General features: G+C 46.7%; 4 protein-coding genes across 5 annotated transcripts; 3 read left to right on the forward strand and 1 right to left on the reverse strand.

Annotated features, from left to right (window-relative positions):
- Nucleotides 1–15367: 15367 nt before the first annotated feature.
- SNRNP200 (small nuclear ribonucleoprotein U5 subunit 200) lies at nt 15368–42830 on the forward strand. The gene is made up of 45 exons (XM_058534549.1): nt 15368–15492; nt 16023–16186; nt 17577–17748; nt 18514–18706; nt 19191–19246; nt 20579–20677; nt 21033–21185; nt 21289–21388; nt 21575–21711; nt 22543–22626; nt 22722–22895; nt 23194–23331; nt 23567–23722; nt 24303–24473; nt 25920–26113; nt 26331–26454; nt 27575–27724; nt 27969–28079; nt 28669–28800; nt 28965–29153; nt 29510–29707; nt 30116–30268; nt 30382–30462; nt 30739–30822; nt 31485–31591; nt 31937–32055; nt 32358–32512; nt 32629–32818; nt 33027–33200; nt 34209–34369; nt 34692–34919; nt 35244–35435; nt 35525–35703; nt 35901–36052; nt 37237–37345; nt 38520–38628; nt 39129–39318; nt 39416–39580; nt 39817–39938; nt 40219–40362; nt 40467–40643; nt 40931–41091; nt 41189–41270; nt 42216–42308; nt 42411–42830. The coding sequence occupies exons 1-45, from the start codon at nt 15448–15450 to the stop codon at nt 42552–42554; spliced, it is 6411 nt and encodes a 2136-aa protein (XP_058390532.1). The 5' UTR covers nt 15368–15447; the 3' UTR covers nt 42555–42830.
- A 1772-nt stretch (nt 42831–44602) lies between these two features.
- On the reverse strand, nt 44603–49613 carry CIAO1 (cytosolic iron-sulfur assembly component 1). The gene is made up of 7 exons (XM_058534550.1): nt 49352–49613; nt 48648–48796; nt 48384–48495; nt 48188–48276; nt 47731–47932; nt 46985–47072; nt 44603–46105 (listed from the first exon to the last, which is right to left on the reverse strand). The coding sequence occupies exons 1-7, from the start codon at nt 49488–49490 to the stop codon at nt 45865–45867; spliced, it is 1020 nt and encodes a 339-aa protein (XP_058390533.1). The 5' UTR covers nt 49491–49613; the 3' UTR covers nt 44603–45864.
- Nucleotides 49614–49750: 137 nt separating this feature from the next.
- On the forward strand, nt 49751–60476 carry TMEM127 (transmembrane protein 127). Of its 2 annotated transcripts, XM_058534551.1 has the most exons (4): nt 49751–49939; nt 50348–50665; nt 58456–58620; nt 59401–60476. In XM_058534551.1, exons 2-4 carry the CDS (start codon nt 50422–50424, stop codon nt 59706–59708), a joined length of 717 nt encoding a protein of 238 aa, XP_058390534.1. In that variant the 5' UTR covers nt 49751–49939; nt 50348–50421; the 3' UTR covers nt 59709–60476. The 2 variants fall into 2 exon arrangements, with proteins under 2 accessions (XP_058390534.1, XP_058390535.1); XM_058534552.1 differs by lacking the exon at nt 50348–50665 and having other exon boundaries at nt 49756–49939.
- Nucleotides 60477–74234: 13758 nt separating this feature from the next.
- Nucleotides 74235–98926, forward strand: STARD7 (StAR related lipid transfer domain containing 7). The gene is made up of 8 exons (XM_058534553.1): nt 74235–74964; nt 86790–86998; nt 87340–87389; nt 89069–89179; nt 89260–89342; nt 89789–89888; nt 96039–96123; nt 96980–98926. Exons 1-8 carry the CDS (start codon nt 74660–74662, stop codon nt 97162–97164), a joined length of 1128 nt encoding a protein of 375 aa, XP_058390536.1. The 5' UTR covers nt 74235–74659; the 3' UTR covers nt 97165–98926.
- Nucleotides 98927–129927: the final 31001 nt, after the last annotated feature.

Below are 129927 nucleotides of genomic sequence, written 5' to 3' on the forward strand. Positions count from 1 at the left end.
AACTAAAAGGATGTGCAGCTATGACATACAACTATCTACTGGAGCTTTGGGGGAAAAAATAAATAAATAAAATTATTAAAAAAAAAAAAGTTACTCTTTATAAACTTGCCTGATGAAGAATAGACCACAGGTTACCACTAAGCATTAGTGCATTCAAGGAGTGATAATGAAATTCTCTATTATTTTTAAATTTATGACATGACAGTGTTGGGATGAAAATACACATTTCAGAGTGTGAAAACCAATGATGTTTAAAGCCAGGTGTTTAAAGATGTGTGTTCATGGTCAAATAAGGGTTTGTTTTAAAAATGATTGTCAAGTTAGAAGACATTTGTTAATTTATGGTCTGCACAGAAATGAAGTTGGTTGTTATACTGAATTAGATACTCTGAGCTAGAGAACTGTTAATCCACTTAAAGATCACATTTAAATCAACAAAAAGCCCTCAAGCATTTCTTAGCCTATTTTCTGGTGATTTTTCTTCTTCAGCGTGATGTGAAGTGACTGTTGGCTTAATCAGTGGGATTAATAGGAACCAAGTCATCTGGACGCCTTGTCACTCATGCTAATTGGTGCTTGTACACAAATGACGTGTGAGTAAACTGCAGCAGTGATCGCTCATTTTAACGACTGAACTCCACTGTGGGGGGACTTTCCCTTGTCAAGCAAGGAAACATGACAATACCCCCAAATAAATTTATTTTTATCATTAAAAAAAATAAGTACATTAAAGCACATAGAAAGTAAGTACGTACATAATCTACTCAAGTCTGCCTCTTGCCTGAGAAACCTAAAATTTGCTTAAGACTATTAGCCTTTTGGTGAAAACAGTTGCTCAGAAACTTGAGAATGTTGGGAGAAACATCAATAATTAATTTTTTAAAAAGGCAAATGATTTTGAGTGGTTTTTCTTGGCTCTTGATGAATTGACATGTTACTGATACTGCTCAGTTGCTATTTATTCAAGAAACCAATGCAGAGTTTGCAATTACTGAAGAATCAGACTTTATAAATAATCTGCATGGAACAACTACAAGCAAGAATATTTTGAAGAAGTTGAGAAAACACTAATTCAGTATAACCTGAAATGGACTCTGCTAAGATGTGTTGCAACTGATGGTAGTAGAAATATATGTGGAGCAGAAAAAAGTTTAGCTGGGCAAATTTACAAAGCATGTGAAAATGTAAGGTGTTTAAAGCCTGTGGTTGGGCCGGCCCCGTGGCTTAGCGGTTAAGTGCACGCGCTCTGCTGCTGGAGGCCCGGGTTCGGATCCGGGTGCACACCAACGCACCGCTTCTCCGGCCATGCTGAGGCAGAGTCCCACATACAGCAACTAGAAAGATGTGCAGCTATGACATACAACTATCTACTGGGGCTTTGGGGAAAAAAAAAGGAGGAGGATTGGCAATAGATGTTAGCTCAGAGCTGGTCTTCCTCACAAAAAATAAATAAATAAATAAAAGATTTAAAATAAATAAATAAATAAAAGCAAGATGTCCATACCCACATAAATTTGCAGCAGATACGATTTCTGAGCTCAAACGGCAGTTCCAGGAGAGTTTATTAGACATCACTGCGAGTGGAAAGGACAGTTCCATATTTCAAAATCCATTTAACTTTGTAACTGAGGATCTTCCACATTATCTTCGTTAGAAGTGATTAATCTGCAATGTGGCGACATACTAAAAGGCAAATATCAAGAGAAGAATCTAATTATATAAATGCCTTCCAAGCAATGAATATGCTCAATTAAAATCATATGCTTGCAGGCTAATATATCAGTATTTGGCAGTACCTCTCTGTATGAAAAGACATTTTCAAAGAAGCAATATGTAATATCTCATCACACATCAGCATTAACAGATGAACATTTGCAATCAATTTAGATGATGGGAAAGAGTCATTTTGAACCCCAATTAAGTGACATGTTATTTCCAAAATAAAAAAAGGAATTCTAGGGCCGGCCCCAGTGGCCTAGTGGTTAAGTTCGGCGAGCTCCACTTCATGTTCAGTTCCTGGGCCCGGACCTACACCACTTGTCTGTCAGTGGCCATGCTGTTGCTGCGGTTCACACACAAAAAGAGGAAGATTGGCAACAAATGTTAACTCAGGGCAAATCTTCCTCAGCCAAAAAAAAGGAGAGAATTCCATTTTCTCATTAGTTAGACCCATATTACAAAAAATTTATACTCAGTTATTATTATCATTATATTTTGAATTTTGTCAATAAAAATGTTGTGGAAATTTATTTTCTTTCTTGTTATGTAAGTTCCTACATAAGGTCCTCAATTCTGCCTCTTGGCTGGGAAACACTAAAACATTTGCTACCTGGCCATTTACAGAAAAAGTTAACGGATTTTTGCTTTTAAGCATCAAAATGTGCACATATCCCCAGAAATTTATTTTTAAAGTTTTATCTTTCTGTAAAAATGATACATGCTCATTGTAATACTATATAGGAGGAATAAAAGAAAGAAGCTACCCAGAGATACTTCCCACCCCACCACCCAGAGATAAGTGTTATAAATTTGGGGAGCACCTTCTAGACATGATTTCTGCCAGTATTTCTAAAAATGTGCCCCTTGGAACACTAGTTGCTCAAGATGACTCTCAACAAAAGGGTTTGTATAATGTTTCTTGATAACATTTTAAAAACTCATAAACAGGGGCTGGCCCAGTGGCTTAGCGGTTAAGTGCGTGCGCTCTGCTTCGGAGGCCTGAGGGTTCTCAGGTTCCAATCCTGGGCGAGCACCGACGCACCGCTTGTCAAGCCATGCAGTGGCGGCATCCCATATAAAGCAGAGGAAGATGGGCACGGATGTTAGCCCAGCACCAATCTTCCTCAGCAAAAAGAGGAGGATTGGCACCGGATGTTAGCTCAGGGCTGATCTTCCTCACAAAAAGAAAAAACAAAAACAAAAAACTCATAAACAAAACATGATCATTGTGAAAAGATTGGAAAATACATAAAAGTAGAAAAAAATCAGTTTTTAAAAAAATCACCCTTAATCCTGTGGTATCACAAAGGATCCCCAGCAGGATTTGATGGCACACTCAAGCTGGGTAATTAAGGAGAGTTTAATAAAGTGACAAAAGTGTTTCAGGGTTTAGGAAAAACTGAAAGGGATGGTTATCGTTCCTGGAGCCAGTCCAACAGGGAGCCCACCTCTGGGCAAGGGTGAGGAGGAGGGAGTGATTTGTTACCAGGACTTGGAGAGGGTAGCTATGGGGAGAGGATGTCTGATAAGAAAAGATAGTCTTCAGTTGAGAAGTTGAAGTCAACCCTCTGGGACCCCACAGGAAGCAAACTGAGTTTCTCAAGACTCATTTCCTGCTGATGCCTCCCATTGGCCAAAACCAACTGGAAGCCGGAGAACAAGCGAGCCCCTTGATGTTGGTGCAGACCTTCCAGGTCAGTACCCCAGGGCACAGAGCAGGGAGGAGAAAGGGGAGAGAGGATCTGCAGGGACAAACAGAGAAGATGCAGACATCACTGCCAAAGGAACCCACGCTTGTCTCAAAAAGGTGCCACTCTGTGAGTTCACACTCTGGAGACAACACTGCCTCAGCCACGTACAAACACATTTGGATCCCCGCTCTTAAGACCAGATTTGGGCTCACTGTGCTATTTTCCTCTAAAAGGAATCCGATTTCCTTGGAGGTGACAGCACAACATGTCAGGACATCCAAAAAGTCAGGTGAGCCTAGAATACCTTGCTGATGTTAGAAAGTGAGGGAGCCTTGATTAGACGGTCTCAGGTGTTGTTGGAAAAGCTGTGAAGAGGCCACACAGAGAGGACTCCCACTGCTAGAGTGAATGGCAGATTATGCATGAAAAAACAATTATAATCATTGGGATAAGCTGAGTCACGGCTCTAAGCAGATATTTTTAAAATGATACACAAACCATAAAGTTTTTGTAAAAGAGTTTTGTGGTGCACCCACACATTTCCAATATTTTTACCAAAATTATTCAAATCACTACATAAATCTTACACTCATGGTTTGGTCATTACACAATATACCTATAAAAATACAAAAATAGAATGTGTAAATCTACATTAACGTGGAAAATAGACCATAACACATTAAATGAAAAAAGCAGGTTACCAAAAGCACGCTGTGGTTTAATCCCACTGGGTGTGTGTGTACTATATGCCTAGGAAAAAGGTTTCAAAGGGTGGATTCCAAAATGCAGTGATTTTTTTTTGAGGCTAGAGGGATCGATTACAGGTGACTTTTACCTCTTTCTATGTTTATTTCAAACTATTTAACGATGAGCAGGCACAATTTTCACAATATAAAAATACATTCAGACAACAGCGCCCAGTTTACGAATGAATGGGCTGTGTGCCCAAAGCTCTCGTGCGTCTTGATTGACTGGAGCTCAAAGTGCGTTTTCTAAGGAAACAGGTGCGCCCGCGCTGGCATGTTTAACCCAAGACGCGCGGGGGTCGCCTCGTGCCAGGGCAGCGTCCTTGCGGTTCCGGAGACGAGCGGAAGGGGCTTCCTACTCCTGGTCAGTTTGCTGGGCCCCACAAGCGCCCTCCCCAGGCCCGGACCGCCCACGGCCTCCCTTCGCCCCTCATCCTGCATCTGTCCCAGCAGCCACGGAGGCGCCTCCTCCTCCCACGCGCCTTCCTGCCCCTCCAGGCTCTCAGCCGCGGGACCGACCCCCGGGGACACATCGGTCACCGCGAGCGAGTTTGGGGGGGGTCACAAGGACGGTGGAGCATGGTTGCGAGAAGCTCGCGACCTTCCCGAAAGTGCAGAGCCTGTGAATGGGGATCTGAGCCAGTATTTCACTCCATTTCCCAAACGAGCAGAGTGCTTTTGCACAGTCTGAGCGTTCACAGGCTTTCCCGGGAGTGCGAGCCTCCGGGCTGCGCTGCGCGCCCCTGCGCCTTCGGGGGCGATCAGCCCCGGCCCGGGGCACGTTAAAGCCCCAGTCATCGTGTTGTAAATTACTTTCCTTTTATTTCTCATTGTGTTACAATTAGCGTTTTGTTTAAATACTCTCCGTGAGGATCACTTTAACCAACTACGAATTGCATTTCAGGATAAAAAAAATTCGTGCTTTCCGACGGGGCAGCCGTTGCAGCCGGGGCCGGTCCTTCCTCCGAGGGACCTACCGCCACAAAGGAAGACCCTCGTAGGCGGGGTCTGGAAAGGAGGAGTCTGAGGCCGCAAACCCAGGTCAACGGAAGGCCTGCGGGCAGAACGGAGGAAAGACCAGGCGGGGGAATTGGGAGCCCTCGCTTGGGTCCGGTGCCCAGACCCAGACCCAGGCCCATCGCCCGGCGCCTGGACCCGGCCGCCGCCCGTTTGCCGGGAGCGCAGCGAATCCCCTCGCCCTTCCCTGAGGGAGTGGAGAAAACGCCTCCTTTGCACGATCCATCCCCCACGGCCAGAGGGGTTGAATACACGACCCTTCCTTCCCGCGTGGACACAGCTTGGTGTGGGGGGAGAAAGAGCTCCGGGGAGCCAGGCATCTGAGCCCGGGCTCGTGCCTGCTAACCGGGGCCTGCAAAGTTCTGAACCTCTGTGAGCCTCAACTCTCTCATCTGATAAACACGATGATAGAACTGCCTCCCTTTTAAGGTTGGTCTGCAGATTAAACGACCCCATATATTTAGATCGCCTGGCTCACGGATTAGTCACCCACCTCTCCTGGGCTCAAGGTCTGTCATCTGGGTTCACATTACAAAACATGGCACTTACCACATAAAACTGCATCCTGGGTAGTTGGTTATCAGTTGGTTTCTCTAATGAAATTCTGAGACCCTTAAGGGCAAAGACCAAAATGAGACCTAGCTCAATTTCTGTGGTGCAACAGCTAAGTGTTTTCGAATGAATGAATGACACAGGGTGTTCCAGCCATGAAGAACAGGAGAGTGTTTGGGGTGGGGTAGTGTCTGTATGTTCCTTGTTTGTATAGGCTGTTTGGAAGTTGAGGATACCTTATAGGAAGCAAGCCTAGGATCCACACAGAATCCCGACCAAGAGGATGAAGAAATTGGGTCTATGGCCAAAAAGCAGATAAGCAAAAAACATTTAGATATAAAATGAAATATTTGGGTTTGGGGCTAGAGACAAGAGATCAGGGTAACTAGGCAAAATATCTGTGGTACAATAAACAACTGCATGACAAGCCATTTCTCTCAACCACAAATTTCAAAAAATCCTTTTTTTTCCCCCACAACGGAAGATTTGCATCAAACCAATTTCTTGTTATCACAAGCTCAAAAACTTGTCTTGCTCTGGTGACAAACATTTTGTGAAACTTTCTGTACAATGAAGGCCAGCGTGCACAGACTAGTATGTTACTGATGCTTTTGAACATAAAGGGAGAGTAGAAAATTGCTGCCTTGTTTTCAATCAGCCAGGAATGTTTTGCAGAGGAGGAGAATTATTAATAGAAGAGCTGCTACCTGTGCATAAAATGTACCACTCTTGCTTAATAAATCTGAATAGCATATCAATGCATATTCTTCTCATATATTTCTTCAGAAAAACAATGAACGGTCTCTGTTAATTGCTGTACTGTTGGGAGGACAACAAATAGATGCTTATGATTAAATAGGGATTTGAAAGATATAAGCAGATTCTGTCCAACGTCCGTTGTGATGAATTGTTCATTCATTCAACAAATATTTATTTGAACATTTTTTTTATAACTATGGAAGGTATATTTGGACAAGATACAATGAGAGGTACGAGAACAGGATCAAAATTCTCAGCAGAGATCTCACCTATATACGCAAATTTCCCGTTTGTTCTCCCATCTTGCCCTTGGCTTGCTGATTATCATTCTTCTCTCTCTTTAACATTATGTTCTTGGGGCCGGCCCGGTGGTGCAAGCAGCTAAGTGCGAGCACTCTGCTGCAGCGGCCTGGGGTTCGCCGGTTCGGATCCCGGGCGTACACCGCCGCACCGCTTGGCAAGCCATGCTGTGGCAGCATCCCATATAAAGTGGAGGAAGATGGGCATGGATGTTAGCCCAGGGCCAGTCTCCCTTAGGAAAAAAAGGGGCATTGGCAGATGTTAGCTCGGGGCCGATCTTCCTCACAAAAAAGAAAAAAAAATTCTGTTCTTCATCATTATGGAGTTTTCTTTCCACTGTCTGGTCTATTTACTCTTTCTTTTTTTGTTTTTGTGAGGAAGAGTGGCCCTCAGCTAACACCTGTTGCCAATCCTCCTCTTTTTTGCTGAGGAAGACTGGCCCCGGGCTCACATCTGTGCCCATCCTCCTCTACTTTATGTAGGATGCCTGCCACAGCGGTGTGTAGGTCCGCACCTGGGATCCGAACCTGTGAACTCAGGGCTGCCAGAAGCGGAGCGCGTGAACATAACCACTATGCCACCACTGGGCTGGCCCCTATTTACTTTTCCTTCTTGTGTTTCATTAGCATTTTTTCCAAAGTTTTTTAAAGTTCCTACACAGATTTTCAGCCATTATATACATTTCTTAAATAATTAAGCCTTTGAGTAAAATAAACATTAAAAAATGCATAAACATTTTTATCAAGTAAACACATGTTCAGAAATGCATTCTATGTCCCCACAAATTGATTACGAATTACAAAAGGAAAAACAGTAACTTCACAGCAGAGAGACCTGGCAGTTACCATCATAACCAAGAGATCAAAATTCACGTCACTGTTATGTGCTTCCCGGTATGATGCACTGAGAAGAACACAATATCGCGCATATAATATTCTCACCAAAAATGCGTAACCTGTATAACCCATACTGTGGGGAAACATAAAATCAAATTGAAAGACATTTTACAAAATAACTGGTGTATACCCTTCAAAATGACAGTGTCAAGAAAGACCAAAAAGGGCCTGCCCCGTGGCTTAGTGGTTAAGTGCACGTGCTCCGCTTCTGGCGGCCCCGGGGTTCGGATCCTGGGCGCCGACGCACCGCTTCTCGGGCCATGCTGAGGCCGCGTCCCACACACAGCAACTAGAAGGATGTGCAACTATGACATACAACTATCTACTGGGGCTTTGGGGGTGGGGGGGGAAGAAAGACCAAAAAAAAAAAAAAGGTGGAGAGTAATAGCTCCAGATTTAAGGAGACTAAAGAGATAAGACAGTTAATGCAATGCATAATCCTGCATTGGATCTCGGAAGCTGAAAAAAATATTATGAAAGACATTATTGAGATAACTGTCAAAATTGGAATATGGAAATCATCTTATATTACTATTAGGTAAGAAAATGTCCTTATTCTTAAAAAAATCACACTGAAGTATTAAGGAGTAAAGGCTCATGACGTATGCAACTTTGAACTATTTCAGAAGAAAATATTAGAGAGAGAAATAGAAAATGGTAAAAACAAATGTGGCAAAATGTTAACAATTGGTCAACGTGGATAAACAGTACGTATAAGTTTGAAATTACTTCAAAATAAAATTTTTAAAAAGAAAAATGAAATTTGTCTTTATTAACAACTTAAAGTACTCTATTAATTCCAAAATACAGAGCACATCTTGAGCAAACATGTTACACTTTAGAGAAATTCTAGACCTAATTTCAGGAAGAGTAAACATTCAGAAACCTCTGCTGAATTAGTCATTTCCCGCCTCTCACCTGCCCGTGTTGACATCCATCAACTAGCAGACAAGTTCTCATATGACACTGGATGCTTGCTTGCATGTTCTTTGGCTGAAGTGACCGATCACATGAATATCACACGAAGGTGAACCTTGGGAAAACACCCCGTGACACAGAATGTGACCACATGTCAGTGTGGCAATATTCAAGGGTTTGGCTGTGAGCATGGCGAGTCACCAGGCCAGAGGGGTGTCGTGACTTAGAAAACAGTAGCATTGGGCTATGTCGGGAATATTTTAAGATAAGTGTAGAAGTTTTAGGTGTATAAGCAGGAGATATATGTTCACTGAAGAAATCTTAGAAAATACAGGTAAGCAAAAGGAAGAAAACAAAAATCACCCACCACTCCACTACCAAAGACGACTGCCATGCATTCTGGAGTTCACATAGGTTGCAAACGTGTCCACACAGAGGCTGAAGCGTGGTGACGGATGTGGGCTGTGGGGCCCCCACTCCACCCTTTTCAGCCTTGGGAAGGCTATTCAGCCACTTCATGTCTCAGTTTCTCCAACCGTGGAACAGAGAAAATAATACCGCCTTGCTCAAATGGTTGATATAGGAGTGAGTTGATATTTATAAAGCACTTAGAACAATGCCTGGGATATGGTAAAACAATATGCACGTTACATAAATTTTCTTTTTTTTTTAACTGAAATATTATAACAGGCAAAACTAATCCATAGTAGAAAAAAATCAGAGCAGTGATTGCCCTTGGGGATAGAGAGCGATTAAGAAGGGTATAGAGAACTTTCTGGGGTAATGATAATGTTCTATACCCTGGTAGGGGTTTGAGTTTACACAAGTATATGCATTTGTCAAAACTCTGAGAATTTGACACTTGAGGTTTGTGTATTTCATTGCATGTAAATTTTATTTCAAAAGAACAAAAAGAACTGTAAACAAATATTGAAATAGTGTTAATGATGTTCATGCTAAAATATTTAAAGGAAAGGGTACTGCTGTCTGTAATTTACTTTGAAATCCATCAAAAATAGCGTGGATGGGGGCCGGCCTGGTGGTGTAGTGGTTAAGATCATGCACTCCACTTCGGCAGCCCGGGGTTTGAGAGTTCGGATCCTGGACGCGGACCTACACGCCACTCATGAGGCCATGCTGTGGTGGCATCCCACATACAAAATAGAGGAAGATGGGCACAGATGTTAGCTCAGGGACAATCTTCCTCACTAAAAAAAAAAAAAGTTGGCTGGATACAGTTAGGAAGGCTACAGTACCTCAGGAAAAAATGAATAGGGCTTGGGATTGATTTCACCCCAACCAGCAGTCTGGGGCTGGGGGATGAATAGGCAGGGACTTGGAGCCACCAGGATGAAAGAAAATCAGAGCCCGAAGAGGAAGGTGGGCAGGAGTGCAATGAGATGCAGTGCAGGTATGATCTGTTTTTCATTTTTAAGGCTCCACTGTGCAGTAGAAATTGGAGGGAATGTGATGGTAGGGAGAGGGAAGCCTAACAGAGGAGCTACTCAGTACACGTAGGAGACTCAGCTCTTACTCACAAGTCTGTCCTCCATCTGTGGCAGAAGCCAGACCTTGAAACTCTGCAAGCCACCAGCTGCCTACCTAGGAATGGATCCATCCGAGAACCAGTGTGAGCCACGCCTTGATGCATGCCTTTGCAAGGATCTACATTTATATACAGTTATGACATGATTTCATTTTTAAACAAGCATACGGTAACTTGCACACCAAAATGAGTTCTCAGTCCCTGCAGATCAGTCACCTGGGGAGGCCACATACTTAGGCTAACAATGCGGCGCCGGTGCACAGCATTCTGGCCCAGGCACCCAACCTACAGCCGTGCTCCTGCGTACACCTAATGCTGGCAAACTGTTATTTTCTGTGTGAGGGCTGGAGTTTGGGGAAGAGCCTACAGTCATTCAGAACCCAGACTGCTGGGTGGAAGGGCCACCAGGATTGGTATGACCATTCAGGATAAGAAAGGAAGGATATGACAAAGAGTGGGGCAGTGTTCTGTTTGAGTCACAAACTGCCTCCAAACACAAAGTGTTGTATAAATGCTTTTGAGAAACGCAGCTCTGTTGGACGATACCCTACACTTACTACTTCCTAGCATAGTTCTTGGTGCCCAGCAACCCTAGGAGTAGGTGAAACTATCCCCATTATACAAGTGAGGCACTGCGGCACTAAGAACTTAGCTAAGACTGTACAACTAGTAGGGTGTGAAGCTGGGATTTGAACCCAGGCAGCCTGACACAAGAGTCCCTGTTTTAATCACTACATTAAGCTTCCTCTCGGTTAAAACAAGGGCATCGCCTCCTAATGTGAAGACCTGGAAGGGAACAAAGCCTGTTTAGAGACAAACACCAGATGAATTCATTAGAAAATCAATTTTGTCACCACATAGTTAAACCTTACATGTATCTTCACATAGCTGTCTTGTTGACTGGTGCAGCCCTGGAACCTAGTGCAGTGACGGGCACCTAGGAGACAATAAAATTTTGCTAAACGAAGTGAATGAATGAATAAAGTAGTTCAAAAGTGTGCATTACTAGGTGACGTGATGTTCGAGGCAGATAGAGAGGGAACTATCGTATATTGAATCCCTTCTGCATGTAGGACAGTGTGCTTACCAGAGTCATTCGATTTAGCCTGACTCTTAGCCTATAAAGTGTATGTTCAGTCCTAGGTCAGGAGGCCTTTCACCATCCAATATGCAAGTTACCAAGGAGCTTTTGGGTGACCCAGCACTCCTCTGTCCCAGGCCCAAGAGTTCAGGTGACCTAAGGGCTTCCTGGACACACCAAAGACGATCACCAAGTGCTTTTTGGTGTGGCTTTCATTTCTAAGGTTCCGTAACCCCTGCCCGTGGTACCTCCATCGGGCACACCTAACCTCTAGCTCCACCTCCTGCAATAGCCTCCCAGCCACACTCCCTGTGTCTGGTTCTGTTCCCCACCCCCTTCCATCTTACACAGCACTGTGAAAATCACCTTCCTGAAGCCCACCTCTGTGAGGAAGCCCCTGTACAGGGTCTGGAATGGGATGGCCTGGCTTTGAGGCTGGTGAGGCCAGGCAAGTCAGTTATCTTCCCTGCCCCCTCCTCACTGCCCATTTTCCCTACGTAATGCCTCAAGATTCTGTAATCCTTGAAGATGGGTTTTTGAGACATTAGTCACCCGTCTTCCAATTTGCCGGCTAATCTAATCTAATTTGACTTCCTTTCTCCATCTCTAACTTGTTGTGATTAATTGGCTCAGACTGCAGCTAGCAGAGCAATCCCGTTGCTTGGTAACAATAGGGCTTTATGAGGATTAAATAAAATAATGTATGCTAAGGTGGTAGCTTGCAAATGCTTGCCACATGATAAACAGTCAGTTTTTGCTTAATCTAAATGTTGGTCCCTCTAATCAAATACCTGCTGTAAAGCTGCAACAAACAAGCAAAACCCTCCAAACCAGACACCTGCTGTGGCTTCTTATTGTCTCCTAGGATAAAGTAAAAACTCTTTACAATGGCATTATTTTTTCAAGAGATTCTAAACATATCTATCCAAATTATATCACGTTGTTCCATTCCTACCATTTGCCCTGCACTCAGCTGAACTGAGCTCTTAACAGTTCCTGGGACATGCTTCTGTCTTCCCACCTTCATGCTTTTGCTTTTTCTGTATCCCCCTGAAATCTCCCCCACCCTCTGCCTCTACTGAAATCCTAGCCAGCCTTTACATTACACCTGCAAAGCCTCACCTGGTCTCCTGAGTCAGCAGTGACTTCTCTGATCTCCACAGTGCCCCCTTGTGGCACTGACAGCATTCTGCTTTTTAATAGCAGTTATTTGTATGTTTCATTTCTCCTGCAAGACTGTAACTTCTCAGGGGTTCTAATTGGGTCTTGTTTCTCTCTGACTCTCTAAAATTGCTCACTGAGTTTAGTGCACATATAAATATTTGAGAGGTAACTAAATGAAGTGACAGGTGTTAAGGTACAGAAATTCAGGGTCCAGGAGCCTGAGTAACCCTGGGTCCAGGTCTGGGGCTAGGGAGGACTGAATTCTGAAGGTCATCTTTTGGAGAGAGGCAGCGCAAGGGGGCACACGTAGACCGGAACAAAGCTAAAGCTGAGCCCAACTTGGTAGGTAACTAAAGTTCCCCCAGGGATCTGTGCCTGTCAGGGTGCTCCCAGGTCCTTCCCCTTCCTGGGGATAATTCTGTTTAAAAATTTTTTTAATAACTTTACTGAGATATAATTTACGTACCATACAATTCTTCCATTTAAAATGTACAGTTCAATGATTTTTTTTTTTTTTTTGCTGAGGAAGACTGGCCCTGGGCTAACATCCGTGCCCATCTTCCTCCACTTTATATGGGATGCCGCCACAGAATGGCTTGACAAGCGGTGCATCGATGCGCGCCCAGGATCCAAACCCCGGGCCGCCGCAGCAGAGCACACGCACTTAAACACTACGCCACCGGGCCGCCCAGGGAATTTTCCTTTTTTCCCTGCTTCACAGATTTGCCCACGGCCCAGGCTTGACTGTGAACACGAGTACCACTCCTACAGAACTGCAGAGCAGAAATCCCTTTTGTGTCTGGTGGGTGAACCACAGCATGGCCACGGAATGAAAGTCAGTCTTGAGGGTTCAGATTTAAATAAGCTTCAGTGAGCCCCACCTTGAATTAGACACTTCATTGGTGCTTTTAAACACACCACCACATTTAATCACAACAGTCCTATGAGGAAAATCTTATTGCCTCAATTTTAAGGATGACAGAATGACGCTCAGCCAGAGAGACCAATGAGCTACCTCAAAGTCACACAGTCACTGAGGAGCAGAGCTGCCACAAGGACTTGACTGCCCCTTGAAGGCCCAGTTAGATATACAACAACACAGTCAGGGCTGCAAACGCCACGCCTACAGGGGCCAGGCAGGTAACACCAAGGAGTGAAGGGGCCTGGTATCAGAAAATAGGAGCAGTGGCAGGGGCATGTGTATCCTCTAAGAGTGGCAGTTTCTGATTAGCACGGAGCAAGTACGCCAGGTAGTAATGAGGTTCTCATGTGGCCAGTGTTCTGATTTCTCCATAGATGCTGGAAATCTAGATGTTGAGTGAACCATCCCATTTTTAAATAAGGAGCCAAGCTGGAACAAAAATAAATAAATAAAAAACACCCCTGCAGGTCAAATTTGGCCCAGGAGACTGCTATTGAGGATGAATTCTTTGGCTTAATAACCAACCTCCCTTTCATTCAACTTTCAAAAGCAAACAGGCTATTAATAAGGTAACCATTCAGCTTTTAGTTGCCATTCCACAGGCGAAAAGTGGTTGACTGGGGTTGGCCCGGTGGCCTAATGGTTCAGTTTGCTGGCACTCTGCTTCGGTGGCTTGGGGTTCACCGGTTCAGATCCTGGGCGTGGACCTATGCACTGCTCATCAAGTTGTGCTGTGGCAGCGTCCCACATACAAAATGGAGGAAGATTGGCACAGATGTTAGCTCAGAGCCAATCTTCTTCACAAAAAAAAAAAAAGGTTGATTGGAGTGGGAGGGCAGGGGTGCCTCCTGGCCCCAGGGCTCTGTCGCTGGGGAAGAAATTAAGTCACTATCAATTAAGTCACTGTCTTCAAGAAGTTGGGCCTGCCAGAAGGGTGGCTACCTTCACCAAAGTTCCTGGGGCCATGGAGGGGGCCGTGAATGTGGCAAGACCTTGGGAGCAAATAGGGGGCCCCGGCCGTCCCAAAACAAGGGTCTTGAAAGCATGCGCTTTAGGTGGGACAGGTAGGGGACAGAGTTTTCTTTAAATTGTTAAATATATGAGAAACCCACAGGAAGATACCAGTCATTCTTGCTCTCTCTCTCTCTCTCTCACACACACACACACAGTTAAAGCACTTGCTGGTGCTTTGCTTTCCTCATCCAGAAATGGGGCTAATCAGCCCCTCCTTGCCTGCGTAGCTCACCGTTAGTAGAGTCAGAGGAAGAAGTGGGTAGAAAAGCGCTCGGGATAGAATAGGGGGCTAAGTAGGCCTATGGTTCATTGTGACAAGAGATTTTCACATATCGAGGTATATGGGGTTAACTTTGGGTTCAAAACTGATTTGGCTGGAACCAAAGAAGCCTGACTTGTGGCCTATCACACACACTTTGTACATCTGCTTTAAGCTTTAAAGAACGCACTCTCACGATAACAATGCGTACTTCCCCTCCCAGGCCCTGGTAACGCAGGTGTTACAGGTGTTAGTCCCTTTCCTGACATCAGGGTCCTGTCCACCCGCTACTTTGCAACTGACTTCTTTGAAACTTTGATAAATATGTACCCTTGGGGTTGTTTAATGTATGTTCTTTGTCTCAAAACGTACTGAAAACCATGCTTGTCCAGGACGCTTTCTTCCTTTGTAGAAAAGGCCTCCTGGGGTTATCATCCTCACGCTGGCTCAAGTAAAACTCCCCTTACTTCTCCTATACATAATAAGGTTATTGGCTATTTTGCATTGACAGTTACGATGTGACTATGCTCCCGGGGGCCAAAGTGCCCAGCGTGGCCAGAAACACACTGACACGATGCGGGGGGGTGGGGGTGCGCGGTCGGCTGCCCCAGGATTCAGGGACCTTGGTGCGACAGCCCCGCCGACCCCGCTCAGAAGGCCGCGGGGAACTGTCGCGCGCTCGCTGAGACACGCCCCGCCCACACTTCCGGCGCGCGACCCGGAAGCGGAAGGGAGCCCGTTTTTTCCCTCCTTCCGGTGCGTGTGTGCTGCGTCCGTCCGGCCCGGCAGGAGCGTAGAGCCGGAGCGGTTTGTAGCGTGCGGCGGGGAGAGTGGAGCTCTGAGACCCCGGAGCAGCCGCCGCCATGGCGGATGTGACCGCCCGTAGCCTGCAGTACGAGTACAAGGCGGTGCGTGTGGGCTCGGGGAGGACTCCGGTTAGGGAGCCCAGCGGGCAGCGGGAGGCTGAGGGAGTCTCAGTCTGAAGGCCTACAGGAGAACCGCCAAAGCGGAGGGGAAATCAGATCGGGCCGAAGCGGGGGTACACGAGGTGGGGGTGTATGAGTAACCCCGCCGGGGTCTGGGGCGGGCGGGATGGGCTAAGAGCTCTGCTAGCAGTGTTTGTTCCCTGTCCCCTCAGCCTTATACCCGCCCACTTCCACACGTCACCCCCAACATGCTCGCCGCTTTTCCCAGCTATGGGTTGTTATGGGCAGTGTTAGCAGCGAGGATCGTTCAGCTGATTTGACTGCCCTTTGCTCATGCGCGATTATACGATGCTATTTCTTCTTAAGGAAGACATCTTTTTATTCCGGCTAGTGATTATCAGCACTTAGTGGCTCCGATTCTTGCTTCTTTTGTTATCATCAGCTGGCATCCTTGTGATGTGTGAATTGTCCCTGCTTATGTCAGAGCTTCGATAATCTTGTGATCTTTTCAGAACTCGAATCTTGTCCTCCAAGCTGACCGCTCTCTCATTGACCGGACCCGCCGGGATGAACCCACAGGAGAGGTGCTGTCCCTGGTGGGGAAGCTGGAGGGCACCCGGATGGGAGATAAGGCTCAACGGACCAAACCACAGATGCAGGAGGAAAGAAGAGCCAAGTGAGTACCAAGGGGAAAATGACTCTTCTTCAGATCCAAAGTCCATCTTCCCTTGAGCATTTGAGCAGTGTTTTGCTTGGTGCAAGAGGAGACATCAGTGGCATTAAAACAACTGAGTAAAGGTACAAACAGAACATGAGATTTAAAAGGTTCTTTGGCTTTATCAAGCGTACCTAAAGTGGAAAACAACTTTTAGACCTTTTTCTAACATGTGTTTCTGGTCCACAGAGACATCTTAATTTTCTTCCCGATATTTTCAAGACCCTTGCTGTTCCTTTGTCTCAGTAACTCTTTTTTTCTTCAATTACTAATTTCCCACCCCTACTTCTTTCCTCTCCTGTTATCCACTTTCTACTTTTGTTATTAAACTGACATTAAAGCATCCATAGCGTGAATGACAGGTGGGTTTTTTTGTTTGCTTTTTTTAACTTTTTGGGAGATTTATTTCAAAACTTAATTTTTGAACTTTATCTCACCATTATCTTTTGATTCTGATCATCTCTGTGTCTTCCTCCTTTCCCATGATGAAGTCTCAAAAATTTGTAGGCACAATTTTGATTAAAGTAGTTATGTTTGAAATGAGTTAATACATCATTTGTTGTCCACTTTGCAGAGTATGACTTCTTTTCCAGTTTTGTTATAATTTGTTGGGAATCAATGGTAGTAGATTCCTTTGGAGCTTCAGTTTCTCTGGCTAGAAAATGTGTCAAGAGTGAAAAACTAATCAAAATCCGATTGTATAATATTGTCATATGAAGTAAAAAGAGTTGTCTTTTTTATTTTTATTTTGTTTATTTATTTATTTTTAATTTTTATTTATTTATTTTTTACCCCAAAGCCCCAGTAGATAGTTGTATGTCATAGCTGCACAGCCTTCTAGTTGCTGTATGTGGGACGCGGCCTCAGCATGGCCGGAGAAGCGGTGTGTCGGTGTGCGCCTGGGATCCGAACCCGGGTCGCCAGCAGCGGAGCGCACGCACTTAACCACCAAGCCACGGGGCTGGCCCTACTTATTTTTTTTTTATTGAGGTAACATTGGTAAGGGTTGTCTTTTTTATTTTTATTTTGTTTGTTATTTATTTTTTTTATTGAGGTAACATTGGTAAGGGTTGTCTTTTTTAAATGAATGAGGAAGATGTCTCATTGTAATGTATAGTGCATCTAGTGAGAGAATGACAGAGGATTCCCTTTCTGTTACTGTGTTTCCATTAAAAAATACTCCTGCTAGTGACTAAGGCCAAAGGGAGTTATTTGCTGAGGTACAGATTCATGTTTTTAAATGCTACCTGTGTGCCATGAAGCTGAGAAGAAGAGGAGAATGGGCTTGATTTCGTCTTACCTTTGGGACAGAAGGTTCTGTCTGTTCAACATCACACTATGTGTCCATTAGGCGAAGAAAGCGTGATGAGGACCGTCATGACATCAACAAGATGAAGGGTTATACTCTGCTCTCGGAGGGCATTGATGAGATGGTGGGCATCATCTATAAGCCCAAGACTAAAGAGACCCGAGAGACCTATGAGGTGCTGCTCAGTTTCATCCAGGCTGCCCTCGGGGACCAGGTGAGACAGCCAGAGGGTGAAACCACGTTTTTGGAGAGGGAGAGAGTCACAACTGGGAGGCACCGGAAGAGCCTTGTCTGTGGATTTTCCTGTGTGAGCCATACCCATTTGCAGAAGTGGCTGTTTACTGAGCACTTAACTTTATGTGGGGTAGAGCTTTGTGTGTCTCCTCTCTTTCAGTCTTCACATCAGCTCTGTGACTAGGTGCTATTAATATTCATTTTCTGTTTTACAGAAGAAAAATGTGAGGCAAAGAATAGTTAAGTAATTTTCCCAAGTCACAGACGTAGTATTTGGCAGAGCTGGGATGTGAGCCCAGGTAGTCTGTACCCAGAATCTGTGCTCTTAACCATTATACATGTGTAATTAGATTAAGGACCTTTATGAATCTCTGAGAGGCTCTGGTGAGGGGGATGCTAGAGGAGGTGAGGACAAAGAATTGCCAAAAGTTGACAGACTAGAAGAAGACTGCGGAGTGTCTCTACCACCTGGAGAAATGTGGCCGACTGTTGTGGAAGCTGTGTCCTTCTGCTTCCTAAGACCACCTACCTAGTCTTTTTTAAAACAGAAGGCTCGTTCTTCAATGGTGTGACTCTTGGTGGCATTTTTTATTAACATGAATGAAGATGGTCAGAACTTGGTATGCAGGTTTTAAAGAGGTATGGCTCTTCACATCCTGCTGTCACATAAAGCTGGTCGGTGATGTTCTACTTCTCATTGTTCTAAATGTTTGTTGTTGGGTTGTTTTTTTTTTTTTGCCACCAGCCACGTGATATCCTTTGTGGGGCAGCTGATGAAGTTCTAGCTGTCCTAAAGAATGAAAAGCTTCGGGACAAGGAAAGGAGAAAGGAGATTGACCTGCTACTGGGTCAGACAGATGATACCAGATACCATGTGCTAGTGAACTTGGGCAAAAAGATCACAGACTACGGTGGAGACAAGGAAATCCAGAATATGGGTAACTGAGCTCCTTATGTCCTGATCATATTAACTGGTTGCTTGGTGGCCCCTAAATGTGATCTTCTAGCCTCAGTCATTAAAGCATCTGGCTGTGTCAGTGAGTTCCTATAACCTGTTTGGTGTTTACTGAGGAGTTGTGATTGATGGACACCAGAATCCCTAGATGAGAGCAGCCGTTTCTTAATCTGAGACCCTTTTGTTGTAAAGAACATGGGAGAAAACTTGGGCAGAGCCTGGGGGGACTCAAGTGGTTGAATAAGCAGAACAGGGTCCCGTCCAGGGTTGGCAGGTTGGAGAAGGCCTCAGTGGTGGCAGTATAGATGGCTCTCTTACGTTGATCCTTGAGTGTCTGTGTGTGTCCTTAGACCGTAGATCTATCAGAAGGAACACAGGTCAGGCATTTGGGGAGGAAATTAGCTCCATTGTGCCTCATTTTCACTAACTGATCACTGTCCTTTTTTTTCAATCCCTCATCGTTTCAGATGATAACATTGATGAGACATATGGTGTGAATGTACAGTTTGAGTCTGATGAGGAGGTGAGTGATGAAGCAAACAGAACCAGTCTGTTCTCGTTTTTTGCAATTGTTAAGATGAGGGGATGTAAAGAAGCTCCTTAGCTTAAGCCAGATAAATTTTATGGTGTCGTGTGGTTGTCAAACTTGGACATAAATATTGTTTTGCTAAAAAATTGTTACGGTTATCTTTAGGTTTTATAAAGCATATTTAAATTTATAAATATAAACTAATATAATAATTTAAAAACAAGCGGCTCAGCAAAAAGAAAAACAAAAGATAAATATCATGTATACCTTCATTGAGGATGTATGCCACCATGTTTTACTGCGTTTTAACCTTATTGTGATAATTTCCCACTTTGCAGTACTGTGTCCTACTGCCAATTTCAGAAGAATGCACATTTGCCCAAGAGCATGGGTGTATTTTGTGCATGATTGTTTAAGTAACAGTTGCAGCAGCCACTGAGGTTTACCATCTAATCAGAATTTCTTGAATATAACCCAATAGGAACAAATGGGGCACTTGAAAAAATTTACAAATTTGCCCTAGAGTTCTCAGTGGGTGAGTTTGGCTCCTGAAAGGTAAAATGCTGGTCTTGGAATATCATATACTAGGACAGGAAGAAGGGATAGCACAGGAGAGTCAGAGGAAACAGCACCAAGTTGTGAGCCAGGAGGTCTGAATGTCGGTCCTGTGTCTTGGGCAGGCCGTTTTGGTTCAGCTTCTCCATCTGTCAAATAGATGACTGAAGTAGATGACTGCTAAGCCCCTCCTGCAGTATAGTTAATAGGATTTATGATTTTAAGTAGCAGCACACTAAAAGAATTTGCTTGTAGTGTTCATTCATTTAACAAATCCTTATTATTAAGTGTCTGCTTTTAACATGACACTGTGCTCAGTCCACAGTACAGGGGGAGCAAGTGTGGGAGTAAAGACAGTGGTCAGTAAGCTAAGTGTGCCTCTACGTTTCTGGATCACTGTATGCTTTCCCAGGCAGGCTTCTGTGTAGCTCTTCTCTCCTGCCAGCTGATAGCTCTTTTTTTCTTTTATCGATTGTGTGTATATGAGAGAGGCTGTGATCCAGTTGGTTGCCACTGTGGCAGCCTAAGGTAAGAAGCAGAAAAGAGAGACGCTTCTAATGAATCCATGCCAAGTGGACTTAGAAAAGGGAGGTCATTCCATTAAATGTACTCTGGAATGAGGCTGACCCTGGTTCCACTAAGCTATTGGTTTCACCCCCAAAGCCATTGCTCTAACCGTGGAGCTAATTTTAAGTGACTCAAGGGAGAGGTTCTATGGTGATGCCAGGATCAGCTTCAAATCATGAGTTGGGGTTGGGGCTGTTTCCACAGGAAGGTGATGAAGATGTGTATGGGGAGGTTCGAGAAGAGGCGTCTGATGACGACATGGAAGGGGATGAGGCTGTGGTGCGCTGCACCCTCTCGGCTAACGTAAGTACAGTTTGCTCTTGCCCATTGCTGCAAGGCTGGGTTATTTCTGAGTGTAGTGCTTCTTTCCTGCACCTAGGTCCTGTTATATATTACTTATTGACCTACCTTTTTATAGTGTGAGCCATAGTAAACATGTAGTGTTTTTCTTAAGATTTCAGTCAGTCATCCTTCTTCCCAAAGGCATATGTTGATGAAATCTTAGTTTGGTGTGCTCCTGAACTCAATATAGCAGAGTTTTTTTCTTTCTGGAAAGTCCTCAAAACAAGGGTAGGCTATGGGGGCGAGTAGAACTTTGTTGCAAGGTGATGAGAATGTGATTGGGGCGAACAGACATGGTGCCTGGTTACTTTTGTAGCTTGTAGCCTCGGGTGAACTGATGAGTTCCAAGAAGAAGGATTTGCACCCCCGGGATATTGATGCGTTTTGGCTCCAGCGGCAGCTCAGTCGCTTCTATGATGATGCCATTGTGTCGCAGAAGAAGGCGGATGAAGTGTTGGAGATTTTGAAGGTATGGCCAAGATCACACTGCTGTGTCAGCGGATCTTAGCAGATGGAACAGTGTGTGAAACAGATGGCTGCGTCCTCACTCAACGCTGTTACCTTTCCTGCAGACGGCCAGTGATGATCGGGAATGTGAGAACCAGCTGGTTCTGCTCCTTGGATTCAACACTTTTGATTTTATTAAAGTGTTGCGGCAGCACAGGATGATGAGTGAGTATATGGTGGACCCTCCTGTCGTGTATTCGTGTGCCCAGGAACATGTGTGATGGGAGGCGATTTTGCCTTCACAGTTTTGGTACTGGTGTCATTTATTTTTCTTTCTACCCCAAGGTTGACGATTGTTTTTCTCTCACCCCCTCCTTCTCACCTTCCCTTTCTTCCTTTGGCTGTTGGCAGTTTTATACTGTACCTTGCTGGCCAGTGCACAGAGTGAACCTGAAAAGGAAAGGATCATGGGAAAGATGGAGGCTGATCCAGAGCTCTCCAAGTTCCTTTACCAGCTCCACGAAACTGAGAAGGAGGACCTGATCCGGGTGAGGGCTGGCTTGGTTTATCCTTGGTCTGATTCCTGAGCTAGAGTGTTTGCTTCATCTGCTTTGGAAAAGAGACACTGGCTAAAAGATTGCAGCATAAAGCTAAGTTCCTATTGAAAGAGGAGGTTGAAGAAGTAAAGTATTTCTCTGAATTCTCTGAGGTTTGTCAGTGGCACAGATTAGAATCAACACATTCACCTTGGTGTGGTTGAGAGACCACTGACCTGCTGCCATCTTCACCAGCACCACAGGCCCTTTTCTGTTTATTTATACAGTATATCATGGCATCTGGTGAAAACACAGGAACAGAACGCATGTGTTTGCTGAACACAGGACCCACACTTCTACCCCTCAGGGATAGCCCTTGATGCTGAATGTCTGCTTTTGAAATCTTGCACTGTGCATTGTCCCTTTCAAGCTGTTTGCTTGCTTTCATCATTCTGGCGGTCCCCACGGCAAGTGGCTGAACATAAAGGGACGTCTTTTTGTTATGAGACTTTTTTTTTTTTTTAAAGATTTTATTTATTTATGTTCCCCCCCAAAGCCCCAGTAGATAGTTGTTATGTCATAGCTGCACATCCTTCTAGTTGCTGTATGTGGGACGTGGCCTTAGCATGGCCGGAGAAGCAGTGCGTCGGTGCGCGCCCGGGATCCGAAGCCAGGCCGCCAGCAGCGGAGCGTGCGCACTCAACCGCTAAGCCACGGGGCCGGCCCTAGAGACTTAACTAGGCAGCACCCATGCGTCCAGCTCAGCTAAGCAGAGACTGAAAAGGACAAGAACCTAGAATGGTGATGAATCGTTGTTATTCTTTTTATCTTTCCCCATTACAGGAGGAAAGGTCCAGGAGAGAGCGAGTGCGTCAGTCCCGAATGGACACAGATCTGGAAACCATGGATCTGGACCAGGGTGGAGAGGTAGGTGTCAGGGCCCTTTCCAAGGCTGTGATGGATGGAAAACTCATTGGCTCACTTGCTCACCTCCTTTGTATGTTTGTTTTTAATACTCCCAGGCACTGGCTCCGCGGCAGGTTCTGGACTTGGAGGACCTGGTTTTTACCCAAGGGAGCCACTTCATGGCCAATAAACGCTGTCAGCTTCCTGATGGATCCTTCCGTCGCCAGCGCAAGGGCTATGAAGAGGTGCATGTGCCTGCTCTGAAGCCCAAGCCCTTCGGCTCAGAGGAAGTGAGTGAATTGCTTTTCTCGGTTTTCGGCTCAGTTCACCTCCCTTCCGGTTTGGATTTCTACCCATTAACCAGAATGTGGCCTTGTCTCATCAGTAGTTTATTCCAGAAGTGGACACTGCTTCAGAGTTTTCCCATTTTGATTTGGAGCCCAGGGGACAATATTGATCTCTCTGGTCTGGCTTTCAGTGGAGAGTTACACGGGGAGGTTGTCAGGAAATGCAATCCTGGAAATCCTGCAAAAACAGTCTGCTCAAGGATGCTGCCAGTGTGGTGTGAATAGCATTTCTTTCTTCTAGCAACTGCTTCCAGTGGAGAAGCTGCCCAAGTACGCCCAAGCTGGATTTGAGGGCTTCAAAACGCTGAATCGGATCCAGAGTAAACTCTACCGTGCTGCTCTGGAGACAGATGAGAATCTGCTGCTGTGTGCACCTACCGTAAGCACTGCCCTGGCTGCTTTTTTCTTGTGGAACGTGGTGTATGTTTTTGGTGGCAGCATTGTTCATCTCCACCCCTACCCCTCAATTCTTTATTCTTTGATGGAAGGGGTTAAATGGTAGGATCAAATTCCCAGGACATGCTCTATTCTCTCTTTTGGTGATAAGTCCATGGAAGTTGGGCAGTGAGTCTGCCCAGGTAAACAGGCCTTCTCATCCTTGATCTCTGTCCTAGGGTGCTGGTAAGACCAATGTGGCCCTGATGTGTATGCTCCGAGAGATAGGGAAACACATTAACATGGACGGCACTATCAACGTGGATGACTTCAAGATTATCTACATTGCTCCCATGCGGTCTTTGGTGCAGGAGATGGTGGGCAGTTTTGGAAAGGTTAGAACTTTTCTCCAGAATATATTGGGTGCAGTTGTCAAAGTATTGGGAACAAGCCTGGTACATCACTGCTTCTTGTATTATGGTATTTCTGGAAGGCCTCACACAGTGTTTCTTTTCCACTTCAAAGATGGACCTTGACCCAGGTATAGAGTGTTTCTAAAGCAAGAATGTCCTGGACCTATCTTAGACTTTCTCAGGGGTTTACCATCTTTCTTTCATCCTCTCCATAGCCTTTTTCTATGGTTGTTATCATTTGCATTATTGGAGTTTTTATGAAACACTCACATAGATGTGGTTGATAATAGACCTAGAGGTGTTATTCTAGGTCCTGTTATCTACGACTTTCCATTTCCCCCTCTTGTGTGCAGAGCTCCCAGAGATTCTCTTTCTGCTTCATTTGCCTGAGTGCTTGGATTCATTTTAGAAATATCTCATATTATTGGTCTAATTCACCTGATATTTCCCTGATGGGCTGATACCTACTTCCAATACCCTACACTCAGACTTCCCAGATAGAAAGTGTGGTATCAGGGCCCCCTTCAAGTATTCTTGCCTCATGTGCCTTTCCTCCACCCAGCGCCTGGCCACATATGGCATCACTGTTGCAGAACTGACTGGCGACCACCAGCTGTGCAAGGAGGAGATCAGCGCCACTCAGATCATTGTCTGCACCCCGGAGAAGTGGGACATTATTACTCGCAAGGGTGGCGAGCGCACCTACACCCAGCTGGTGCGGCTGATCATTCTGGTGAGCAGGGAGTGCTGGGGGAACCGAGTGGGAACATAATGGTAATGTAGTGGGAATGTAGAGACCCGGCCAGGTCAAGGACAGCTTGATGAGTTTTAGCGCTAAACATTTGCTCAGTGCCTTTTCTCCAGCCACTAGCCTTTGTAATGACAGCTACTGTCAGCATTGCTGTTACCAATAAGTGAGAATCTGCACTTAACTGAAAAATTTTCCAGTAGGTGCACGGTGTTTCCTATGTTGTTCTTTATATCTTTATTATGTCTGAAATGTTTTGAAATAAATGTAAACAGACAAACTAATTGTGTCCTCCCAGAACATTAAAGGGCTTTATAAATAAATAGTCCATTCTCAGTGGGAATGAGTGAGGAGTCAGGATATTACGTTCCATCTACACAGAAGTACCCAGGGAGGGATGACTTTGAGTCTGAGTGTAGTTTCTTTAAGTTGTCTGGGAAAGCAGAAAGGAGACCTCACATACTGATTTTCAGTGTTCTAGACCAGGGGTTGGCAATCTGTGGCTACTGCCTTTTGTTTTATTGGAGCATAGCCATACTTGTTTGTTTACGTATTGTTTGCAGCTGTTTTTGTGCTGCAGTGACAGAATTGAGTATTTGTAAACGGGGACTGGCTGGCCCACAGGCCTAAAATATTGGCTGTCTGGCCTTTTAAGAAAAAGTTTGCCAATCCCAGCTTTAGAGCCTTGCTACTCAAAATCTTGTTAAAAATGCAGAGTCTCTGCTGAATACCCACTGAAATACAATCTGCATTTTATTTATTTATTTATTTTTATTATTTTTTTGTGTGAGGAGGACTAGCCCTAACATCCGTGGCCATCTTCCTATACTTTATATGGGATGCTGCCACAGCATGGCTTAACAAGCGGTGCGTCGGTGCGCGCCAGGGATCTGAACCTGTGAACCCGGGACCGCAGCACGTAACTGCTTGCGCCACCGGGCCAGCCCCCAATCTGCATTTTAATAAGATCCCCTGCTGCTTTGTTTGCATGCTGAAATTGGAGAAGCACTGCCTTAGGCTATTGAACTGTTATTTGATGGAGGGTATCTTGTTCTTGGTAAGGATAATTACCCAGAGGTGAAGCTTTATTTGATACAAATATGCTCTGATCAGAAGCTTCATTTTTAGTAAAGAAATTTACCTTTGAGTGAAGTTATGAACTCATTTACCTGAAGTATCAGATTTTCTTGCCATAAAGCACTATGTTTCACTGAACTGTAGCAAAGCAGCTCATGGTCAGAGCATGTTATTTCCTGGACTATTTCATGGTGAATGTTGTCTCATCCTTTGGGTTTCTCTGGCTTGGGAGCCCTTTTCTTGTCTTCTTAATTTGGCATATTAAGTATGTACCTACAGAATGGAACTACTGTCAGGAAAGAGGGCTACATTTCTCTAGTTCTAGAGGTAATTTGCTGCCCTCCCATTCTTTAGGATGAGATCCATCTTCTCCACGATGACAGAGGTCCTGTCTTAGAAGCTTTGGTGGCCAGGGCCATCCGAAACATTGAAATGACCCAAGAGGATGTCCGACTCATCGGTCTTAGCGCCACTCTCCCCAACTATGAAGATGTGGCCACCTTTCTGCGTGTCGATCCTGCCAAGGGCCTCTTCTACTTTGACAACAGGTACAAGAAAAGACTGGGAGAAGTTTAGCCAGGGTGACCTTCCTGCTGTCCTTTCCCTTTTCCAAGGAGTCCTGTTGGATTGGGTTTTAGAAGGCCTTTGGGTTTCGATGTGTTGTGAATCCAAAAAGAGGACTGTCGCTCCTGGGCAGTGAAAAGGACTGTTTATTTCCTCAGTATTCTGTGCCAAAAAACCTCATTTGTCTAACTGAACTTCTAGCTTCCGCCCAGTGCCTCTGGAACAGACTTACGTGGGCATCACAGAGAAAAAAGCTATCAAGCGCTTCCAGATCATGAATGAAATAGTCTATGAGAAAATCATGGAACATGCTGGAAAAAATCAGGTCTGTCCATGGTTTCTTGTTATTCTTTAACTCTGTTCTTTTGAATTTCTGACTTAGCGATAATCAGGCAAGACTGACAGAGATAAGGAGAAAAGACACAATGCAAATCACCAATATCAGAAATGAAATGGAGTATTACCACAGAACCTGTAGTTACTGAAAGGCTAATAAAGGAATATTATGAACAACTTAACACATAAATTTGATAGCCTAGAAGAAATGGGCCAATTCCTCAAAAACCACCAACTTCCAAAACTCAGCCTACGTGAAGTAGATAACCTGAATAGTCCTATAACCATTAAAGAAATTGAATTTGTAATTTAAAAACTCACCAAAAAGAAATCCCCAGGCACACATAATCAGTCTGTCTATCTACATTATCAAGGGTCCTCCCATAAAACATTTGGGTGGCTTACACTAAAAATATAACACAGTAAAAATAAAGATGAAAATTAAAAACTAGTGAAAGATGGCATTTTGTAGAAAGTATGGTATAATTTTGTAATTGAACACTAAAGTGTAGCCATGTTAACCAAGACAAAAGCTAAAGAAAAGTGACAGGTTATGTATTTATTTTTGTCTGATGGAAAGAAGCATATGAATTTAGATGAAGAGACAAATCTTTTCTTGGCACTAAACACTCGGAAGACTTTCTCTCCTACAAAATGGTGCTAGTCTCATACTGAGACTTATCTCCTAAGTCCTTTTATAAAGGCCAGTGCCCATTATTTTGTATAATACTTTAGCTGTTATTTTGCAGACACATTCTTTAGGTGCTTACAATCTTGTCAGGTGCCTGGACACAAATTCTTAATCAAGCTTCCTGAATTAGCATCCATCTTATGTTTAAACTTGCTGTTAAAGATAGGGTGTTAAGAGTTAGTTTAGTTTCCCAGTTACAGGACTCTGTCACTGTGCTTGGTAAGTTCATTCGCTTAGGGTCTTGCTGGCCCTGTTCAGGTTTCTAAGCCACACATTCCTGCCATTGCTCCTCTTCAAGACCTTGCCTTCTGGCCTTACAGTGGTGCAGCCTCTGCTTCTTCCGGCTGGTGCCCCAGGGCTAGTGGAGCAGCTGTTGGAGCTATGTCTCTTGATGTTGCAAACTGTGGTTTCTCCTTAGGTGCTGGTGTTTGTCCATTCCCGAAAGGAGACTGGCAAGACAGCCAGGGCCATCCGGGACATGTGCCTAGAGAAGGACACTCTGGGTCTGTTTCTGAGAGAGGGCTCAGCCTCCACAGAAGTCCTTCGGACAGAAGCTGAGCAGTGCAAGGTGAGGAGAGACAGACCCTGTTCTCTCATTCCAACCTGGTAACTGGCGCAATCCGAGTTGTCCAGACAGTCCTCTAGGACTGCATCATGGTGCTATTGTTTCACACGGGTTAAAGTTGATTGTCTGGATGGGGTTGTGTGGAATAGGTAAGGGGCCGGGTCTCACGTGAAAAGATTTACTTAGTCTCTGGGAGAGTTCTCACAGGAAGGCTCACCTCATCGCCTGTTCTTTTTCTCTTCCACAGAACCTGGAGCTAAAGGATCTTCTGCCCTATGGCTTTGCTATTCATCATGCAGGCATGACCAGAGTTGACCGGACGCTTGTAGAGGATCTTTTTGCTGATAAACACATTCAGGTGAGGGTGGTCAGAGCACAGACTTCAGAAGATCCGAAACGTCAAAAGTGTTAAAGGTTGTGCTGTATGTTTGCGCCTGGTACTTTATCATTTCTGGCTCAAGTACCCCAGGTCAGAGGGTTGTGGTAGGTACAGTAAACATAACTTCACGCCACCTCTCCCAGCTCTTCACATACTGCGTGAGGGAAGATAAGTGAGTTTAGGAAAGTGTCTGAGAAGCATAGCAAAGCAAGCGTGTGGGCCACTCCAGAAATTGCCAAACAAGGCCTCATAAGGTCAGGACTTTGTTCAAATTTCCTCTCTCAGGATAGCCTGTATTTTTAATTAAATTGTCTAGTAACCTTAAGTTGATTAATATAGGTCTGCACTTCAGCCTCTTAGGTGTCTCTAGAACCTTGAAATGTTAATTCTTGAATAGATGAGGAACCTAAGGACTCTTTTCCTCTTTATTCTGCTGTTATATTGACAGGTGTGGGACCCACCTCACAGTGCTGTTGAGGCTCTGAGGCCAGTTACCTAGAGAAATTGGGGATATTAACCCTCTGGTGGTAATGTCCGTTTTCCTTATTACTTTGCCTTGCCTCCATAGGTTTTAGTTTCCACAGCAACTCTAGCTTGGGGTGTGAATCTTCCTGCACATACAGTCATCATCAAGGGCACCCAGGTGTACAGTCCAGAGAAGGGGCGCTGGACGGAACTTGGGGCACTGGACATTCTGCAGGTACAGATCCTTTGAGTTTATTCTCCGTGGGGAAAAGTATTGTGTGTATAAAATGCAAGAATACCAAAAAGATGGCAGATGGAAGGCAAGGTTCTGTAAAGTGGACTCTCAGAATCACACCCGGAAGCTCTGTGGCCATAGCCCTCTTGCTGTCTCTGACCTAGATGCTAGGACGTGCTGGAAGACCCCAGTATGACACCAAGGGCGAAGGCATACTCATCACATCTCATGGGGAGCTACAGTACTATCTGTCCCTCCTCAATCAGCAACTTCCTATCGAGAGCCAGATGGTATCAAAGCTGCCTGACATGCTCAATGCGGAAATCGTGCTGGGGAACGTCCAGAATGCAAAGGTAGGGAAGGTCTCTGCCCTTGTTGCTGTTTGCCTTCTCCAGAGAGGCCAAAGTACCAGGAGGGGGATGGTCTCTGTCGTGGAGCTATGGGCCGCCAGCATCTAGGGTCCTCCAACCCTGCGCCCCACATCTTCGGTGTAAGCAGGCTCTGGTAAGCTTGGATCTATGGCTGACAGTTCCCCTTGTTACCAAGATCTTAGAAAGGACTCTTTGTCTTTTTAAAAATGAAATATAAACATTCAGAAGACAATATAACACACATCCTTATAGTTGGGAATTAATTTCTAAGTGATCCAGGGAAACTTTGCATTTGGACATCAGTTCTCTATGCTAAGACCCCAAGCAATGTCTTGTAGGATGCAGTGAATTGGCTGGGCTATGCCTACCTGTATATCCGAATGCTCCGATCCCCAACCCTCTATGGCATCTCTCACGATGACCTCAAGGGAGATCCCCTGCTGGACCAGCGCCGACTGGATCTAGTTCATACTGCTGCCTTGATGCTAGATAAGAACAATCTAGTCAAGTATGACAAGAAGACAGGCAACTTCCAGGTGAGTGGGCTGAGGGATTGAGGCAAAGGTCTCAGCAAAAGTTGTAGCCCGAGGGGACAGTTTTTTAAGTTGCTGTCTTGATTTGAGTACTGCCTGTCTAATTGCCCATTGCTTGGAACAGTAGAAAAACAAGTGGGATTGGACTGTGCCCCTTGAACCTAGGAACTTCTAAAATGGTATAATAAAGCCTGACAGTGCCTCCTTTCTGTAACTTGAGTTGAGGTGGCTAATTCAGCTGTCTTTTCTGTGTGGGCATCAATTCACTGTAGGCCAGTTTATTGTACCATCTTTCTTCATGTGCTTGGGCCAGACACTTGTATTGGTGACTTCATCCAGTGGGCATCTGTTGTCCACAGTGAGAGGTTGTGGCTTGTTAATGATTGGTATTGGACTGAGTCTTCTTCATAGGTGACAGAACTAGGCCGGATAGCCAGCCACTATTACATCACCAATGATACAGTACAAACCTACAACCAGCTGCTAAAGCCCACCCTGAGTGAGATTGAGCTTTTCAGAGTCTTCTCGTTGTCCTCAGAGTTCAAGAACATCACCGTGAGAGAGGTAAGTCCACATAGCATATTGGGACGGTGAGTTGGTACTCACCGCCAAGTCTCTGGATGGGTTCTCTCCTCGGCCACCTGGCTTTTCCTTGATCTGTTAACTTTTTGTGGCAGGAGGAGAAGCTGGAGCTGCAGAAGTTGCTGGAAAGGGTGCCCATCCCTGTAAAGGAGAGCATTGAGGAACCCAGTGCAAAGGTGAGTCCAGCTCCTCTCTGCTTGGAATAAGGATGAGGTAGTTTTCATAACCTTTTAAAAGATGAATCTTGAATTTGAGTTTGTACTTGGTAACCTGGTCAGTTTTTGCATCCTTCTCACGTGTTCTTTTTGTATGGAATAACAATTATTTAATGTCTGTACATCAAGAGCTATAGAAGATCTTACCTGGCATGTATACCCAGAGCAGAAATATGATTCACTTTCTTGGACTGTTCAATGATTGGCCTCCTTCTGGGTGACTTGGTTTTTTTCCAGATCAACGTGCTTCTCCAAGCCTTCATCTCACAGCTGAAATTGGAGGGCTTTGCACTGATGGCCGACATGGTATATGTTACACAGGTGAGCGCAGAGTGTGCCACCGGGAGAGGGGGCCTAAACAGTTCCAATTCTTTGTGTGCGGTGTGTGTCTTGGAGAAAGTAGGCCCAAAACTAGTGAGGGAGAAAGAATGCTGAGTTTTGCCTTAGTTGGCTCGTTGCTTGATGCATGTATGGCATAGCCACTCTATTTTACCGATCTTGAGCATGTGGGAAAGGTAAGGCCCTGAGAGAGAGTGATGGGGAGGCTCCACAGGGAGATCCGCAAGACATAGTGTCTGCTTCCCTATAGAGAGTGACTTCCCACTGTGGCTGCTGGGCTCATAAATAAATCCATAAATGGCAAAAGGCTTCATTAACTATTCTCTGTCTTTACCTCTGCGGGCAAGACACTAGCAACTTCACTCTTGCTAGAACCCTAAATGCTAAAATCATGCAGTGAGCGTTAGGTTAAAATGTTGTGCAATGAGCTCGAGCTGCACTTTTCTAACTGTTCTGTGTTCAGCAAGCATCTACTGTATAGAATAGTAGTTACAGAGGGAAAGAGTAGTTACAGAGGGACTTTGTTTTTGAGTTGGTGTGGCTGATTGCATCAGAGCTTGAGGTAATTAAACTGTGTGTAGAGTGGCTTATTAGGTCTGGAGATAGTGGGGACTTAACAGAGGGAATGCTCCATCTTTCCCCAGTCGGCTGGCCGGTTAATGCGTGCCATCTTTGAAATTGTCCTGAACCGAGGTTGGGCACAGCTTACGGACAAGACCCTGAACCTCTGCAAGATGATCGACAAACGCATGTAAGGGTGCAGTGAGCTGGAGGCTGATCACCATGATTTGGGGTCCCCAGGCTGAGGGTGTAGAGAGAAAGCCTTAGAGTGCATGTTATTTCTGGTCCTGGTGCATGAAATGTGACATGTACCTGGGTGAAAGTTAGGAAGGAAGGCCCTTTGGGGTGGAGCCGGGGAGTGAGGGGAGGGTGGTGGTGAGCGTTGGCTCTCAGGTCTCACTACTGGCACAGTGTTGAATGTCTTTCTTTAATGACTGTGTCTCGTGTGGTCATGGCTAATCTGTTGGAAGCGATGATGAGGGCAGTTTGTTCCAGGCCCTGCACAAGGGACTAGTTTTGTTTCCTTCCTGGATAGGTGGCAGTCCATGTGTCCTCTGCGCCAGTTCCGGAAACTCCCTGAGGAGGTAGTGAAGAAGATTGAGAAGAAAAACTTCCCCTTTGAGCGTCTGTATGACCTGAATCATAATGAGATAGGTATGTGGGATGCTGTCGTTCTTCTTGTCCTTACAGCTCAGATGTCTTTCTGAGCCTTTGTACTTTCTACTTCCTAGGCTCTGTGCCCTAATATCTTGTGTTCATTTCTCATGTCCCACTGAAGTACTAGGCCAACTCTTGGTCTTGGGACTTTGAATCCTCTGGGCTCCACTGAGAGTGAAGGGAAGAACCTGCCCCACTGGAGCAGAATCTGCCAGTTTCCCATGGTGGCCCTCAGGGCCTAGTTTGCAGACCTTAGGCAGGCTGGGCTGCAGCCCCTGTCCTCTCTCATGTCCTCACAGGGGAGCTGATCCGCATGCCGAAGATGGGGAAGACCATCCACAAATATGTCCACTTGTTTCCCAAGTTGGAGTTGTCAGTGCACCTGCAGCCTATCACACGCTCCACACTGAAAGTGGAGCTGACCATCACACCAGATTTCCAGTGGGATGAGAAGGTAAGGTTTGGCTTGGCAGAGGGACTGGGTTCAGAGTGATCTTGGTGAGAGCTAGACTGGAGGTGCTGAGTTCCCACACTGGCTCACAATCCTTTTACTTGTGCTTGTGTTGGCAGGTCCATGGTTCGTCAGAGGCATTCTGGATTCTGGTGGAGGACGTGGACAGCGAGGTGATACTGCACCATGAGTATTTTCTACTCAAGGCCAAGTATGCCCAGGATGAGCACCTCATTACGTTCTTCGTGCCTGTCTTTGAACCGCTGCCCCCTCAGTACTTCATCCGCGTGGTGTCTGACCGCTGGCTCTGTGAGTGTGTCTCCTCTGCACGGTCCCCTAGGGACAGGTCCTCCCGGGGCAATTATAAGAATGTCTTGTACTTTGTACTGGGCCAGACTTTGTTGGGGAGAGTGATATATAGGCTGCCTTGGGGTTTCCATTGTGCACGGAGGGGCTCTGGAAGTTCGTTGGGTAAAGAGAGGACTGTTCACTACCCTTCCCATTTCTTTTCTGGCAGCTTGTGAGACCCAGCTGCCTGTCTCTTTCCGGCACCTGATCCTCCCAGAAAAGTACCCACCTCCAACCGAGCTTCTGGACCTGCAGCCCTTGCCTGTGTCGGCCCTTAGAAACAGTGCCTTTGAGAGCCTTTACCAAGATAAATTTCCTTTCTTCAACCCCATCCAAACCCAAGGTAGGTGTTTCCATCCCCAGGTGGTCAGTTCCTATGGAGGCCTTTTAAGGTCACCTAGAGACAGATGTGTTCTGTGGCACGAAAGGAAGTAGGATGCTCAGGTGCTTGGCAGGCATGGGAGCTCATTGAGGCCAACTGTTGGAGCACACCAGGACGTTTTCCTTTCTCAGAGTCCTCGGTTACTGTTAGATTTGCTTTGCTTCTTTGCATGTCTCACTGGGGAGGGTCTGTAGAGCAAAGTCTTATCACAGTGCATTGTCCTCCTCAGGCTTAGGAGGCTGGATGCCTGCGCCTGATGCTCATGTGTTGAACCAGAGTGTGTGGCGTTGACTGAGGCCTCCTCCCCCTCATGGTTTTAAATGACTACTACATTCACAGAGAACGCCCTCTTCTCTGCGTACTTTTGACTGAGGACATCCTGGGTGTTTTCTCTTTCATTCCTCCCACCAGTCTGATGAGGGATTTACTACTCGAGATACTATTGTTAGTGTCCTATTTTATAGATGAGGAAACGGAGGCATAGAGAGGCATCCCAGTTGAACCAGCTAATAAATAGAACCTGGACTTTAACCTAGTCTTGATGCCAGGACTTAGGTTTTTACCTTCTTTCTATATGAGACTGTTTCCAAGAAACATAAGAGAGTGTTGGAGGGGCAGAGAAAAGTAGCCAGTTCCCTTTTGTTCTGCATCCTGGTCTCTGAGAAGACCAGCAGAGAAGCAAAGAAGGCTACTTGGTCTCCTTTGCTTCTGTTGTTGTCCCACAAATCTCCATGGGACCTGAACTCTTGATCTTGGTCTCTTCCCCTCTTCCTTTTGTGTGGGAGGGAGAAAATGAGCGGGGAGAGGTTTAGCAGGCCCGGCTGCAGTTAGAGGCCCTCATGCCATCACCCCTTCGTTGTTGCATTCCACGGCTGACTGGCTGAGTTTCTCAGGTTGTCCTCTGTTCTGATGAGTGGTCTGAGTCTCTTCTCTCCTCAGTATTCACACTGCTTCTCTGCCCATTTTTAGTGTTTAATACCGTGTACAACAGTGACGACAACGTGTTTGTGGGGGCCCCCACGGGCAGCGGGAAGACCATCTGTGCGGAGTTTGCCATCTTGCGGATGCTGCTGCAGAACTCAGAGGGGCGCTGTGTCTACATCACCCCCATGGAGGCTCTGGCAGAGCAGGTGTGTGACGTGGTGTTGTGTCACGTGTGAATTTTCCTGGAAGCTGTTTTCATCTGTGAGTCCAGATCAAAGTTTTCTATGCCCTGAAATTTGCAGGGTCAACTGGGGCAAGACTGTTTGCTTTTTCTTGGTCATTTCTTCAGTTTGTGTCTTAAAGAAAAGCAATCCCATCACGTAAAGGTTGGTGTAGGATTATAAAGTAGCTTAAGATCTAGAGATCAGCAGGTCTCTTTGTTTGGATTCTCAGGTTTTTCTCATAATAAAGGAAATGATGCCTGGCATAGCGTGATATTTTTCTGCCCTCCATCTCCCTGCCTGCCAGGTTTACATGGACTGGTATGAGAAGTTCCAGGATAGACTCAACAAGAAGGTGGTGCTCTTGACGGGGGAGACCAGCACGGACCTGAAGCTTCTGGGCAAAGGCAATATCATCATCAGCACCCCTGAGAAGTGGGACATCCTTTCCCGGCGGTGGAAGCAGCGCAAGAATGTCCAGAACATCAACCTCTTCGTGGTGGATGAGGTCCACCTTATTGGGGGCGAGAATGGGGTATGGCTTGATCTTGTGCATAGAAGAGGGCTGTGACTGGCCCAGTGACCTTGGCATTGGGCTTTATGTTTGGGTCTGAGGCCAGAGACTAGGGGCTTCTCCCAAGAGGATTCTGCTTGTCACCTAATTCCAAAAGGATGATGTGAGACTTTTTTGTAGTACTTTTGGAAAATAGCATTGCTTAGTGGAGATTGGCTGTTATGGAGGAGGTGGAAGGAAGAATTAGGGGCTTATTTGAGGTCGTTGGGCTATACAGGAAGGGTAACTGAGGGAAGAGGATGGGGCGAGTGGGCCTGTAGTAACTCCCTCCTCCCTCTTTCCCAGCCTGTCTTAGAAGTGATCTGCTCCCGAATGCGCTACATCTCCTCCCAGATTGAGCGACCCATTCGCATTGTGGCACTTAGCTCCTCGCTCTCAAATGCTAAGGATGTGGCCCACTGGCTGGGGTGCAGTGCCACCTCCACTTTCAACTTCCACCCTAACGTGCGTCCTGTACCCTTGGAGCTGCACATCCAGGTAGGACCCATTCTCATTCCTATGTGGCCTCATATGCAGAGTACCAGGTCTTGTAACCCTTGTCTCTTTTCTTCTTTCTTGGTTTCCAGGGCTTCAACATTAGCCATACACAAACTCGCCTGCTCTCCATGGCCAAGCCTGTATACCATGCTATCACCAAGCACTCTCCTAAGAAGCCTGTCATTGTTTTTGTTCCGTCTCGCAAGCAGACCCGCCTCACTGCGATTGACATTCTCACCACGTGTGCAGCGGACATCCAGCGGCAGAGGTGGGGTGGGGTGGGGCCTGGCTTCTGGGGGTCGGTGTGAGGGGAAGTTGGCTCAAGTGAGGTTGGCTCACCCTGAATGGTGTTCTGTTTCTGAGGGTGGGGTTAACCCCCATCTGGCTAGGGGCTGGGCAGCTGCACGGTTTGAAGGGTATTTGCCAGGGATTGGAACCGCTCCGAGCTGTGCTTGTGTCGCCTAGGTTCTTGCACTGCACTGAGAAGGATCTGATCCCGTACCTGGAGAAACTAAGTGACAGCACGCTCAAGGAAACGCTGTTGAATGGGGTGGGCTACCTGCATGAGGGGCTCAGCCCCATGGAGCGACGCCTGGTGGAACAGCTCTTCAGCTCAGGTAAAGAAAATCTTATGGCACAGAGTGAGAGTATATCCAAGGGTATCACAGGTGGTGTGTATTAAACTTTAGGGTTTGGGTGATATTTCTCTACAGCACCGTAGTCATTTTCAAAACACTTTGCTGATTATTTTATCTATTATCTCTCTTTTTGTTTTTTTGTGAGGAAGATCAGCCCTGAGCTAACATCCATGCTAATCCTCCTCTTTTTTTTTTGCTGAGGAAGACCGGCTCCAAGCCAACATCTATTGCCAATCCTCCTCCTTTTTTTCCCCAAAGCCCCAGTAGATAGCTGCCTGTCACAGTTGCACATCCTTCTAGTTGCTGTATGTGGGACGCGGCTTCAGCATGGCCGGAGAAGCGGTGCGTCGGCGCACGCCCAGGATCCGAACCCGGGCCGCCAGTAGCGGAGTGCGCGCACCTAACCGCTAAGCCATGGGGTCGGCCCTATTATCTCATTTGATGCTCCCAATAACCTTGTGATGTAGGTGGGACAAATAGCCCTACTTGCTAGGTGAGAAAACAGGCAGGCACATAAGGTTGTATTATTTCAGAACCTTGTTTTCTAGATCAGGACCTTTGGCCACTAGACCTGGTTTTCCATGGCTACCAGACTCACCAAGGTTGTTAGACCCTAGAGAGGTAGTAAATGGTAGAACTGTGAGCCTCCCTTGGGTGGTCGTGTTGACCTGTGGCATTTCATGCAGAGTATTATCATTTTGACACTGCTTGGTGGAGCCGCAATGGAGATGCTCCTGCCAGAATCATTTACTGTCACTCTTTGACCTTTGAATCTGTCTGGTTTGGGGTACACTCAGAGAGAGCTTGGTTTTGCTGCCGTGTACTGAGCCAGCCCATGGGTGAGCTGGTGTTAGCACCTCCAGTCAGCAAGGCTGGTCTGTCAGGCAGTTGTCTAAGCTTAGCTTTCCCTGGGCTTGGAATTCTGTTCCAGCATTACCTTGTTTCCTCTAGGATAGTCCCCCAAGCAGGGCCACAGTGGCATGGCGCCACCTCTTATAGTACTGCCTTGGCCCTCTTAGTCACATCAGACCTTGTTTCTAGCAAGGTTTGCTCTGAGTTCTGAAGCGTAACACAAGATAAGTTCCTCCCTGCCTAGGAGACAGTACATCCTGCCTCATCCCAGGTGCCTTGCACTCAGTCTTCTTCTCCCCTCTGCTGCTCAGGGGCTATCCAGGTGGTGGTAGCTTCTCGGAGTCTCTGCTGGGGCATGAATGTGGCCGCCCACCTGGTGATCATCATGGACACCCAGTACTACAATGGCAAAATCCATGCGTGAGTCTCGCTGTGCTCTGCCTTAACAGGAACCTCTCTCCTAAAATGAACATGTCATTTGCAGATCCAGAAGTTAATCATGAAGACGAAGTGTTAGGGAAATAAACAGCTAGCCAGGATTCCACTACAGCCAGGTGTTTGAGAGAGTTTTTAGTCTCAGGACCTAGGCTCGCATTTGCCTTTATAGTTGTCCTCCCATATTTCAGCAAGTTGGAGAAACAGGAAGTTTAAGCCAGAAGAAACTTTATTTTTTTTTGTTTGTTTGTTTTGTTTTTTTTCTTTTGTGAGGAAGATGAGCCCTGAGCTAACATCCACACCAATCCTCCTCTTTTTTTGCTGAGGAAGACTGGCCCTGAGCTAACATCTATTGCCAATCCTCCTCCTTTTTTTCCATTTTTCTCCCCAAAGCCCCAGTAGATAGTTGTATGTCATAGTTGCACATCCTTCTCGTTGCTGTATGTGGGACGCCGCCTCGGCATGGCCGGCCAAGCGGTGCATCGGTGCGCGCCTGGGATCCGAACCCGGGGCCACCAGTACCGGAGCCTGCGCACTTAACCACTAAGCCACGGGGGCCAGCCCCAGAAGGAACTTTAGAGCTTATGTAGTTAACTTGTTTATTTTACAGATTGGGAAAGTGACTTGGTCCAGGTCACACACCTTTGTGGTGACAAGAAGTAGGTTTGGTTTTTCTAGAAAAAGCTAGAATAATTTAACCCTTAAAAATATATTTTTTCCCAAAACGCAGATTATTTGGAAATGAGTGTTATTTTTTTGGGCTTACTTTTAATGTCTGAACCTGCTTCTAAGTTTGGATTTAAGTCAGGTGACTTGCTGACTCATGAAATATGCAGCTGTTCAGGTTAGGAAGCTTGACTTAGATATTTGATCCTTTAATAGGGAGTGGTTTTGCTTTTGGCATTAGGTGGGTTTATAGCTTTGGTTCAAGGACCCTGACCAACAAAGTGACAACTCTTATACTTGAAAATGACAATGATGTATAGATAAGCAAGTGAAACTAGTGCCTAAGCACAGGAGCTCATAAACAGAGTTTTGCTGTACTTTGCCCCTATCTCCCCATATTTGCATTTTATTCTTGGATGTTTAGGGAGTCAGAGCCCCCTGAGTGCAGTCTCTGTATTGACGCACCTTTGCCTCCTTTCCCCTCGGTCACCAGGTATGTGGATTACCCCATCTATGATGTGCTGCAGATGGTGGGGCATGCCAACCGCCCTTTGCAGGATGATGAGGGGCGCTGCGTTATCATGTGCCAGGGCTCCAAAAAGGTCAGTCCTGGCCTCTTGCACCACTTGGAGATCCTGGGCCTCAGAACAGATTCTTTAATCTCTCTTTGGATAGATGTCTTTACTTACTTTTTTATGTTCTGTCAACTTCTGCCTCTTTTATTTTCCACATTGCTTTTGTAATAAGCCTCTCAGCCATGTGGGATTTTGTAGCCTTTTGTTTTGCTTCTCCATTGACTCCGTGTGTTGAGGTCTTCGCTCTCTGGCTGGTTCTGTCTTTCGTTATGCACTGCTCAGCCTGTGTGACTCGGCATACCCTGATACCACTGTAAAAATGACAGTGATGCCAGTGGGAACAGGATACACACCCAACCTTCCAGGTCCAGACCCAGCTCACCTTGTCTGTGCACCTGGTTTCTTCCATTTTTGTATTAGCTGTGTCTGTCATACAAGGGCCACCCCCTTTTAATTTGCCCTTGGCCCTTCTTTTTGACTGTGTTGTCATGAACTTTTTATTACTATCTCCCTCCCCTCATCCACAGGATTTCTTCAAAAAGTTCTTATATGAGCCATTGCCAGTAGAGTCTCATCTGGACCACTGTATGCATGACCACTTCAATGCTGAGATTGTCACCAAGACCATTGAGAATAAGCAGGATGCCGTGGACTACCTCACCTGGACCTTTCTGTACCGCCGCATGACACAGAACCCCAATTATTACAATCTGCAGGGTCAGTGGACTTTGGAGCACACATTATCCTTTTGTGGTCTTCACAGCCCTTGCTGGCCATCTCCCTGTGACTCCCCACTTACCTCTCACCTTCACAGGCATCTCCCATCGTCACCTGTCTGACCACCTATCAGAGCTCGTGGAGCAGACCCTGAGTGACCTGGAGCAGTCCAAGTGCATCAGCATTGAGGATGAGATGGACGTGGCACCTCTGAACCTGGGCATGATTGCTGCCTACTATTACATCAACTACACCACCATTGGTGAGGGGCCAGCAGGGGCTGTGTCTGTGTCTGTGGGGTGCCTAAGCTAAAGAAATCTTATGCAAAGGTCTGCAGCCCATGGGGATGAGAGATGATGGGGATTCCAGTGCCCCATGTGTTTGTCAGGGGGACATCCTGTAGGGTAGAGCTAGGGTAGCCCAGGCAGTTAACTCTCTCCTCCTTGCTCCTTTTCTGCCTGCTTTTGACTCCTCCTAAACCTCCTCTTTTTCTGTCAGAGCTCTTCAGCATGTCCCTGAATGCCAAGACCAAGGTGCGTGGGCTCATCGAGATCATCTCCAATGCAGCAGAGTATGAGAACATTCCCATCCGGCACCATGAAGACAACCTCCTGCGGCAGGTGGGGACATCTTGGCTTCAGGAGAACATCCTTGGAGTTGAAATTTGGCCTGTGTGCCCAGAGCACATGGTATCCCTGTCACCACAGGAAAACCCCAGCACACCCCCCAACACCTCCATACCTCCCTCACACACCTCCACACACATCTCTACCCCCACCACCCACACCTCTCTGTGTTTTGAAGGGTTGTGAGCCTGGGACAGGTGGTGCTTTTGGCCTGAGAGCTCATCTCAGGCAGGGTCACCTGTTCATCACCAGCTGTTTTTCTTCCACTTTCCAGTTGGCTCAGAAGGTGCCCCACAAGCTGAATAACCCTAAGTTCAATGACCCACACGTGAAGACCAACCTGCTTCTGCAGGCTCACCTGTCCCGCATGCAGCTGAGTGCTGAGCTGCAGTCAGACACAGAGGAAATCCTTAGCAAGGTACAGTGTGGGTGCGGGTGTGGGTATGGGGTGGAGGGGCCAGTGGTGGCCTGTGAAGTGGCAGTTCCAGCCCCGCCTGCTCTTGCACTCCTGTCCCTGTTCAGGCAATCCGGCTCATCCAGGCCTGCGTAGATGTCCTCTCCAGCAATGGGTGGCTCAGCCCTGCTCTGGCCGCCATGGAACTGGCCCAGATGGTCACCCAAGCTATGTGGTCGAAGGACTCATACCTGAAACAGCTGCCACACTTCACCTCAGAGCACATCAAACGTTGCACAGACAAGGTGAGCTGGGTCTGGACCTGGAGTGTTGAGTGGCTGAGCGTCCTAGACTAGGGGTGAGTTGTGGGAGGTGAGTCACAGCAGGGGAAACTTCTAGTTTGGGTTCTTCTGAAGGTGTAACATATTGAGATACTAGAGAGCCTGACAGTTGTGCGCTGTGTTCTTTCTGGAGCCGTGTCTGCTTTAGATGATCTGATAGTGTAGCAAGTAAAATTAGCAGCTATTTGGAACCAGTTTCATTTGCTGTTAGTATGTGTTCTCTTCTTCTGACCTCTGAATACCCACTGCAGGGAGTGGAGAGTGTTTTCGACATCATGGAGATGGAGGATGAAGAACGAAATGCGTTGCTTCAGTTGTCTGACAGCCAGATCGCGGATGTGGCCCGCTTCTGTAACCGCTACCCGAATATTGAGCTGTCTTATGAAGTGGTGGATAAGGACAGCATCCGCAGGTGAGCCAGGGAGGGGTCCTGCTGGGTGCAGCATGCTGGTGTGCTGTGGCCCCACTGCCACATCGCTGACGTGCTGCCCTGCTTCTCTCCCCCACAGTGGTGGGCCAGTTGTGGTGCTGGTGCAGCTGGAGCGAGAGGAGGAAGTCACGGGCCCTGTGATTGCACCCCTCTTTCCACAGGTATGTCCTAGCTGGCTTCACCAGGTGTCTACCTGAGGCCCTGTCCACTGGCTAGAGTCGGGGTACAGGGGCACATTGTCACTAGGGGAGGGAAATTGAGAGAAATGATTAAGTCACAATGCTGGGACTTAATCTCGGGGTAATGGGTGTTTTTTTTTTTTTTTTTTTTGCTTTAAAACAATTGAGATGACTGGTAAAAATATCAGTTCAGTTGTGCAGAATTGTCCGTCTCTGTGACTGTTAAGATGCATTTGTCTGTAACTCTTAAGTGGCTCCAGGACAATTGGGCTTTTCTAGTTGCTGGTTCTTCTCTCTCCTTTCTCACTCACTGTGCTTCCAGTTGCGTGGTTCTTTAGCGCCAGAAAGAAAATCTGATCCCTTACATGGGAGAATAGTTGAAAGTTGAAAGCAGAAGCCAGATACACTATAATGTTTAATTTTACAAACTAGTTGTTTAATAGGCTCTGAGGAAAAAGTGCTTTAAACTGGAATACTTGGGCTTTCTGAGAGTGGAGTGGCCAGCAGAGAGGGATTCTTGATAGAGGCAAGGCCTCCTGTGGATATTCTCTCCTGGCATGTTAGCATGTTTTTCTCATCTGGCTTGTATGCCTTTTTCTTAAAAGGGTCTCTGAGGAGCTCAAAGCTGCCAGGACCCAAAGACTAGATCTCTGATAGTGGAATCTCAGATTCGGTGGCAGGCACTAATTGGGAGAAGGTACTTTGGGATGAGGAGATGAGTTAGAACCAACAAATGAGTTCATCTACCTACTTAAAAACTGAGTTCATTTGAGACACTGTAGACAGTTTAAAATCTTAGTTATGCCAGGAAGAAATTTTAGAAAGCTTTCTCTCTGGTTTTCATTTTCCTACTTTTGTAACATTCTCATGGTCTCATTTGGCCATCAAGTTTTACATGCTGAAATTCTTGGCTTTTGGTCACTGCAGAAACGTGAAGAGGGCTGGTGGGTGGTGATTGGAGATGCCAAGTCCAACAGCCTCATCTCCATCAAGAGGCTGACCCTGCAGCAGAAGGCCAAGGTGAGTGTCCACTGGCCCCAGCGTTTGTTCTGAGACAGGGGCGGGGTGAGAACTCCTCCCCTCCCGTCCGTGCTCACCCTGCTTTCTGTTTGCTCTCTCTAGGTGAAGCTTGACTTTGTGGCCCCAGCCACTGGTGCCCACAACTACACTCTGTACTTCATGAGTGATGCTTACATGGGATGTGACCAGGAATACAAATTCAGCGTGGACGTGAAAGAAGCCGAGACAGACAGTGACTCGGATTGAGTCACGAGGCGTTTACTCTCGCAGAGGAGAGCTGAACCTGGATTAGAAACATGTACAGTTGTGTGGGATCTCAGTGGTGGAGACCAGGTCTGTTGGCGTGAGGTCTGGCCGGTCAGTGCGGTCCACCTCCACTGCTTTTCCCTCTTGCTACCTTGCCATCCAAACTTTGGATCTAGTGTCTGTAGCTGTCAAGTGTAAGCTGTGTACATTTTTAGGCATGTTCTTTATAGTACCTTTTGAGTCAGACATTCGAATAAAAATAACTTGGAGAAACCATTTGTCTTTGTAATAATTCCAAATTAAAAGTTTCCTTTCTTCAACTTACAGCTCTTGGCCAAAAAGATTTGGTTTTTTAAGCCTTTGAACTTGCTTACAATGAACACTTGGAGGACAAGGCTGCTTTGTAGTTGGGCTGTCACCTGCAGCCGTCTCAGTGAGTGTGGAGGAGGGAAAGTGTGAGACAGCTGCTCTTCAGTAGGGTTATGCCCTCGATCCACCTCCTCTGTAGTAACCTAGATGCCAGCACTACTGCAGGAACTAAAAGGGAACTTCCATGGTGAGAGCAACAGGTTAGAGGTTTCTCAAGATCTGCAGTGTCCTCTCCCATAAGGAGGCAGCACCAGAAGGGGGATTAAAATGCACCAGCTGGGTGTGGTAGACCAATTTTGTGATCCAGATCTACAAATTTTCCTCTTCAAATTCTTGCCTTCTGTTGTTCTTTAGGAATAGGCACAAAATTGGAAGATGATTCTGAAGAATAATTTCCCGAGGCCAGCAGTTTTCAAATGATTTGGTCTTAGGACCCCCTTACACTACAAACAATTCAGGACCCCAAAGAGCTTTTATTATGTAGGTTATATCCAGTGATATTCACTATATTAAAAATTAAAACAATTTAAATACATTTTAAAATAACAGTAACTTAATTATGTTAACTTTTTATGAAAAATAACTTCCAAAACAAATCCAGGGAGAAAAGTGGCATTTTATATTTTGCAAATCTCTTTAATGTCTGGCGTAATAGAAGACAGCTGGGTTCTCATAGCTGCTTCTACAATCTGTTGAATATTGAGTTGAAGTAAAATGAAGTTTAGCTCTCTTCACACAGGAAGTTGGAAAAGGGAGGAATTTTTTTTTTTTTTTTGGTGAGGAAGATTTGCCCCTGAGCTAACATCCGTTGCCAATCTTCCTCTTTTTGCTGAGGAAGACTAGCCCTGAGCTAACAGCTGTGCCCATGTTCCTCTATTTTGTATGTGGGATGCTGCCACAGCATGACTTGATGAGCAGTGTGTAGGTCTGTGCCCGGGATCTGAACCAGCAAACCCTGGGCCCCGCTTAAGCAGAGTGCATGAACTTAACTACTACACCACTGGGCCGGCCCCAAAAGGGAGGAATTTTTACACAGACTTTTCAGGTAATTGTGGCTATTTGATACTACACTGAGATCCCACCACTGGTAGTTTCTTAAAGGCAATGTGGAATCTGAAACCTTATCAATGAGCTTTTTGTACTCTGTTACACTAAAACCCACTGGTCTATCTTACACTTGGAATGAGTCTCTTACCCTTGAATGATTTTGTAACGTCATGCATTAGTAATTTGGAAAATGTTGGTTCACTGAATTATGCAGATTTTCCAAAGGTCAACACATTTCATCATACAGATCACATTTGTTAACATCACCACCAACCTGTCGAAAAGTCCATTCAGAAGATGTCAAGTTCCAGGTAACAATACAAGTTTTCAAAAATTCTAATTTTTGCTTCAAAGCTTTCATTTTATCTTTGGCAACACTATCAGTTTCCCTTGAAGTGAAAGACTCATTCCATTCATTTTCCAGAAAACGTCTGCCAAACAGCTAAGTCTAAATAACCATAATTTGCTAGTTCTTTCAAGTGAAAATGGTATGCCAGGAAGAACACAGCTAATGCAGCTTGCAACTCAACTGCACAACTGCTTTTCCTCAAGACAGCCCTACTCCATCATACACAAGTGCTATGTGCATATTTCCCACTGTGACAGCACCTCAGCAATCTCAAGAGTCAAGATTGAATACAATTTAATTTTATTAAGGACATTAATTCTATCAAGGACATTTCTAAGTGAAGTTGGCAATACTTTCACTGTGAGATCAAGGCCGTGAAGACTTTGACGACTAGTATTTGGTGCCACTGCCTTGATTCCTGCCAAGGGGCCAACAGTTGACCTCTCAGATCCCCCCTGAGAGGCTCTCAGGACTTCTGCAGACCACATTTTGAGAACCACTGCTCTAGGTACTGCCCTAGCTGTCTTTCCAAAATCTAAGGTCATGATTTCTGTGGTGTGAAAAAATAAGGCTGTAGCTTTGGGAACAGTCCTCTCAAGTTGACACCCATTTGGAAGTGACTGTCTGAAGACAACCTGAGTGACTGAAGAACTGATTGCCTACAGCAACCTTTTTTCATTATCACTCACCTAAGGAGCCTTACTAGACATCTTTGTCCTACTCGCTCCTACCGTGAAAATTTAATACCATGGATATACCGTGTGTTTATGTACCGTGGTCCTTTGGAGCACCACAAATTACTGTCTCCAAGATTTTTTCCTCCCACCCAAGAACCCAGTTTCATCCCCACTGAGAATGTATGGCCTGTGGCCAATACTAACTCTCCCTTTTAGGGTTCACATCCTTCCCCATTTATTTTTCGGCATTCCGAAAAATAATCAGTTGCCTTCACAGCATAATGGCACACAAGATACACAAGGGTTTCTAAGGGAAAGCAGAGGTGTGTCTTACTCTAAACCAACCTACATTAAAAAATTTCCTCCAATATTGATTGAATGTCTTAAATGCAAGGATTTACCCAGAAAGTGGGAAGGCAGGACCTATTTCAGAAAAGGACTCACTGTGGAATTCTTTTAAATTGTAACTGACTGTCCTTATAATATAAAATAGGACTTGGGAGTCAGATGGATTATTTCTATAAAGCTTACAACTTCAGAAAGGTCTGAGATACACTCCTCCTACATATAGATACTGTGATTATAAATAGTATATTCAACTCCCCAAAATGTAACACTGTGCCCTAAAACAAGCAAAATCTGTGGCACAACTACAAGGTACTGATGTTCTATAGCTCTTTACCAAGGGCCCCACGTCAAAGGAGGGGACAGAGTGAGTGGTTCTGTGGCTCTGAACTTCTGCCCAAGTCTGAATGGAAGAGAGCCAAGTTCAATGAAGGTCAAGGATGCTCCTCTAGTTCCTCTCAGGGGCTGGGAAAGTCTTAGACATTTTCTGGGGAACCATGATTCCATCCAAAGTAGAGGTGGCTCAGAGGCCTTCAGGCTGCTGATATTTCCAGAAGGCCACCTCCCCATCATCACTGCAGGAAGCCAAGAGCCCCCGCTCCTTGGGGTTCCAGGCCACACAGTTGACATCCTGGGAATGGGCCTGAGGCAAGTGGGCTGTGAGGGAGAAGGTGGGCTGCTGTGGATCTGAGCTGGGGTCCTCCTCAAACACTCGGATAGCATCATCCCCACAAGCTGTGGCCAGGGCCCCTGTCAGCTGACACCTGGGAGGAACACGTACATCAATGTCTATGCAGGTGGCTCCTCCCTCCCCAACCTGGCAAATTAGGTAGAAGACATTGGTTCTATAGTTCCTGGCCTGCTCTCTTCCCAAACTTCAGGCCTCAGCTAAAAGCATCTTATAGAAGAGCTTCCCTAAATAATATACAGCCACAAACATCAGCCACTAAGTCTTCAAGTGCTGGCAACTAGGTTTTCCCCCAATATAATTAACCTAAAAAACTACATATGATTCTGAACTGCACTGTTCTCACTTAGCATAAGTAGTTTCCCTTGTCATGAAGTATTCTTAACCATTTTTTTACATAGTGATATACTAGGCCATTGAATTTTACTATACTTAAGTCTATTTTTGTTATTCCCAAATGTTTGCTAATATAAATAAAGCTTAGATGCACATCGACTTTTTCATTATTTAGGATTATTTCATAGGGACAGATTGGGCCAGAAATGCCCTCTGCCCGACTCTCCTACATAAATGGTGTGGCTCTTGTAGACTGCATAAGGGTAGAGTCAGTGTTACCAAACCATAGAAACCCCAGCCATGAAGCCACAGTTTCAATAATAAATATTTCTGGATGGTGTGATGCCGTGTGACCCACAAAGGCCGGTGCTGCCCTCACAGCCTGGGATCTTAACACAGGTGTAGGCCTGGGTTTAAGTCTGTTCCCTGCTCCTGTGAACCCCAGACCAGCCAGCTCTAAGCCAGCATAGTACAGTCTGGCCTGACTGAAGAAATGAGAGTGGCTGCTCTCCATTCCCATGCACTCCCAAAGGTGGTAGAGAGTAGCACAGGGTCTTGACTTCTCCCAAATCTCTCCAAATTGGGGGGGAAGTAGGGGGACGGGAGATGGAGGTCTTACCAAGCGACGTCATAAATGGTCCTGGAGTGGAAGCCTGACAAAGTGCAGATACATTTCCAGCTGGGGTCAGAGCCGCTGCATGCCACCCCTGCACGACAGACTTCACTTGAACCCAAGACACGTCTGTGTCCTGGGCACCTCAGGGGAGTAACTGCCCCACTGCAGAGGAGATCCTAACTTGCCCTCCCTCACCCCCACCTTCAATCATGAGCCCTCATCTTCATGTCTCTGTCCCCATCCTCGCTGATCTGCCTTACACACTGGCCAGACTGGTATTTTTACAGCAGAATTCTGAGAAGAAAATGTTCCGTTCTTTAAAAAAACTTTTTCTGCAGACTACGTCTGACTCGTCAGCCTGCCTTTTAAAGCCACCCACCAGCCAGCCCAACCCACCTTATTTCTCCCAAAACCCTTTATAACCTATGCTCCATCTAAATGAATCACTGTCCCTGGCGTAAGTCTAGGCTTTCCCACCTACACTGCCTTTGCTCACGCTGTTCTGTTTTCACTCAGAATTCTCTTCTTGTGTTAAAATCCTACGTATCCTTTCAAGTTCGAATGAAATGGCCCCTCTTCCACATAGCTTTCCCTCATTCTTCTAGCACTCTCTCTGGAGCCCTCTTGTGGCACATCTCCCTTTCTACTCTAATTTGCTGTGATTCATCTATGTGTCTCTGCCCCTTAGTAGACGGTAAACCTCATGAGAGATGGATGAGTCTCCTTTAGCTCTCCGACTGGCCCCTCACCTTGCTCGTTGCCTGGTGGATACTGCTGCCAGATGCGCACAGTACGGTCATCACTGCAAGACGCCAGGCGCTGACCACTGGGGTCAAAGGCCAAGCTCCACACGGTGGATTCGTGGCCCTCAAGGGTGGCACAGCACACCCAGTCATCCTCTTCCTCTCGGTAGAGCTTCACTGTGTCGTCATAGCTGGCAGAGGCTAACAGCTGGCAGGGGGGTGTCGGGGGGAAGCAGGGAAAACACAGCACTGGTCTGTATGGCCCAGGAAGTGCCTGTGGTTCCAGTACCTCTCCCTGCTAGAACAGGACAGTCCCAGAGATCTGCTTGTATACAGGGATTAATGTCCTTTGGTCACAGATAGAGATCCCTTTAATAGCCAGGCTGAGGCTGAAGAGTGGAGGAAGGCTGGGCATAACCCTCCACACCAGAATTCCTTCCCACCAAGACACTCTGCCTCTTACCTCCTGGCTCGGGTGCCAAACCACATGCTTGACATCCTGTGTATGGGAATTGAGGACACTGACACATTCATACTCATCTTCTTCATCAACTGTGGGGGGAACAAAGAAAGGAGCCCATGAGCTGACCCTGTCAGGGACACCGACGGGGATGTCTGTCCACTGGCTCCCAGCTCTACCTGGAGGGACCTGGACTCACCTTCCCAGACCCACACACTCTTATCTCGGCTGCAGGTGGCAAGGAGGTTGCCAGATGGGGCCCAGGCCACTGACTTGACCTCATTTTCATGGCCCTCCAGAGTGGTTACACACTGAAAGGTAAGAGGAACAAGAATCAACAGCAGCTAAGACCCCTGGGGTCCTTTTCATGGGTACAGCTCAATTGGCTCAGGTTGGCTCAGGTTTCTGAACCAGCCCTGGGGAGCTCACAGGCAACAATCCTGGTCGCATCCACCCTGGTTACCTCAAAGTCATCCTGGTTCTTCTTCCAAATGCAAGTGGTAGCATCAAAGCTGGCAGAGGCCAGGTAATTCCCGCAGGGGGACCAGGCCACCTTCCGCACAGTGCGCTGGTGGCCTTCAGAAAGGACAGATTTGCAGATCCAGCTGTCACCTAAAAGCAGAGGACAGGCCAGGCTCTGGAGCTGGGTGAACAAGAAGGGCTGAAGCACTAGTAATGCCATGCGATAATATGGGCTAGTGCTAGAGCCAAGCTGGGGCACAAGGCTCCATCCTCATATTTAACAACACGCTTTTAGAAAGATGTAATTGATTCTACTTCCTCTGGAGGCATCATTCTAAAACAAATCTGAGGAGTCGCCTTCCTGATTTGAAACTGTCTATGGCTCCCAAATGCCCTCGGGATGAAATCTGAAGTTTACCTTCGGTAGACAATTACTCTGCAGGCTCCTTTCCTACTACCCTGTCTCCTCATTTTCCTGTAGCAACTATCACAACTCCCTCAACAGTTCCAGCCTGTCCATTGACGTTTTTGCCTCTACTACGTGCCTACTCTCTTGCCCGAAAAGCGTGTCTAACGTCCAACTCGAAGGCAGGCTCTCCCTCCTCTCCTTTGCCCTGTAACCCCGCTCACGGTCCGCCTGCCCCCCACAACACGCGCACGCGGAACCCTCGGCGGCAGGGGTCGCGCAGCGAGGCCGGGCCTGACCTTCGGTGCCCCAGATGCGGACTCTACGGTCGCCACCGCACGAGGCCAGCAGGGTTCCCGCGGGGTTCCAGGCCAGGAACCAGCAGCGAGAATCCGGGTGCGCCGGAACACGGCCCAGCAGCACCAGCGAGTCTTTCATGGCGGCCCGGCGCAGGGTGAGGAGATGGATAGAGTCAGCCGCGCCGACTGCGGGGCCCACTGCGCAAACCCCCGCGACGCCGCCACGGCCCTTCTGCGGACGTCGGGTCCAGCCGCTTCCGCCCGAAGGCCCAGGTCGTCCTGGGAACTGAAGCGCCCGCTGCTGCGGCCGCACTGCCCTCTGGGAGTCGTATTCGGCCTCCCACCCCGCAGCGGAAAGCATCTTGGGACCGCCTCGAACTACCAGTCCCGTGAGGCCCTGCGCTGTGACGCGACGGGGCGGGGAACCGGAGGATGCGGAGGTAGAGGTGGAGGAAGCCGGAAGTGGATCGGGCCCCGGTCGGTCCGGGCGTTGCGGGTTTGGAGCCTGGGAACTGTCGGCCCCCGGGTGGCTGAGGAGCCCGTGACGGGACGGAGCGGCGCCATCCCGGCCCTGAGGCCTGCTGACTGGTGAGGAACAGGAGTCGGTGTGGGGAGGGTCCTTTCCGGGCACAAGTCGCACCCCAGATCCCGTTCCCAGATCCCAGGTCCCCCATCTCCGCGGCCCAGCCTGGTCCTCCGCCCCTCGGCACCCGATGGCCGAGACGCCAGGTCTCTCTTCTACCAGTAGCCGATACCTCCGTCCCCCTCCCCCCGGGTCTGTCCAGATCCCAGCCGGCCCCCAGTCCTCTCCAGGTTCTCATCCCGCACCTCCGCAGCCCCATTTCAGGGACCCCGCCCCCGCCCCCCGAGTCCCTGCAGCCCTCCTGTCTCTGTCGGCCCCGGGTCCCACCCCCAATCCTCTGGGGTCGGCCCTGGCAGCACTGCGCCGGCCTCACCTGCCGTGAACCCAGCGCGTTGATCTCCTCCCCGGGACAGGCAGGCTCTGCGCGCCCCGCGGAGGTCGGCGGCGACAGGAAGCGACCGCGGAGCGACGGCGGGCGGCACCGGGCATGTACGCCCCCGGAGGCGCAGGGCTGCCCGGCGGGCGCCGGCGGAGGAGCCCGGGTGGCAGCGCTTTGCCCAAGCAGCCGGAGCGTAGCCTGGCCTCGGCCCTGCCGGGCGCCCTGTCCATCACGGCACTGTGCACTGCCCTCGCCGAGCCTGCCTGGCTGCACATCCACGGTGGCACCTGTTCCCGCCAGGAGCTGGGGGTCTCCGACGTGCTGGGCTACGTGCACCCGGACCTGCTGAAAGGTGAGGGCGCTGTGCGCTGGCCCTCTTCTTTCTTGGAGACAGGGCCTCCTCGGCGGGGAGCAGAATGGGTGCGGGCTGGAGCTGAGATAGCCAGGGGCAGGTACTTGTTTGAAGGAAACAGCCCCATTCCTGCCTGGTGTTCATGCCCACCAGGTGGCTCTGTTTGGGGTCCGGCCTCTCATTAATTCTGATGTTATTCAGCCAAGCACCTACTCCCCACGCCATGCTAATCTATACTGCTGCTATTTTAGGATTCTACCAGAGGAAGGGCGCTGTATATCCTGAAAAGATAAGGGTGCTAGGCATCACAATTAGCTGTCCCCTTCTAAGGAGCCTGGGGATATAGGAAGGTTTCTTTGGGGCAGCCTGATTGATGAAGAAAAAGGAACTTTTAATATGGCTAGATTTTAAAAGATATTTTCTAGTTCTATAGTAATTGGATTTTTATTAGAGGAAAAGGGAGTCTGTGGCATTTTCCGTAACCCAAAGTCAGTTCCATTGCCACCCTCAGTAAAACAATTGGAATGTGGCTCTTGGAACTGTTACAAGTGTGCTGGACTGAGGTAAGGTTGCTTTGTTCATCATCGCGCTTACCACCCAGGTAGGCAGAGGAAAGGAGAAAAGGACTGTTATCTTTACTGGCCACAGGGGAGGCCAAGGCATACGGGGGTACCTGTCCCAGGGAGCCCCGTGGCTCATCATGCCCAGCCCTGTCTCCAGTGATGAGGGTAAAGGCTGTGTGGTGTGAGGACAGAATGCATTGTTTGGCTTTTACCCGAAAAATGGTCAGCGGATCCCAAATAGCCCTTAGTAACAGCACAGTTCATCACCACCAAGGTCTTTTGAACCCTTCTTGAAGGTCTTCACGTTTTCTCCCTCTGGCACTCCCTGGCTGTGATGCCTTCCAGATGTTTAAAGCCCCATGTATCAGAAGCCTTTTCTGTTAAATATCTTCACATTGCCTCTTTAAGGATTCCGGCATTGGGATTTGGTGAAAAGGTCAAGTTCTCCTCTGTGCCTTGGATCCTGTACCACTTCTGCAGATATAGGCTGAAAAGCCCTATCCTGTGGCCTAAATGTTGTCTTTCTCTGAGAGTTCTCATACTGTTTTGCATCTCTCTTGAGTTTTTGAGGCTTTAGGATGTTTTTGTAGAGAAACATTCTGGTTTGTTTCCAGATTTCACTGTGATGATAACCTTTGCTGGGTTGGCTCATTAAGACCAAATTATACGCACGATGGAGGCCTTGTGACATGCAGCTTTTTCTCTGACGTGTGGCTGATGGCAGAAAGGCCGTCAAGCTTGAGTTGAGTCTGGGTGGTTTTTCCCTCAGCGCATTCCCCTGCCTTGCCTTCTTTGAAGCACAACTGCTACCTTTCCACCACTTCATCCAGACCTTCACAGTTGATGCCCTGGTGTTTCGGTGTTTCAAGAGTTTGGTGTCACCTACAAACTGGGAGATGCTTCTCCCTTTCAGATCATTCCTGGGGAGGCTCATAAAATTCGTGCGATGGAGGGAGCGGCAATCTGATCCCATGTCCTTATTTCAGAGGTCCAGCAAGCTGTGTCTCAGAGAAGTGAAGTGCTCTCTCCAGGGCCACACAGCTGCGGGTGGCATAGCTGAGTCTACCTCACATCTCTTGACTCCAATATAAAATAATGCTGTCATTTAAGGATGATGTTATGTTTCTTTCTTTTTTTTTGTGAGGAAGATCAGCCCTGTGCTAACATCTGCCAATCCTCCTCTTCTTGCTGAGGAAGACTGGCCCTGGGCTAACATCCATGCCCATCTTCCTCCACTTTATATGGGATGCCGCCACAGCATGGCCTGACAAGCGGTGCGTCCGTGTGCGCCCGGGATCCGAACCGGCGAACCCCAGGGCGCCACAGCAGGGCGCGCACTTAACCGCTTGCACCACCAGGCCGGCCCCGATGTTATGTTTCTTAACCTTTGTTTTACTTCGGCTGTCATAAGGAATGATCACACGATTATTCCACTTTAGTGTGCATCTTTGTCAAAGGCATGTAAAAAATAAAAGTAAATTCTTGGTGCCGGTTCTCCTTTGTTCACATATATGTTTATCCTTTCTAAGAAATTATTCAAGCCAGATTTTGTCTTTTATAATGCATGTTGCCTTAACCTTTACATTACGTTTGCGCATGTGTTTAGGGATCTTAATCCATGGACGGTTTCAGCCTGCTTTCCTGTGGCCATCTCCTTGGCCATTGGAAGCTAGGAACACTTGGTGTCCATTAATAAGAGAGTTGACAGTGGTACCACATGAGCTATCACAGAAGAAGGCGACGTATCAGGGGTCCCTGGTTGCTTCTCTTCTCCCTTTTCTTTGTACCTGTTGTATTTTTGGTACCCAGTGGGCTTTCAGACGTATGGTATCCTGTGTTATTATGCTGGTCCTCAGGGCCTAAAAGATGTCCTAGCTTGGAAACCTGGGGTATTCCCCATCTCAGGAGGAAGCAGAGCCGTGGGGCACAGATCTGGTGCTTATAGATGCATCCAGAGAGAGCATAGACACTGCCAGGTCTCTGCAGGTGATGGGGAGTGGGCAGGGCCAGCGGGCTTTGGATAGTGCCTTCCCTTTTCTCAGCCCCCTGCCTGAGTGCCAGGCACTGTGCTAAGCACACTCCGTGCCTGGCTTTAGTTTCTCCTAAGCAACATCTCTATTTGGCAGGTACTGTCATCACCCCCACTTCACACAGGTCTCAGGTTCAGGGAGGTCAGGTAACTTGCTCAGGGGCACACAGCTGATCTGTGCAGCATTGACTCCACTCTTACCACCACACCTTAGTGCACTCTGGGTTTCTTTTCTCTTCCGTCAGAGCTGTCCAAGACTTGTTATTACCCCATTCTAGTTGAGTTTTTATCATAAGCACAGCTTTGGCTGTGCTTTTTATCCCTTATCCCTTCAGTGTTCCAGCTCAAGTTGGTGATCCTCAGGCAAAGCCACTCACCTCCCACTGTCATAGACAGAGCCCAAAAGCTTTAGCAAATACAGGCCAGCTCAAAAGATTCCTTCCTGAGTTCTTCCACTCCCCAGGGGGTGCCTGCTTTTCACATAGCTCTTTAACCTGGCCCAAGTCCAGAGATAGGCTCATAGTGGCCCCAAGCAGGGGAGCCTCAGATAATCGTTCCTTTTGAGGCCCAGTCCCTCTCTGCCTCTCAAGTATGGCCAGTAAAGGGCAGCATCTTTGGAGAATGAGGAAGTTTGGGATTTGAAGTCAGGTGAATCACGATTGACAACAAGCCACGGGAAGATCAAGGGCCTTCCAGGGAGGGCCGGTGTGCCTGAAGGGTGGTGACTGATGCAGCAGGCACTTCTGGGTGTCGTCTCCCCCCGGCCCGCCCCCGTCCTCAGAGGCAGCTCAGGCAAGACCATTGGTATCTGTGGTGAAGACCTAGCCAGGCACTAGAAGGCGCTGAAGGAGTCCTGTGTCAGAAGCCTGTCTAGAAGCTAAAAAGTCACAGTGGGGAGAGGCTACGCAGTTGGGACAGATGAGTGCTGAGAAGGACTGGGACCGTGGCAAGTTCCTCTAATTCAGAGGAACTCCATTGAGTGGGGGAAGGGAGGGGAGATGGGACAGAAGAAGGAAATTGGCCAGAAGCCACGTTAACCTTCCTGCCTGCAGCCTGTTTGGATCAGCAGGGGGTGAGGCGATGGGCAGGTAGACAGGAAGAGCCAGGGCCTTCAAAAAAAAAACCCAGCCAGTGACTCACTTGGCAAAGTGACCTTGGGCAAAGTCAGGTCCTTGGGATCCTATTACGCAGCAGCTGCCTTCTTCCGTGGTGACTGGAAGGGACAGTCAAGCAATAGTTACGAAAATAAACAGGCCACGGCACAATTGGAGGATAGGATGTGCTCTCTGTCTTACCAGAGTGTAGTGAACTGCACCACTGGTTTGAATTTAAAATTAGGAGCCTGCCCCATGTCCTTCTCTCCACAAATAAAATAATACATTCATAACATTTGAGGATTTTGTTTATCTTTAGCAGCCCTCTCAAGGGAGCAGATATTCGTTGCCCTCCCTGCCATACTGATGTCTGGCAGGGGAGGAGAGAAAAAGACATTGAGATCCTGCCTCCAGGAGAGTCTGAGCTGGGTTCTGAGTGTGTCTGGGATAACTCTGCCTGTCCTCTCTGTGTGCTCCGAGACCCTCTGATGAAAGACTGCCTAGGATGTGGGGCAGGCTTCTGGGTTGTCTATTAGCGTCACTTCAGGGAAGTTTACATTTGGCTTCCCTACTAAGCCTGAGGGTTTACTCACAGCTTTAGAGTCAAGAAAGGCAGTCACTTTGAAACAAAACCTGTTTGAATTTTGGGTCACACGCCCCTTGTCTGTACTGCATCATCACTCTGGTGGGGCAGATCCTTAGTCTAGCTTTAGTGGGTTCTTTCTCTGGCCCACACTGGCTGATGTGTGGATGAGGAAGTCTTGGTATAAGGAGGAAAAGCACGCCAGGGGTGACACTGCTGTGGCCCAGCTGAAACAGCCGAGCGCAGAGGGAGTGGGGCAGTAACAGTATGGGTGGCTGCTCATTCACAGCCCAGTGTGAGTTGACTCTCCCAGTGTGCGCCTGTGTAGAGGGGGCAGGCGTTACTGCTTTCATCCAATAGATGAGAGGGCAGAGGCCGAGGGCAGTTAAGTGACTTGCTCAAGGTAACATATAGTCTGTGGTAGGTCTAGGATTTGATGCCAAGTCTAGTGACTTTCTGGTGTCCCCACTGTTTCTAAGAGCCAGACTCTGATGCCTGTAGAAGCTTAGACCACACCAAGCAGGTTTTGCCCAATAATTCCCAGTAAGAGCACTTTTCATTGCTTAATGACCCAAACCTTTTGCCTAGCAGAGATTTCTTGCTTCCAGCTATTCCCTTACTGAGCTCAGCAGCTACTGGCTCTGAGAATGGCTCTCATTGAATGACAGCATTCCTATTAGCTTTTGACCCTTCATTCAAATACAACTCTTCAGGATTTGATTAATTATCTCCATCAAGGAAAAATAAAATAGCTTGGGGATTCCTAGCATCACAATGCAAGGGAGACTGACCCAGGTTTGGGGTCTAGCTCTGTGCTGTGTGACCCTGAGGAAGTCACTTAACCTCCTCGAGCCTCTGACTCCTCATCTGAGCTATGTGATGAAGCCCCCAGAGTGGAGTGAGGCTTGACTGAAATAACATTTGACCCATTTGTGTGCACAGGCTATTCCTGGAGGGGTACAAAAGAAACTGCTAACAATGTTTGTCTCTTGGGAAGGGCAGTTGGACATCTAGAAGGGGAAGGATGTCCTCTCTGAAGCTTTTTATCATGTGCGAGTCTTCTTTATTATTAGAATAAGTGTATTATGAAACATAAGACACATAGGAGTGTATATGATAGTTGTCCATTTTTAAGGATGCTAATAAAATGGACATCTTGCACTCACTGTGCAGCTGAAGAAAGTATCTTTGAAGCCCCCACGTAGTACTTTTTTCAGGTAAAAGTAGTTGTTAAATTAAAATTGAGTTGATTTTTTACCCAGTTGTGGTTGATTTAACCACAGTTAAAGCGTCACTCGAGTGCCTGGCCACATTGAGTAATGCGGATGGAATCTGCACACAGCCTGCTGCAGAGCAGAGTGTGATGTAAGCCCTCACACCCTGCCGCTCACAGGTTATTCTTGGCAGCACTAGAAGAACACTTTCGTCCTGCCCGGTCCCTGCCACGTGCCACGTGGACTCCAGGAAGAACTATCACAGACAGCTTTTAACAATATTCAAAATAAAGCCAGGAGACAGCCCCGTCTCCAGGAGCTTTTCTCTCCTTGAGGCCCCGTGGGTTTCTAGACTCTTTCAGACCCCAGCGCTGTCTTCAGCTGTGCAGGGCTGGGTTCAGTGAAGGCAGATACTGGTTGCTGGCAGAGCTGCTGCACAGGCAAGCCTCCTGGCTGTAGGCTTTCACCCAGGCTGGATGGTTGGGCCCAAAACAGATGGTCAGTTGACAAGAGAGTGACAGTTAGCTCAGAAGGCAGCATAGTGGTTGACTTGAAGCCATATCGAAGCATATGAGTCTTATGTGGGCTCAGCCAACATCTGCCTGGTGAATTCTGAGCCTGAGGCAGGAAATGCTTGCTGTCATAAAGGCCCAAGGCCTGTTGATATCTGGTTCTTTGGTGTGGGAGGCCGGCGCCTCTGCCCAAGACCCCATGATGCCAATGTCTGTTGGTTAAAATCTGCTTTGTGGGATTCAGGTTCCCCCCACTCCCCAGGTTCTTGGACCTACCTTCCTCTAGGTCCGGTATCAGTGTTTCTTGGCGTGTAAGGCTTGAGCCACCTGTGTGGGAATTACCTGGGCTGCTGGTTAAAATCCAGATTCTTAGGCTCTGCTCTAGACCGAGAACTCAGAATCTCTGGGGCCTGGGAATGTGCTTTCAGCCAGCACCCCAGGGATTCTGATGTGCGCTAGAGACAGATGACCACTGTCCCACAGCTTCTCAGCCTGAGATCAAGACTCAGGAAAGGAGCCTATAGTCTGAGTCTTGCCAGCCCTTTCTAAATTTTCCTAAATCACTTGGTGACCATGGTGTAAATGAAAGAAGAGCTTGCCAATGGCTGCACTAGAGGAAGGAGAGGAAGTTAAGGCCCATTTCCCACTTTTTATTAAAGCTTAAAATGGTGTCTTTTTAGATCAGCCTTTATTCTGTCTATGTGTTTCTGGGAACTATGGCAGTCTGTGTAGATATCAAAGGGGACTGACAGTGTTGTCTAGATGAAATTTAAAAAAAATAAGAATTCTGTTAAAGTCCTAGAAGGAAATATAGGTTGCTCTGTGTCTGGTGTACAGTTAGTTGTCATCCTGGAATCTCCCTTCACCATGACCCTGGGGACTCTTTGAATGTTGGGCGCCGTGTTTCAGCGTCTTCCTTTCCTTGGTTTACTCCCTCATTTTGGTAGAGCATGCACCGCTCACTGTCTTCGCCCTCATTTTAGAAGGTATTTGGTGCTGTCAATTTCTGGGCCTTTCAGGCTTTTGTGGTGTAAATCGAGTTGCTTCTCAGCTTTGCCTACTTCTGGTTTACACCTCGGGCTTATCTAGTCTGTTAAGTCAGTTCTAAGTAGTTCTAAATCCCTTGACTTGCCAGTTTCCAGAATTTTGTTTTGCCCCTCTCCTCTTTGTGTGGGTTTATACCTTTAAAAATTTTTTTTCTTTTGTTTTAGTAGAGTTTAGGGAGGGAGCAAAAATAAATGTGAAGGTCCGGCCTACCATCTTTCCTAATTTATTTAGTGCTCTCTTCTAGTTATATGTTTCTCTCAAGTTCTTCAGCTTCTTTTTGAACAAAAAGAGAATGAATGGGTGACTGGATAGAGAATCGGCATTAATCGGCCTCTGGCCTTAGCTTCTTTGGCTGCCTCAGCTCAGAGGTCGCCGGGCTTTTCCTGCTGGCCCAAAGCATTCTTTAGCAGAATGGGTTAACATGGCAGATTAATTGTCAGGGTCTTTAAAAATGGTTAGAAGAGCGTGGCAAGTACAATGAAGTGGAGTCCTGCACTTAGACTAGCATTGTTGGAAAGGGAAGACAACTTGAGGCGCCTGGGAGCAGTGACCCAGGGTTTCTGTCTGCTGATATGAAGGCTGTTCCACCTCCTCTGCAGGCCAGCTGGGAGCAGGAGCTAAGACCGCTCCCTCCAGTACTCCCTGGCTCCCTAGGACTGTGGCAGAGGGGGACAAACTTCTCCCAGGTGGGGGCTTCCTACACTAGGGTGTTGCTGGGGGCCCAGAAGATTTGGTTCTCCCTCTACAGATTTCTGCATGAATCCTCAGACTGTACTGCTCCTGCGGGTCATCGCCGCCTTCTGCTTCCTGGGCATCCTGTGTAGTCTCTCCGCGTTCCTTCTTGATGTCTTTGGGCCCAAGCACCCAGCCCTGAAGATCACCCGTCGCTATGCCTTCGCCCACATCCTCACAGGTAAGCCTGGGCCTGCTCTCAGTGGGGGAGGAACTACCCCAGGGCGGGGACATCCATTCTGGAGTTGCAGTTGGAGAGGAAGGTGTTTCTACGAGCAGACACTGTTACAGATGCTCATTTCAGCTGTAGCCTTGCACAGAGCATTGGGGGGTGCTAGCAGCTTGCTTCTGTCATTTGCATATACGCCTGCCAGGACCACAAACCCACTTGGCCCAGCTGTAAGGAGGGAATATTGTTAGAATTCCACAAGAAATCTCATGGCTCTCCAAGAACTGGATTTGAAGCTCAGCCGGGCTCGTGGGGCCTGGAATAAGCAAGGAAAGAACCAGAGTAACTCAGTGTGTTTCCCCTGGAGTGCCTGGTCTCATCCGCTTCACTCTCCTCCCCCTTCCTGCTTCCCTGCAGACCAGGCTTCTCTGCTTGCACGTGGCTTCTCTCCTCCCTCAGGACTGGGCTGGTGCATTGGTTTGACTGTGGTGGTGCTGACTCCAGCTCCCGAACTTCATGACCTTGTCTGTTCCTTTCAAGCACCCGTGACTTCTACCAGCCCAATTCCAGATTCTTAAGACAGAATCTGCCTGGCCCAGACAGGGTCAGGCATCTGTCCCCAGCCGCAACCTGAGAATCCTATGGCCAAGACAGCTCCCCCTTGCGGGCACTGGGCCCAGGCAGGTTCTCTGAGAATGGGGTTTGAGTAGAGAGGCTGCAGTTGGTTCCTTAAGCATCCTGGCTGCAGGGTGCCTGCTAACCCCCTTTCTGTGCTGTCCCTCTGTCCCCTAGTCCTGCAGTGTGCCACCGTCATTGGATTTTCTTACTGGGCTTCCGAACTCATCCTGGCCCAGCAACAGCAACATAAGAAGTACCATGGTTCCCAGGTTTATGTCACCTTTGCTGTTAGCTTCTACCTGGTGGCAGGAGCTGGCGGAGCCTCAATCCTGGCTACGGCAGCCAACCTCCTGCGCCACTACCCCACAGAGGAAGAGGAGCAGGCGCTGGAGCTGCTCTCCGAGATGGAGGAGAATGAGCCCTACCCAGCAGAGTATGAGGTCATCAACCAATTCCAGCCGCCTCCAGCCTACACTCCCTAATGCCAGCCTGGGCTTTCTTCCTCTGCAGCCCTCCCCCACTGTGCAGCGCCTCTCACACCCTGAGGAGCTCCTTTTCCCAGCAGGCCTCACTGGTAGGATCCTGACCATCTTCACCAAATCTTCCCCAGGAGAGACTCTGCCTTTAGGGTTGTTCCTGTATCCGTGCTCTCAAAACCTGGGATTCACCGATTTGATATAATGCACTGTTTCCCCTCTTGCCACATTCCTCTCCCTTCACAGTCACTACATTACCAACCAGGGATGGCCATACAAGTTTTCTCCCTTCACGGGCCATATGTTTGAGACTGGGACTTTCCTTGGGGAGCTGCTGACCGTGGACAGTCCCAGATAGAAGCAGTGTCAACAGGGCCCAAGGGAAAGGGGACTGTGCCCTGCAGGCACGCTTCATAACAGTCACTGTTTGTTTCCACCGATTGTTGCAGCGTAGCTCTGGGCTGACCCCCTCCCCCCATTCCTTCTTGGAGTGCCCAGCACCAGGCCGCCCACTCCGTGGAATTCTCTGCACTTTAGTCTTTGGACTTCCCATCGCGTGTGGTCTGGTTTTACGGGGAGAAGGATCGCCGTTGGGAAGTAAAGCCAGTGCTCTCCCCGTCCTGCCCTTGCTTGGGTGGCTTGAGCTCAGGCAAGGAAAGCAGCACCTGGTGCCCATAAAGGATCAGAGTGAAGGGGCTGAATCTCCCCCGCCCCTTCATCTTTTAAAATGTGCGTGGTTTTAAAAGGAAAAAAAAAAACAAGCAACAGCAACAATACTCTCTTTTTAAACTAGCAACAAGACTGTTGTTGTTTTTCTGATATTTATCCCATTCCCTTTGGCTCTGCAGTGTTTGGGGTCGCAGCTCCTTCCAGCCCATGGTAGTTCCTCCCTGAATCTCTCCCAGCAGAATGCAGCCCTGTTCTCTTGCTCCCTCCCTCCTAGTGATCACGGCTCCCTGGGGCCTTCCTGTGGAAGCCAGAGCCCTGTCAACCCAAGGGGCTGAGGACTGTGGCCTGGCTGGCTGGCCAGCGTGGTGCTCCTCAGGACTGTGGCACTGAGATGTAACCTGGCCTCTGTGCAGGAACAGGGGCCACAGCAGGGCAGGAAACCCACCACTCGCCACATAGGAATCACAACCAGTGGGGCCCGATTGCGTGAGGTATCAGAACTACCCTGACAGACTAGTGGACCTGCCTGTGTCCTTCAGGCTCCGTGTGTCCCCTAGACTGTGACTTGGGCCAACAGCTTGCTGTATGTCCCTTTCCCCTTCTTGAATGTACTCTGGTCTTGCAGTGTGCTATTGGCTCTTTCTTGCCCAGCCATCATTCTGGCTACCCAGTTTGCCACATGTGTGGCTCTGGGTCTGGCTGAATTTTCTGTCCTGAGATCTGGGGCATAAAGAGGGAGAAACTTGAGAGACCTTCAGTGTGGATCCAGATGGCCAAGTTTTTTTGGAATCAGTGTCCAGTGCTGGGCTGAAAAGCAGATGGATCCCAGTCTCTTCCCACAGGCGATAGACAGAGCAAGACTGGAGAATGGACAGCACTGTTGAACTGTGGCTAGAAAGGAACTGTCATTCCCCTTGTCCTTCTTTGGCCAGACTGCCTGGAGATGTCTGGACAGACACGTGTGTGGGTGGTGAAGACCATGTCCACATATGAGTGAGCGGCTGCCTGGAGTTCCCTGTGATGCCAAAGTGTGTCCCATGGTGACTCTCTCACTCTTCCAGACTCTTCTCTTAGGCAAGAAAGACTGCCGTATGATACCTGAGCACAAAGCCAAGGAGCTAAATTAAGTCTTGTCTTTCTGTTAAGTCCGAGTTTGTCTTTGTCATATTTCCAGGGTGTGGCCAGCTCTCTCTGACCGTGGGTGTCTGAGTGGGCAGACCAGGAGACTGGGCACTGAACACGCATGCCATGTGACCAGTCATCTCCTAAGGACCCGGACATGACCCTGTGGGCCATTCCACATGGTTCAGAACCCACTTTTTATTAGCTTCCCATGCCTCTGGCCTTTCTTTCTCTTTCCCCTTGCCATCCTGACACTGATAGTTTGTCATATAAATTCCCCTGGTTGTGTTTTTTTTTCTAGAAAAAAAATTAAAAGCAAAACAAAACAAAAAAAACAGAAACCACAAATAAGAATGTAAATGCCAATGGCTCCCTGTCATTTTTCTGTCGCAGTTTCCCTGATTTGGTTTGTTCCCTTCCTCTTAGAGAAGCAGGAGAAAGTGATGAGGTATGTAATTAAAAAAAAAGTTAGAAGGGACTTGCATGTGCCTACTCCATGCAAGGCATTTCCACTTATACGATCCTCCTAATCCTGACAACTTCCACACCAAGGTTCCACAACTAAGAGCAATAGATGCCTCCCGCCCAAGTCCTTGACCTCAGACCCTGAGCTCTTCTCTTCCCATCTGCTGGTTAGCTGTGAACAAGAGAACTGCTTTGGAACTCTAGCCATTGTGTGGGAAAAAGTAGACTTTTTAGGGCTAGGACTTGCAGAAGACACTGCACTTTCTTTTGAAACCACCAGGGAATGATTGCTTACGGGGAGAGGCATGTGAGTGGAAACAGTTCTGGGAGTATAACTTGTAGAAGAGTTTTTCAGTGTCAATGCCTCGAATGGTTACCCACATTCCCTTCATTCATTCCTTCATACATTCAGCCGACACACCAGGCCCCAAATGTGTATCGTGGTAAAAGAGCTTAAGGCAGCCCGTTTCAGTGTTCTTTTTTTATTCCTGGGAAGAGTACATGTCTTTCTTGGGAGTTAGGAATGTGTTCTCTCCCATTTCACTTCATTTCAGACATTTATGAAAGGCGCCTTGTGTTGGGTACAAAGCACTGTTTGGCACCATGAGAGAAACGTGATGACCTTCAGGGTTCCTGTCTCCAAGGACTTTATATTCTTAGTTCAGGAGATGGATTTGTCCACAAAAAGGCACAGTGAAGTAAGTGGTCTAATGGACAGCCAGGAACAGTGCTGTGCCAAGAGGGAGGCTGGTTCTGACCTGAGTGATTAGAAAAGGCTTCATGGAAGAGGCAGCTTCAGCCAGTTAATGTGCGAGTGTTTGGAGGTGGAGTGGGGGCACTTCCTGCTGAGGAACAGCAAGAGCAGAAGCACAACTGGTGGCCAGGAGGTGGTGAGAAAAGAGCTTAGAGAGGTGAGGGGTCCCATTTCAGGCACTAAAAGCAGTGGGGAGCCCTGGGAGGGTTGTGAGCAGAGAAAGGAGGGACCCAGGGTTATGTTAATGACTCTGACGGTATAAAGGAGGGTTGGCCTGGAGTTAAGTTAGGAGTATGGGGGCATGGGAAGCGGGGGACCTGGGACCTGGCGGAAGAGGAAGAAGAGAGCAGTCACAGTCGGCCCTTAGGGCCCGGTGTCGTGTCTGAGCCAGGTGTTGGAGTAGGGAACTCAGGAACCCCAGTCCCTGCTGACCCATCGCTTGATGGAAGGCAGAGCCAGCAGTACAGGCCTAGAGGGGCTCTTGCTTGAGAAGATGTGGGATGTGAGGGGCAGCAAGGAGAGAACCTGGAGGAACAGAGGAAGAGAGGTTGTTGCATCTTGGGGGAGAGCAGTTATCTTAAGATAACTAGAGAGTCTTTTCAGTTGACATCTCATCCGTAAATGTCCACACACTCAGCCACTAAATTAATGGGTCACAAGGTTCTATGGGGAGACACAAAGGAACTAGTAAATTTTATGGCCCTTGTTTTCAAGTAGCCCAGAATCTTTCCTCCTCCCCTGCATTTTTTGTGGGAATGGCATTTTAATGGGAGTTGGGAGGTGCATGGAGGGGAGCAAGTGTCTCCTCTTTGAGTGGGTCCACCCGCAGTGAAGGCACTCTGTTAGGGACACCGTTTGAGAGTTAAGATATCTGTTCCTCACTGTAAGCTTTGGAGAAAATGCTTGGCTTTGTTGCTGGGGCCAGAGGGAGGGGGCAGTTTCCTCAGGAAGGATTTCACTGGTCTCTTAGAGCTGGAGGACTCCTGTTGGCCAGGTCAGCGTGCTCCACTGAGTGGGAAAACAACACAGTGATGGTGAGGGGCTTCACAGGATGTTCAAGGAGAGATCTCTTTCTCTCAGCCCAACCATGTGTCTGAAGAGTTTGGTGATGAAAGAACTTTCAAAGGGACGTCTGTGGTTCCATCTTGTTCAAGGGCTTGTACCTCGCTATGAGAACGGGGCCCAAAGGCGCAGGGCCTGCAGACAGCCCTTTTTGGAAGCTTCCTGTCTTCTATCTCTGTAGCAAAATGGCAGCTAGCCCTGAAAAGGACCTTTTCTTCTTGGTGAGGTCTGGCTAGACCCTGTGGCCCAGTTCCCCGCCTTGGTTTTGCCTTCCTCTTGGGGTTCACTCACCTAGCTTTCTAGTGCCACCACTATTGGTGGGGAATTGGGAATTTGGGGGGAATTTTGGAATAACCTTGGGATGGTGGGTGGGTTTTGTTTTAATAAGGGGGGAACCTGTCCCTTACTCATTCTTTCCCACCTGTTTGCCTCTTCGTGCTCTGGTAGAGTGGTGAGGGAAATTTGCACGTGTGTGCACTTGGATACACATACACACTATTTCTATTATGTTGGCAGGCTTTATGTCTTTCTTGTTTTTTACATTATAAGTTCATTTGGGCCGGGGGTCATGCTTTCTTATGCAGCCTTCACTCACAAAATACACTGAACACAATGTGCTTTGTGAAGGATGCAAAGATATTAACACATACAGTCTTTGCCCTCAAGGGAGTAACAATCCAGCTGTCAGGAAAAAGAAAACCTGACAAGGGGCACTTGATGCCCCTCAGGGCATCCAGGAAGGCTTCATGAAGGAGGAGAGACTTAATATGGGCCTTGAAGAATGGGTAGGCTTTCATGAGAGAATGATGTAATCAATGGTGTGAAAGTAGGAAAGAAAGGGATGGGCTTTAGGGAAGACAGAGTCAGTGTTTTAAGCAGTGGTGATACTCACTAGAGGGGAGTGGTTGGGTGGATGGGCCCAGCCCATGAAGGCCTGGGATGCCAAGATTATTGTCAGAACACTAACAGCTGCAAGATACGGAACTCTTAACACAGAACTAGCTTAATTCAAAGGAATTTATTGGTTCATGTAACTGAAAAGGTGACTTGGCTGGATCCAGGGACTCAAATGATGATGTGAAGACATAATTTCTCTCCATCTCTCTACTCCACTCATGGGCTCAGGCAGTCTCACTGAAGGTGGTGAAGATCACCACCAGCAGCCCCAGGCTCACACTAACTTATTGTTTAAGGACTGAGATGAGTCACTTTTGCCCAACTTAGATCACACTTCTTTCCCTGAACTGTGGCCAAGGACTTGGAGCTTCGTACCATGGCCTAGGATGACGATGGTTACATGTGCGGTCTTGGATTCAGAGATGGCGCCGCTAATGGCGATTAGGATGTGGGAGCACAAGGGCAAGGCCTACGCCAATCAGAGATCTTTGCTGGCATGAGCCTATGAAATGGAGATGAGACTCCCGTCCTCTCTCCCTCAGCCCTCCTTACTGTGATCATAGGACATGTGGCCACTGACCAGCTCTGCTTTCTTGCAGAAATTCTGTGTGTCGTATCTTTGAACAGGGCTGGACCTTGAAATCAGACTTGCCCACCTTCAGACAGGCAAACTGAGCCTTGATTACACTGGCCTTGTCCTTGGAAATTGTTTCTTTTCCTTGCTCCTCTCTTCCAGCTCCATTCCGATGCCCACCCAGCTTCTGACTTCCCTGATTTTGTTTTTCTTTTCCACTCTGAGCTCAATGCTTTCCTTGAGTAGTGCTTGGCACTCCTGAAGACACAGCTTGCACACATCCTGGCTGTTTTGGGGAACTGCCTACCTAACTCCAGTCCCACGTCCACATCTCCATTCTGAAGTCAGCTCAGTGGGATGGGGAGGGAGTGGGCAGCAGCAGACAAGCAGAAGGCAGTGGGCTGATGCCATGTGCCACCATTTGGGTACATTTTTGCATTAATTCCTCCAAACTCCTGAAATTTCTTCTGATCTTTTACGATGCCTTAACACATACTCAGTATCTAACATATCTCTCTATGGTGGGTTTTCTTCCCCCAGTCTACGTATTTTAGAAAGATGTTGAGAAATCGGCGAGTGTCCAGGTGAGCACTCTAAGTGGATGAAAAGTTGGAAGAAAAATAAACAGCTCTCGAGAAAAGGACAGAATGGCAGTCTGAAATGTGTGAGGAGATAATTAGTTACTAACTAGATGTGTGACCTTTAAAAGGCACTTCTGTTTGGGACTCAGTTTCCTCATCTGTAAATGAGGGGCTGAACTGGATGACTTTCAAGTTCTTGCCACCTCTAATTATGACTCCCTGAGAGGGGCATGCCACCCTCCATATCCACTCTGGTGGATCAAGAAGGAATGACTTTGAATTTATTTGAAGCATTTAAAAAACAGCTTTGTTTTGAAAAAAGTTTGTACCTGCTAAAAAGTTGCAAGAATAGGACAACGAATTCCCATATACCTTTCAGCTAGATTTACCAATTGTTAACATTTTTGCCACATTTATCTTTATTAAGGTATAATTCACATAACATAAAATGTACCCTTGTAGAGTATAATTCACTGGTTTTTAGTATATTCACAAGGTTGTGCAACCTTCACCATTAACTCCAGAACATTTTTATCACCCTCAAAAGAAAACTGTACCTGTTAGCAATCACTCCCCATTCCTGCGTCCCTCCAGCCCCTTGCAATCACTAATGTACTTTCTGTCTCAATGGATTTGCCTATTCTGGACATTTCATATAAGTAGAATATGTGTCCTTTTGTATCTGGCTTCTGTCACTTAGCATAATGTTTTCAAGGCTCATCCATGTTGTACCATGTATCAGTACTTCATTATTTTTTACGGCTGATAATATTCTATTGTAGGTATATACCACATTTTGTTTATCCCTTCATCTGGTGATGGACATTTGGGTTGTTTCCGAGTTTTGACTATTATGACTAATGCTGCTATGAACTTTGTGCACAACTTTTTGTGTGAACATACGTTTTCAATCCTCTTGGGTATATACCTAGGAATGGAATTGGCTGGTCATGGTGACTGTATGTTTAATAGTTTGAGGAACTGCTAGACTGTTTTCCAAAGCAGCTGCATTACTTTACATTCCTATCAGCAATGTATGAGGGTTCCAATTTTTCCACATTCTCGACAACGCTTGTTATTGTCCCTTCTTTTTGATTCTAGTCATCCTAGTGGGTGTGAAGTGGTATCTCATTGTAGTTTTGATTTGCATTTCCCTGATGACCAGTGATGTTGAGCACATTTTCATGTGCTTATTGGCCATTTATGTATCTTCTCTGGAGAAATATCTATTGAGATTCTTTGCCCATTTTTTAATTGGGTTGTCTTTTTATTGTTGAGTTGTAAGAATTCTTTATATTTTCTGGATACTAGACCCTTATCAGGGTTGCAGAGTGACTGTGGCAGGAGGTCTACCTTCTGAGGTAAATTTGTGCCCAACATATATACATTTAAAACATTTTGGAGAAATGGAAAAATATGGCTTGCTACTTTACATTGCAACAGAATGCTTTTCTTTCTTTCTTTTTTTTTTTTTTTTTTAACAAATAGAACTTTAGATACCCTCACAAAACCTTAGGGTTAAGGAAACAGATGTTGAAACCTCTTTTCTGATCTTACCTAAGAGTGTATTAGTACACTAGTTGCGAAATGACTAAAAACTCAAATTGGTCATGCAAGAAAGGAATTTATTGACTGAGTATGAGAAAAGTCAAATAATGGAGTGAATTCAGGGGCTCCAGAGGTGCTATCGGAACCTCTTTATTCTCTTTCAGCTACATTCCTGGATGCTGGCTCCATTTCCCAGCCAGGCTGTTTCCCTAATGGTGGTAAAAGGGTTGCTTAGCTTCAGGCTTTCCTCAGAGCGCTAAGTTCAACAGAAAACAAAGCAAGCTCTCTTTCCTTGCAGTTTACAAAGGTTCCAGGGTTCACTCTGATTTGACCAATTTGGGATTGACCTTGTTCCTGAATAAGTCCCTGTGGCAAGGAGGATTCAACGCCCTGATTGGCCTGGTCTAGGGTCCCTTGTCTCCCCCTGATGCTGGGAATAGAATCACGTGGATGACAGAAAGGAGAGGTTCCATGAAAAGGAAATCAAAGTATTTTTACCGAAAGAAGGAGGAATGGAGGCTGAGAAGCTGAAATACAAATGTCTCCCAGAAATGGAGAGGACACTGGGCTTGTGAAGCTGCCACACATGCTAAGCTTTCCCCTCTCCTGCAGAGTTGGGCTCCCCTCTTTGGTGCTCCTAACAGAGCCTTGTCTGTAACCCCCATTAGCATGCTCATCACATGGCGTTGTCATTATTTGTCTCCATGTCTGTCTCCTCAGGTTATTCTCTTCATTCATCTTTGTCTACTCAGCTGATCTCTCGAGTGTCTTCTCTTAACTTAGATCTTCGCAGCTAGTAAGGGAAGGAAATAAGGTACTTACCCAAATAATGAAACGTCATACTAAAGATACACTAAAAAACACAATGGGAATTCAAAGAAGGGCAAGACTGAAGGGGTCAGGAAAGCTCTTCTGGGGTCTTTTTGAGGGGCCTGAGAAATAAAGAAGTGGCAGCCAGAGGCCAAAATACTTCCTTTATTATTGATAGAGAGGCTGGGTTGGAGGATGTAGTTTTAGGTCTGTTAGCTAAGTAGGCTGCTACTACAAATCCTATAATGATGCTGACTAACCCACCCAGTCATGCTGTCACCCAGACAGCACTAGACCAGAGAAAGCCTCCCCTCACCCTTGACCCCTGTAGAGGTAGAGCCCACCTCAGCAAGAGCAGTGGGATTCTGTACCCTGCAGGCAGCTCACACTTCCAAGAGGAAGAAGGGGTGGAGTTAGCCTATGCATGACTAGTCCTGCCACCCCACCAGAGTAGTCATCTTTTACTTTCCTGGAGGCAAAGTAAATGAAGGGGTAGAGAGAGGACCGGAATATTACCCCTAGTGGAGCTCCTTGTACATGGAAGGAAACAGGTCAAGTTTCCAAAGGTTTATGGAAGGTGGCATTTAAGATGGGTCTACCTAGGTCCTAAACAGGAGGGACTGAAGAGGCTTCAAGCCAACACTGTTCGATGCAGCTTCTTGTCACCTCCACTGTGGCCCTACCCTTGTCTCATGACTCTAATGGCTGCTCTTGCTTGCCTCCTGGACTGGGTTGCTATAATGTAGTACCTCTAGGCCCTGGTACTCGGGTCTTGACTTGCTCGTACATGGTTGTGCGTCTCTGTACCCTAAGATCCTCTCCCATCTACAGTTGGGTTGGTTCCTATGCATCTGCTACACTGCATTGAGCCAGTCCATTTCCAGGTGCAGCAGCCCCTGCTGTTGGGCTTCTTCCCATTGTGAATGGGGCCAGGCTGAAGATAGGATAGTAACCTAAGCTGAGCCAGAAAAGCACTTACCGCAGGGAAAGAAAGAAGCACTAGAAGTCCTGTGCGCCACTTTACTTCCTGGGCTCCAGGCCCTCCACTGTTCAGTTGGGAAAATGGGGGCAATTCTTGCCTACATGAGGAGGGAAGTCTTGCTCTGGAGGCGGGGTGTTGGTGGAGTCTGCCTGAATATGATTTTCACCACAGATTTTGATCTGGTTCTGGGAAGAGTTGACCTGAGGTGTCTGGCCTGGCAGTTTCATGTACAGCCCCATCCTTGATGACATAACAGATGCTTTCATGACTTGTTTTTAGGTTATGAATTAGGGGGAAATTGCCTGCTATGAAGAGATTTCACACACTGATGAGTAAGTGGATGAATATTGTAAACGCTTTCCATTCTGCATAATAGATGAATAGAGCTTTGGGTTACATACCATTTTGAAGGGAAGAGAAGACAATTACTGCTGCCTTTTGGCCTGACAGTTGGAGCCCAGTGGTTTCATCAGACTCAAACAACTTACTTTCCAAGTACTTGGGGTAAAGGGATCAAGGCATAGGCATCAAAGCTAACCCTGATTAACTTAGAGTGGGTCCATTTAACCCTCTGGGGAATGCCTATCCGCAGGTGTAACGCCTGAGAAATGATTTCTACACATGTCGCTGCTAAGCCAATAATTCTGTGCTTCCTGACTTTCTGCCAGATCCCTAAACTGGGAGAGATGATGTCCAGTCTACGACCTGGAACCTGCAGGTCATGAGAGGGGCAGGACAGAGGGCAAGTGCATCTGCTAAGGGACATCAGAGAAGGATGGCTGGAGAGGGGAGTGTGCAGTGCCCCTAACACTTTCCCATGACCTCACTCCCAATACCAGTTCTCTGGACAGGCATACTCTACTGAGCTCAGTGACAGAGTCTGTTTCAGGTTGGGTTCCCTGGGCAGCAGACTTTGAGATGATTAGCATGTGGTATTGGGGGTACTCTCAGGTTCAACACCTACAGAGGAAGGGAAGGAAGCAGACTCGGTCAGAGGGAGAAGGTAGGGTGCAAAGTAGTCTCGACAAAGGCTTCAGCTGACCCCACCAAGAGTTCTGAAGCAGGGATGGGCTTTCGAGTTGTCTTGAGTTGGGGTGAGGGAACCAGGCCATTATACCCCAGCTTCAGTTAGTCATTGGATGCATGCTGTCCCCAGAGAGGAGGATGTAACCTTGGATGAGGAAGCTCTCTTCACTGGGGAGCAATTCCTGAAGAGGGTTGATAACTAAGGGCTGTTAGCCAGCAATACTCCCAGCAGATAGGGGCCGAAGTCCTTCAGTCATGAAGGTGGACGTGGGTGGCGTATCATGGTGTCTGCTACTCCTTATGCCACTCAGATCCACTTCTTTGTATAAGTCCTGGGAGCAGCTCTACTTTTTCTAGGGGAAACTGATGGTTAATGGGATAAACCATAGTCCTTACTACTGCAGCTGGTCTTGAGGCCCCAACTGATACTCATCATCTCCCTCCTCTGCTATCCATTTTACATTCTTAATATCCTTAGGAAGCACCTCTGCTGAGCCCCTGGTCACCATGCCCTTTTCAGGCCATGGCTGCTGCACCTATCTATTTACCATCCAAATTGAGCAAGGGTGTAACAAAGAGACACCTAGTTGGATCGTCTGGGTGCCAAACATCTTCCTTTTTGCTCCCATTGTGTAACTGTAGCCCTGGCTCTTCCTGATGATCAGGGTCAATTACTGCGCCAGGATAGTGACTTCTGCTTCTAACCTGCTGGTCCCTGGGCATGAGGAGCTCAAAGTGCCTGGTGGAAACTGTAAATTAAAGTTCAGTAGGACTTTTGCTATATCGCCTGATGGAAATGTTCCCTTTTTGGGAATCAGGATCTCAAAACCCTCAAAGCTCAGAGTTGCGGTGACTGGGATTAATGGTAAGCGGAGCCACTCCTTGGTTCCATAGCACCATAATGACTGTTGACAGAGTGTATATTGTGTCCTGGAAGATGCTGCCCCATCCTTAGTTGATAGCATCTCTGTGCTGGCACCTTAGCTGTGCCCTCATAGGCCATTCCTTCTCTTTGTTCACGCTGGCATCTTATGGATGGCACAGAATGTGATAAGGCCAGTGGATCCCATGGTCATGTGCCACTGTCACACCTCCTTTGCTCTGCAGTGGGTTCTTAGGTCTGATGCAACGTTATGTGGGATCCTGTGCCAGTGGGTCACTCAGCAAACAGTGAAGACGGTGGTGCTGGCTGAGGCCCTGCAGGCAGAAAAGGCAAACTATACCCAGGATGTAGCAATTCCAGTCAAAATAAATTGCTGCCATTTCCAGGATGGAAGGTATCCAATGTAGTCAACTGGTCATCAAGTGGCTGGTTCCTCTCCTTGAAGAATACTGCCATTTTGGGGGCTCAGCATTGAAATCATTGCTGGCATTGGACATTCAGCAGTGGCAGTAGCTACAGGAGCCTTTGTGAGTGGGAGCCCATGCTCTTGGGTCCCATTCCTGCAACCATGGCTACCCCATTCACGTGCCCATTGTGCCAGTACTGAGGTGGCTGATAGCATCTGGCTGACATCAATTGGTGAGTCATTCTCTCTACTTGGTTGTTTAGTGCCTCTTTCATGGTAGATGCTCTCCAGTGGGCATCTGCACACTTCTTGCCCACTCACATAATCATTCCACATGCCTCTATCCCAGACCTCCTTGTCCTTGATCTTCTAATGTTTCTCCTCCCAGGCCCCTCATCAACTAGCCAAGCCAATTGCTAGTGCCATGAGTCCATATATATTGTAACCTTGGCTACATTTCTGTCCACACAAAGTGAATGACCAGGTGTACCACTGAGAGGATTTATCCTTTGGGAGAATTTCCCTTGCCACTGTCTTTCAAGATCACCCCAGGGTGGGGCTATAGTGCAGCCACACTTCATTTTTGGCTTGCACCCACATACCATTCTGACCTATCTGTGCATCTAATTTTGCTTTTTTTCCTCCTTTGTTAGCTGGTCATAAAGGACCCCATCTCCTATGCAGCCATAGGTGTGAGCTGAGGGAGAGCCAGTGGTGCACAAATGGTAGGTGACACGGACGTCTGTGCCACCTGCTTGTGTAGCTTACTTGTGCCCCTGGCCCTGCTCATGCCCCATTCTGGACGTACCATTTCCATCTTACTATGGATTATTGCTGGGCCTACTCAACTTTATGTTATGTTGGGTGTGACAGGCAGAACCTTACTTGTATAAGACAAACTCATGATGAAAATTTTGGATCAACTTAAAAATATACAAAGGGAATAAAGTTTTCCACATTGTTCTGGATACACAAGCAAAAAAGTTTGTTGATAATGGATCGGAAAGGAAGTTAGACTAGAGACTGCTGAGCAAAAAAGTGGTAGAGAGAATGGTGTAGAAGAAATTGATTTTTAAAATACTAAAGAGGAAGAATTGGTAGGCGGGTACAGACATGGAGACGGCAAGCATATTGCCATCCCTTTAAAAACAATCATCGCTGTGAAAGGAAGGAGAAAGGGATGGTATCTGCAAAGAGGAAGAGTTAAAGCCTCTTTTTTTTTCAAAGCTTTTTTGAAGATGGACTTGATCGTGTTTATGTACTGAGGAGAAAGAGGCAGTGGAGATGGAAAAAAACGGCCCCATTAGAGGGGCTCAGCTGGAGTTTCTGAGAACTCATTTTGATACCCAAAACAAAACAAAAACAGAAAACAAAACAAAACAAAAACCAAGCAGAAGTTTGGTTAAAAGTTCCCTTTTAGTCAAGGGAAGCAGCACAGGAGGAAAGTTCAATCTCCCCACCAGTTCCTCCTCCTGACCATCCTAGCATCACTGAGAAAAACCTGGCTCAACAAAGTGTCAAATACTATTTTTCGTTATATACCCATTTCTCCTTACCTGCTTTTGAAGGAAAATAAACATCAAAACCAATCCGCAGAGAAAAATCAGGCAGTCTGGATTAGATAGATCTAAATTTCAGCTCCCAGTAAAGCATAATTTTCTCTCTCTTTGGAGAAACATCTTTTATCAAGAACATCGAAAATTGCTCAGATAGCTACAGTAAAATTTCTAAATGCACTGCCTTGGAATGAGCACAGCTCGTTTCACATCAAGACGTCCTTCTACAATATTATTTTCTTGTTTGTCCATAAGGTACTTAAATATAAGCGTAAAAAAAGGAAACAATTTAGTGTCAAGTTTTCCTGTCGGACATCAGCAGTTTCGTTTTAACGAGGTTGGGTACACAATAGTAACTGAATGCCCTTCGAGATCTTTTAGCCAGGTTGTTCATGGGTGGTGCAAAGTGGGTTTTCGGAAACCTGTTTACCTTCTCACGCTGTCACCTTGTGGTCAAAAGGAGAGGGACAGCTACTACTCGACCTAGGGCATCTGCCCCGAGTAACTCCACTCTGCTGCCTTTTACCGACAGGCCTCCTGCTCACGGAGCTCTCTAGAAAGTGTCCTGGGCTTAAGGCTGTCACACTGGTCCACTCTCGCCTCGCGGGTTCGCAGAGAGAAGCCGAGTTGCTCAGACTCCGACCCTCGGGGACCGTGTCGGCGCCCGGGTTATTACAGGGCGTCTCCCGGAGAGCCAGCCGCGGAGGCCGAAGAACGTTTTATGGCCGCTGCAGCCAAGGCCTCAGCACGGTCTCCATTCACCACAGGCGTCTACCTGTCCCGCCCCCTGCCCCAACCTGGACGCCCCCAACGCCCCGCAGAGGCAAAGCCGAGACCCCACCCCACCCCAGTCTCAAATTAGTGAACGAGGCGACGGTCCCCGCCTCTCAGAACAAGCGAGCACTGCGCCAGATTCTTAACAGGCAGCTGGCCGCGCCCCTTCGCGGGGCGGGGTCGGGCGGCCCGAAGATGGCGGCGGCGGCGGCGGGGTCCTGCGGTCACTTTCCGAGGCGCCCTTGACTGGCTCTCGCCGCCGCTCTACCTACCCTGCTAGCGAAAGGCCCCGGCGCGCGGCGCGGAGGGGCGGTGACGAGCACTTGGCGGCGCCAATAAGCACCGAGGAGTCCGGGCCGCGCCCAATCAGGCGGCGGAGACGGGGGGCGGAGACGGGGGCAAGTTGCAGGCGGGCTGTGCATGTGGCGGACGCCGAACGCTGGGACCTCGCCTGCTGCTCGCACTGAGCCGCCCGCCTCGCTGATTCCCGCGCGCTGTGCACCACGGCCCCTGGCGCTGGCGTGAGGACGCCGAGGAGGCAGGGGGCCGACGGGGCCGCCCGGCCGCCCGCCCGCGGCCCGAGCCCAGGAGCGCCTCCTGCAGCGCCCGCGGCTGGTGTCATGACCGACTCTGCGCAAAGGGGACGCTTCCTCGGCGGTTGCTGCAAAGAGAGATGAAGGGCCTTTTGGACAGTGAGACGAGTTCGGGGCCGGCCCATTAGGCGGACGCAGAGGCCGCCCGCGCCCTCCCGGGCTCGTTCCTTTGGTCGCGTGAGGGAGGCCTCGCTCGCCTGGGGCGCGCGGCGGGCGCAGGGGGCACGCGGGGGCGGGGCGGGGCGCGCGGCCGGCATGTTCCCGCGGAGGCCGCCGGCCGCCCTGGCCGCCTGGCTGGCGGGCGCGGGGGCGCGGGGCGGGGGCCTGCTCGCCCTGCTGGCCAATCAGTGCCGCTTCGTGACGGGCCTGCGCGTGCGGCGCGCGCAGCAGATCGCGCAGCTCTACGGCCGCCTCTACTCGGAGAGCTCCCGCCGCGTCCTCCTCGGCCGCCTCTGGCGCCGGCTGCGCGGCCGCCCGGGCCATGCTTCTGCCTTGATGGCGGCGCTCGCCGGCGTCTTCGTGTGGGACGAGGAGAGGATCCAGGAGGAGGAGTTGCAGAGGTGGGCGTGGGGCGAGCGCCTTCCTGTTCCCCGGGGTGGGGGCCGATCGGCTTGGGAGGCTGGGATGTTGGACCCTGGGGCCTGCCTTTGCGGTGGGGTCTCCCGCTTACCCGGTGGGCCTGGAAGTGGCGATGCGCTAGCTTGATCCTGTTTAGCAGACCAGGTTTTTTATTGCCCCTATGTGTTAATTTGATTTGTCGGGTTAGACATAACTGGAAGTGTAGGTTAGTGTAGGAGGGAGACTTTGAATGGGGAGCATGACACTACAGAAATAACATTGTGAAAAATGAATAAGCTGTTGAAGGCACGTAGGCCGTTATTCAGGTAATCTGTACCACAGCCAGAAAGGTGCAAATTCAAAACGGGTTTTAAACGTGACCTACGGGTGTAGTTATGCAATTTAAAAAATTACTTCATTCCAAATGGGACTTGGTGAGAAATACCAGGGGAGCTCTCGTCATTGTGACTCCTGTGGCAGAATTGTGAGGCTGCAAGGGATTATGACCTTCTCCTTCAAACCAGTAGCCCAGACAGTTTAACCTGTAAGAATTAGGTCAGTTTTTTGCTACTTTAATTAGAACTTTGGGGGTACTTTTTCATTAGGCTCTGAAATCACGCTGTCATCATCAAAACTTGTGTGTGAAAAGTGCAGTACCGTTGATTGAATTTGTTTATCTGTGGTTCTAAATCTGAGCCCTTACAAAGTAATCTCATGGGGAAACCTTGCTTTACTCCTTGTTTATATTGACCCTGTATTTTCTTTTTAACAGATATTCTTAAACTGTGCTCTCTCTCCACACAAACACACCCTGCCCCCTAAACTCCTAAAACTGTGATTTCAGGAACCTAAGACAGTCCCCTCTCCCTGAGAAATCCCATGCAAATCTGTTTATTCTAGATATTTCTTCTGTTATTCCATATTTTTGGTTAGGTTAAAAGTAGAGATACTTCAATGAAGGTAACACTGTGACTTATTTGGCAGTGTAGCACCCAGATGCCAGGCAGCTATTTGTGCAACACTGTGAATGGTGGGTAAATGCAAGTTTATCTTAAGAACTGGTAATAACTTTTCCTAGCAGAAAAGAGGACTGTTTTATAAATGCAATTTAAAATCTTAATCACAAACAACCTTACTCACAAAAACGTTAAAATATCAAAGCATAATAGGTGGTTTGCCTAGTTTCTGTTAGCATTATTTTGCTACTTGTTAGTTTGTTCTAGTGAAACAGTCTGAGGTGTGAGAAATAAAAGAATTTTTGGGAGGAAAACTTTTAAATCGAGAAATTATCAAGTACTAACTGTTTGAATTTTCACTCTGTTTTGGACGATGAAATACCCAGTTTCCACAGTGGGGAAGTTTGAGGGGAAAATTCCCGACTGGATCTGTTTGGGGAAGAGCAGAAAGACCAGAAAAGGGCTTCTGGGTGCAAAAGAGAGGGAAGACATTTTAGGGGTGGGAGTAGTGTTGCATAGTGTTGAGGCCTAAGTGGTGGATGACATTTTCTGGCTTACTTCATATGTTTTTATGGACAGTATGACCTGGTGCCTCTGTTTAGTAGGTCTCCCATTTGCAGGAGTAGAGGGGAAAACAAGATAGGAAATGAACGTGGCAAATATTTGAGTCAGTAGTCACTACCCACTGCTGGCAGAAAGAGATCAGACCAGTTGATGAACTGGCCCAATATCCATTCTGTTTCCCTCTCTTTGGGCTGTCTCTGAACCCTGGGGGCAGTTGAAACACTCTTGGTTCTAATCCAACTCTAGAGAGGTGTTGCTCTGGGTTAATCTGCTTGGGAATTTCAGAAGCTTAGATGAAGTTCACTCAGAAACCTTAAGGTGCTTTTTTTGACCCTCCCCAGGGTTGTTACAGTGAAGGCCCTCATTTAACGCTTCATTGTCCAGTTCATGCTTGAAATCAGTCATATGCATGAAATTTGATCAAGTTGTCCATTTTGAGGATTTTTAAGAAAATATTTGTTATCTTGATAGGGAGGCAAATAATATGCTGTTCAACTGTATCTTGGTTGTACAGTGGTTCCATAGGTCTTTGTTCTGATAGTTTGTCATGTATATATTTTATTGAATAAAATATTCTGAGTACAGGTTAAATTTTTTTGCTTGGTGTTGAAGTATTTGCTTTAAAGGAGGCACTGCTGAAGTGTCATGGCTAGCTTATTAGACCATCTTAGAGTTTGTTTATTCCAGTGAGATGGTTTTGGGTGCCTTCCATAGTGGAGCACAGTTGAGTGTGCCTCGGGACAAGTGCATTTCTTGTTCATGGAAGAAGAGCATGATTGTCCCATGGCCCCTAAATCACAGCCTTTGGCTCTTCTGTGCTATTTCTGTACCAACTTGTGCTGGTACAAGCGAATTCTGATTTTGCTGTCTTGGTTAAACAGTGATGGGGTGTGCGGGATATCTCTTTGAATGTATGCTTTAAAGTGGCATGTATTTTTTATGTTATTTCAGTTTCTATTCAGAATGAAAAAGAATAACCTTGCTTTATGTTCTCTTGTGCTTAAGAACATCTTAACAAATAGGATCTCATTCATCTAGCCACAGCAAGAAAATTTGAGAAAAGAAGTAACTTTTGCACAAAGTGACTTTGACTCACTGATGGGGCCAGGTGTAGAAATCAGGTCTTTTAATGCTTGGTCTAGTATTCTTAACCAATTGACTTCAATTAGACAATCAGACAAAATGACTTTCAGTCACTATTCTTGGTGCTAGCTGGCATTCTGTGAGCCCGGGGCAAATCTTATGGAAAAATATAGTAGTAATTTTTGATTGCTTTGGAACATTAAAAAAAAAAATTACAGGAACAAAAAGAGGAAGGAAGTTAAGAAATATTAAAGGCTAGGGGAAAATGTTCCATTAACCTCCCCTCTTTTTTATAAAGTCACAGTTCATTGCTCTAGAAATTTGCATAAATAAAGTGCCAGTCAAGTTTCATAAAGAAAATTGGCCGTTTTCCCATTTCTGTCATCCAGGGCATTCAGAATACTTGTAACTTTCAGTATGCTGTTAACTAGATAAATGATCAACAAAAAGTCCTTTTGGCATAAAGGAACTTTTTTTTCCCCCACTGTCACTTGACGGTATTTTACTGATATACCCTTCTTAGATCATCGGAACTACATCAAAACTGACTTGAGTTTTTTGATATTGTCTTCGTTATTTTACCATTAACCAGTTGGCCAAGAATTGCAATGAGCTAGTTTGATGTCTTTTATTTCTAGCTGTGTCCCATAACAGTTGTACTTGAAAGTCTCTAACTTTGACAATAATTTGGAATTTGAGGAGAGGACTATGTGAAATGAGGCAGTTGTCTTACTGAAATTACTAAGTACAGGGATGGCTTCATTTGAATCATTTTGGAGCCTTATATCAGGCTCTACACTGAGGGCAGGACCCATAGATGAGCCAAACGTGGTTATACATCTTATTCTGTTCTCATGGTTTTATGGCTTCAGCTTCCGTAGATCCTCAGTCCAGCCTTTCTCAGATATTGAAATAACTTTAATTTTGGAGAAAGGGATGCATTGACTGTCTTTCCTTGATTCTCTTACTAATCTGCTGGTTCTGTTACTATTTTAGGAATAATCTCCTTTGTCCTCTCCTCTCTTCTTATTACTAGTTTAAGACTTAGATAACAAGATAACAAGGTTTAGACACCCATCCCATCCAAACAAGATTTGGCACAGCAATCTAAAGAGATATATGGTGAGATGTTTTTCCTTCCTCCACACAGATGCTAGTGAGTGACTTTGGGTACCTGTTTGGTGATTATGTCTGACATGTCAGCTTTTAGAAGTTGAGACCGTTCAGAGATTCTTGAACCTGGGGACATAGCAGTCATTACATTTTCATGATGCAGTCTTGCTCCAGGATTCATATTGTGCTGTTCAAAGAATGAATGTCATCACTTCATAAGACATTTCTCTCCCCTTCTAGGGACTTAGTTTCATAATTTTAACAAGGCCACCTAGTGACTTTTAATTATATAGGAGAGGCTGATTAAGCAATGAGTCAGGAGCTCTGTACCACCTTGAGTCTTAGAAGGCCATAAAAAATATTGCCTACTAGGTAATTTTATGAGCCTCTGATGTACTTTTAATAAGACATTCCTGCCCCTCTTCATTATATGATAAGAATGACATTCAAGGGCCGGCCTGGTGGTGTAGCGGTTAACTGTGTGCACTCCGCTGAGGCTGTTTGGGGTTTGGATCTCAGGCGTGTACGGACGCACTGCTTGTCAAGCCATGCTGTGGTGGTGTCCCATATAAAGTAGAGGAAATCTTGGGCCGGCGCCGTGGCGTAGCGGTTAAGTGCGCGCGCTCCACTACTGGCGGCCCGGGTTCGGATCCCGGGTGTGCACCGACGTGCTGCTTCTCCGGCCATGCTGAGGCCGAGTCTCACATACAGCAACTAGAAGGATGTGCAACTATGACATACAACTATCTACTGGGGCTTTGGGGGAAAAAAAAAATAATAAAGTAGAGGAAGATGGATGCGAATGTTAGCCCAGGGCCAATCTTCCTCAGCAAAAAGAGGAGGATTGGCGACAGATGTTAGCTCAGGGCTAGTCTTCCTCACACACACACACAAAAAAGTGACATTCAAGAGTGGTGCTTAATTTTTATTGAAGGATGTTTACTAGTCCTGAAAAGTGCTGTAATTGGTGCCTTGTGATGCCGGAATTGTTCTCTGAGCAAGTCTAGCTGTGGTTTTGGTTTTACTTTTTTTTTTTTAAATTATTTTATTGAGGTCATATTGGCTTATAACATTGTGTAAATTTTGGGTTTACTTATTATATTTCAGTTTCTGTGTAGATTGCATTGTGTTCAGCACCAATAGTCTAATTTTTATTTATTTATTTATTTATTTTTCCCCACAGCCCCAGTAGATAGTTGTATGTCGTAGTTGCACATCCTTCTAGCTGCTGTATGTGGGACGCGGCCTCAGCCTGACCGGAGATGCTGTGCGTCGGTATGCGCCGGGGATCCGAACCCGGGCCGCCAGCAGTGGTGCGTGTGCACTTAACCGCTAAGCCATGGGGCCGGCCCTCAGCACCAGTAGTCTAATATTTATCCGTCGCCATACATGTGTGCCCCTTTACCCCTTTCGCCCTCCCCTACTCCTTCTCCTCTGGTAACCACTAATCTGTTCTCCTTTTCTGTGTGTTTGTTTATCTTCCACATAGGAGTGAAATCATACGGTATTTGTCTTTGTCTGTCTGACTTATTTCGCTTAGCATAACACCCTCAAGGTCATCTATGTTGTCGAAAATGGCGTGATTTCGACTTTTTTATGGCTGAGTAGTATTCCCTTGTATATATATACCACATCTTCTTTATCCATTCATCTGTTAATGGGCACTTGGGTTGCTTCCACATCTTGGTTATTGTGAGTAATGCTGCAGTGAACACAGGGGTGCATAAATCTTTTTCAATTGCTGATTTCCTGTTCTTTGGATAAATACCCAGTAGTGGGATAGCTGGGTCATATGGTATTTCTATTTTTAATTTTTTGAGAATTCTCCATACTGTTTTGCGTAATGGCTGCACAAGTTTGCATTCCCACCAGCAGTGTATGAGAGTTCCCTTTTCTCCACGTCCTCTCCAACACTTGTTATTTCTTGTCTTAATTAATTATAGCCATTCTGACGGGTGTGAGGTGATATCTCATTGTAGCTTTGATTTGCATTTCCCTAATATTTAGTGGTGTTGAATATCTTTTCACGTGCCTGTTGGCCATCTGTATATCTTCTTTGGAAAAATGTCTGTCCATATCCTCTGCCCATTTTTTGACTGGGTTGTTCATTTTTTTGTTGTTGAGTTGTATGAGTTCTTTATATATTTTGGAAATTAACCCCTTGTCAGATATATGATTTGCAAATATTTTCTCCCAGTTGGTGGTTTGTCTTTTCGTTTTGTTCATGGTTTCTTTTGCTTTGCAGAAGCTTTTTAGTCTGATGTAGTCCCATTTGTTTGTTTTTTATTTTGTTTCCCTTGCCTGAGCAGACATGGTATTTGAAAAGATGCTGCTAAGACTGATGTCAAAGAGTGTACTGCCTGTATTTTCTTCTAGGAGTTTTATGGTTTCAGGTCTTACCTTCAAGTCTTTAATCTATTTTGAGTTAATTCTTGTGTGTAGTGTAAGATAATGATCAACTTTCATTCTTTTGCACGTGGCTGTCCAGTTTTCCCAACACCATTTATTGAAGAGACTTTCCTTTCTCTGTTCTATGTTCTTGGCTCCTTTGTCAAAGGTTAGCTGTCCACAGATGTGTGAGTTTATTTCTGGGCTTTCAGTTCTATTCCATTGATCTGTGTGTCTGTTTTTGTACCAGTACCATGCTGTTTTGATTACTGTAACTTTGTAGTATATTTTGAAGTCAGTGCGTGTGATACCTCCAGCTTTGTTCTTTTTCCTCAGGATTCCTTTGGCTGGTTTTGCTTTTGCTTTCTCCTCTGTAAGATGTTATTGCCTATTCTGAAGTTCCTTCCCTATTTCTATACTGTTTGCAAGGCTCCTGTTTTCTAACTTTTATTCAGATTAAAACTTTTAAAAAATGGTTAAACCTTTTTCATCAGCACAGCAGTATAAATTGTACTGGCTAGGATTCTTGGTTGCAAATAAAGAAACTGATATTGGTTAACTTAAGCCAAAAAGGAATTAATCAGAAAGGTGTTAGGTCACTCAGAGCATTAAGAAGGCCAGAGTATAGGTTGGCCAAGAGAACAGCCAAGACCTGCTACAGGAGTAATCTGCTTTGGGCAGTGTTGCTGGTTTTGTTTCCCCTAGATCAGCTGCCCTGCTGGATTCTCCACTCCCTCAAGATCACTGAGAATAATCTCCAGAAGATCCTGTGCCTTGCGTTATTTCCTCAAGATTCAGAACCTCTATCAGAAGTCTCTAACTCACCTCATTTAAATTAGGAGCTGTGCTCTAACTGCTAGGGATTGCAAGGGGGGCTGCATCCTAGCTATTTTGGGATTCTCCCCAAATAGGAGAAGATTTCAGGCAGTCAGAACAACAAATGTCCCCCTATATAAATATTTTTATCTAAGCCCAAAGTTTAAAATTCAGAAAATTGGGATTTTAAAGCTAATTGAAGCCTGCAAGAAATAATGTCCTCACTTTACAGGTAAAATAACTTGCAAAGATCACACAGCTAGCTCACAGAGCCAGACGAGAACACAGATCTCTACACTCATCATCACTTTGGATTGCTCTAAACTTTTAATCTTGTGTTACTGGTATAACTTTGAATTTTTGGCTTTCATTCTTTTTTTATTTTTTTTTGTGAGGAAGATCTGCTCTGAGCTGACATCCATGCCAGTCCTCCTCTTTTTGCTGAGAAAGACTGGCCCTGGGCTAACATCCATGCCCATCTTCCTCTACTTTATATGGGACGCCGCCACAGCATGGCCTGACAAGTGGTGCATCTGTGCGCACCCGGGATCCGAACCCCGGGCCACCAGCAGCGGAGTGCACGCACTTAACTGCTATACTACGGGGCCAGCCCCTGAATTTTTGGCTTTTAATTAAGCAATGTATTAATATAATCTTTTAGTAAGAATTTGAACTGTTGAGGCCTACTTCCATATTTATTTATTTACTCAGTTTATTCAATAAACATTTGTTGAGCATCTAATGTTTACCAGGCACTTGCTAGGAGCTGGAAACAAATATGAAAAAGACTGATTCTGGGCCCTTAGGGAATTCACAGTTTAGTAAGGGAGGCAGATATAAAGATAGATTAGTTATAATGTAATGTGACGTGTAGAGGAATAAAAGTAAATGTACATGGTTAACTCTACCTAGAAGGTAACCTTGAACCCTGTGTGTTTTTGAAGGTTGGAGAGGAGTGGAAGGGCATTTCAGACAGAGTGTATCAGTAGTTGGTGTCTTCTTCAGTCTTGAATCACAGGTGACTTGTATATGACATAGACAGCTAGCAATCTTTCTTGTCTGCTATTTGAAGGGGAAGGGGAAAATACAAGCCATGTTTAAAAAAATTATAAGAAGGTTTAAAGAATAGCATCAGTGTTACAAATGCAATTATTTTTAAGGAATAAAATATAATAAATACAATTAAAAACCTCCTTTGTACCCTTTTCTAATTGAAATCACCTCTGTCCCCCAGTTTATCTCAATTGGTTATATTTCATTCCCATTTCTGTCTTGATATATATGTATACATCCCTAAATGATATATAATGACACATGGTATGATATATGGTATTGTTTTGAATATTTTAAAGCTTTATGCGGTCCTGAACAAAGTACTGACAAGGTTAGTTCATCTATAAAATCAATTTAATACACCACATTAATAAAATAAAGGTCAAAAACCACATGGTCATCTCAATAGATGCAGAAAAAGCGTTTGACAAAATCTGGCCTCCTTTCATGATAAAAAAGCATTCAGCAAACGAGGAATAGAAGGAAACTTCCTCAGCCTGATAAAGGGCACCTACAAAAAACACAGCTAACAGCATAGTTAATGGTGAAGGACTGAAAGCGTTTCCCCTAAGATCAGGAACACGACAAAGATGTCTGCTCTCACCACTTCTAATCAACAGTGTGCTGCGTGTTCTCGCCAGGGAAATTAGGCAAGACAAAGAAATGAAAGGCATCCAGATTGGAAAAGAAGTAAAACTATCTCTATTTGCAGCTGCCGTGATCTTGTATATAGACTATTCTAAGGAATCCACAGGAACCTCTTAGAACTAATAAATGAGTTCAGCAAGGTTGCAGGATACAAGATCAAGATGCAAAAATCATATCTCTATACAGTAGCAGTGAACACTCTGAAAATAAAATTAAGAAAACAGTTCCATTTACATAGCATCAAAAAGAACAAAATGCTAAGGAATAAATTTAATAGTGCAAGACACTGAAAACTATGAAAGATAATTGAAAGAAGTTTTAAAAGACATAAATGGAAAGATTTACTGTGTTCATGGATTGGAAGACTTAACATCTTTAAGATGGCAATACACAATCCCTATAAAAATCAGAGCCCGCTATTTTCTGGAAATTGACAAGCTAATCCTGATACTTATGTGGAAACGAAAGAGACCGAGAATAGTCGAAACCATCTTGAAAAAGAAGGACAAAGTTGGAGGACTCACCCTTTCTGATTTCAAAATTTACTGCAAAGCTATAGTAATTAAGATGATAATGTATTGGCATAAGGATAGATATATAAATTGTTGGAATAAAATTGAGAGTTTAGAAATAAACCCTTATATTTATGGTTGGTTGTCAATAAAGGTGCCAAGACAATTCAGTGGGGAGAGGATAGTCTTACATAGATGACATTGGGACCACTGGAGATGCACGTGCATAATAATGAGTTTAGACTCCCTACTTCACACCGTACACAACAATTAACTCAAAATGGTCAAAGACTTAAAGGCAAGCTAAAATTAAAATTCTCAGAAGAAAGTATAGGCATAAGTCCTTATGACCTGGGATTAGGCATTGATTTCTTAGATATAACACCCAAAACATATGCAATCAAAGAAAAAATGGATTAATTGGATTTCATCAAAATTAAAAATTTTTGTGCATCAAAGGTTACTATCAAGAAAGTGGAAGGGCGGGCCCGGTGGCGTAGTGGTTAAATGTGCGCGCTCTGCTGCAGCAGCCCCACGTTCGCAGGTTGGGATCCCGGGCACGCACCGACGCACTGCTTGTCAAGCCATGCTGTGGCGTGTCCCATATAAAGTAGAGGAAGATGGGCATGGATGTTAGCCCAGGGCCAGTCTTCCTCAGCAAAAAGAGGAGGATTGGCATCAGATGTTAGCTCAGGGCTAATCTTCCTCACAAAAAAAAAGATAGTGGAGAGACAACCCACGTAATGTGAGAAAAGAGTTTTAAATTGTTTAAATAGTTTTTAATTGATAAGGGACCAGTCTCCGGAATATATAAAGACTCTTACAATTCTACAAGAAAGAGACAGCCCAATTTAAAAATAGGCCAAGATTTCAATAGCTGTTTCTCCAAAAAAGACGCACAAATGGCCAATAAGCACATGAAAATATGCTCAACATCATTAGTCATTAGGGAAATAAACATCAAAGACCACAAGGAGATACCGCTTCACACCCACTAGGACTGTTAGAATCAGAAGGATGGACAGTAGCAAGTGTTGGCCAGGATGGGAAGCAGTTGGAACCCTCATACGTCGTTGGTGTGAATACAGAATGGTGCAGCTGCTTTGGAAAATAACTTGGCACTTTCTCAAAAAGTTGAACAGAGTTGCCATGACCTAGCTAATGCACTCCAAGGAGTCTACCCAAGAGAACTGAAAACGTATGTCTACACAAAAACTTGTACACAAATGTTCATAGCAATATTATTCATAATAACCAAAAAGTAGAAGCAATCTAAATGTCCATCACCTGATGAATGGGTAAACAAAATGTGATATATTTATACAGTGGAATATCATTTAGCCAGAAAAGGAATAAAGCATGAACGAACCTTGAAAATACGCTAAGTGAAAAAAGCCAGACAGAAAAGACCATATATTGTATGATTCCATTTATTTTTATTTTTATTTTTTTTTATTATTTGTGAGGAGATCAGCCCTGTGCTAACATCTGCCAATCCTCCTTTTCTTTTTGTTTTTTTTCCGCTGAGGAAGACTGGCCCTGGGCTAACATCCGTGCCCATCTTCCTCCACTTTATATGGGACGCCGCCGCAGTGTGGCCTGACAAGCGGTGCGTTGGTGCGTGCCTGGGATCCGAACCGGCGAACCCCGGGCCGCTGCAGTGGAGTGCAAACACTTAACCGCTTGCGCCACCGGGCTGGCCCCCTGTATGATTCCATTTATATGAAATCTCCAGAATAGGCAGGTCCGCAGAGACAGAAAGTAGATTAGTGGTTGTAAGGGGCTATGAGGAGTGATAGCTGATGGGTATAGGTTTCTTTTGAGGACGGTAAAAATGTTCTGGAATTAGTGGTGGTGGTTATACAACCTTGTGACTATGCTAATCAGCATTGAGTTGTATACTGTAAAAGGATGCTTCTTATGGTATGTGAATTATATCTCTTTAAAAGAGAGGAGGAAAAATACATAAATACTCTTATAATGTAATAGGAAGACAATCCAATAAAAAAATGGGGAAAAGGGGGCCGGCCCGGTGGCTTAGCGGTTAAGTGCGCGTGTTCCGCTGCTGGCGGCCCCGGTTCGGATCCTGGGCGCGCACCGACGCACCGCTTCTCCGGCCATGCTGAGGCCGCGTCCCACATACAGCAACTAGAAGAATGTGCAACTATGACATACAACTATCCAGTGGGGCTTTGGGGTAAAAAAGAAAAAAGGAGAATTGGCAATAGATGTTAGCTCAGAGCTGGCATTCCTCAGCAAAAAGAGGAGGATTAGCACGGATGTTAGCCCAAGGCTGATCTTCACACACACACACACACACAAAAATGGGCAAAAGATATCAAATGACATTTCACAGTCATAAACCTGAATAGTTAACATTTGAGGGCTAATTATGTGCCAGTTACTAAGCACTTTACATACAAATTTATTTAATTTTTACAATAAACTTCTGAGGTAGGTACTATTATTATCTCCATTTCACAGACTAAGAAATAGGGACTGATTAAGTAATTTGGTACTCTAGTTAATGAACATTGGACTGGGATTCAGACTCAGGAACTCATGTTTTTGTTCATTACACTCTGCTGTTTTAAACCCACACCATTCTTATATAAATGTCTTTGTGTGGACATTTCATGTTACAGGGCTAGCTCCAACCACCTGTGCCGTGCTTGTTGTTTTTCTCCTTTCCAGATCCATTGATGAGATGAAACGGTTGGAGGAAATGTCAAGTATGTTTCAGAGCTCTGGAGTTGAGCGCCATCCTCCAGAACCGAAATCCCAAACAGAAGGGAGTGAAGATTCAGGGGGCAAAGAGCAACCATGGGAAATGGTGATGGATAAGAAACACTTTAAACTGTGGCGGCGTCCTATTACAGGCACCCACCTTTATCAGTACAGAGGTGAGCCCGGCTTGGCTGCCTTGTTAGTGTGTCCCATGGTTGCCCAGGCTGTTCCTCATGCTGTCTAAAGTGTTCTGTTCTGGTTGTTTCTCAGAAAATTTGCCACGGGTTTACTATTTGTTGTTTGTCCTCTCCCAGGTGACAAGAGTCTCAGTGTCTTCTTTGCTGTACTTTGCTATAGGTTGTCTTTGTCTTACTTTGCTGCCCCAATATGACTTCCAGTTTCTGAATCTGCCTTTAAGGTCTATCAGGACTTTATAATTGAAATGCAGTTAAGAGATAGGATTAAGGGGAATGATGAGAGTGTGGCAAACATCCCTTATTCTTTCTTGTCATTCTAGTTTTTGGAACCTACACAGATGTGACACCCCGGCAGTTCTTCAACGTTCAGGTGAGTAAATTTTTCTTCCCAAATTTGTAGTCTCTAAGCCTAGAAATCCACTTACCACCATCCACATGAATAATTCCTCTGACTCAGAAGACATTGGCTTCAATACATCCATCTGTCTCTATAGCCCTCATCTCACCTTGAATAGATCTGGGTAAATATTTAACTTGTAATTTCTTTGTTTGTCCAGTGGGGGTGAAACCATTTCTACCCTATCACAGGCTGTTGGGAAGATCAAATGGAGGAATGGATTTGAGTGCTTTAGTATATTTTATAAGGCTTTATAGTTTTTTTATCCTAAACAATTTGAGGGTAAATTATATACATGGCTCTTTATTTCAAAACCCTTCAGTGTATATTTCCTAAAACTAGACATATTCTCTTAACTAACCATGGTACCATTATCAAAGTCAGTAAATTTAACATTGCTGCAGCGCTTATATCATCTTCTGTTTGTATTATTCTGTTGACCCTAAAATGCTTTATAGCATTTTCCCCTTCAGTACAGATCCAATTAGGATTTAGTAATCTGAAACATTTCCATAGTGAAGGTATTTATTTAATAAACATGAAGTGTCTGTTCAAAGACTGCCTTCCTCCTTTGGGGGAAATGTATGAAAGGGGGAGGTGGGATCACCCAGAGGTATACAAAAAATTTTTTTCCTTCCTGGATTTTTCATTTGTTTTGCTGGACTTTTAGTAACGAGTTTAATGATTGTAACACCCACTAGTAATATGCAAGTGCACACTTTCTCCTAAGCACTGAATTTTGTCAATTTATATTGAGTTTTTGTTGATTTGGGTGTGTATAATATGTGTCTTACTCTGAAATTCCTTAGTTACCTGTGATGCTAGAAGTTAAAATATGCTACTTGCATTTCTTTGTGTAAGGTGTCTGCTCATACTTTTGGACTTTTTGTCTGTTTAAAACTTTATCTAGAGGGCCAGCCCTGGTGGCCTAGTGGTTAAGTTCAGCCCGCTCTGCTTCAGCAGCCCAGATTCACTTCCTGGGCGGGGACCTACACCACTCATCTGTCAGTGGCCATGCTGTGGTGGGGGCTCACATACAAAAAGAGGAAGATTGGCGACAGATGTTAGCTCAGGGCGAATCTTCCTCAGCGAAAAAAACAAAAAAACATCTTTTTAGAATTGTTTCACTGTTACACATTTATATTACTATCTATTATATTTTCCCCAGACATGTCTGTTATGGTATTTTTTTCTCACACTTTTCTTTGGTTTGTCTTTTTCTTGTTAAGATTCACTTTCAAGGTAATGGTATTGGCCTAAAGAAGGGATTTTAAAAGACTCATCTGTAGTAAACAGCCATGTCTTTCATACTTTGGCACTGTCTTTTATTTTATTTTTGGGGAGGAAGATTGGCCCTGGGCTAACATCTGTGCCAGTCCTCCTCTTATTTTGTATGTGGGACACAGCCACAGCATGGCTTGATAAGCAGTGTGTAGGTCTGTGCCCAGATACAAACCGGAGAACCCCGGGCCACCAAAGCAGAGCGCGTGACCTTAACCACTATGCCCCTAGGCCGGCCCCTGGCACTGTCTTTTAGGTCGGATCACTGTTTCAGAATAAAGTCCTTGGGTCAGAGGCCCAAGCATCTGGAGAGGCCTCTGCAGCTTTGTTTTGCATCTCCTGGGTCTTCATGGTCTTTTCTCTTTCTGCAGCTGGATACAGAGTATAGAAAAAAGTGGGATGCCCTGGTGATCAAGCTGGAAGTGATTGAGAGGGATGTGGTTAGTGGTTCTGAGGTTCTTCACTGGGTAACCCATTTTCCTGTGAGTATTTTTACTTCTGGTTTTACTTTTGTCACGTCCATGTGAGGCAGAACACTAATCCTGCCCCTTCTTTTCTTTAGTATCCAATGTACTCACGGGATTATGTTTATGTTCGGCGGTATAGTGTGGATCAGGAAAACAATGTGATGGTGTTGGTATCACGGTACGTATGGTTACCTGTGGCCCCTGCTGTGTTCCTTTAGCTGTGTCCTTCATTCATTTTTGTCTGTGGTGGGAGTTTGCATGTTCTCAGTGCCCTTATGCATGAGGCCAGGGCCGCATCCATCCCAGCTAGAACATGGGTGGGCTGTGACTGATGACTATCTAGGAAGACTGAATGGATATAAATTTTTCATTAAGCTGTTTTTTCAGTTCATTAATGTTGATAATTTAAAAAAAAAAAGTGCTTTCTTCATCACAAAGTGATATCAAGAATCACCAAGGGAACTCACTTTGTTTTTAGAACTTTGTATTCATTCATCTTAGTGACTCCTCTGTTTTATTTAAAAAATTAGAGCCAGCTTTTTAGATTTTCCTCTTCAGTTTAGCTCCTGTGCTGTTTTATACATAGACATTACTAAGAGTTTCTTTAACTTTTCTCCTTACCAGTGCTGTGGAGCACCCTAGTGTGCCAGAGTCCCCGGAATTTGTAAGGGTCAGATCATATGAATCCCAAATGGTTATCCGGCCCCACAAATCATTTGATGAGGTGAGTTTTACATCATCCAAGAGGTGATGTATAGTGGCTTTAGAATTTTCTCAAGGAATGCCTTTTATCTGAACTGGGGAAGGCGTGGGTTGCTGTAGGGCAGTGGTTCTCAAACTTGGCGTGCATCAGAAGCCGCTGGAGCCTGTTAAAATATAGTGCTGAGGTATGGCCCGAGAATTTGCATTTTTAAGAAGTTCCCAGGTGAGGCTGATGCTGCTGGGAACCACACTTTGGGACCCCCTGCTCTAGGGTGATGTACCTGGAAGATCCTCCAAGACAAAGTAGTGATGACCTTTCGGTTCCCGTTTATCTGAGAGACGAGTTGTGAGAAGGTGGTAGCCCCTGACGCATCAGCCTGTCGTTAGCGGCATTCTTTAGGAACTAGAGCAAGTACCTTTTCCATCAAAATTTCACCACAATGGACAGAACACTTAAAACCTTTCTGGACTTTTGTTTCCTTGTCTGTAAAATGAGAGGCTTTGACTAATGCCCTCTGCCTTCTTTAAAATTCTACGACCTTTCTTGGGGAGGAATATTTTCTTCGACTTAGTGGGGTGTTTTATTTTTGTTTTTTTTAGCCAAATCTCCATTGAGTGTACATAGTGATTCCAGTGATTGCTGTTTTTAGCTCTATTTCACTTTAGGATGGCTTTGTTTCTCCCCATCACTTTTGTTTGTTTTAGAGCTGTATGAACTGTGTTCTTTAGTGTGGTTTTGTCGTTGTCATCATACCACCTGAAGCGAGACTAGCTATGACAGAAAAGTGGTTCACCTCAGTCAGTGTGGTGGTTGACTCTTTTTTACTAGATGATTTGTGTGTTTACTTCTGTGCTATTTTTAGAGCAGTATTTTTCTTCTTTTTTTTTTTTGAGGAAGATTGGCCCTGAGCTAACATCTGTTGTCAATCTTCCTGCTTTTTTCCGGTTTCTCCCTAAAGCCCCAGTAGATAGTTGTATGTCATAGTTGTACATCCTTCTAGTTGCTCTCTGTGGGACGCTGCCTCAGCATGGCTTGATGAGCAGTGCGTAGTTCCGCACCCAGGATCCGAACCGGTGAACCCCAGGCCGCCGAGGCGGAGCATGCTAACGTAACCACTACGCTGCCAGGCCGGCCCCTAGAGCAGTATTTTTCAAACCATGGGTTACTACCAATTAGTGGAAGACAAAATTTATTTAGTGCATTATGACCAACTTAAAAAAAAGAAAAAGAGTAAATAGAACAGAATAGAAACTGTCTGAGTATAAGTGTATTTCATGAGACTTTTATTTAGTTTACATAAGTATGTATGAATGTGTGTGTATGAGAGAGAGAGAAAGAACTGGGTTGCAATGTAAAAAGGGTTATTTACAAACTAAACGTGTAATTAAAAATGTTTAAAAGTCCTTGCTTTAGAACATAGGAAGGAAGAAGTAAAGCCGCTGTTGATGGTTACTTACCCTTAGGAAGAGGAGGGAGCCTGGGCGAGGCTGGGGACACAAGTGTGGGAGGCAGACTTAATGCCTCACTCTTTTCTTTTAGGTTGCTGTTGAAATTTAAACCTTGTCCATGTATTTCCTATTTGAAAAAAAGGTGACTTGAGTTTCAGCATTGCTGCCTTTAAAAACCGTGACCATGAAACAGCCAAGGCATAGTTTAGCACCTAGCAGAGTGTGTTGGGTTTAGTAGGCACCCAACAAATAATTTCTTTCAGCTGGGGTGGGTAGGGGACCGATACAAATTATCTATCTAGTTCTTTTTTTAATTTTATTTATTTATTTTTTTCCCCCAAAGCCCCAGTAGATAGCTGTATGTCATAGCTGTATATCCTTCTAGTTGCTGTATGTGGGACGCGGCCTCAGCATGGCCAGAGAAGCGGTGCCTCGGTGCACGCCCGGGATCCGAACCCGGGTCGCCAGCAGCGGAGCGCAAGCACCTAACCGCTAAGCCACGGGGCCGGCCCCTATCTAGTTCTTTTAGTATATTTGCGGCAAGCTCTTAGGAGAAAAGTAAGACTTGAGTTGGTTCTTGTAAAAAGGCAGACTGTGGATAGAGGAAAACAGGAAGGGGACTGGAGGTAGAAGACATTTCAGCCAAAGACAAAGATGGAAATGGGAGTGAGTCACGCATGTGTTCAGAGACTCACTGCCTGGAAAGGAAGGTAGAGGTTAGGGATGAGTGTAAATTACATGGACCATGTACAGAGGGTACTTGAAAACCAGGCAGCTGAGTTTGGGTTTGCCAGGTGGAAAGTAGATCTTTGAGTCACGATATGGTTTTTGTTTGTTTTACTTCTTTCTTTTTTTTTTTTTTTTTAATTTTATTTATTTTCCCCCAAAGCCACAGTAGATAGTTGTATGTCATAGCTGCACATCCTTCTAGTTACTGTATGTGGGACGCGGCCTCAGCATGGCCGGAGAAGCGGTGCCTCGGTGCGCGCCCGGGATCTGAACCCCGGGCGGCCAGTAGCAGAGCGCGCGCACTTAACTACTAAGCCACGGGGCCGGCCCTGTTTTACTTCTTATTATGGAGAATTTGAAATGTATATAAGAGATAAAGAAGTAGAGAATAGTATAATGAACACTGTGTATCCATCCCCAGCTCATGGCCGAACTTGTTTTCTCTGTAGCCTTTCTCACTCCCCTGATTATTTTGAAGCTAATTTTAGCTTTGCTATAGAAGAACCCGTAGAAGAATTCTTCTATAGATATTTTAGTATTTATCTCAAAAGGAAAAGACATTTTTGAAAATATAACCTCAATATCATAATAATCCCTAATATCAAATATCTGGTCACTGTTCAGATTTTCCTGATTGTCCATGAATTTTTTTTATAGTTGGTTTATTTGAATCAGGATCCAAATAAGATTTAGACATTGAAATTTATTCCTACTGTCTCTTTTTTTTTTTTTTTTTTTTGGTAAGGAAGATCAGCCCTGAGCTAACATCTGCCAATCCTCCTCTTTTTGCTGAAGGAGACTGATCCTGGGCTAACATCCATGCCCATCTTCCTCCACTTTATATGGGACGCCGCCACAGCATGGCTTGACAAGCGGTGCGTCGGTGGCACCCGGGATCCGAACCGGCGAACCCCGGGCTGCCACAACGGAGCGCGCGCGCGCTTAACCGCGTGCGCCACCGGGCCAGCCCCCTTCTACTGTCTCTTGAGTTCTGTTGAAATCAATAAGTTCCCCCTCTTTTTATTTTTCCCTAGAGTCGTATTTGTTGAAGAAACAAGGCTCTTTATCCTGGATTTTGCTGATTGTATCCCCATAGTGTCCACAGTGTCATTTAACATGTTCCTTTGTGCCCTGTATTTCCTGCATATTGGTAGTTAGATCTAGAGGCTTGAACAGATTCGGGTTGCTTGTTTTGGGCAAGATCACTTGATTAGAAGGCAAATAACGTGTGATTGTCCCTTTCTTTGTGAATTGAGAAGTGATTGATGATTATTGCTCAGATCCATTGTTTCATTATGGGTTACAAAATGCTGATTTTGCAATTCCTTCTTCATTTATTTCCATTTGTTAGTTGAAATACTTTAGGGAAAATTTTCCTCATCAACTATTTGGTTTCCTGTAGTTTACGTTTGAAAGGGAAATAAGAGAAATGCTTGATTCATTTCCTTTATTTCCTAGTTTTCAAAATAATGAATTGGTTCTTTCAACTAGGGATCCTCCAAAGGTAAAGGTTTTGTTTTTATTTTTATTTTTTAAGGGACTACCATTAGAAACTCACAGATTTAAACGTTTGCTTAGCTTTACTCCATTACAGTTATTCTTATTGATCCTCAGGTTGTCCCATTTTTGGCCATTAGGAGCCTCATCTTACTGGCTCGAGTCCTTTTGACTTGACCTCAGGAGCTCTCTTGTTTTCTGGTGTTACAGGATGTTCCACGTTCATCCTGTATGGTTTTTGTTCTAAACCTGGAACTTCTCCTTTCTTCAGGGAGCTGTGGTTCCTTTTAAGGAAATGTCGTGTAAATACCACAGTTTGGCTTCTAGGAGTACTTAATAGCTACTGTCTTGCTTGTTGCTTTTAGGCCCTTTCACAATGTAGAACTAAGTAATAAGTTTTGTTTGTTTATTTTAAAGATAAATCCTAGGTGCATATTAATACTTTTAATTCAAATTCAGGGTTGTAGAGTTTTTAGTTATATTCTGTGTCTTATGTCTGTCATCCTTCTCTGTGCTGAAGAACTCACTTCTCACATCCCCCAACATAACTGTTCATTTGCTTTTGTGAAATACACACACACCAGCCTCAGAATAATACCAACAAGATCACCAATAAGTGATGACTAAAAATTTGTATGTCTTTCTGTCCTTAGGATATGTGCACTGTGTACAAAATATTGAGTTTTAAAGTCACTTGAAATAAGTCCTCTGTTGTGGTTTTTCCTACCAACTAAGCTCATAGTTAGGTTCCTTATTTTCCACTTTACTTTTGATTTTTAGATACTGCTTTTATATTTAATTTTGTTTTATTAAATTATGAAAATATGTTTCCAAAGTCAAATCTGAAAAATAAATATTTGGAGTAATTTAGCTTATATCCCTTTTTCTTCTATCCAGTTCCTTCTTCCTTTAGGTAACCGTTGTTTTCAGTCTGGGCTTTCTTTTTTTCATATAAGCAGTAGTGGATGAGAACCCAGGTCTCTTGACTTCCCAGTCTAAATGTCTTATGGGAAGAATAGTCTTTTACATGTATAAACTCATTTAATCATATAACCAACCTTTGTGGTGGGTATTGTTACTGTTCCTATTAGAGAGGCTTTACCTCTCCTTCCTCTTTACTTCTGTGATATTCAGTCTATCTCTCTGTCTGGCATCTATTTATGCTATTAATTGGAAGCTCCCAAGGGCAAGGACTAGCACATTTTTGTTTCCTCTACAGCAGCTTGCACAGTGCCCGACACATAGCAGACATTCAAATATATGTTGAGTAAGTGAATAAAAGATTAAACAACTCATTCAGAGAAGAAAGAAGATGAATTTTGTTTTAAAGGCATGAAAGTTTAAAGTCCTAACTCCTGCCACCTGGAGTTGTGGCCAGTCTGCTTTAAAAAGTGCATAAAACAGTTATTAAAGACGTAAAAGTAGTTATCTCTTACCGCTTTGGGTGGAGCATAATTGGTTCAGGCCTCTCCTAGGATCAGGACACCTGTAAATCTCCTAATCCCCTGTCCTTCACCGTATCAGGCAATGAGAGGGCTGAGCCAGAAAGAGTGGGTGCATGGGCCCTTCACTCAGAATTCTGGGTTCATCTTGGCTCTAGCTGAGATGTGGGTGACCTTGGGCAAAGTTACTGAACCTCAGTAACTCATCTGTAAAATGGGGAATAATAGTACCTACATTATAGGATTATTGTGAGGAGTTGAAGCAGTTCCTGGCACATAGTTAAGTGCTATATATAGTTAAGTGCTATATAAATGTTTGCTGTTATTAGTAGTGGTAGAGTTAATATCATTTTGGTAAAGATTAAGATCTTTAGACATTGAGGGTGTGTGTTGGGGTCCTCAAGACCACCCCACATCAGAACATTCACTAGAAGGAGTCACAGGACTCAGCATTTAGTTGTACTCATGGCTAAGATTTTCTACAGTGATATAGTAAGGATACACAGCTGGATCATAAGGGAAAAGACAAAGGTGGAGTCTGGAGGAATCCATGTGCAGGCTTCTTCATCCTTTCTCCCTCCCGTGAGGGGTCGCACAGAGCTCATTCTTCTCCCAGCAAAAAAAAATATGCAACAACATGTGTGGGATGTTTCTGCCCAGGGGAGCATGAAGATTTTTATTGAGGGCTGGTCACATAGGCCCCCTCTGCCTCGCACATACCAAAATTCCACATCCTCAGAAGGAAAGCAGGTGTTCAGCATAAACCACACTGTTTGCACAAACAGAGGGACACAGGGAGCCACCGTTAGTGGTTAACTGTTGACTGGGATACTCCGGGAGCCGAGTTCCCAGACACCAGCCAAGGGCTGACCTTGTAAGTAGGCTTTTCTGCACATAGCAGCCTCTCAGGTCTTCAATGTTAGCTGTTTTCTGCTCAGGGTAAAAAAATGGCACTCTCTGCCCCAGAATCAGATCATCGTTGTTCTGGGGTACTGGATATAGAGGCTGTGGTGGGTAATTCAAGTCCCTTCATCTTTGCTGTTTTTCTTTTCCAGAATGGCTTTGACTACTTGTTGACATACAGTGACAATCCCCAGACTGTGTTTCCTCGTTACTGCGTTAGTTGGATGGTTTCCAGTGGTGAGTGGGCACTGTGTATAGGGCCTGAAACCTGAGTTGAACATTTTGTTTTTCTCTAGCTTCTTAATGGCAGCGAGAAGATTAGTACTTGTCTCACTGGAGCCCTATTGAGGAAATTAAACATCCTTCCAAGTTCTTTCTTGAATACTCTGAGAAGATATCGAAGCCTCTGGCTGGGGTTTGGAGGGATGAGAATTATGGAGTCCCAGAAAGGAACTTGTGCCCAAAAAGGAGTTTTAAGAAGGACATTTGCTTAATGCCTTAAATATGGACTGTGTACATTCATGCATTAAAAAAAATTTCCTCTTAGATAGTGTTGGAGGCCAGAAAATGTGGCATAGAAAATGTGGTTTTAGGACAGCTGCCTGGAGAAAGGGGCCACCACCTGTCTTAACAAAGGCTATACAGTACGCTGCAACTGCGCCTTTCCCTTCCAGTTTCTTGCCTTAAAAATCATCCTCATGTGATTTACTTTTTTCTAATTCTCCACAGGCAGCTTCTCATACCTCAGGGGGAGAATGGAGAGGGCATTAGGTATTTCTCTTTGACATTTGTCTAAGTAAAATTGGCAGATATTTAGGCTATGCTGATAAGTGATATTTTAATCACCTAAAAGAGAGCCTTGTGGGACTTGATGTAGCCTGATCAGTACCACTTTTCAGAGAATCTCAGGTCATGGGTTGTTTTCATGCCCTATACATTTTGGGAGGCAACTGTCACTCACAGGTTGTTAGTCGGGCTCTGATCTCTATAAGGAGGAATTGGCTCCCTGCCATGAAAGAAATAGGGCCTTCTGATTTTGAGCCTCCTGCTAGTTTGTATGTCAGCCTACCCAGATTTCCCTCTCTCCCAACAGGCATGCCAGATTTCCTGGAGAAGCTGCACATGGCCACTCTGAAAGCCAAGAACATGGAGATCAAAGTAAAGGACTATATGTCGTCTAAGCCTCTGGAAATGAGTAGTGAAGCCAAGGCCACCACCCCATCTTCTGAGCGGAAGAACGAGGGTAGTTGTGGCCCTGCCCGGATCGAGTACGCTTGAAGGGCTTTGGGATAGAAGGGACAACTTGCTTCTAGCCCTGTCTTGGTCCCTTATCACTCTGCTACAGAACGGGAACATGTATTAGAAGGCGTCTGCTGTAACCACCAGTGCAAGATAATTCAGTAACTGGTGTCTGAATTCATTCAGAGCCCTTATCGCTCTTTATCAAAACAGAGAGAAGAAAGAGGCATCCATGGGGGCGTTGTCATATTCTCAGGCCAAGCATTTTGAAATTCAGTATTTCACTGAGTTAATCTGGAACATACGTCTCACCTCAGGCCAGAAGGAGATGACTTCTTTTTGCTTCCTCTGAGTCGTTTCCTCTGCCAGCATTCCAGTTCCCACCATCGGTTCTGCAGCCCTTTGGATTCCCTTCAGTTCTGAAGGTCCGGCTGGAAAGTGCAGTGGGCTGATTGAGTCTTCAATGAGGGTCATTGGGAGTGTTCTTGGTAACAGTCCTAGTGTTAGAGGGATGTGAACTGTTGCTTGGCAGTGTAAGTGCCTTGTCCTCACCTTCTATCTTTAGGACATAAAGTTTGTACCAAGAAATTTCTCTCTTTGCCTCCCAAATACCACCCCATTGACTTACTCTCCCCAAAGCAGTTTCCTTTGAATTGGCCAGTTCTTCTGCATTCATGTACTATATTAATTTGGATCATCGCCTCCTTCCTTAGCACATTTACCAAGAACGCTGGGAAACGAATCCTTTTAGACAATAGCTTCCTGTATCATTGGTGTTTTGATAGGGTCAGTGGAAATGCTCAAAACATCACACTTTAGGGTTTTTTTTTTTTAACCTTTGTGTCAAAAAGTAGGAATTAGGGGAGTTGAATAGGATTTCTCCATAGTCCCACTGTGTAGAAAAGCACCATTTTGATTCAGGCATTATTCTCCACACTTCAGATTTGACTGGATGCTGAGGGCTTGTCCGTCTTGGAAGGCTAAAGGCAGAGGAATGTGGGTGGGCCACTCCTTCGGACCTCTCAGAGGTGTAGACAAGCTGTGTGACCGAATAGATGTAATCTTGCCCCAAGTACTAATATAATGGAGATTGGTTTATGTCTCCCTCTTGTTCCTCTGAAAAGTTTTTCCTTCTCTCTTCAGAGCTAAAATAAAAGCAGCCACACTGTTTGGATAAAGTCACCATCAGATGGTATCAGTTTGGCCTAGCCGATTTTGCTTATGGTCATGCTGCAATCTGACGGGAGAATAGGGATCAAGTTTTAAATTCTCCTCCCTTCCCTTTTTTTCTAGAATTTAAATGGCTGGGTTTTTCCTTTTTTTCCTGCCTGCTACCTTTTTGTGTTGTTGAAAAAGAGATCTAAATCTGAGACTCACTTAAGCACCTGGCCTTTTCGTTGCCTGTTAAGTTTTGTGCCAAGGAAGTAACTGTCCCCGTGTTTCGTGTCTTGTCTTCTCTGAGTCGTTGGCAGAGCAGAGTTGCACTGCACAGGCCCAGCTTCTTTCCATTGCTCATTTCTCCCTTCTCATCCCCGGGACCTGACAGAAGCCAGGGAAGAGTCCCTGGGTTGTGTCTGATCTCAGGGCCTGTGATTGTTGGGATGTGGATGGGTGTGGGCAAGAGTGTGGGTGAGTACACAGGTGTTAAGGAGCTGTGTATTGCTCACGTTCTCATTTTTGGCAATTTGACTCTGCACTTGGGGTTGGTCTGTGTAGTTACTTATGTCATTGTAATGATTTCACTCCCAACTGTGACATTTTTATCAAATGTGTGAATAAATACATAAAGATTGGTACAAGAGAGTGTTTGTCTTTGGACAGATGGTGGGGAAATCTTGCATATTGGGCTTATCATTTCTTCCTGATCATAACGTTGTAAAAAAGAGTGTTTTCTACCCATAGAGCTGGCACGTGGCAGTAGCAGGGCTTGGGCTTTCTTAGTAGTGCTGACACACCGCTAACCACCTTGTGGAAGCTTGGAGCACTTTCCAGGCGACCAGTTTGGCAATGAAAGCAAACCGCCTATTCCACTACCTTGACTTGATCTACTAACTCATGTCCTTGGCTTTTATAGAAGGATCAACTTGGAGGAAACAGTGTTAGAGCTTTAGTAAAAGCTGATAGTAAAACTTGGGAGGGCGTGAGGAGAGGAGGGAGCTGGAGCAAGCCCAGGTCGAGAGTTGTGGAGGGGCAGTTCAGCACCCTGGTTGGAGAGCTAGGGCCGTGAGCTCAACCCACTTGGCGTGGTTGGAAGTAGGGTCACACTTAGAGGCAGTTCTGCTAGAATGCAAATTTGTCTCAAGGTGATTGACATGTTAGAGACACTTGGAGCGTAACGTGAATTTTGAGTTTATGTATGATTTTGCCTGTGGGAACAGGTGAACACAAATAACACACCCAAACTGTCACCACTCTTCCGAATTGCTCTGAGCTAATCACTGGGAAGACATCTCTACTTGTAGACTGCTTGTTAGAGGTTGTGTGCTTACGGGTGCACATATATCTGTATCATCTCAAAGGGGGAGAGTTGGTCGTCCTGGCCTCCGCCCTGCTGCAGAAGCCCCTGCACAGCATCCCTGACGTGGTTCTCCAGGCTCTGCATGAACACTTCCGCTGAGAAGCAACCGACTTCTTACTGAGAGCAGCATTTCTGTCATTGGACAGCTCTGGCTTTCAGGAAGTTCTTTACATGGAGACTAAATCTGCCTCATGGCAACGTCTACCCTTGGTCAAGCCCTATCCTTGGAGCGACACAGGGAAAAACACTTCCGTGGGGTAGCACTTCAAGTTCTTGAAGACAGAACTCGTGACCCTAAGCTTTTCCTAGGCACTGTTACTAGCAGCTTCAAAAATCCTCTAGCTTTTTATTTTGAGAATTTTCAGATATATTGAAAAGTTGAAAGAGTGATAATAAAACCTTGTATACCCTTCCCCTACATTTGCTGGTTGTTAACAACTTGCTGTAGTGTGTTCTTTATCTTTTTCTCTGTATATACACTTTGCTATGGACTGAACTGTGTTCCCCTAAAATTAGGATGCTGAAGCCCTAACCCCCATGTGATGGTATTTGGAGGTGGGGCCTTTGGGAGGTGATTAGGTTTAGATGAGAGTGGCGCCCCATGATGGGATTAGTATCCTTATAAGACAAGACACCAGAGGCTGGCTTGTTTTCCCTCTCCCCCATGTGAGGACACTGAAGGCAGCCGTAGGCAAGCCAGGAGAGAGCTCTCACCAGGAACAGAATCGGCCGGCATCTTGATCTTGGACTTGTAGCCTCCAGAACTGAGACATTCTGTTGTTTAAGCCACCCAGTCTATGGTATTTTGTTATGGCAACTCGAGTGGAATAATACATTTTTTCATGACCATTTGAAAGTAAGTAGCAAATATGATGTTTTACCCCTAAACACTTGATACGGTCTTTCATACTAAGGATGTTCTGTGTAACTACACTACCATTAGTACACAGATAAATAATGTTATATATTTAATCTAATTTAGTGATTCAGTCCATATTAAAATTTCCTCACTTGCCCCCCAGATCCAGGATCCAGTTAAGTGTGTGTTGCATTTGTGTCTTTAGTCGATAGCAGCTAAGTAGCTGAGTCAACAGTAGCCGGCTCTTCCTTTGTAATGTAGCTCCATGGGTGCCTCAGATCGGGGAGTGTAGTGCGGTGATTCTCAAACTCAACTGCACCTGGGAGCTTTGAGAACTGCCACGCTTGGGCCCTACCGCAGAACAGTTACATCAGAATTGCCAGGGGTGAAAATGTTGAACGTGAATGCAATCAAAAGGATACAAAATAGGCAGCGATCTCCTTTGGTCTGCATGCTACTAATACAAGCTAAGGTGTTATTAATTTGTCACCACTCTTGTCACACTGTTGGCTTGTGTTGGGCTTGGGATCAGCTAGTACGGCCACTGTTACTGAGTGCTTGCTGGGCCGGGCGCTGCTTCGTGCTTTCATGCAGGATCTCACCTAATCCTACAACAGCCCTGTGAGTATGTAGCTATCGCTGTTTTATGGGCGGAAGTGGCCTCAGAGGTTAAGTAATTTTCTTGCTCAAGGTCACAGGAAGTGACGGAGCCAGGACGCAGACCTAATTTTGACCTCTCCAAAGACTCCTCTAGGGGCGTGGCTTCAACCTCATGTTAGTTCCTCGTAAATGCTGTCATGCTAGATTCCTTCCCAGGGCAGTTGACTTATTGTGGAACCTGGATCATAGGCTTTCTTTTTACCCATCCTTGTAAATTTTATGTGGTTAAACCTCCCCATCCCCCTAGTCCCGTCATCCAATTGCCAGTTGTTGGGGCTCTTTCTGTGAGTATCAGAAGCATAAATATACTTTCCTGAAAACTTCAGGAAACGACTACCGCGACACGGGTTAAACAATGGGATGGGGTGGTGTTCTTGGGGACATCTTGAGGTAGCATTTTCTAAAAATGTTTAATTACAAAGTAACCAGTTTCCGTACCCAGCATGGTAGGACAGGAGTCTGGAAATTCTTTTCAAAATGAAAATACTCTTCATAAAATTTGAGAACTCTGATTTCTAACTAATAAAGTGGAAAGCGTCTAAAAAATTAAACTAGGTGCCGGACCCGTGGTGTAGTGGTTAAGTTCGGCGCGCTCGGCTTCAGTGGCCCAGGTTCACGGGTTTGGAACCCCTGCTGCAGACCTACGCCACTCTTCAGCCATGCTGTGGCGGCAACCCACATAAAAGTGGAGGAAGATTGGGACAGACGTTAGCTCAGGGCTAGTCTTCCTCAGCAAAAAAAGAAAAAGTGTGTGAATGGAAGTGATCTTAATGTAAGATGTGCTTGTTCCTACAAACCTCAGTGGGTACTTGATAGAGCATCATTCCAAAAGAACCCCCAGGCCGCACACGGTCATGATTGCTTTAATAACCTCATGGTCGATTTTGGTCCACAAATGCACTTTAGAAGATGTTCAAATAGATAACTTATAAATGACCTAACTTTATCATCTACGGTTAAGGAGCCTGACCACACCTAAAAAGATAGGGTGAATGTTGGAAAGTAGTAATATTTTGTGGTTAATGCATTTTATCATATCTTAAAACTGGTGTGTCTGTGAGTTAGGATTATGTTCAGCCTGGAGGGCCAGAAACCCACAATATGGCTGAAACAAGACTAACAATGTTCCCTTGTGAATGGACCCAGTCCAGGGCTAGTATGATAGCTCCACAGTCCTCCCAGACCCAGGCTCCTGCTCTCTTGCCCTGCCTTCATCACACATGGGTGGAATCACAGTCACATCAGAATCTCTGGGGGTGAGATCCAAGCACTGTGTTATATTTCTGGATATACGATCGTCAGTGCTCTTCCTAAAATGTGGAGCCCAGGGCTAGACCTAACTCTGTTCTGTGGCAGCTGAGCACCATGAGGACAGGGAATGTGTCTGGTCGCTGCCTGCCGAGTCCTCAGTGCCCTGGTGGGGCCTGCTCCACCTCTAGCCATCATGTCTCTTCTGCCAGTGGGAAGGAAGCAAAAGGGGAAAAGGGAATGTCCCTCCCCTTGAGGACACTTCCCAGAATGGTCACCATTTCTGCTTACGGCTCAGTGACCAGAACTTAGTCAAAAGACCACATTCAGCTGCTGAGAAATAGTCTATACTTTGAGCAGCCATGAGCGCAGTTAAAATTCAGAGGTAATTTTGCTGAGGAAGAAGGAGAGAATGGAAATAGGGGACAACTGGCAGGCTTTGCCAAATTATAGCTAAAACATACTCACCTACAACTTTAAATGCATCACTTCAAAGGCTCTGCGTTCAGTTAAAAAGGCAAAAATGCCAGTAGATATTTTAGTTTTCTAGGGCTGCTGTAACCAAGTACTGCAAACTGAGTGGCTTGAGGGTCAGAAATGTATTGTCTCACAGTTCTGGAGGCTAGAAGTCTGAGATCAAGGTGTCAGCAGGGTTGGTTCCTTCTGAGGGCTGTGAGGGAGAAGCTGTTCCACGCCTGTCTCCTAGCTCCTGGAGATTGGTGGTAATCTTTCGCATTCCTCGGCTTGGAGATGCATCATTCCGATCTCTGCCTTCGTGTTCACCTGGCATTCTCCTTACGTCCAAATTTCCCCCTTCTGTAAGGACACCAGTCATATAGGATTAGAGCCCACTCTATTCCAGTGTAACCTCTCTTCACCTAACTAATTACATTTGCAGTGGCGCTATTTCCAAGGAGGTCACATTCTGTGGTTCTAGGGGTTAGGACTTCAACATATGAATTTTGAGGCGACACAATTCAAACCATAACAAGAGGAGATCACAGAGAACTTGATTTGAAAAAGACTTTTCAAAAGAAATGGCCCCTTGTGGAGTCCAGAAAGACTTTCCTGCCTGGCCGCAGTCACCTGTCCTGTAGCTCCAGTGTGCCAGCAGCAGGGGGCAGGGCTGCGCTGCCTAATAGGAGCCTCTTCTCCTCAGGCTGCCCTTGGCTGCTGGAAGGATGTTACAGCTCATAAAAACTGCTGGTTCAATGTGGTTATTTGGGCACCACCACCTCTTCCTCAAAGCCTTAAGTGGCATCAAGACCTATGAATAAACGAGAGAGGAAATGGGTCAGACGACCACAACCTGTGTGGGTGTATATAGTAGGTTGGTGGGAAGAGGAGGCCGAGGGCAAGTGGGAGATTGACAGGCTTCCAGCCGGGTGACCAGGGTGTGTGCGTGGGGGAGAGAGCAGAGAGCGAGAGGTGGAGATAAGGAGGCAGCAGCTTTGATTTGCTGCCTTGTCCCTCACAGCCTTTCTGCTCCTGGTGGCCAATCCAGTTCCCAGTCTAGGGAGGTGGGCCGTCTCCTCCACATCCAGCCAGGACTGGTAGGCCAAGTGGAGGACCCAGCTGTTTGATGTTCCAATCCTCCTGTTATAATTCCTGCATTTCCTCTTGTAATTCTTTTCTTGTTTGCTGTATTTCTGTGCCTAGGAAAGAAGGCATGATGTGATGATATTCAGCAAGGAATTATTGAAGGCCCACTATGTGCCTGATGACTTTCAAAAGAATTACGAAGCAGCTGGGGAGATGACACTGAAGTAGACAGAATTAAACAGCTCAGCACTGAGGACCAATGGAGTGTCAGTTCTGTGTGGTGAGGATAGGGCAGGCTGGTGTGAAGTGGGACTCTCCATTCACGAGACCAACAGTCTGGAGCATATTTAAGCCAGTGTCGTGCTGATTCATCACTGAGAACATTCTTTTTTAAAAAATTTATTTTATTGAGGTCACATTGGTTTATAACATTATATAAATTTCAGGTGTACATCATTATATTTCAACCTCTGTATAGACTGCATCGTGTTCACCACCAAAAATCTAGTTTCCATCCATCCCCAAACAAATGTGCCCCTTTACCCCTTTTACTCTCCCCCTGTCCCCTCTCCCTCTGTTCTCCATATCTATGTGTTCATTTGTTTATCTTCCACATATTCGTGAAGGCATACAGTAATTGTCTTTGTCTGACTTATTTCACTTAGCATAATACCCTCAAGGTCCATCCATGTTGTCACAAATGACACGATTTCATTTTTTTTTTATTGCCAAGTAGTATTCCATTGTATATATATACCACATCTTCTTGCCGTTCATCCCTTGATGGGCGCTTTGGTTGCCTCCACGTCTTGGCTATTGTGAATAATGCTGTGGTGAACATAGGGGTGCAACTATCTTTTCCAATAAGTGTTTTCATGTTCTTTGGATAAATACCCAGAAGTAGAATAGCTGGATCATATGGTATGTCTATTTTTAATTTTTTTTTCCTCCCCAAAACCCCAGTACATATTTGTATATTCTGGTTGTAAGTCTTTCTAGTTCTTCTTCTATGTGAGCTGCTGCCACAGCATGGCAACTGACAGATGAGTGGTGTGGCTCCGCGCCTGGAAACTGGACCTGGGCCGCTGAAGCAGAGTGCGCTGAACTTGAACCACTAGGCCACCAGGGCTGGCTCTATTTTTAATTTTTTGAGGAATCTCCATACAGTTTTCCATAGTGGTTGCACCAGTTTGAATTCCCACCAGCAGTGTATGAGGGTTCCCTTTTCTCCACATCCTCTCCAACACTTATTTCTTATCTTTTTAATAATAGCCATTTTGACAGGTGTGAGGTGATATCTCATTGTAGTTTTGATTTGCATTTCCCTGATGATTAGTGATGTTGAACATCTTTGCATGTGCCTGTTGGCCATCTGTATATCTTCTCTGGAAAAATATGCAGATTCTCTGCCTATGTTTTGCTCTGGTTGTTCATCTTTTTGTTGTTTATTTGTATGCGTTCTGTATATATTTTGGATATTAACCCCTTATTGCATATATGATTTGCAAATATTTTCTCCCTGTTGGTGGGTTGTCTTTTTGTTTTGTTGATGGTTTCCTTTGCCAGGCAGACGCTTTTTAGTTTGATATAGGAGAACGTTCTTGATACTCTTGTGGATTTTGCCTTCGTATTCTTTTGTTTTCCAAAGTAATAATTATGTGATTAAAAATGTAATGCATTTATTTTATACATAAACATATAAATAAAAGTTATCTGTAATCCTTACAAGCCAGAGAATCAGTTATCTTTTTTCTATACTTATGTCTGTATATAACATTTTTCTTTTTTTTTTTTTCTTTTTGTAGTTTTGTCTGAGCATCTGTGCACATGGTTTAAAAAGTCAAACAGTTCTTATAAGGTTTGTTGTGAAACCCTCTTCCCTACCATTTCCCTTCCCAGGGACGGCCAGTTTCACCGCTTACAGGGGATTAGACTGATATTTTCCTCCAGGTCTCTAAATAATGTGCTTGCATACCACAACTTGACTTTTCGTCTTAGGCATTATCTGAAAATTCTTCTCTTCCTTCCTTCTCCTCCACCCCTCCCATCCTCTCATCCTCCCAAGGTAGTTATATCGAATTTTACTTACAGAATTACTTAGCATTTATGTTGTTATGAGTATGGAAATGTTTTTCAGGGACAAAGCAAGACACCACGACGACTTCTTTCTCGCACCCCTTTTTATTTTCCTAGAGTGAGTACTTGGTTTTTCATTGGCTTCGTTTTCTGCGTTCTTATCACAAATTTAACCCCACCTCTGTGCCGGTTGTGGTCTCTTGATCTTCAGCCGCATCAGGAGTTGACAGTTTCTCCTCCCTGAGGAGGTCTGGGCCGATGTTGCTGTGCTGGGTGCCCTCCTGGCGCCTGAGATCTTCCTTCTCCTCCTGCCTGGGATTCCTTCCATGTCCATCCTGTGTTCTCTGGCCCCATTCTTCCTCTGTCTTGGTTTATTTCCTCTTCAATTGTCAGAGGAGAAAGGGTACATGGGAGGTAAAAATTTTCAGATTCTCATATGTTGGATAATTCAGCCAAGTAGAGAAAACCAGTTGGAAATAGTTTTTGCTTAGAATTTGGGCGAAATCTGAAGATGTTTTGATTCCTGATCTTTTATCTGTGATGTGTAGCCTCCCCCATCCTCTAGCCCCCAAGCTTGTGAGATCTTCTCTTTGTTTCTGGTATTCTGTCTGAGTTGTTTTTATCTCTTGTGCTATCATTGGGCCCTCATGTGTAAATTCATGTCTTTCAGTTCGGAAGAATTTTCTTGAATTATTTCACTTTCCCTCTTCTCTCTTTTGGCCCTCATGTCACGCATATGTTCAATCACCTGAACTTGTCCTCTCATATTCTTATCTTTTTTCTCCTATTTTTCAATCGTTTGTCTTCTTGCTCTATTTTCTGGAAGTTTCTCTCATCTTTATCTTCCAACACTGATACCGAGTTTTTAATTTCTGCTTTCTTATTTTTATTACCCAAGAGATCTGTTTTCTGAATGTTCCCTTTTTGTGGTAACTGTCCTTGTTTTATGGGTGCAGTATCTTCCCCTTCTAGGGATGTTAGTGATTTTTTTTTTTTTTTTTGGTGAGGAAGATTAGCCCTGAGCTAACATCCGTTGCCAATCCTCCTCTATTTGCTGAAGAAGATTGGCCCTGGGCTAATGTCTGTGCCCATCTTCCTCTACTTTATATAGGATGCCGCCACAGCATTGCTTGACAAGCGGGGCGTCGGTCTGCGCCGGGGATCCGAACCTGCCAACCCCGGCCGCGGAAGTGGAGCACGTGAACTTAACCACTACACCACCAGCCAGCCCCAGGATGTTAGTGATCTTTGTTAATGTTTTCTTTTTCCTGCATCATTTGTTTTTTGTTTTTTTTTTTAATTTTATTTATTTATTTATTTTCCCCCAAAGCCCCAGTAGATAGTTGTATGTCATAGCTGCACATCCTTCTAGTTGCTGTATGTGGGACGCAGCCTCAGCATGGCCGGAGAAGCGGTGCGTCGGTGCGCGCCCGGGATCTGTACCCGGGCCGCCAGCAGCGGAGCGCGCGCACTTAACCGCTAAGCCACGGGGCCAGCCCTCCTGCATCATTTGTTTCGTCCAAGTTGCTTTTTCCTATTAGGTCCCTCTCCTGCATGATGGGAGCTTTCCTTGGATGGCTGAAAGCCATTGGTTCTTAGTTCATATTAAGAAACTCGGACTGGGGGCTCTGAGCACATCTGTGTCGGCGGCTGGCTATGAACTTAGCTGTAGGGTGGGCTGGCAGCGCATTACACAGACCTTCAGCTGGTTCTGATTCTAGCCCCTCTCTTCACCCCATGTGGTGCCCCACTTCTCCTGAGCCTTTTGGGGATTCTCTTATGTAAATTGGATTGGCTATTGTCCCCACTGCTGGTTAGGAATTCAATTTTTTGTTTCCCCTAAGCCATTTACCATTTTCTGCATCTGTTTTCCAGTCTCCAAAACATTTTTCCTGTTGTTCCTCTCCTTTCTCCTTGATTGTGTGGGGTTTGCCTTAAATTTTGCTTCCTTTTCTGTTGTTGAAGTGGGATTTCAGGAGGGAGCACAAGTAAACGTGTTTCTTCAATCTGACATATTTACCTGGGTCTGTTCTTGTTTGTTTCTTTATGTAGTTTTATTCCCCTGACTTTACTGAAGTATGATCAACATACAGTTAGCTGCATGTATTTAAAATGCACAATCGAATCAATTTTACCAAGTGTATACACCTGTGACACCATCATCACAATTAAGGTAATGAAGATTTTATCCTCCACAAGTTTTCTTGTGCCCCTTTGTGATTCTCCCCCAGCCCCGTCCCCAGGCAAGCACTGATCTGCTTTCTGTCTCCATAAAATAGTCTACATTTTCTAGGATTTTATATCAATGGAATCATACAGTATGTGCTATTTTTTTCTATGGCGTCTTTCATTCAGCATGATTCTGAGATTCGTCCATGTTGCATTTATCAATAGTTCATTCCTTTATATTGCTACGTATGACAGACACACGCCACATAACAACACGTTTCAGTCAATGACAGACCATATATATGACGGTGGTCCCATAAGATTATAACGAGCTGAAAAATTTCTATCACCTAGTGACGTTGTAGCCGTCATAATGTCATAGTGCAACACATTACTCCCGTTTTTGTGGTGATGCTGGTGTAAACAAACCTACTGCGCTGCCAGCCGTATAAAAGTACAGCACATACAAACATGTATGGTACATAATACTTGATAACAATAATAAACGACTACATTACTGGCTTATGTATTTAATTTTTTATTTATTTATTTATTTTCCCCCAAAGCCCCAGTAGGTAGTTGTACATCATAGTTTAACATCCTTCTAGTTGCTGTATGTGGGACGCGGCCTCAGCATGGCGGGAGAAGCAGTGCCTCGGTGCGCGCCCGGGATCCGAACCCAGACCGCCAGCAGCGGAGCGCGCGCACTCAACCGCTAAGCCATGGGGCCGGCCCCTGGCTTATGTATTTAATATACTATACTTTTTATCGTTATTTTAGAGTGTACTCTTTCTACTTACAAAAAAAAGTTTTCTGCAAGACAGTATGTCGTGTTACACTGGTAGCCGCCTCACCTCTCGTGTTTACCGTGTCTCTTGATTGCATCATTTTCTCTTGTGCTTGATTTAATCTCATGTTGTTTTGTTTATCATGGCTCCTAAGTATACAAAATCCATTGATAATGATGCCAGTAAGAGGCCACGTCAAGTGATTGACCTGGAAATGAAATTAAAAGTGATTAAAGACTACAAAGGTGGAAAATCAGTGATGGTTATTGCTCACCGGTCAGGCATGTCCCGTTCCACCATAGCTGTGATCTTGAAGAACAAGAACAAAGTTATGGAAGCTGTTAGAGGATGTGCTTCATTGAAGGCAGCGAGACTAAAAAAAATTCAAGAAGGGCCTATATCAGACATGGAGAAACTTCTAACAACCTGGATTGAAGACCAGACACAGAAGCGTATTCCTCTCAGCACCATGACGATCACTGCCAAATCAAAAAGTTTGTTTGTGATGTTGAAAGAAAAGATGGGACCCAACTACGATGTTGAACTTACTGCTAGCTCTGGGTGGTTTAAACAATTCAAGAATCATTCTTCATTACATAATGTGAAAGTGAGTGGTGAGTCTGCTGATGTGAAGGCAGCTGAAGAATTTTTGGAAACTCTAGATAAGCTGGTTGTGGAGGAAAATTACTTGCCAAAGCAAATGTTTGATATGGATAGAAACTTCCTATTCTGGAAATGGATGCCTGAAAGGACTTTCATCCATAAGGAGGCCAAGTCAATGCCAGCTTTTAAGGATTTTAAGGACAGGATAGCAGTCTTGCTTGGGGGCAATGTTGCACGCTACAAATTGAAACCCTTTGTGATCTGGCACAGTGAGAGCCCCGGGGCCTTCAAGCATATCAGTAAGCACACACTGCCAGAGTGCTACAGGAGCAGTAAGAAGTCATGGATGACCCGCCATCTCTTCCAAGATGCCCTCCTGAATTGCTGTGCCAGCGAAATGGAGAAGTACTGTTTGGAGAATAGCATACCTTTCAAGATTTTGCTTATTGTTGATAATGCTCCCAGACATCCTCCTTTTATTGGTGATCTTTATCCCAATATCAAAGAGGTGATTCTCCTCCAAACCCCACCTCTTTGATCCAACCAATGGATCAAGGAGCTATAGAGGCTTTTAAGGCCTACTACCTGAGGAGGACCTTTGCCCAGACTATTGCTGCAACTGAGGAAGACACCGATGCAATTCTGGGAGGATTACAACATCTATGACTGCATCAAGAACCTTGCTTGGGCTGGGAGTGATGTCACCAAGGAGTGTATCAATGGCATCTGGAAGAAGACACTCAAGAAGTTTGTCCATGACTTCAAAGGATTTGCCAAGGATGAGGAGGTTGCAAAAGTCAACAAGACTGTGGTAAAGATGGCAAACAGCTTTAATCTGGGTGTGGATGAGGATGACATTGAGGAGCTCCTAGAGGTGGTTCCTGAGAGATTGACTATGAGGAGTGTGGAATACATAGCTGAAGAAGAGGCAAGAGAAAAGTAAACTGCAGAAGAAAAAGAAGAACCCCCAAGAAAATTTACAGTGAAAGGTTTAGCAGAAGTTTTGCAGACCTCAAGAAGCTCCTTAAAAAGTTTGAAAACATAGACCCCAACACTGAAAGGTTTTCATTCATAGAGAGGAATGTACATGGTACATTATCTGCTTGCAAGTAACTCTATGATGGAAAAAAGAACAAATCAAGCCAACCACCATGGACATACTTCTTTTTTATTTTTTGCTGAGGAAGATTCGCCCTGAGCTAACATCGTGCCAATCTTCCTCAATTTTTTTTTTTTTTTTTTTAGTATGTGGGCTGCCAACACAGCATGGCCACTAACAGAGCAGTGTAGGCCCGCGCCTGGGAACTGAACCCCAGGCCGCTGAAGTGGAGCATGCTGAACTTAACCACTAGGCCACCAGGGCTGGCCCTACAATGGACATATTTCTGAAAAGAGTGACACCTCCTCTAGAAGAACCTCAGGCAGGTCCTTCGGAAGGTATTCAGAAGAAGGCCTTATTATCATAGGAGATGACAGCTCTATGAGTGTTAACCGCCGCTGAAGACATTCCAGTGGGACAAGATGTGGAGGTCGAAGACAGTGATATTGATGATCCTGACCCTGTATAGGCCTAGGCTAATGTGTGTGTTTGTGTCTTAGTTTTTTTTTTTTTTGAGGAAGATTGGCCCTGCGCTAACATCTGTTGCCAATCTTCCTCTTTTTCTTTTTTTTCTCCCCAAAGCCCCAGTACATAGTTGTGTGTCCTAGTTGTAGAGCTGTAGCTCTTCTATATGGGACGCAGCCTCAGCATGGCTTGATGAGCGGTGAGTAGGTCTGCGCCCAGGATCTGAACTGATGAACCCCGGGCCATGGAAGTGGAGCGCATGAACTTAACTGCTACACCACTGGGCTGGCCCCTGTGTCTTAGTTTTTAAGAAAAAAGTTTAGAAAGTAAAAAATAAAAATAAAAAAATTTTAAAATAGAAAAAACCTTACAGAATGAGGATATAAACAAAGAAAATACTTTGGTACAACTGCACAATGTGTGTTTTAAACTGTTATTACAAAAGAGTCAGAAAGTTAAAGAAAAATTTTAGTTTATAAAGTAAAAAAGTTACAGTAACCTAAGGTTAATTTACTATTGAATAAAAACTTTTAAAATAAATTTGGTGTGACCTAAGTGTACAGTATTTATGAAGTCTACAGTGGTGTACAGTAATGTCCTAGGCCTTCAATACTCACTCACTACTCACTCACTCACTCACCCAGAGCAACTTCTAGTCCTGCAAGCTCTATTCAGGGTAAGTGCCCTACACAGGTGTACCATTTTTTATGTTTTATACTGTATTTTTACTATACCTTTTCTATGTTTAGATACACAAATACTTCCCATTGTGTTACAATTGCCTACAGTATTCAGTATAGTTACATGCTGTACAGGTTTGTAGCCGAGGAGCAAGAGGCTAGACCATAGAGCACAGGTGTTCAGTAGGCTAGACCATCTAGGTTTGTGTAAGTACACTCTGTGATATTCACATGACAGAGTCACCTAAGGATGCATGTCTCAGAACGTAACCCCATTGTTAATCGACGCATGACTGTATTCCATTGAATGGATGTACCACAGTTTGTTTATTCATTCACCTGTTGAGGGATATATGGATTATTTCCAGTTTTTGACTATTACAAGTGAAGCTGCTATAAACATTTATGTACAAGTCGTTGTGTGAATATGTTTTCGAGGTTTTTTTTCTTACGTAAATACCCAGGAGTGGAGTGGCTGAGTCATAAGGTAGGTGTATGTTTAAATATTTTTAAGTAACTGCCAAACTGTTTTCCGAGTTGTTGTAACATTTTATATTGCCGATAGCACTATATGCGAGTTCCACTTTCTCCATCTCTTTGCCAAGACTTGTTATGGCCAGTCTTCTCATTATACTTTTAATTTGCATTTCCCTGATGATGAACAATGTTGAGCATCTTTTTATGTGCTTATTGGCATTTATAAATCTATGAAGTGTCATTTGAAATCTTTTGCTCATTTTTCATTGGGTTGTTTGTCTTACATTGTAAGAGTTTTTACAATGTAAGAGTTTTTTTCTCTTTTAAAAAATTGAGTTATAATTCACATACCAAAAACTCACCCTCTTAAAGAGTACAATTCAGTGGTTTTTAGCATATTCTCAAAATTGTGCAACCGTCACCACTAATTCCAAACATTTTCATTACCTCTTCCCCCTAAATCCCCAGACCCGGTAGCAAACACTCCCCAGTCCTCCTTCCCCTAGCCCCTGGCAACCATTAATCTACTTTCTGTCTCTATGGAACATTTGATATAAGTGAAATCATACCATATGTGGTTGGTTGTGACTGGCTTTTTTCACTTAGCATAATGTTTTCAACGTTCATCCATGCTATAAAATGAATCAGTCCTTCATTCCTTTTTATGACTGAATAATATTCCACCATATGGATATACCACAGTTTGTTTATCAGTTGCTGGACATTTGAGATTTTTCCACTTTTTGGCTGTTATGAATAATGCCATTATGAACATTCATGTACAAGTTTTTGTATGGACATATGTTTACAATTCTCTTGAGTATATACCTAGGAGTGGAATTGCTGGGTCATGTGGTAACTCTATGTTTAACCTTTTGAGGAACTGCCAGACTGTTTTCCACAGCAGCTGCACCGTTGACATTCACACTGGCAACTTATGAGGGTTCCAATTTCTGCACATCTTCAACAACACTTGTTATTGTTTTTTCACTCTAGCCATCTCAGTGGGTGTGAAGTGGTATTTCATTGTGGTTATGAGTTGTATTTCCTGCATGACTAATGATGAACATCTTTTCATGTGCATATTGGCCATTTGTCTGGCTTCTTTTTTGTGTGTGGAAGATTGGCCCTGTGCTAACATCTGTTGCCAATCTTCCTCTTTTTCTTTTTTCTCCCCAAAGCCCCCGTACGTAGTTGTATATCATAGTTGTAGAGTTGTAGCTCTTCTGTGTGGGAAGCCGCCTCAGCATGGCTTGATAAGCAGCACATAGATCTGCGCCCAGGATCTGAACCTGAGAACCCCAGGCCGCCAAAGTGAAGCACTTAACTTAACCACTACACCACCAGGCCAGCGCCAACAAGTTTATAATTTTGATGAAGCCTAATTTATCAATTTTTTTTCTTTTATGTTTTGTGCTTTTGTGTTTTAAGAAACCTTTGCCTAACTCAAGGATGTAAAGATTTTCTCCTATGTTTTCTTCTAGACATTTTATAGTTTTAGGTTTTACATTTAGGTTTGTGATTTGTTCAAGTTAATTTTTATATGTGGTGTGAGGTAAGAGTCATCTTTGACATTAAAGATATTTCCAATTATTCCCTGTTCTATATTTTACATATATATCCACACTGCATGTTATTTTATACTTCATATGAGGCAGGATGGGAATGCCATTCCCCTCCTTCTTTTAGTTTTTTTTCCTCCTCACTCTATCCCATCCTATCCCACATCCCTTAGCGGGAAAGTTTTTCTGGTTTTTGTTTTTTCTTACTTTAAGAGTAAAGATACAGAGAGATTTTGCTAATGTAAAGTACACTTTTTTCTTTCTTTCTTTTTTTTTTTTGTGAGGAAGATCAGCCCTGAGCTAACATTCATGCCAATCCTCCTCTTTTTGCTGAGGAAGACCGGCCCTGAGCTAACATCTATTGCCAATCCTCCTCCTTTTTTTTTTTCCCCCTTTTTCTCCCCAAAGCCCCAGTAGATAATTGCATGTCATAGTTGAACATCCTTCTAGTTGCTGTATGTGGGATGTCGCCGCAGCACGGCCGGACAGCCGGTGCGTCGGTGCGCGCCTGGGATCTGAACCCGGGATGCCAGTAGTGGAGTGCATGCACTTAACCACTAAGCCACAGGGCCAGCCCCTGGAGTACACTTTTTTGACTCAATACTGCCATGTTGCTTTCCCTACATCCTTGTCAACACTTGATATTATCTGACTTTGATTTTTTATTTTTATTTATTTTTTGCCAATCTGGATGGTGTCAATGGATATCTCATAGTTTTCTTTTGATTTCTCTAATTGCTAGAGAGTTTATGTATTTCTCCACACACTTGTTAATCATTCAGATTTCCCTTATATGAATTGCCTATTATGGCTATATTATTGATATTTTTCTATAATTCCTCCATTTGTCTTCTTGATTTGCAAAAATTCCTTGTATATGTTAAATTAGAATTCCTTAATAGTTTGTTTTATTTATGAATGAAATATAATATACATACAATAACTATTGTGAGTTTTAGACATTGTGAACATTTTCTCCCAATCTATCACCCATATGTTAACTCTGTTATTGAACAGAGATCTTTTTTTCTTATGTGGTTGAATCTATCATGTTTTCAACTATAACGTTGTAAAATCTTCGCTCCCTCAAGGTAAAAATGATGTCCTCCTACATGCTCATCTCTTAGCTTTATAGTTTTACCTTTTACATTTAGATATTTATTCTATTTTTTTAAAATAAATAAATAGATATAAAATATATATTTTATATCTATTTTTAAATATCAAGCTATCTAAATTTATGTATCTAAATTTATATAAATATAAAATTTATAAATATAAATTTATAAATTTTTTTTGTGTGTGTGTGAGGAGGATCAGGCCTGAGCTAACATCCAATGCCAATCTTCCTCTTTTTCTGCTGAGGAAGACTGGCCCTGGGCTAACATCTTCCTCTGCTTTATATGGGATGCCGCCACAGCATGGCTTGACAAGTGGTGTCTGTGCGCACCCGGGATCTGAACCGGCGAACCCCGGGCCGCCGCAGCGGAGCGTGCGCACCCAACCGCTTGCACCACCGGGCTGGCCCCTAAATTATTTTTATAAAGTAAATAGATAGATATTTATTCTGCTAGGTAAATGTTGTGAGGTAGGGATCCAACCTTGTTTTTTCCATCCTGGTTTTCCAGCTCTATGTACTAAACATAGCTGGCACAGCAGCTAGGTGCCCAAGGAGCAGAGAGGGGCATGAGGATCAGGGCCTTCTGAGTGTGAGGGGCAGAGACTGACCCATTGGTGGTTTTCTGCCACAGCATTTAGTTGTCAGGGCCAAGAGGTGGACTGAGACAATGTCAGGGTTTTTTCCAGGTGTCAGGGTTGGAAGGGCAAGGAGGGAAGGGAGTTCAGGACTCCACAGGGGCGGGAATAGACATGATAAACTGTGAAGTGCTGTGGACAGGAGCAAGGGTCTTTATTCCTGTGGGTAGGTGCCTGAGACATGGGAACATGCTTAGGTTACAATGAATGAAAATAGGACCAGGAAGCCGAGTGTGTGGGCAGTAACACCACTCCCGAAAGTGACAGGAGCGATTTCCTCCTTTCCTCCACTCCCTCCACCCTTCTTGGAGTCGGCACAGATCAGGGTGGACTGATGGCGGCAGAGGCTCTTAGAACAACGGCAGAGTTAGGCCAAGCGGCAGCCACCCTTCCACATGGGAAAGGTTGGGTTTCCTGAAGGTGCTGGCCCTCAGGCCAGATAGGTGAGACCCCTCACTGCCCAGGATCCACAGGAGGGGGTGAACAGGCTGCATGTGAGTAACTGTCTGAAGGCCGAGGAGAAGCTTGCGAGTGGGTGGTGGCGGGTGGCAGGAAGCAGAGGGATTTAACAGACCTAGAGGTGAGGTAGAAGTTGGGGGGCAGGGGAGCAGGGCCACAGGGACTGGATTTGTCCGGTTGGAAGGAAATGTGGCGCTCTCCAGCTGAGGCAGGCTGGCTGTGCTGGTCGGGATAGCGGGGTTGTGCTGCACAACAGTCCCCATGCCAACCACTAACGCGGTACCGAGGGTTCAGGGCTTGCTGACAGACCTCCCTCAGGTAGTTGCACCACCTGGAGGTCTTCTCCACCAACAAGGCAGAGGAAGAGAGGGAGCCTGGAGAACCCCACTGGGCTTTTTAGCACCTCAGCCCCGAAGTGACACTTCATTGGCTGGAATGAATCTCATGGCTCTGCCCGAGTGCAGGAGGGCTGAGAAGGGCAGGCCTCCGTGCACCTGGCAGGGAGGTCTGGAGACCGGCCAGCACCAGTCATGTCCACTGCAGGATGTGCAGTGCTGTGTCCCCTAGTCATGACTGGCCTCCTGGGCCAGCCTGGGCTTCCAGCCCCACTCCTGGACTTGCCCCGAAAGGGGAGATGTTGATGAGAGGGGAGACTGCAGGGCCCAGGGAGGGCTGCCCTCCACTGAAGGGCTGGTGGGACCAGCTGGCAAGGAGGAAGGGGAGGGGAGGGAGGAGGGGCCCTCCGTGCTGCCTGAGGCGGGGCTCCCTGCCCGCCTTGCAAGCTGACCACAGGCCTTGTTCTCACTGATGGCTTGCCTTCCTGCCCCTTCTCACTAAGGGCATGGCAAAGGGCTCACACACAAGGAGGAAGCGACTCTAAAAACTAACTGACCCCTGGGTTACGGGCAACACTTTACTGTCTTCAAGTCCCTTGTTTTCTGTTTGTTCCAAGTGTTCTATCATGTGGGTAGATTTCTGGGACAACCAAGGAAAAACAACAGATGTTGTGTGATAAATGTGTGCCGGGTGGGTGTGGTGGACGAGGCTCCTGTCCCCCGGGAGATAGGACTTGGGGTCCCGTCGCCCTGACTTGGGGTCTCAAGGGCCTCCCTGGCCCTGGCTGGGGGTGCCCTTGCTGCTGGCTTTCACCTGTGAGGCCACCTCCTTGCGTTCCCATGTGGTAGCCGAGGAAAGTGGGGCTCAAGTCGCTTAAGGGCCTTGCCCAAGGTCATGAGGCATGTTGGTGGGAGAACCAGGCTTGGAGCCTGGCCTCCTGGCCCCAACCTGACCCTCACCCTCACTCCTTCCCCTCCCCGTTGGTGCTGGCCTGAGATGAGCCTGCCAGGCAAGACCATGTTTGACACATTAAGACTGTCTGTTCAGGAGAGCAGAACCAAGTGTAAATTCCTTCAACCCCCAGGAGTTGAAAACAAGAGGCCTGTGCCCCCAGAACAACCAGGAAAGGCGATGTGAAAACCCAGGAGGCGGGGGTGGGGACCCAGGGCCTGGGGCCCAGGGTGTCAGAGGGTGGAAACAGGATGTGAGCAGAGAGGGGGCCGTGAGAAGCAAGGTGGCTCCCAGCGAAGGCGCCACCTGGTACGGCGTGTTCTGAGCCACGGAAAAAGACCCTGGGCTGCGTGGGAGTCGTCACATCCTGCTCCCCGGCAGGCCTCCCCCGGCCCTGCCTGGCCCCCAGCCAAGGCAGAATCTGACCCTTGGGCTGGGGGGTGGGGGAGAGAAGGACAGGAAGGCTGCCTTTGGAGAGATCGGGATTAAATCTTAGCCAGGGCTCCCAGCTCCCCCAGGGAGGCTTTGTACCCAGGGGCAAAACTGAAAATGGAGGAAGAACAGGGCAGATAGCTCCGCCAACACGGATGGAGGACCTGCTCCGCCAGGCCTGCGCCAGAAGCGGGGAAAGTGAAACTGCCAGGGCCCACTCCCTGACTTCAGGGAGGCCCAAGAGGTGGGAGGGTCTTGTGATGGGGGCAGAGGCGAGCCTGGGCCCTCGGAGGCCCTGGGAGACCCCTCGATTCAGTTTGAGGATCTCGGAAGGCTTCCTGGAGGAAGTGAGGCCTAAGGGGAGTCTCAAAGGATGGGCAGGTGAGGGGTGAGTAAAGATCTCAGGCAGGGTCAGGCAGCCCAGGGCACTGAAGGGACACCTGGCCTAAGGCGTGCGGGTCAGGGTCACTGGGGACCTCTTTTCGCCCACCTGGTCAGAGCCCACCCCCTTGGCCCGCTCAGGGCCTGCACTCTCCCCTCTGGCCTGGCCTCTCTCCAGCATTAACACCCGGCACCCTTTTCCTTGCCAGAGCAGCCGCCTCACTCCACATCCCCCTAGCATACCTCAGGGCCCCTTCCCCTCTCAGTCCAATGTGGAAGACTCCCCTGAACTCACTTCCTCGGCCTGACTGTGGCCTGACTGGGCCTGACTGCGTGTCGCCCCCGAAGCTCCCGCCCCCAAGTCACCATCGACCTCCCGGATGGTGCAACGCTTTTCCTTGGTTTGTAACCAGACTTTTTCTCCCAGAGTGTTTTCAGACATATTTATGTTTATATAGAATATAGAGCTTTCTCTTTTTTGTAGAAATGGTGTCATACTATACGACCTTATTTTGCAACTCACTTTTTTCACATTGTCCTGGAGCTCGTGTGTTGATTTACCTCACTATTCTCTCACAGATGCTTGGTAGAACTATAAAAATTGTGTATTCCATTTCCCCAATACAGACAATGCTGCATTGGAAATCCTGGTACAATTCTCTCTTTCCAGAGTGATGTCCAGAAGAGGGGGTTGTGGGGTCAAAGGGCATGTGCTTTCCACATTTGGATAGGTGCTGCCAAACTGCCCTCTAAGAAAAAACATGCCAACTTACACTCCCCCAACAAGGGCACGAGATTGCTCACTTAACGCCCTCCCAGGACTGAATGTTGCTGACCCGACGGGCGAGTGACGCCGTTGCCTTATTTCAGTGGGTAGAGAGGAGTTTCGAGTGTTTACTGGACATTTGTACCTCTTGGCCTGTGAATTCAAGGTTGCTATAGTTGCCTCTTCTTCTATTGTGTTCCTTGACTTGTTTTTATTCATTTTCGAAGGGCCTCACATCTTTGCTTGCCTTCCCCACACTGTCTTTCCTCCTTCCCGGTTTTATGTCTTTTTCTGTCACTGCCATCTGACACACTGTATCTTTATTTCTTTATTGCCTGTCCCCCGCCGTCCCCATTAGAACGTAAGTACCAGGAGGGCAGGGTTTTGTCATTTGTTCATCCTTATGTTTCCAGCACCCAGGACGGTGCCTGGCACATAGTAGGCACCCCCGCTTAATTGTTCTATGAATGAATGAGTGAGTGAATAATAACCTTTTATCTGTTATTTGTTTTTCACATATTTGCTCCATGTCTGTCACTTGCCCTTTACCTTTGTTTATGGTGAGTGTGATCATACAGAAAATTTTAATTTATGTGAGGTCAAATCTATTAGTCTTTCACACATGCCTTTTTTGTGTTCTGCAATTTGCTTACGACCTTTTTTTTTTTCTTCCTGGGAAAGATTCGCCCTGAGCCAACATCCGTTGCCAGTCCTCTTCTCTCTCTCTCTTTTTTTTCCTCTCCAAAGCCCCAGGACATAGTGATATATTCCAGTTGTAAGTCCTTCCACTTCCTCCATGCAAGCTGCTGCCTCAGCATGGCTACTCACAGACGAGTGGTGTGGCTCCGCGCCTGGGAACCGAACCCTCGCCACCGAAGTGGAGTGCGCCGAACTTAAACCCTAGGCCATTAGGGTTGGCTCTGTGTATGGCCTTTTTTACTGCAAAGTTATAAACATTTTCTGGTATATGTTTTCCCTAATACTTGTATATTTTGATCTTATTTTAAGTGATATATTCCACGTGGAATATATTTTTGTGAATGATATGAGATATGGATCAAAAATTTTAAAAAAATGGATAGCCAGCTGTGCTATTGCTGTACACTGAAGAGTCCAGTCTTTGCCCCGTTGGTCCGAAATGCCACCCTTATCACTAACCGGGCTTTTGGACTTTCTAATTGGTTCCTTGATCCGTTTGTCTATTACAATGCCAGAACCACACTTTTAAAATCACTAAACTTTTGTAGTTTGTTTATTTATTTCTTATGAGGAAGATCAGCCCTGAGCTAACATCCATCGCCAATCCTCCTCTTTTTGCTGAGGAAGATTGGCCCTAGGCTAACATCTGTGCCCATCCATCTTCCTCTACTTTATATGGGACGCCGCCACAGCATCCCTCTTTGTTCTTAATTTTCAAACATTTCTTTGCCATTTTTGTACACTTTCTCTGTCAGATGAATATGAAAGCTATCTTGTCAGGTCCCATTAAAACATCTTGTGGTTTTGATTGAGTTGTGATACATTTACAGATCAAGTCACATAGGACCTGTCTTTTTTTTTTTTTTTTTTTTGCTGAGGAAGATTGGCTCTGAGCTAACATCCGTGCCCATCTTCGTCTATTTTATATGTGGGACGCCTGCCACAGCATGGCTTCATGAGCGGTGTGTCGGTCCGTGCCCTGGGTTTGAACCTGCGAACCCTAGGCCACCGAAGCACAGCATGCGAACTTAACCGCTATGCCACTGGGCTGACCCCACGACCTGACATCTTTATGTCAAGTATTGCTGTTACTGGGCAGGACAGTTCTCTGTACACTTAGCTTTATCATGTCCTTCAGCCAAATTTTTATAGTTGTCTTCATATAGGTCCTACACATTCCTCTTAGGCTTATGTCTTGTTATCTTACAGTTTTTTTTTTTTTTTTTGGTGAGGAAGATTAACCCTGAGCTAACCTCTGTTGCCAATCCTTCTCTTTTTGCTGAGGAAGACTGGCCTTGAGCTAACATCTGTGCCCGTCCTCCTCCACTTTATATGTGGGATGTCTGCCACAGCATGGCTTGATAAGCAGGTCCGTGCCCAGGATCCAAACCCGCAAACCCCGGGCTGCCCAAGCGGAGTGCGTGAACTTAACCACTATGCCACCTGGCCAGCCCTGGTATCTTACAGTTTTTGTTAATATTTTGAATGGCAAAATTCTCTTATAATTTCTCATGGGTTCTTTCAGTCTGGAAAAAAGCAATGATGGCTATGTGATGGTCTCTTATCTGGTTACCTTCCCGATGGTCCCTTTTTAGTTCTAATATTTGTCAGGTGATTCTCTTAGATTTTTCTAACAGGCAGTCACATTTTCTACAAATATCGCCGGTTTATGCTCTTGTCCTTCGTCTCTTTCTCGTCCCATTGAAAGCCCGGGACTCGCACAACACCGCCCAGCAGCTGTTCCAGTGGGCTCCCTTGTCTTCCTCCTCCCTCAAGGAGCTGACCCTGGAGTTTCACTATTGAGTTGACGTTTGCTAGAGTTCAGAAGGCTTTTATTTTTCTACTTCTAGTGTTTTTCTAAGAATTCTGCTTTTCTGTTGTCTTGAGTGAGTGTTCATGGTATCAGTTTTTGAAAAGCTAGCTTGGCTCGGTAGAGACTGGGATTTCAGCTGGGCACGCAGCTGCCCAGGGCAACGAAAGCCTTCCTGGCAGTTAGGTGTGACCAGGTGACTAGGTTCTGGCCATTGGGGTCTAAGCAGCTGACCACAACATCCTGGAAGTGAGCTTAAAGTTCCGAAGCGGGCGGGAGGAGAGGGAGGGGCATCCTAGGAGGCCGCCCCGCTCTCCCTCCCTCTTGAGTCTGTAGTTCCCTAATTATTCACATTATTTACACAGGGACAGCCCTTCATAGTTTCCAAAATGCCTTCCCGGATGGCGGCTCATTCAATTCCCACAACAGCTGGGCGAGGCAGCAAGGCTCCGCCCCCGTCCCCAGGTCCCCAGGAGGCAACTGGGGCTGGGGTGACGTGACTCACCGCCCCGCCCACCCACCGCCCCAGCGAGGGGCTGCCCAGCATGGCTCTGGGGGAAGGGGAAGGGGAAGGGGCCCCATCGTCGGTAGGCGAGCAACTTCTGTTTCCCTTAGCTGACTGGGGCTGTGGGGCCTCTCCCCGAGTGGAACCTGTCGCCCCCGCTGGACCCAGTCTGAGGGAGCTGCCCCAGCCCCCTGCAGAGTGGGGGTGCAGGGTGGGCCCCACCTGGCCTCACCTCAGGGCTTCCAGCCTGCTGGACACTGCCTTGCCCGGTGCCCCCCAGACCCATGCGGCCACCCCACTGCTCTGGACCCTCCAGCACCGGTTTCCTCTGTGGCCAGGCTGCCAGTACACCTCTCCTCCGGCCCAGGGGCTCCTGATGGGGAGGAGGGAGATCGCAGAGGACAAGCGGCTACTCTGTGACCTGCTCCCTCCCCCTGCAGGAACCATGGCTGCCAGCTGCCCACAGCCCCGTTGCCCAGCTAGGCTCTGACAGGGGCCACCACAGGGGCCACCTCTGTGGTTGGGCAATGGGGCCCCTTGTAGGAGCCCCCGCAGGATTGTGGTTGGCCCAGGGACAGGAGAGCTCGCAAAGGGGTGGAGGGAAGGGAGTGCTGCTCTGGGCAGCCTGAACCAGACCTGTCCTCCACCTCGCCACCCCCTGCCCTGGACTTGGCCTTGAAGGCCTCACTTCCTCTCTCCGGACCTCGGTTTCCTCATCTGTAAAGTAGAGCTGATGAAAATCCCTGGGGTGAGGGCTGGGTGAGAGAAAGCAGAGACAGGAAGGCAGGACGCACGAGAGCGCATTGCACTTGCCCCCTTGACTCTGGTCCTATGCCTGGCACTGAGAGACAGAGCAGCAGAGCGGGATCTGAGAGGGGCAGGCGGGCAGGCGGCAGCCAACTGCACAGAGACTCCAATAGAGCAGCAAGCCCCTGAGGACTCAGCAGTGCTGTGGTGCTCCCAAGAGAGAGTCGATGCTCCACTGGGGCTACCTGGGAGTAGACTCCACAGGGAGGCTTCCTGGAGGCGGAGGTGAAGTGGGCTCATCTCTCAGCCAAGGTGGAGGGGGTTCCACAGCCCTCGAAGATGGGGTCTGGCCCATCTCATTTGTGACCACATGTGAGGTGGCCTGGCCCAGGTCCTGGGCAGACGACTTCTCTGTTCTGCTCCCATTGGATGGGTGAGGGGGTGACTGCTGACTCCAACGCCAATCAGAGGCTGCCAGGGGGCACGGAGGAAGACAGCCCAGCAGGCCTGCTGCCCATCCTTGGGCACCTCTCCCGCAGGGTGTGGGTGAGGGTTCGGGGCCCAGGCGCACTTTGGAGTTGTTTACTGTTGCTTGAGAGGCAGGACCGATGTACAGAGCACAGGGACCTCCCAGGGAAAGGAAGGGCTGGCTTCCCAGCTCAACCTTGAGCACACTAAGGAAAATCTCTGAGCCTCGGTTTTTCCATCAGCAAAATGAGGAGAATAAATAACTCCTGTCTCTTAAAGTGACATAAAACTGATGAGCGATGTGATGGAATGTAGCTAGCAATGGTAGGTCCGCAATAAGTGTGAGTTTGAGAACATTGCCAAGTGGTTCTTGCTTTCAGCCAGAATGAGGCAACACCCAGAAGCCTGGGGCTGCTGGACCAGAGCGAGGAGGCCCTCAGGGTCTCGAGTGGGGCAGCAGAAGGCAGGCCCTGGGCTCCTTATCCAGGGCTGCTCTGGCCTCCAGGACCTGGGGAACATGGGACAGCTTTTGAGTAGCTCCCTGGCTGGACCCATTAGCAATGGGACATTCTGGGCTGGAGTCTGAGGCCTGGGCAGAGGGGCCTGGGGTGGAAAAGGGTGCAGGGAGGTGAAATTCTGGTGCATGGGGAAGCCACCAAACATCGTGTTCTATCTGGTGAGCATCCTGTGCTGGAAGGAACTGTCTAGGTCATGTTTGCCATCCCCTTGCCTCAAGGAGGGCTTCAGTCCCCAGGCTCAGGGGCACCTTCCCTATGGAGGGCAGGGGAAGTTCTTTTGCATTCTGACCTCTGCCCCTCAGAGTGCTGGTTTCCTCTCACCCCTCCACCTTCATGAACAAATGCCTCAGGCTGAAGGTTGGCCTGAACGGGGCAAAGCTGGGGCTGGACCTTGCCCTGCTGCCCAGGGAGCAGCGGCTGAGCTCCTCCTCTGGCCCGGTTGGCCCACCTCCCTCTGCCCCAGGCTGGAGAGCAGCTGAGCTGGGCCTGGAATGGGTGCGGGGCCACAGAGCGGGACGGAGGAGGCCCGGAGACTGTGGGCCCAAGGAGAAATCAGCCGGGGCTGGGCTAGGGCGCGGGGCAGGTTTCCGGGAAGGTGGCTTCAGCGATCCATGATGAGCCCTCAAGGCCAGGCCCACGCGTGGGGACTGGGTGGTCACCGTGTGTGGTCTCAGAGCAGGGAGAGGTGGGCTCCGCACTCTGGCCAGGCACTGCCATCAGAGGCCCAACCCTTCATGTCCACACGAGGAGGCTGCAGTCCTGGGGAGGCTAGCCCAAGGTGACCCACTGAGACCGGGGCAGGGAGTGCCAGCACCCGGGGCTCTGCCTCGGCTCACTGCTCCATCCCCCTCCCTGGGCCTCCTCCGGCTGAGGCGGATATTTAGCAAAAAGGGCTGAGGGTGGGAGGCAGCCTGAAGAAGGGGAGGAGAAAGGGGCTGAAGGAGGAGGGGAGAGGCCAGTGAGGAAGAGGAGGAGAGGAGAGGGGCCTGAGAGAAGAAAGTGAGACAAGTGAAGGGAGAGGGGAGAGAAGGAAAGCGCAGGTGACCTCCCAACTGCAGGCTTTTCTGGCTGCTGCACAGAAGCCTCCCCAGGGCACCACCCTCCTGCCCTTCTGTGGGTCCTCATATGGGGTCTGTGCTCTCGTGTCCCGCCCTCACCCTCAGCACCCAGGCCAGCGGTGGGGAGGCTTCAGCCGCCTGGGTTTCTGGCCTAATGACTGTTGTCTTGGGGGCTGCACCCAGGGCCCCACGGCCTTGTTCTGGCCTCCTGCCCTCCCTCCCCCGGGCCCACTGCTGAGTGAACTTGCAGCCCCAGCCAGCCAGCCTCATGATGGCAGGAACACCGGGCATCTGGGCATGCCCGGCCCCTGCAGGTCCCAGGCAGCTGGGCCTCAGTCACTACTGCCCCCGCCTGGCCAAGCCTCCAGGGCCTTTCCTGTCCCAGACTAAATCTGAGGCCTGCCCTTGCCCCTGGGGAAACTGAGGCAGGCACTTCTTGCCCAGGCCCTGCTGTGCATGAGTCAGGCTGGGGACAGGGCCAGCAGCTACCCCCGGATAGGAGCAGGGACAGCAGGGATAACCTCTCCAGGCTGGGGTGCTCGAGGAGGGCCTGCAGAGAACATGGCATGCCCGGCCCCTCGGGCAGCTCTGGCCGGGCCACCCTCTCCCTGGAGCAGAGGTTCCTGACTTGGGGCAGTGCACGGGCTCTAAGGGATTGTGTCAGTGGGGATGACAGCAAAGCTCAGGTCACAGTGAAGTGTCCCTGGGGCACCCAGCACAGTGCCTGACGCCCAGAGGAGCCCTTACCACCGTATTTGCAAAATCGAAGGCTAACACGGGCCATCTTGTTCAGCCCTGAGGTCTCCTGGAGGTCTCCCAAGGTGACTCCCCCTCCACAGAACAGCAATGATGAGGGGGGCTCACACCTTGCAAGGTGTGTGTGAGGTGTGTGTGTAAGTGTGTGCGAGGCTCCAGAGGGCTGAAGCCAGGCCCTGAGAAATGGCCCTGCTTGGACGCCCCCGGCAGCCCAAGAGCCAACTTCCTTCAGGAGCAGCACAGACAGGGCGGGGCGGCCACGCAGCAAAGGGGAAGTCACACCTGAGCTGAGTGAGAGATGGACTTGGGGGCCTGTGTCCAGGCTGGGCGGTGTTCTGTGTTAAACTGGGGTGGGGCGCCGGTGGGCAGAGGCAAGTGTCAGGGCTGGTGGTCAGCTGTGAAGGTTTGTGGGCTGCATGGGGGCAGGTGGGGCATGTGAGACAGTGCAGCGGGCTCCGGAGCCAGAGCTGGGCCACAGGGCAGTGGACTGGCCTCTGCGGCCACTGGGGCGGGACTGCTCACGGAGAGGCTTCTGTGGGTGTCCTGGAGCTGGGGAGGGCACATCCCAGGGGGCGTGTTCAAGTGTCCACAGGAGGTGGGAGGTGCTTGCATTTGATCATGTGTGATGGTGTGTGATACTGTGTGTACGGGGACAGGTGTGTGAGTATATGGGCCTGTGTGCACGTGCACACACGTTGCCCTCTCTGGATGTCCAGGGGCAACTCTATGAGCAGTGATGGCTTCAGCTTTTTTGGCAGCTGACATCTTCAAGGGCAGCATAATCCGATTGGGGGTCCTAATCCTCCGTAATCCTCTGCACTTCCTCTCTGGGATCCACCCTCAAGCCATCTGTGCTGCTAAACCCCAGTTTCAGCCCCCGGGGCCACTCCTCAATGCCCCATCTCCTCCAGCCCCCCACCTCCTCTCCGGCTGAGGCACAGGCAACCTCCCTTCTCTGCCCTTTTCCCTCACACGTGCGAGGAAGTGCCCCTCTTCCAGGTTGTAAAACTGAGTCCTGGGGTGGGGTGAGCACACGCAGCAGCTGGCATCCCTCCACTGGCTCCTGAGTCCCCTGTCTTGGGGAGCAGGCGCCCAGGCAGGGCTTGGGGTCAGGAAGGAGTGAGGAAGGCTCGGGCCTCATCCTTCCTTAGTCAGCCGTCCACGCCTCTGCTCAGCCCAAACCCGGGAGCCCTCCTCTACTGCTCTGTCCGCAATTCCTGTCGGCTCTGCCCCCACCTGATCCTGGATCCCTCTCCATTTTCACTGCCACCAGGGTCCAGTCACCATCCCCTGACCTCTCCCTGCAGCCACTCCTGCTCCCACAATCCATTCTCCACCCACAGCCGGAGGCAGGGGCCGCTCTGATGTCAATCAGACAGTTTGCTCCTTAATCAAGACCCTCCAGGGATTCCCACTGTCCTTTTAATCAAATCAGATTGACATGGCCCTGCCACTTTCGGGACTCCATCTCTCCACTCGCCGGCTCTCCGCCCACCTGCAAGCTTGTTCCCCCTCAGGACCTCTGTCCTTGCCGTCCTGCCTCTTGGACTGTTCTTCCCTACCTCTTCCTGGCCCCCCCTTCTCGTGCCTCAAGTTACAGCTCCAAGGCCGCCTCCTCCCAGAGGCCTCCCCTGCTTCATGTCATTCCCCTCTGGGGCCGCTGCACCTGGTCTGACATCACCTCAGTGTTTAATTTACTCGTGTAGTCTCTGACTCCCCACTGGAAGGTCAGCCCCACGAGGGCAGGAACCCTATCCGTCTTGTTCGAGGTGCATCCCCAGCACCCAGAACAGAGCCCGGCCTCAGTAAATACCTGTGAGTGAACGGGTGCTGGGACAGGAGGGACGCCTGTGGCACAGGCACACCCCGGGCCTCTGAGCTGTGAGTGGCAGAGCTTGCCCTTGAACCCAGGACATCCAGCTCCCCGTGAAAGTTATAACGGGGCTCTTCCATTCACGGGCTGGCTGGTTTACTCTCTGGAACCATCCTCTGCTCTGGGGACTTGAGGGCACCTCCTTCTGTCCTAGAGCCAGGCAGGCAAGGTGGGGGTGAGGGGCCCCCAGGGATCCATCCTGACCCTGACCTCTGTCCAAAATCGTGGATTTTCAGCTTCCTATGTAATCTATGTCCTGTTTCAGGGCTAGCTGGGGGCACAGAGACTCAAGGTTACAGCTGAGCTGAGACCCAGCACTGAAGCCCTCAAAACAGCAAGGTCCTGCAGGATCGCGGCCTGTGTCGCCAGAGCCCAGCCGAGAGGCAGGAGGGCTTCGGGCGGGGTGGGAGGCGGTGGGAAGAGCCTGGGCGGGTGGGGTGGGGACCCGGATCCCTGGGGCAGGAGGGACATAAAATTGTGAGTTCAAGCTCTGGCTCCACCATCTACCGACCATGACAGTTTGGGTAAGGCCTCTCAGTGCCCTGGTTCCCCCATTTTGTATTTGGGGTACCAATCATTCCCATCTCTTAGGGCTCTCTGAGGTGGGATGATTAAATGGGATGATTCCTGTAAAGGTCTTAGAACGGGCCAAGGACTCAATCAGTGTTAACTCTTGTACTTGTCTTTCTAAAGAAAGGTGGGAACTGGCAGGGGGTCTGTGCTGGTGAAAGGGGTAGGGCGGGACAGAAGTGGGCCACGCAGACCCTGCCCAGCGGCAGGGCAAGCTAGTGGCTAAAACCCAGGTTCCAATATCAATTCCCCCATTTACAGGCTGTGTGGCCTTGGTTCAGCTGTCTGGCCCCTCCAGGTTTCCCTCTCTGCAAATCGAGGGTAATGAGGCCGCCCTCCAAGCCCTGAAAAAGCTCAGATGCGGGAATGCCCAGGAGGCACCTAGTACAGTGCTAGTAATCGTTATTGTTTAATGACAGCACAGAGAGGTTAAATCACACAGCCAGGAAGCAGTCAGCCGTATTTGAGCCAAGGCCATATGGCTCCAGAGCCCCCACGGCTCACTGATGCACACCATTGCTGCCATTGCCCCACTGCTGCTGCTGTTACTGGTCTTCAGGCGAGGGACCCAGCCTGGGCTTTGATGGCGGTAAGGGTGCCAGGGGTGACGAGGCGGGAAGGAGCAGTCTCCGGGCCTCGAAGTCCCCTTGCTGCCCCTCACACCGTACCCAGCTCCGGCTTCGGGGGAGCCCCGGGAGTCCTCTTGTGACAGAGCCACGCGCCCTGTGACCGCAGTGCGGTCACATTTCTGAGAATTCCTTGCCTCTTGCTCAACTGTTACCACTTGTGACAGAGCTCTTTTTTAGCAACCTCTCCTTCCCTCCTCCGCTACCTGGGCCTAAGCCAGGGGCGCCTCTGGGCGACAGGGTGGGAATAGGACCCATTTCACTGCTGCGACGGCCGTGGGTTGGGGGCCAAGGGAAGAGACGGGGCGGGGGGGGTCTCCTCCAGCTCCAAGCCCAGGCACATCCAGGGGTGCAGCCAAACCCAGGTCCCCTTGATGGACACACCCACAGAGCAGGAAGGGACCGTGACCATGACCAGAGAGGCCGGCTCTGGCCTGGGCAATGGGATTGGCTTCCCCAGATTCCCTTCCTCAGGTCCAGGGCCTCCTCTCCCCTCCGCACTCACGCTCCTCTCTTGATGAGAGACCACGGCAGGAGGGAGAACCAGACCCCATGGAACCTGCCTGCATCACACTTTTTAACATCTTTGGAGACCACTCAACTCAGTTTTCACAAACCTAAAATTGATTTTAAAAGGAAATGGTATCATTCTCCGGGTGGATAACTAGTATCGCTTGCCATAAATACAACATTATCACAAAAATAAATATTAGTGGAACAATGAGGTCAGCCTCCGGGCAGTCGTGTGTGAGCTATTGCTGTATCCCCCGCACCCAGCACAGTACCTGGCACACAACAGGTCCTCAAAACATAGTTTTTGAATGAGGGGCTGAGTAAATGAATAAACGTAGAGAAACTGCGAGACCTGGATACGGATGCTTGGGGAAACTGCTGAGCCTTTGTTAAAATGGGGAAAAGCAAATATTTGAGGCATGTGAAAGCCATACCAGCCCCAAACAGAGACCACCTTCTTGATGTATTCACTATGCCCAGGAGAGCTTCCCCAGCGGGGCTGCCTGAGTGACGTGACGCACGCATGTGGGGACAGACACCACCCCCTCAGCCACGTGTGGGCCCACTTCTGAGCCAGCCTCGATGAGGGCTGGATGCCCAAGGTGAATCCCCCCGCCCCCCCACTGTGCTGGACAGGGTCCTCTTCTGGGGGCATGGAGTCACCATCCTCGTCTGGCAGGAGCCTGTGGGGGTGGCTACCGCGCCTTGTCGGTAGAGGCCGGCACAGGAAACCTGACGTCACCCTGACTCACTCCCCAGCCGGGGCTGGGGGTGGCTGTCACTCGTCACTCTCACCTTCATACCTGCCTGGCCTAAGGATCATAGCCACACCA

This window comes from Diceros bicornis, chromosome 40, assembly GCF_020826845.1.
Source record: "Diceros bicornis minor isolate mBicDic1 chromosome 40, mDicBic1.mat.cur, whole genome shotgun sequence".
Lineage (NCBI taxonomy): Eukaryota > Metazoa > Chordata > Mammalia > Perissodactyla > Rhinocerotidae > Diceros > Diceros bicornis.

Excerpts from the sequence above, each read along its gene's own strand:
- SNRNP200 (XM_058534549.1), top strand. The coding sequence starts at position 15,448 with ATGGCGGATGTGACCGCCCGTAGCCTGCAGTACGAGTACAAGGCG. Across the intron at positions 18,707-19,190 it reads CAAGGAAATCCAGAATATGG|ATGATAACATTGATGAGACA; the intron begins GTAACTGAGCTC and ends TCATCGTTTCAG. Across the intron at positions 38,629-39,128 it reads TGTGCCAGGGCTCCAAAAAG|GATTTCTTCAAAAAGTTCTT; the intron begins GTCAGTCCTGGC and ends CCTCATCCACAG.
- CIAO1 (XM_058534550.1), bottom strand. The coding sequence starts at position 49,490 with ATGAAAGACTCGCTGGTGCTGCTGGGCCGTGTTCCGGCGCACCCGGAT. Across the intron at positions 48,797-49,351 it reads CCGCATCTGGGGCACCGAAG|GTGACAGCTGGATCTGCAAA; the intron begins GTCAGGCCCGGC and ends CTCTGCTTTTAG. Across the intron at positions 48,496-48,647 it reads AGAACCAGGATGACTTTGAG|TGTGTAACCACTCTGGAGGG; the intron begins GTAACCAGGGTG and ends CTTACCTTTCAG.
- TMEM127 (XM_058534551.1), top strand. The coding sequence starts at position 50,422 with ATGTACGCCCCCGGAGGCGCAGGGCTGCCCGGCGGGCGCCGGCGGAGG. Across the intron at positions 50,666-58,455 it reads GCACCCGGACCTGCTGAAAG|ATTTCTGCATGAATCCTCAG; the intron begins GTGAGGGCGCTG and ends CTCCCTCTACAG. Across the intron at positions 58,621-59,400 it reads CTTCGCCCACATCCTCACAG|TCCTGCAGTGTGCCACCGTC; the intron begins GTAAGCCTGGGC and ends TCTGTCCCCTAG.
- STARD7 (XM_058534553.1), top strand. The coding sequence starts at position 74,660 with ATGTTCCCGCGGAGGCCGCCGGCCGCCCTGGCCGCCTGGCTGGCGGGC. Across the intron at positions 89,180-89,259 it reads ACTGGGTAACCCATTTTCCT|TATCCAATGTACTCACGGGA; the intron begins GTGAGTATTTTT and ends TCTTTTCTTTAG. Across the intron at positions 96,124-96,979 it reads TAGTTGGATGGTTTCCAGTG|GCATGCCAGATTTCCTGGAG; the intron begins GTGAGTGGGCAC and ends CTCTCCCAACAG.